Source organism: Sturnira hondurensis, unplaced genomic scaffold, assembly GCF_014824575.4.
Source record: "Sturnira hondurensis isolate 20B ecotype Veracruz unplaced genomic scaffold, ASM1482457v3 Scaffold0000167, whole genome shotgun sequence".
NCBI classification, from domain to species: domain Eukaryota; kingdom Metazoa; phylum Chordata; class Mammalia; order Chiroptera; family Phyllostomidae; genus Sturnira; species Sturnira hondurensis.
In genome coordinates, this window is record NW_028072798.1 from 10,845,311 (window position 1) to 10,984,490 (window position 139,180).

Below are 139,180 nucleotides of genomic sequence, written 5' to 3' on the forward strand. Positions count from 1 at the left end.
AGGCAGTCATGACAGAGTCTGTGGTGCGGTTCCTTTCATGGGACAGGAAAGGCACCAGGGCAGAAACGGAAAGGTTCTTGGTTCACCGGGGGCTTGCGGGTCGGGCCGGATAGAACCGGGCCTTGCAGCAGTGTGTTCTGGGACCCAGAAAACGTTCTTAAATTGGTGGTGGCGGCTGCACACCTGGAATGCACTGAAAACCACTGAGTTGTACACCTTTACAGGTGAATTTGATGGTAGGTGAACTATATCTCAATAAAACTTAAAAAAAAACACCTGTCTTTTCTAAAAAAGACACCAGTAAAGCCCATCTTCTGCTCTGGCCCCTTGAGTCTCTGCGTTCTCCACCAGAGGCTCATGTCTCCCAGCTCTTCACGGGCCGGAGGGCCGCTGGAACGAGGGAGCCAGGGCGCGGCCCTTCCGGAAGGTTCATGAAACGGGCACGCTCGGCGCCGGAATAGCCAGGACCAAGAACGAAAGGGGACAACGTTACAGACCCCCCACATATCGGGGTAACTCCAAGAAGCTGTTACAAACAACTCCATGCAGGTAAATTTTACGATTTAGATTAATTGAGTGTAACTTTAGAAAAATTAAACTTAGAATGCTGTCAAAATTAGAACTATAAATTTTGTCTAATTCATTATCAAGGAAATTGTGTCCCTATTTAAAACTGCCCCCACCCCACCCCCCCAACAAAACTCCAGGCCCGAGTCAATGCTATCGAACGTTTCATGGGATGGAGAAGGTCAGCGAGGGGGGGCTCTCCCCTGCTTCTTTGACTCCAGCGGGACTGTGGGTCAGAACCCTGCACGGAGCGCCAAGGGACGGAAACGACGGGCCCAACGTGCTCACACGTGTGGATGGAAAGTTCACAAGTGAAATAGCAGCCAATCAAATCCAGCAGTGTGTCACGTAGATAACATCACAAAAACATTTTGGGCTCATCCCTGGGAGGAAAACTGGAGTCGTGCGCTGGGTGAAGAAAAGCACGTTTGAAAGGGTTTAAGTCCAAGGACGATTTCGATGGAAAAACACTCAGCAGAGCGGAAGAGCGCCACCTTTACTGCCATAAAGGATGTTTGCTGAAGGCGGGAAAAGAGGAACATCACGAGCGTGGCAGAGGACACGGGAAGACTTGCGTGACTGTGAAATGTCGAAACCGCCCACCCGAGGTCGGGAGGCGAGGCGGGACGTCCGCCCTGTCGCGGGTCACGCAGCCAGAAGGGACAGAGGAGAGGGGACAACACCGCTGTCACCTGCAGGTGACGTGGGGAGCGTCTCTGGGGAACAAAACCGCTCCCGGGAGCACGCGGGGTTAGCCAAGGGTTCGGGGTTGGAGCCCAGGAGGCGGCGTCCTGCGGCGTCCGCCCGTCCCACCCGAGGCCGGGAGCCCAAGGGCGGCGGCTGCCTCTTCCCCGCGGAGCCGCCTGCGCCGGTCCCCTGCTTGGGTCGGCTGAGGGCCCCTGGTCGCTTCTTCCCAAGACACAGGGAAGGGGTGGGCTGGCGACTGTCTTTTTCCATCTAAGGGACCGCAGCTGTGCGCTGCGAAACAGCAATTCAGCTTTTGTCCCCGCGGCTGTTGCCTAGGCAACCTAGTCAGGGCTAATCCGTGGGTCCCGACGTGCAGGCCCCGCCGACTTCGGGGGGCCCTCGGTGCTGGAGCCGCAGGCATCGCCGCCCCGCGCTGCTCTGCCGCGACCCTGTGCGTCTGCTCTGCGGTGGGAACCCCGGGGACCCCACTGGGGACCGAAACACTCTCTCCGGGGCCCATCATCACCGCCCCCCACAGAGAGGCTGGGAGAGGGGCGTCTGGTTTCAGGCGGACCAGCTGAGTCCAGTCTTCGCTGCTGAGGCTCGGACACCCCTTCTCCTTCTGCAGCTTTTGCCTCTTCGTCAGCTGGAACCGAATGGCGAGGACCTAGAATTCGTGGTTTTCCCGTGCCGCCTCTCATTTTATTTTCTTCAGCCATGGAACAATGTGGAAAGCATTCGTCGTCTGTGGCCGGTCCAACGACAGAAGGCAGGCTGGACAGGGCCCACAGGGTGCGGTTTGTTGTCCCCTGGCTGAAAGTGCCAACGTTTGTTCACACTGCCCCGCCGTTGACGTGACCCGGGCGCAGGGGCTGCTTGCTCGGAGGGGGGTCTGTGGGGCAGAAATTGCACACGTGTGAAGGTGTCAGGGTTGCACTTGTGAAGAGACGGCATCTCCCCTGCTTTGCCATGCCTGTACTGCCTCCTAACAAATTAACCGCATTATTGAACTGAAAAGTATTTTTTTGGTATTTGTCTTTGAACACGTGCCTCTTCGTGAACTGACTACATTTAAACAAATGGTTTTTAGCTAGCACATAATCCTCTTACTCATAATTGGGTATATGTCCATTGAATGTTATATATACACTCTTGGCTTTTCCAAAATTTTATTTTCTAATCTATTGCCAGTTTACTGTATTAATACATGGAAATTCAAACTGCAATCTTGTCTTTATTTAATAACTGTGTGGGGATTAATTAGTTAAAAATTGTCTCTTGAAAAAATCTTATTATTGAGCAAAACAGGTCAACTTCTAGAATCCCCATTACATGGAGGTCTAGAGCCACACAAAATTCTCTCAAAACTAGCTGCTGAGATGAATGTTTGAAAAGATGCTAATGAGGTCTTCAATTTTTTATGGAATCACAACCACAAAATATTGAAACCACACAGCACCTGTTTTGTTAATAATGTATTTCTTACCATACTGCAGCTTTGTGCTGGCCTGCTCAAAAATCAGAGTCTCAGTGTTTTTAAAAATTTAGTATCTTTGGTATTTAGATAACAAATTTTCTTTCATTTAGTCTAAAATGTGAGTTACTCATTAATGAAGGTACATGTATTCACTATGTCCTTGATACTTAGGTAAATCTGCATTAAACAAAAAACTCTTTGAAATAAAAAATGTCTTACATTTCAAAACAGATACTGAGGTTAAAGGTAATTGGAATATTTGAATAACTAAAAAAAATTTCATTTTATGACTTTCAATTTTCCTGGTAATTGGTTGTTTTAAAATTTATTTTTCTTGTGAAATTCAACCAAATTGAACATTGCCATGCAATAATTCAATCAAACTATTTATATAGCTATGTTTTACCTTGTTAAAAAGAAACCCGTATCTGTGCCCAAATTTAGAAGAGATTATACTTTGGTGACAATATTGGGCAGAGAAATTTGTGTAGTGTTGTAACTGTCCTGTAAGTCACAGGAAAATAGAAACAAGATCTTATTCTCTGAAGTTGCTGTAAGGTTCGTGCATTCCCTAAACCCAGAGGGGAGAAGCCACCGCTGTCGGAGGTGTGACGTTGGGGAGGCTGCACACACACGTTATCCAGGTATTGCAGCTCGTTCATCTTCCACACGCCTGGGGCGTTGCAGCAGTTACTAAGGTAAGAAAACTGGGTTTCAGAGAGGCACTTGGCCATTGGTGGCCAGTGGCGGTTTGTTGCTGTTCTGCCCCGGGTCTGAGTGCTCTGAGCTCCTGGCCGTCTACTTTGCCGGGGTGGTGGTGGTACGGTGGCCCAGGGTCCAGCTGGAGGAATGCCCACCGTCCCGGTCAGCCGGCCAGTGGTGGAGGGGCCTGGGGGCTGGAAGGTGATGGTTCTGAAGATGGCCCAGTTGCCCCATGGCAGTGAGCAGCCCCACGCCTCGGCACCTGGCACCCGCCGTGGGGCCCTGGGACCCTGCAGGTCGGCAGCATGGCTGGACTTCTCGGCACCTGCACTGTACGCGCACTTTCCCACAGTCACCCAGCAGGGGAAACGGGGCTCCCCTGGGAAGTGGGGCTGGGCTGAGTCTGCTCTGATGCCAGGGTGTCCTACGGGTGCGTGTGGATGTGCTGCGACCAGAGCAGCGTGTCAGGAAGACGGGTCGGTTTGAACTGGGCAGAGGGGCAGCAAAGAGCACACCAGGAGGGCATCGTGATAAAACCCCTAGGGTTTGGAGCCCAAGAAGACGTGGAAAGCGAAGGAGGAGTGAGGGTCAGCACCCACAACAAGCCCCTAAGCCAGGCATTCAGGGCAGAGGGGACTGGGGGAAGTGGGGAAGGGGTGGGGCTGGCAGCAAGGCACCCCTGAATCTTGGAGACGAAGACACTAGAGGGGTGTCTCTGTCATTTGGGAGAGGGCGTATGGGTGGGTGTTTTCTCCCACACATAGAATACAGGGTTTAAAAGTTTGTAACACATAATGCTTCATTACAGATCCTGTGGCACAGTGAAAACAACTGTAATAACGCACAGCCAAAACAGCAGCGCAGCACGGCATGGTGTGCGCCACAGCTCACAGCCCTCCCACGGCGAGAGAGGCCTGCTACAGTGCTCTGACAAAGCGTCTTTTAATAATTAAAAATACACACGAAGAGTTAAAATTTAATGACTTTTCTTTGTTTCCACATACGTAAGCGTAGATACTTTTGTACTATGTCACTCACGTTCACGTCTTAAAAAAGAACCCAAACACTTTTCTGGACTCCTGTTTTCTCAGGTGCACTTATAACCCCCTGGCCTGCGACGTCCAAAGGCCCAAAGGCAGCAGGAAGGAGACACTGCCTCATCCTCGGACACCTGGAGCTCAGCTTCGAGGCCCTGACCCGCATCTGACCCTTACACGGCTCCGGGAGGCGTGTCCTTGTCACTTGAGGAAGCGGAGTCTGAGAGTGCTATGAGGAGCCACTCATTGTCCTGCAATGAGTAGGAGGTGGGTCTCGAACTGGGAATTTGACTCCTACCCCAGCACTTTTTTTTTAATCCCAAGTTCTCTGGTCACAGCACAAATCTGACCTCTGAGCTGGTCCGGTGCAGCAATGGGAACAGCCTCACCTAGGAGCAAGGAGAAGTGCGACATTGGAGAAGCCCAGTCTCAAGGTCAAAAAGGATCCAAAATATCGTCTGAGCTGGTGATTATCAGACCCTGAGAACCACCATGAGGCTCCCCCTGCGTCCGGACCCCGGGTCTGGGATGGGGAGGAGGAAGCAAGGAGGGGTAAAACATCCCCTGGCCTGTGTGCGCTGACTTGGCCGCTGAGGACTTCAGGCTACATCTGAGAAACACTTGCTAATGAAATGATATGATGTCTGACTTTCCTTTTAAAATCATCCAGGGCTGAGGGAGGAGAGGATACGTGAGGCGGGCTTGTGGTAACTGGTGGCCGCAGAGGGCGTTCACACCATTTTGCCCGCGTATGTCACCGAAAGCGTTCTGCGATGAGAAAATGACGGGAACAAAGACCCCCAGGAGATTCTGCTGACCGGCAGCGAGGTCTTCTCACGGACGGTTGGCCCCCCAGACTAGGGACATGGTTCCCGGGATTGCCCTTGGATCTGCGCTTTCCCCTCAGGGCAGGCTCAGGTAGGTAAATCAGCCTCTCCCCCGGGGGTCTTCCGTCCCCCCTGCTCACTGCTGGGAAGCGCTTCTTCTAACTGCAGGACGCGCGCCTCCTGCCTCCAGGGAGGCCTGCGTCTGCCCCTTCTCTGCCCTTCCGTCCCCACCCCTGGCGTTCCGAGTAGAGCTCCCAGCCTTGCGCTCCTGTCCCATAAGGAATCTTATTTTTAAAAATCTCTTTCTTTCCATTCTACTTTCCCTATGTGTTCAGAACTTTCCTCTTATTGTTGTGCTTTTATGTCAATCACTAAATTGATTGCTTCCCGCATTTTTAAAAAATTATATTTTATTATGCTATTACAGTTGTCCCGCTTTCCCCTTTGCCCCCCCCTCCACCCAGCACACCCCCCTCCCTCAGGCAGTTCCCACACCATTGTTCATGTCCCTGGGTCATGCTATCAGGATTTCCAACATTCTCTCTTTTTTTAAATGTTTTTATTTATTTATCTTTGGAGGGGAATGGAAGGAGAAAGGGAGAGAAATATCAATGTATGGTTGCCTCTCGTGCATCCCTTGCTGAGAACTGGCCTGCAACCCAGGCATGTGCCCCGACTGGGAATCGAACCGTGATCGTGTGGTTCACAGGCCCGTGCTCAATCCACTGAGCCACACTGGCCAGGGCTCTAACAGATTCTTGTAAAATAAATTCTTGTTTGATTTCTGCCAGTTTTTAAAATTTATAATTTCTTATCCCCTTTCCTGGATGTTATCCCATCATCAATTTCTTCAAGGTTCCTAATCATTTACTTAAGGCTCTGTTCGGAAGGGTGGGGTGGCTTCCTCTTCAGGTTGCTGCTTTTGGAGGCCTTTGGCATTTGGTTTCTGTATGTGGACCGGAAAGTGTGGTTTGCCGGCTCACCCTAGGTGGGGTTCTCCCGCTGCCTGTGAGCTCACTCCTCCCTCTGGCAGAGGTCCCTGCAGTGGGTCACGTCATTGAGGCCAGAGGCATCCCAGGTGCAGCCACTGCACCTCGGAGCTCAACTCTTGGTCAGAAAGCTATGCCAGCGTCTCCTCTCCTCCTGGCACTCTGGTCCCCACCAGGCCGCGGGAGCCCCACTCTTCGCTGGAGCCAGAGTCCCGCAGGATGCTTCACCCACCCCTCCTCAGCGCCATGCACCCCTGTGCAGACGTGGGTCCGTGGCGTGTTCATGTTGCTCCCAGCACCCTTGCGTGTTACAGTTCCCCTCCTGTCCTTCATCCCTCATTGGAGCAGATTCCGTGCATCCGTGTGGTGCCGAGGCTTCGAAGCCACACTGCCGTCACCATCTCAGCAGCAGCCTTAGGCCACATTTCCCACCTCTCGGGATTATTGCAAATGTCAGTGTCAGCACTGCCTGCCTGCCTGCCTGCCTTCCTTCCTGTCTGCCTTCCTTCCTGGACATGCTTGTTGATTTTAGAGAGGGGGAAAGGGAGGGAGAGAGGGAAACATTGAGGTGAGAGGGAAACGTCAATCAGTTACCTCCTGTATGTGTCCTGACCTGGGGCCAAACCTGCAACTCAGGCACGTGCCCTGACCGGGAGTTGAACTCTTGACCTTCTGGTTTATAGGTGACACTCCAGCCAACTGAGCCACACTGGCCAGGACTCAATAGTACTTTTTAAATTGCTTGACTTGCACGCTTTTTCTAAAGCAAACATCTGCAATCTGGCACTTTTGATTTCTGGAGATGCTAGCAGATGAAGACGAGATTTGGTGTGGGGGAGGTTCTGGGGCTGTCACCCTGGGCTTCCTGTGGGCAGTGCACTCGACACGTCTCCTGGTTTCCCTCGTCTCACTGCCGGTGAAGCGTTTAATAGCACACATTCTCTTCATCGGGTGTTTTTATTTGCTTAAATAACATTTAACAAACATTTGAGTTAACAGTGATCAATTTTCCAGCAAAATTATATATATCCTATAGATCACCATGTTGTATGTTATACAATTATATAACATATGTATTTCTGTAAATAATATAGTTACATGCATTATGTAGTATTTATAAATTATCTGTAAGACACATTTATAAACCTATATAATACACATTTCCTAGCAGAAAAGGGCATGTGAGATGTGAAGACAGTTGATAGATGTGCTCTGCGTGCCCCTGGATCTGTGACGTCCCTAACCTTCTTCCCAAGACCGTGTTTTCCAGAGCCTATGAACCGGGGCGGAGCCAGGTTCGTTCCACGCAGCGTGTCTCAGGACCTGGTTTTCAAAGTGTCCTCCCCGTTGCTTTTGCTCGTGTCATGCCAGGGACAGCCAGCTGGCAGAGGCACCTTGAAGCCCCTCAGCAGATGGAGGCCCGACAGCAGCAGGGAGGGGGCGATCGCGCTCCTCCCCCCACCTGGGTCTGGATGAGCCCGCACACCCTCGAGGGGAAAGCTGGAAGGTGGCATGGAGCAAGATGTCCACGGCTTTGCTGAGCGTGGCACCTCTACCCTTGCAGGGATCTCTGGGGGGGGGGGGGACCTGGGGGCCCAGCGACCTGACGCTGCCCCGTGGCTACAACCTTCAACCCAGCCAGTGACGATGGGCCACTCAGGGGCAAAGCACCATGCTGTGCACCGCACTGGGGGTGGGAGAGGAATCGGATATCAGGTGGGTCCTGGCCACCAAGGGGCCTTCGGTGAAAATGCGGTCACACAGCGCAATTCCCTGAGCCGCTGAAAGGTGAGCGACTCCTGTGAGCACGGTGTGATTCTCCCCCTCGCGCACACACGCAAGTACACGCGCGCGGCCTTATTTTCTTTGCTTCTAGAGTAAACATCTATGTAAGATTTGGCTTTTTTCTTTTGTAGCGTTAGTGTAGGTTACAAAATGCTAGGGGACACATTTAACCACAGGTTTCTTTCTGAGTTGGCGAGGTTAAATTTTTTTAAGTGTGTGAGTTTAAATTCCCATTGAGGGGCTTTTGATAGCTGCTTTCTCTGGGAAAGCCTGTTTCTTGAAAATTCTATCAGGTGACCTAAAATCTAACTCAATGTCCTGGACATGGAACTACAAGGAAGAAAGAAGAGTTTAAAGATACATTTCTCCACGTGTCAAGGAGAGTGGCACACACCCCACCTACTTCTGGAGCTTTAACCCTCTGGAATTCTCTCTGGCCAACAAACCACGCGAACAACACTGACGTTCCCAGCCCCGGGTTGGGCAAGGGGGAGGTCAGTTGGCTAACTTTCCAGCCGAACTAGGGTAACTTCCACAGGCACAGACTGCTGGGGAAGGCGGTCCCCGCCAGGAGTTCCGCCACCTGTGCACCTTTATCACAACCTTTGATTTTTGTTTACAAATGCTCCTTTGAATGGCTATGTCCAGTAAAAGGGCTTGTAAGATGACATGTACATTTATTGGCTTAAACTGCTTCGTATTTGATTAATTTACTAAAAGGTGTGAATTATTGGTGGTTAGAAAACAAAAGGGTCTACCGGTTCTTAAATACAGTTGATAGAGCAGCGTCACTTGTCCCTCTGAGATTCAGGAGCACCTCTCCTAGGCTGGCCCTGGGCACCCTATTTCCGGAGTCCCTGGCACCTGGGGCCTACAGAGGGTTATCAGGACTGGGGGGGCACGTCTTAGAACCTGGCTTTCAAAACATCTGTAAACACCTTTTTAGTGTCCAAGGGTTAACCAAAATGTTTCAACTGTCACAGTCATATATATGTGTGTATATATATGGTTTACATGTATTCCCATTACATATAGTGATAGTTTAAGGTTTTAAATAAATTTAAGTTTTAGAGATATTTAGAAATATTTGTAGATCAATGCTGACTGGAACTCTTACTTTTTAAAAATAGTGTAACTAGAAATATTTTCAAAAATAAAATGAAAAGTTTAATGTAAAGTGGAAAATAAAATTTTAAAGACTCATATATTTAAAAAAATTTATCTTTTTCGACCTCGCCCAATGCAGTTTGTGGTCTCTCCGTCTCATATTCAGCCTGTCTGTCTGTAAGGCAGGGTTGATTCTGTTATACAGCATTCTTGAGTACTTAAATACGATTTCCTAAATGCATCAGGACCAAGCAGTACAATGAGAACAGAAGACGGATAGTCTATGGGCATTCTCTCTACTTACTATTCTTAAAATGTGGAATCAACAATAGCACATGGCTCAGCACACTATCTTGGCCTTTTGAACAACAACGATTAGCAGAAGAAGGCGTAAACCTGAAAATATCCCTGGCCTAGATATGTGCTGGGTGTACGAGTCTTCGTGACTTAAGAATCATGGGCATTTTGTGGGTTTCAGGCTGCTTTTGAACATTTATCAATAAACCAGTCCAGTTGGGACTATGAATTACAGTTTGGATTTTAACACCCCACTTGCACATAATACGAGTGGGTTTTTAAAAAGTATTTCGCTTATTTATTTTTAGAGAGAAGGGGGAAGGGAGGGAGAAAGAGAGAGCAAAACATCCATGTGAGAGAGAAACACTGATTGGCTGCTTCTTGTATGCGCCCTGACCAGGGACTAAACCTGCAGCCCAGGCACGTGCCCCTACAGGGGGAATCAAACCCGCAACCTTTCACTTTGCAGACTGATGCCCAACCAACTGAGCCATTCTGGTCCGGCCCAGGGGGGAGGGTTTAATGAGAGTCAGAAAAACAATACTAATTAGCACCGATTTACGGCCTTGTCTGTGTGGTGCACCTCACGCATGCTGCATCTCTTTCATTAGAAACAGTCTGCCGGGAGACCACACTTAACTTTCTGGCAATTCTGAATTTTCTCTTTAGCAATACCACATGGCCTCACTGTGGACACCAGCAATGTCATCGCCAGCTCCACCAAGTAATTCCTTCCTCGAAGAGCCAAGCCATTCCTGGTAACAGCCTCGCCCAGAATAAAGCCCCTACTGTTACATTCAGCTGAAACCGGGTCTGATGACCGCGTGGCGTGTGGGGAACCCAGTTTAGAGAGAGTGCCAGCCGTATGCACACCAGGGCGCTCACTACAAAGACAAGACAAGACAAAACAACAAAAACAATCCGAGTCTACAAAGAAGCACAGGAACTTAGAGGCCTAAAGGAACAGGGCGCCAGCGCACGAAGATACCGCTTACACACATACGCTTGCCTGCAAGTCGCCGCACTTTGGTTTTGGGAAAGAAGACTGGAGGTCTGTTGAAGAATTCATCCCGCATGGCACTGATTCAACACCTCAGGCTTCGCGCTGAAAAGCCTCCTTATGTGGCCTCTCTGTGCTGCGTAGCAGAAAAGCAGGCTGGGGACAAAGCCCAGCAGGACCAGAGAATCCCAACTGCTGGAGAGAGAAATCATCTCCACGCTGGAACAGACAAAGTGCTGGCAAAAATAAAGAGGCTCTGTCACACGGAGCTCTCAGTTTTCACCACTCAGCTTCGGAATTTCAAAGACGCAGGCTTTTTGCTAGGACACACATCGTGGATACTGTGAGGGAAGGGAAGCCCACGTTAGCTGAATGAGTGCTGCATGGGGGTCAGCCTTCGGGAATGTGCTCTGCAGTTATTTTTTTTTTTTTTTGCGGGGTGGGGAGGAAAAATTAAAAACACCCGAGGAAACAAACATCTCTCAAATTTACAGAACTTGCAATGGGGATCAATGTTGGATCTGTCCATGCCTTGGGGCAATTAAAGGCTTTCGCACTGTCCTGTGGCGTAAACGGGCCCCTCCCCCCCGCCCCCATTATTTGTTATTTTAGCTCTGCGGTCCGTGGTCTGCCCGTGCAGCCTCGTGGATACGGTTTGGGAAGCTGTGTGTTCTAAGCAGCCTCCGCTGGAGGAATCGGGGCAAAGCCGGGGACTCCGCGACCACCGGGAGGCCTGGGAGGAATTCAAAACATAACCGCTGATACCCAGGGCGCAGTGATTTACCCTCCTCCGGGGAAGGCCTCCTCAGAAAGTCGGCTGCGTCTCACCCCACAGCAAGGGAGTCGCCCTGAAGGGACACGGGAACAATCGGGAGACCCCCCCTTCCCGGGCCGGGCGGGAGGGAGGGCAGCGCCGGCCTCCTGCGGCGGTCAGCTTGGCCAGCCGCGGGACTCCGCACGCGCGGACGCGGGTCTCTGCGCCGGGTCTGCCCTGCCGACTTGCCAGTCGGAACCCAGCACCTTTGGGACCCAGCACCTCTAGGACCCAGCTCCGCCGGCCCGAGCGTTCTGCCGTGGGAACCCAGTCCCCCTGCACTCGGCCGGGATCCCCGCGGTCGTGCGGGCTGGCGGCGCGGCGGTGCGATGCGGCGCGCGCAGCAGCACCTAGCGGAGGCCGCCCGAGGTGCGGCGGCCCCGGCGCGCGTGCGCGTGCGCAGGCACGCGGCGCGGCAGCGCGCACGGCGGGCGGGGCGGTGCGGCGCGGCGCGTGCGGGCGCTCGGGGCGCACACCGGCCGGCGGGGCTGACGCGGGCGGGCCGGCTGAGGAGGCTGAGGCACCCGCGGAGCCAGGAGCGGGAAGCGGAGGGACCGCGAGCGCCCGAGGAGTCCGCGGAGCCCGAGGAACGCGGGGCGGCGGCGCGAAGGCGGCCAAGCGCGGGGAGCCGGGCCGTGGACCTGTGGGCGCGCGTGCCGCCCGGCCCGGCCCCACCCGCGTCCGCGCCCCCGGCCCCGACCCCCCGGCGCCCGGGCCGAGGAGCGCGGCCGCGAGGATGACGACGGGCTGTCGCGACGAGGAGCGGCGGAAGCTGGCCGACATCATCCACCACTGGAACGCCAACCGGCTGGACCTGTTCGAGATCAGCCAGCCCACCGAGGTGCGCGCGGCCGGCGCCGGCCTCCCCCCTCCCGCGCCTCCCCCTCCGCGACGACCCCCCTCCGCCGGACCCCCGCCCCCAGGGACCCTCGCCTCGGGCCGTCCCTGTCCCCGGTGTCCCCCTTCCCGCGCCCCGGGGTGGCCGCGCGGGCCGGCGCGGGCGGAGCGCGGTCACCTGTGCCCAGGGCCGCCGGGCGGGAGCCGTGGTCCGGTGGTGGTCGGGGGCCGGGGGCGGGATCTGGGTCCGGAGGTGGGGGTCTTGGGCCGGGTGCGGGGTCGCAGGCCAGGGTTGGGGTCTCGGGTCCAGTAGGGGTCGCGGGCCGGGCCTGGGGTCGCAGGCCGGGTTGGGGTCGCGGGCCCAGGGAGGGTCGAGGGCGGGCGGGAGTTTTGGGCGGGGGGCGGGGTCTCGGGCTCCGCTAGGTTGGGGAGGTCTGGGTCCCGAGGTCGGGGTCGCGGGCCCTGGCCGGGGTCGCGGGGCGGGGTCGGGGCCGGGTCCGCGCCGGGTCCGCGCCGGGTCCGCGCGGAGGCCGTCCCGGGGTCCTGCTGCGAGAGGAGGGCGTGGTCGGACGTTATTTCATCCCCTCTCGCCGCGATCGCGGCCCAGGGCTCGCGGCGCCCTGACCGTGGGCCACACGGACCTTTGTCACTTGAGAGAGCATGTGACCGGCGGTGTTTTGCTTCAGTGGGTTTGGAAACTTAGGGGTTGCCAGCGAGAGTAAAGCAAATATCAGGAAAGTTGTTCTGATTGTGCGGATTTGCTGATAACGCGGCCGGGAATTGAACTCCAGTGGAAAAAAAGGGGCTTCTCCCATTCGTTGCCTGCAGGTCAGGTTGAAGGAAGAGCACCCCTCCCCCCGCGGGCTGGTCCGGCGTCCCCGGGTGGCGCGGCCCGGGGGCGGGGGCGGGGGTGGGCGTCGGGGGCGGGGGCTCGGGCCTCCTCCTGCCCGAGGCGGCGCGGCGCTGCCCGGCGGCGGGGCGGCGCGTCCTGGGCGTCCTCCTGAGAAAAGGAGGAAATCACACTTGCTGCGGGTCCGGGACAATGGTGGTTGTTTGTAGCAAAACCAGAGGGTTCTGACCAGTGTTTTAGAGAATGGGGTTGTGCGCCAGTGGGTAGGGACGTGGGGAGGGGTGGTTGTGAAGGTGGCAGACCCTGTGAAATCGTTTCCCAACAAAAACGTTTAGGGTTGTTTCATTCCTAAGTTGTAGCTATTGAATGATGTTTAACAACAAGAAACACATCTTTCGCAGGGTTTGTGCCCTCTCAGGCCAGTATTTTAATAGCATGCATTTTTTATTTGCTTTCATAAGTACTTCAAAGTTAGTGTTACTTGGGAACCATTCATATTTGGCAAATTTGAACTTTCTCATGAAACCCGATTCCTTTTCTTATCCTGAAACCCCAGTTTGTATTTCTGAGTGCAGTGGACGGGTACCTGTTTACACCGAGTGGTGTTCCCTGCGGTGGGAAGGGCCCCATTCCTCCACTTTCCTAGGTTAGTTCGTCTCCCACGCTCCCACTGAGGGGGTTCAGGCTTCATGATGGAGCTAAGGCGGGGAGGGGGTGTGGGGGCATATGGCCCTGGAAGTTCGGTCTTTCCTGGCCCCTCTGTGGTGTTTGGGGGGGCAGGGCAGGAGCCCACGACCCCTGCTCCCTGACCACCCCTCCCTTGCACTGTGTTGCCAGCGTTGTTGTTTGGGGTGTGTCTTTTGTTACGGTGTCCTGAGCACGTTTAAAGTAGGCTGTGCTAAGCTGTGGTGCTTGGCAGTTAGATACATTAAATGCATCTTTGATTTACAGGAACTTTCACTATGGGTTATCAGGCCAGAACCCCATTGTCGGTTATTAGGTTCACCTTGCAGTCCGAATGTGTGAAGTCAGATGCGTGCGGGGAGGTCACATGCGGTGGTGTGGATCTCAGGGTCGGGTTGTCCTCCAGAATAATGAGTTCATTTTCTTTATCTCTGGTTCAAAAAATGTGGATGTAAAATATTATCGTGGTATGTAATTGTGTTGTTTTTCTGTTTGAATGGGCCCATTTATGATTGTTTTTTGAGAGATTTCCCAAGTCTGGTTGGGAAAAGGAATATTTTTTCAGTTTAGTAGTAGATATTCAGTTCACTCTTTAGGATTTTAAATTGAGATTGAGTTGGTACTTAAAAAATTATAACAAATTATAGTTCATTGATTTCATTAAGCTCTGTTTTAAGCAACCAGTGTTCTCCCTTTCTTCCGTTTCCGGACAAGGGTAGCTGTTGGGAGTGAAACGGGCCTGTTCCGTGGGGAGCCATGGTGTCCGGCTGCTCTGCAGTGGGAAAGAGGTGCTGTGTGCACGCGTGTTGAGACAAAGCAGAAGTTGAACCACTTTTTTGGAAAATGATGATTTCACTTAGTAGTTTTCCTCCCCACTTAAACCCGAACATTTCTGTTTTCGGAGATGGTCTCCAAGATTGGGTTAGAGGGCTTTTCATGATGAAATAAATTACCTTTAAATGCTCATGTTGTTTTCGTTTTTTTAGCTATTTAGTATCTAGGTCACACTGTCTATTACGTTTTCTGGAGAACCTATGCATACTATTATTATTCTGGTCTTGGAAGGAAGTGTTGCATTAAGCGAGTTGTATCTTTCATTATGACATAGGTAAGCTTGTCTCACATGATTCTCTGAATCAGTATTTCAAGGCCAACAGTCTTACTTTGCTTTATCTAAACTTGTCTGAAATTTTCTGCCGTCTCAATGAGTTTTTATTCTGTTTGGCCACCACAAATTATATTTATTAGTTTTCTACGAGAGTGTTACCCCTGTAATGGCCTTTATGCTATTCAGCAAATGTTGAGCAAATCCACTGTGGAGTTTGATTTGTAGGAATAAGAAGTGAGCCTTAACGTTCATATGTTTGGGTAATTTCTGTGTGTGTAGGAGAGTCCATTGTGGTTTATTTTCTTTTGTTTGCTTCTTGCCGGGTTCAGTGGTCAGTATCTGTTACCGAGTTTCATCACTGTTGATCAGCTCTGATTGGTGGTTTCAGGCAGCCTTGCCAAGCACTGACAATTCTGTGGTGGTTCTTCAGGGAGATGATAGGCTTGGCTTTTGGATTAGATTCACTTTTTAAGAAAATCAGGATGTTTCAAAACCAGCCTCTTCGTGTTTGCTTTCCTCCCTTCATCCTGACGTTTCCATGTAAAAGGGTTTCCAAAGGAGAAGCAGGTAGTGTTTGATCGTCGCACGGTTCTCAGCCCCTGCCTCGGTCCCTGAGTCTTGGAATTTCAAGTGAAAATTCATTGTCTAAACTCACCGTTGACATATATCACTGGGAGATTGATTGAAAGCTGAATTATGGTCTTGATTATTGTGGGAAACTGGAACTCTTAATACAGACTTCTTAATAATACGGACTTCTTAAAGCTGTTTAGTCCTGTCCTTCTCTTATTTTTAGTATTAAGGCTCTACTTCTTTTAGGGATTTCTAAGTACTTGTTATGGGAGAGTGCTGCTTGCTGGTCTGTTTCTTATCCCCTGCTCGGGGGAGGTGGAGGTTCTGTGTCCACCCTCCTGCTAGTGGAGCCTTGGGCCCCCCTGTGTTCCTCCCCCGTGGCATGTGAAGGTGCGAGCGCGGAGTCCTGTTCCTAAAAACAGGCCGGTGTCTGCCGTGTGGTAGGTGTTCAGTGAATATGTTGTGGAGAAGATGTACTGAATATTGCTTTCTTTGGGCACTGACAAAACGTGGGGTATGTGCTCTTATAAAACAGTGAAATTGTGTGTTAGCCTTTGTTTTCAAGTCTCATTCTTTTGTAGAAAGGTTACTGCTAAATGCAAGAACTATGCCAGGTGGGTAGTTGACCACTTTTCTTCATGAGACATTGTATTTCTTAAAGTCATTTCTTTTGTTTGTTGTTTCTTGAGTTCCTTGCTTTTTTTGCTGTGATGGGAAAAATACCCTGGAATTTGTGTGCACCCCACATAGACTTTATCCAAGGGGAGTGTGTTGTGTGAATAGGGATTGATCTTGAGAAGCACTGGGGTGGTCCGTGTTGCCCACAGGTGTGTGCGAAACCTTGCCTCTGGCCTATCGGCAGAGGTGGGGTGGGCAGGCCTCCGGTCAAGTCCAGTGCGTGAGTGCGCGACCCACAGCGGGTCTGGGTTCCAGACGGAGCTTAGGTTGTAGCTCCGCTGGGCCCTCCAGCCGACCCGCGATGGGGACCGCTTGGAAACCGGCGCTTGTGTTTGGTGCTTCAGAAGCTCTTGTTTCCTGGTGACCAGTGTGTGTTTAGTGAGATGGTTGCCTGTGGTATGTCTTCCTATTTACAGGCGTGTCTGTTCCTTTTTTCCTGTTTGTTTTTGTAACTTGAGTTTCACTGGTGGTTATAACCTTTGATTCCTGGAATAACTGGTTAAGGTTTCTGTTTGTCCGGGTGTGTGTTGGTGAGTCTGAGGTGAAGACCTTGCCTAACCTTGTTGAATCTGCCATCTTCCTGCCAACGAGAAGGAATTTTACGTGATGCCATTTGTAGACAGTGCAGTGGAGATGTAACTACAGGCTTTCCTAGAACCAGCCAGTTTGGGTTTGGTTAACGGCAGAATAGCAGTGCTGGTAGTTTTTCACATCCTTGAAGAACCGCGAGTCGCAGAAGCTCAGGTGTGGAACTAAACTGACAGGAAGCTTCAGAAAAAAGGGTTTAAGGTTTCGTCTTTGAGGATTTGATTTAGCAATTGCAGTGCGTAAAGCATTATCACTCAGTGTTGGTTGCTAATTCCGGTGGCACGGGTTAGTTTGTCTGTAAATGGTGTTCCCAGACCTGAACTCCGGCACCATGTCAAAGCATACTGATAAATAATAGTTATTTTGACAGAAACCTGTTTTCCTTTATGATAAGTAAAGTAGATGTGCAAGTAATATTTAGGAAACAAAACTAAACTGACCTCTTAATTGGAAGTTATTTTCGAGTGAGGTATAGTGTTGGTTTTTGTTCGAAAGTTTGCTGATTCTTTTAGGGTGCACACATTCCCCTTAGCGCCTCCCACGGGGATGGAAGTCTGTCTGACCTGCACTTACGCTTGTAAGTTTGATAATAAGCAGCGTGCCGGCTGCCACAGACCCATTAACTAACTAGTGCTGGGCGTGGCCTGCCTGTGGACCGCCTGCCAGGGCCTGTCCCCTGCCTGCGCCAGTTGGTGTCCCCACACATAGGAGGTGGAAGCAGGCGTGGGCGTGCCGTGGGAGCCGGACGTCTTTGTGCATGAGCTGCACGTGCTGCGGGTGTGGCCGCGGGAGGTTTTGCCCCAGCAGCCGTGGGAGTGTGACACCTCGCTCGTCTGAGGCATGCCCGGCTGACCCGAGCCTTTACGCCTGACTTAGAGAGTGGCTGGGTTTTGTGTGGGAGGGGAGTAGGCGCAGGGAGGAGCAGGTCCTTGGGAGGCCAGGGGGTGTCTTCCCAGGACACGCGGGTCTCTGGAGATGAGGGGTCGGGTGTTTCATCCTTGCATGCTGTAACTGTGTCGTGGAAGAAGGTACTTGGAGGGGCTGGGGTTGAATAGTTCGCTGTGACTGGAAAACAGCCAATGTTTCTGTACTTTCACTCGAAAGAAACTGACAATAAATTAGTGCTACGGACAGTTAAGGTGTGTTGCTCACAGAAAACGAGATGTGTGCTTTTGTCACACTCATTTGCACGGTCGTGTCTGTAGGTTCAATCTGCATGACATGCTTTGCTGCCAGCTGTGGTCGTGATAGTCTGGGGACCTGTGGGACATTCCTGTAGTGAATAATTTGGCTGGGACGGGAGGCACACGCCGAGAGCGGCCCCGCTACTGCTAGGTGAGCAAGGTGAGCTTGCTTCCGACTGTCGTTCTGTTCTGAGTCTCAAGGTTTGCGCCTCGAGTTGACTAGTGGCGCTGGTGCCCCGCTGATGCAGGCGGGCCGGACAACGTTGTTCTCACGGGGTGTCGGGCATTTCCCGTGTTGCTAAAACCACCCCCCCCCCATTGGCGGGGCAGCAGCAGACCGAAAGAGGGCGTCTCTCCCTGCCACCCTACGTGCCGAAAACCCTTGTTTATGGTGAGGTGTGGTCCTGCTTCCAGAAACTCCACCAGAAGGCCTCAGTGTCTTTCGTAGTAACAGAGCGTGGGACCCCCAACCTGGGCCCGAGACCCAGTGCTCCTCTGTCCCTGTTGTCTGGCGCCTCGCTTGCTCCCCACGAGCGTTCCGTTGGCTTCCTTTCCTCGGACCCACAGCTCGAGGTGCTGTCGCTCAGGCGCGTGCCCGTTCTGCTGGGGGGAGAGTCAGCCTTCTGCTCCTTGCGGACCTAACCCGTTGTCCTGCCAAGAACGTGCTTTCTCCTCACCCTCATTCGCTAGGTGCTCTCCACGGTGACCTGCTTATCGCTCTCTTGGTGTACCCTGATTTTTACGGGAGAACCAATGAAGTTTCTAGGTCACAGTGTCTTTTTATGCCACTGTTGCCGGTGTTTGGTCCCAAGACTTGAGATTGCTGGTCCCCTCTTGCCCTGAGTATGGTTCCCTCTTAGTGGGGAACGTGGGTGGGAGCAGCGCTGTGACCCCGTCCGGCCACCCTGCCACCTCATACCACTGTGCTCTTCCCGCGAGTGCACTTCGGGAAGGTGTCCCGCGGATGGGGAGTGGGTCAGTATCCCAGTAAGTGTCTCCGTGCCCCAGACTGCGAGAAGGGTGCTCGTACAGTGTACCGTGATTTTTCGTGGCCTCCTTCATGGCCCTGAGGTTACGTGACATTGCATTTTTCACATTAATTATCTTTCGTATTGGCAAAAGCTTGGGGAGGTTATTTTTGAGAGACACTGGTAGTAACAGTAAGAATTGGTTTTACGGTGGTTCCTGGTTTGAGCCCAGGTGCCTTCTGGTCATTTCTGGTGCACATTCTCCTCAGGAAGGTCTTGACCTCGTTTCATGGGGTGTTGCATTGCAGCCTGTCTCTCTCTCTGTCTTGTACTTTGAGTAGATTTTTCACCCATGCGTGGTTTTGTGCTGTTATGTGTTGGCCATTTGAAAAATACTGGTTCAGTGATTTATATTGGTTTTCAAATGTTGACATGTTTCTTTAAGCAGATCAGAATGTCACATTTGTTAACGTCCCTACTGATCTGAAAAATCTTAAGTATTCGGAAGCTCTTGGTGGATACAAGTTTTCAAAAATGTAATTTCCTGTCAGAGCTCAGATGTTACTACTGACGGCACTCGAAGGCGTGGGCTCTCTGCCTTCGTGTCTGAGACGGGCCCGCCAGACCCCGCCAGTGGTTCGGCAGCCCTTCTCTCGGTAAACGCGGCGTCTGTGGGGGAGGCGCTCGTTCGCTCCCAGCTGCTCAGGGGCTTTGACTGGGACACCCAGAGCTTTGGGGTGCAGCCCGACTCCGCCTACCCCTTGCCTGGGCGTCTGGCAGGTGCCCACCCAGCAAGAGCGTGGGGCGCTGCCCGAGGGAGCCGCAGTGTGGGCCGTGCCGGCCTGGCGGTGACCCAGCGGGGTGCGGGGGCCAGCGGGGTGTGGGCTCCCGCTCGGGAGCTGCTGCCCAGGGTGCGTAGCGGTGGGTTTTAAGAATTTTGGTTTGAGTACATTAAAAAAAATTCTAATGTAGATACTAAAGTCTGTATTTTACCGTATTTTCAGCTAGGGGTGTAAAGTTAGCACATGTAACACCTAACATCATGAGGAAAGGTAGATGTGAGTGTATATCGATTTGTTTTTGTACTTGTAACATACTTGATTATTTTCTCTATTATTAGTACCTATTTTAGTTTCTTACTTAGTAAGATGCAAGCATTTGTGTTTTGTTGTTGAAGACTGCTGGTCACAGCCTGCTGGTCGTGGCGACCGGGAAGTTTGGTTGCTCTGAGCGGCTCGGGGTGCAGCCCGGCCCCTCCTACTCGTGGGGCAGTTTCCAGCTCGGAGAACAGGGGTGCATGTGCTCCAGCCGACCGGCGGGGGTGCGCCTGCCGCGGGCCGCGTCCTCAGGCCCTGGTCTGGCCCTGCAGTCTCCCCTCCCCGCAGGTAACCTCTGAGGTTACCGTGCCGTCTGTGGGCTGTGAGGGCGTCTATTCTCTGTTGTTTTGGTCGTGTTTTCCCTGCGCTGCGCCACATTTCCTGAGTGAAAGACAGACATGCAGGTCATAGTTGTGTTCTAAACCTGCTGTACACCAGAAGGAGTTTTAATACTTCCAAACAGTAGCTGACTATATTACTTCTTAAAAGGCATGTGGTAAAAACAAGTGTTAGAGTATTGAGTTTCTGTGCAAGATTAGCAAATCTTAAGATTCATTTAGCTACTTGGTGGCAACTTGTTTTGAGACAAATACTGAGTTAATTCATGGTCAGGTGTAAGTTCATTTTGAATTTTTGGTGACCATTTCCTGTTTACAGCTAGCATTACAAATTATTTTGGTGACTTTAACCACTTAGTGAAATGTGTTTATTAATAAACATTGCTTTGATTTATTGGGATAATAAACTACAGGTAAGAAATCTTGACTGCCCAAGAAGCGAAGTTGGAAATGACTCCCTGGCAGGTCCGCTGAGCCTCTGCACACTCGCTCGGTCAACTGGAGGAGCCGCCCCAGAGCACCATGGACAGTGTTCTTACCGCTTCCTGCGTCTGGGACTCGAATCGCTTACAATGTGTTTTTAATTCAAGTTTGGCAAAGGTGACCTTGTTGAGTTCATGGTACAGTTAATATGTTTTATGCCAAACTTGATTTCAGTTTTAAGACGTAATTTTTATTATTACCCTTAAGAAGTTGTTACTTTGGGGGAGTGTCAAGGACGATAAAATTAAGACCAGTAAATCTGGGGTGCTGGCAGGGTGGCGCAGTTGGTTAGAATGCCGCTGCTCCAAGGCTGTGGGCTCGACCCCTGGTCAGGGCACAGACGAGCGTCAACAGTGAGGCATCAGCAGATGGGAAAACAGATCTGTGTTTCACTCTCTCAAATCAGTTAAATTTTTCTTAAAAAGCCAGTAAATCTGGAAAAGCATTAAAAATATTTATGATATGTTTACCTCACTGTAGCAAGGTTATACACTTAAAAATTTATTTTTTCTGTTGTGAAAATAATATACTTATTTTAAAATACTTGGAAAATGCTTGAAGTTTGAGTATATGTTTAGTTGTGTCTGGTTATTAAGTATTTGTGCTTTTAGCCACTACTGAATTCTGTTTCTTAACCAATCATGTGTCTGTTAGGAGTTCAGTTTCTAAAAGCTAGGTTGGTTGTTCTGGTAATTGTTATACTTAACACTGGCTCGGCCAAAAAGTCTGTTACATTTTTTCCCCTCAGATAAAAGACACATTTCTCCCTTTTACCAGTAACTTCACTGATTTGGGCATTTTGAGTGTGTCGGCTCTCTGCTGCCACTGGCTTCTGGTGGGCAGAGGCCGGGGTGCTGCTGAACACCTTCCAATGCATCAGACAGCCCCACAGCCAAGGGTTGTTCGGTCAGAATGTCAGTTGTACCAAGAAACTTTGCAAACACTCAATACAATTGATCAGTTACAGGACCTTCTCCATACATGGCACAACCTTTTTTTTGCATTTCAGTTGTGTTTTTACCTTTCTTGAAATAATAAAGCATAATACTTGGAAAATGATATGTATTTCCTTCTATCTTCAATGTTAAAATGGCTGCACAAAAATTCACCAATTGTGATTTTTTTTAATGCACGCTGATACGACAGCTGTCACAGTACAGTCTAACAAAATTATTTCAAGTGAAGTTAAAGACAGTTAAGCACTACTAGAGCCACTGTAGGGAAAAGATGTGAAGGACTTTTGCCACCCAGTGTTTTATGGACACATACCACCTACATGCAGGCATTGGTGTAGGTGCTTTGCGTGTATTACCTCTCTGTGTTTATAGCAGTCCTGTGAGGTTTGCTGCTTGTGCTGTTCTCAGATGTGGGCGAAGAAGCCTGGGCACGGGGGTCAGTAACTTACCGCAGGTGTGCGAAGTGTTCGAACCCGGGCAGTCTGACGGCTTCCTCCTAGGCCACTCTGTCTGCAGAATTTGGAATGTAAGATCTCTGCAAAGAACGCAGTGTTTTGGAGTTTCATACGAAAATATAGAGTAATGTAGAGCTTAATTTTCAGGAAGAACCACAAGCCTGTAAGATTAATGAGAACGGTTTAGTTATATTTACATCGTATATTATGTGTATATAGGTAGGTTTTGTGTATCGATGTGTATGTGTATGTATTGATTTTCATCTTGATTTTGTAAAGCCCTGTTGTAACTTCGTCTTTTATGCTTGAGAAGATGATCCTGTGTTTTGTGTCCGCGTGGTGCAGGCCTTACTGTACTACTTCCTGACTGTGCAGGGTGTGTGTGTGGCAAGCACTAGGAGGAGTAGGGACGAGGGGTCTGAGGGATGTGAGGAAGCTTCCCGGATGGTAGCGTCCCAGTGCCCGTCCCACTGCCCCTCCCAGTGCCTAAGCACGAGTTGGGCAGGCCTCACCCCAGGCCCTGCCCTGCCGTGTTCAGACCCCCTTCTGTGGACATAGCTGAGATTACGAGTGTTGTAGTGCTCCACCTGTGTCCACCCACACTATTTCCTCGTGTCCCTCTTCCTCTTGACGTGTCCTCTCAGGGCTACCCTCCTTGCCTTTGCTGTGGCTGTTGCCTCGGCCTTTTAATATCCAACAGATTAAACCTGTTCGTTCTCATCACTTCTAGGGCTGTTAACGAAGTTTTGTTTCCACATTAGCCTCGATCCCTCTACCCGTGATGTTTGAATTTCGTCAGTAGTTCTTGATTGTTGCTAACAATTCTTTAATATCTACTGAACAAGAACTTGCCATTCCCAAACTATGAGGCTGCATTTTCAGACCAAATGCAGCTTTAGGGAAGAGCCTAGCAGACCTTCTTAGGTCCTGCCTACTCCCCCTTCTGGTCACAAGTCTGTGTTTTCTGTTCTTGCGAAGAGCAGGGATGCATGGAGCAGGTGTCCAGGGGGCCAGGTGGGAATCAGGGGCCCTGAATTTGGGCTGTGGAGCCGCAGGTCGGCGGGTGCGCATTCGCAGCGGCGGGAGACTGCGTGTGCTTGCCACACTGCGCTCGATGGTCAGAAGCTTCCGTTGTGGGCCCTGTTGTCCCCTCACTCACAGCAGCTTGAAGGAGCACGTGCCTGCGCCTTCTTTACGGCTTGTGTTCTAACACTGTGTGTAATTTAACTTTGAAAAGTCACTGTTTCACTAAGAGGCACCCACACCACCAAATGTCACATGTTTGTGATTTGTAAAGCATCCGAGCAAGTGTCTGGTGCTTCCGGAATGTTGGCATTTTATTAGTGCAGTGACTCTCTATCTGTAGTATGTGATTGGTCTAAGCAGCATGATTCTTGGGAGACATTGTTGCTTCCACATTAAGTACAGTGAGAATCATTGTTTGCTCCCGTGAACTTCTGTCCATGAGCAAAAGTTTTGAGAATAGTTCTGCACCCGTGTCATGGGTTCAGTGGTGTGAGAAACTGCTTCTGTCGCAGATTTGGTTTTGTATGTTTTTCTTTTAGTGGCTCAGCCCTGTTAAAACTGTCGATATTTAAACATTTCTCTTGGCTTTATCTTAGGTGAATGCAGCATTCGTTCATTCACTAGTGTTTATTGAGTGTGTGCTGTCCGTCAGGCTGTCAGGACCAGGCCTATGACAGTGAAAGGACTCGACTGCCTGGGGCCTCCAGGACGGAAGGGAGAACAGCTTTAGAGCTACAGCGACCCTTGACCCTCACTCGACCCTCGACCCTCGCTCAAGGGCCTGAGGTGGAGTCCTGGCCCTGCCCCCCTCTCTCCATTTCCAGGGTCACTTGTGGGGCGGTCACCTGCTGTGCGTCAGTCCCTGTGGAAGTGCTGAGCACGCACAACCTAATGGACGCATGGTGCCTCTCTCTGGTAGCTCCCATTCTAGCTCCCATTCTGGCCAGGCACGCTGGGACCCTGTGGCGGGGCTGTGAGTGGGGGCAGGGACCTGACCCTTGCACTGGCTCTGTGATTGATCAGGAGTTTTTGCATAGGTATGAGGGAGGGCGCCCCTGGCAGATCCGTGTTTCACTTGGCACACGTATTTTTTGCCTGGTCCCGTTGTGTGGAGGGAGCACCAGAAGCGCCTTGGGGACAACTGTGCTGTGCTGAGTGCCAGAGGAGGTAGACTGGGGTGCTCACTCTAGGAATCATGTGTCCTGAACCCCAAAGAGTTGGTGGGAAACAGCAGAGAGAAGGCGGAACGCTCACTTGGACACATGCAGTGCGGTTGTACTTGCGCGTGGGTCTGTGAACCTGGAAGCAACTCTGTGACCTGCTTGCAGGTCGTGTTGTTCCTACTACTCACAGCTCCTCCCTGTGTGTGGAGGCCAGGTCCTTGCTTTGTGGCATCAGGTTTGGCCAGTGACACGTGCAACCCTGAGCAGCAGCTTTAAGCCCCATTCCAGGGTTCTTCCCTCTTCTCCAAGTGAGTAAGTCCCAGGCTGGGGCTGACGCTCTCACCTTTGGTACCAGAATTGAGAATAATGGAACAGAGTCCTGGCTACCCACGGAGTGAGATGTTATCATGAAAAAGAATTGAAACTATCGTAAGCCTCAGGGGTCTTGGGTTCATTTGCTTTGCATTGTGACCTAGGACTGAAGTAGTGTGTCCGTGTGTCTCGCACACAGGCGTGCATGCTTGTCTGCGTGGGCTGAGAAGCCACAGGCTGGCAGGAAACTGGAGCCCTTGACCAAGGCCAGTTTCTTACTGGCCTTGTAAGCCTGGTCAAGAAGGTTCCAGATGAGAGTTCAGCAAGACCCCCTGGCATCAGTCTGGGGCATGGAGGGAGGACAAGGCTGGAGGCTGCTGTCTCTGGAGGTGAGGCTGGGGGAACAGCTTACGTGGAAGGAGAGAACTAGTGGGGGTTAGGGACTTGGGGGGTGATGAGGACCAATCCGGGTAAACCCAGGTTTGTACTCGGCCACTTAGGTAGGTGGTGGTATTCTTACAACCAGAATTGAAGGAAAAAGTATGTAAGCAGTAGACTAGATTTGGGTGGGGAAGTGAAAAGCTGCCTTTGAGATACCCTGAATTTGAGGTGCTTGTGAATTTCCAGGTAGAAGTTTTCAACACAGACAGCCAAGAGGAACGGGGCGGAGGGTGCAGGGTGGCTGTGGGACGGAGGCGTGGAGGAGGCCTGAGAACCAGTGGTGCTGAGCACCCGATCTTTCTGGGCTGGGGTGGCAGACTGGGCCAGCCGGCCAGGGAGAGCCGGTGGGCAGCACAGCAGTCGGAGCAGGGAAGGGGGCTCCCTGGAAGAAGTGTCCCCTGCAGAACTTTCCCCTCGGACACCTTCTAACCCACAGACCCTTCTGCCCTGCAAGGCTGCTCTTCCTGAGACGGCTCTGGTGTCCCCATTGGCCACTCGTGCAGGGCCGCGGTGGCCGTGCTTGCCTCCCTCTGTGGTGGTGTCCCTGTGTTCCTCCTGTGTCCCGGTCTGCCTTGTTGACCCGTGTGCTCCTCTCTCGGCGGCAGTTTAAGTGTTTTAATGGTGGCGTCAGCCCTCTGTTGTTTTAAAGGGGCCTGTAGTTAAGTGTGATGGGACCATTGTCCTGAGATCAGAGAGGCAGAGGGGCACTGACTGCGGCTGACCTTGGGTATGTCCTTAATAGTTCCTGCCTTGGAACTGCTCATTTACCGTAGACACTAAAGAACTACTGCTGCTCCTGGGTCTTGGCCACCCTGCCGCAGGGGGCAATGGCGGGCCTGCTTTTCCTGGCAGCTGCTGCTCCCTGCCATCCCCTTCCACCTTGTTGCCAGGACGTCTGGAGTGTGGACGTTCCACCGCAGAGCGTGGCTCCCTCTCACGGTGCTTTGTGTCATTGCTGTCATCCCAGAGCCTGCGCCATCCACCCCTAGACCGGGCGATCCGGTAGACAGAGGCCTTGCCCTTCGGGTTAGTCTGGCGGTGATAGGATACACAGGCCTCAGACAGGGCTGCCTGTCTGGTCTTCAGTCCTCCCCTGAGGTCGTCTTCAGCCAGCTGCAGTGGTTATTTTCACTGAGTCTGTACGTAAAGGCCTAAAGAACAAAGCAAAAACTGTGTTGGATTTTGGTGGCCAGTGGTGGAGAAGAGGAATTTGGGAAACAGAACAGACAATGAGCAGGAGCATGGGAGAGGGCAGGGAGCGGGAACTGGGCCCCCAGCAGAAGTTAGGGGCCCTGGGGTGGCTGCCGCAGAGCTGAGCTTCGTTTTTAGCTCCAGCATCATCTCCCGGGTAAGCCATGTGAAAATAGCGGCCTCCTCGTTGCAAACTCAGCTGATTGCCGTATTTCCAGTCCATTTTGTACCCAGGAGTCCTGTTCATTTTCCCCAGACTTGCCCATCTCCAGGGCTCCAGACTGCCAAGTGCTGTGTTGCCAGCCCTGCCCTCTCCCTGCCCTTTGGGAAGGTTAGCGTTGCTGAGAGGAGATCCGCATACAGCCAGGGGCTTGATGGTGTTCCTCCAGGAACTGGCTGCTGGGTGGAGGAGAGCCACTTTTTGCCCGAGACTCCAGAAATGAGTCAGGACTGCCCAAGTGCATTGTCAGGGGCGTGGGCGCGTGCATGGCACTGCGGCTCCTTGACCAGGGCCAGGCCGAGCCACTCTCCTGTGTTTTGAGTCCTCCAGCGGAGGGCGTGATGTGCACACCAGGTAACTGATGAGTGTGTATGTACCCTAGGAAACTGAGGTGCGGTGCTCAGTTGTGTAAACACACAGCCGGGGACATTTGAGCCGTTTTGTTTAGGGCTTCGGGAGTCTGGCCCTACCCTGCTGGGCTTGTGTCCATTTCTTTAGAAACTGAGTACCTTATTTGAAAGCAAAGTTTTACTGAATATATATAGTTCATTGCAGATAGAAATTACTTGATAGCATATTGTGTAAAATGTAGATTCATTCCCAAAACACGCCACTGCTTTTCCCTGGGTGCTGTGTCCCTCATTTTCTCAGTTACTTGTGTCCATGACCTTGCATCAGTCATCTGTGACTCATTTCTTTCTCGAAGGCTTCATATCTAATCTGTGTGCCAACTCTGGCAGCTCTGCCTTCAGAATGTTCTCCTAGTCTAACCACATCTCCACATCCCCACTCCTTGCTGCTGGCCTACTCAGAGGTTCCGGGACTGCCAGGGTTCCGGGACTGCCAGGAACCTCTCACCTAATCTTTTTTCCTCTCCATTTGGTTACCTGCCCCTCCCCCTCCCCACCTCCCTTAGTCTGTTTCTCACATAGAGATGCCCTTCTAAACCTTAAGTTAAACAATATTGTTTTCCTGTTTAGGCTCCAGTGGCTTTAGCTGTTACTTTACTCAAAGTGTGCCTTGGCCTGCAAGGCCCAGCATGATGCCCTTTTCCCAGGCAGTCCGGTGCTGTTTCCCCTTCCTTCCATTCCAGCCACCGTGGGCCTGCCATTCCTGGCACTCGCCCGCCAGGCTCTCTCTGCCTGGGGTCTTCACACTTCTTCCCCCTCCCCCTGGATGGCTCTTTCCCTGTAGTAGGGCTTTGTCTAAGGGTCCCCACTTGCAGCCCTCAGTGGCTTGTGGACCCCTGCTCTTTAGTCCTTCTTGTGTGTCCGTCTGTCCTCACTGGCTGTGTCCTCCTACTCGAGCGCAGGTTCCGTGAGCAGAGACCCTGTGGGTTCCTTACTGTTCCCTTGTGGTGCAGAGTCAGGGAGGCGGAGGGACAGTGGTGGTGGTGGTGGTGATTGAACCGGGAATGTCCCCTGGACTTCGTGACTGCGCTGAATTTGGCTACTAAATTGCAGTGTTCACTTATTTTTGAAATATTTATTACAGGTTATTCCCGTATTCCTGATTGTTTAAATTTTTAATACACTTCCAAAGCATTGGTAGGAAGTCAGCTGTATCTTTGAGCCGATTTGTGCCCCAGCTTTGGAAACCCGACCAGGACAGTTTGCTCCCTTTCTTCCCTTTCCATTTCTTGAGAGTTACTGCTGGAAAAATGCAGAGAACCTTGGTTCTTAGGAACTCCCGACGAGTTTCCAGTAGCTTCGTGGTTCTTCCCAGCCTGTGTCCTTGGAGGGCTCTTGGTTGTGGATGGGTCCTCTGGGCGTCTGGCTCTCCCTGGGCAGCGGGCTTGCTGACCGGGGCCTTGCCTGCCCACCTGGGTCTTGGGTTGGAACGCTGCAGCCAGTCTGCGTTTCCCTCCCTTCCCAGGCCAGCAAGGGCTCAGGAGGGTCTGTGCTCCTGTCGGTGGGGTGAGGCCCAGCGAGTGGGAGGGATTAGTAGTTTCAGATGCAGCAAGCCAGGGGCTTTTTCTGCTTTACTGCTTCCTTTTCCCCACTCAAGAAACACCTACTAACTTGACATTGGTAAATAAATAATAGTCAATTTACTTTTACTGTTCTGTAGCATTCTGTTGTCCAAATGAACCGTAGCTTATTACCTCAACTCTTACCTGCGAGTGACCAGGTCATTTTATGTTTTTCCATAGTCATAAACGTGGACTTAATGAACACCTCTGTCCGTGTTTCCTTCTGTGCTAGTGACGTGTTTCAGGGTGGATCCCCGGGAAATAGCGTCTGGGTCGCAGGCCACGCGCAGACTGGGATCTCCCAGGCTCTGCGGGGTCTTGCTTGAGGTGGTCACACGATCCCACCGCAGGCTCCAGGGTTTCCCACGGCCTCACCCCCGCAGGGATGTGTGGACTAACAGTTACTTGCACTGCCCTGGTTCCAGTGAGCGACTGTGTGTTCTTATGTGTATGTTCTCTGATTTTCTCTCTGAATTGTCTGTTTGTATTTTGTCCATCTTTTTTCCAGTGATTTTTGTTGGGAAAAATCCTGTCTTTTTCTGGTTTATTTGTAGGGATTATTATAAATCCTGAATACTAATCTTTTGTACCTGATGTATTTTTCAGATTTTTTTGTTTGTGGTTTTCCACTTTTTACAGTGTCTTTTGTCACAGAGATTTAAAAATATTTGAAATGGTGGGTTTACCAGTCTTCACTCTTGTTTGATGAACGTGTTCCATGTTTTATTTGGAAAGTTACAGTTTCACTTTTACACTTGACTCTGTCTTCATGCCAACTGCTGACTCCGTGGTGGCTCCCTTACCGTGTCCTCCAATGCTCAGGTGGGGACCGTGGCGTCTGTCCCGGACCTTCGTCTTCCTGGCTTCCTCTTGGATTTCTCTCTCACGTGAACTTGGCAGTGTATTGAAGAGAGTGTTTATTGTGCGTCCTCTGCCACACAGTGGAACGGTCACTGACGGTTTAGTCTACTGCCACATTGCTGGGCCTGGCGCGTTACAGCCTCTGTCTACACACCGGGGAAATAGGAGGTGTCCCTCAGCGGTCAGAAGTGCGGCTGCAAAAAGACCCCATGTGGCTTTGTGCGTCAGAATTGCCTGAGTGGGCCCTCTGGCCCGCTGTAGGACGGGCCTGGTCCCCGCCCCCAGGTCTTTTGGGCGACAGCAGGTGGCACATGAAAGCACCTAGCACAGCGGCCCCTTTCAGGGTGGGCGCCTGGGTGCTTGTGCGGTGTTTGTGCTGTTTGTGCGGTGCTCACGCCGGTGTTTGCTGTTTCTTCCTTTGCCCTGTTTGTGTGCTGTAGCTGAACACCTTCCTTGTTCGGCTCAGGACAGGAGCGTACAACCGTCTGCTTAACCTTGTATTTGTTGGTGTTGTTTGTGGGCACGGGGAGGGTTCCAACACTGTGTTTAGGGTTAGGATTGTGTGCTTTAGGTGGATTCTGCATTCCGTATCTTACATTGAAAAGAAACCCATTTCTTGCTGTTTTTTATGTTGTGTGCAATTACCTCTAGAACTGGTAATATTCTCAAAAGTATACTTAAGTGAGATTTTATGAATAGTGATAACTTTTTATATAAAACAATTAGTGACTTTGAGGTTTTCATTTCATGCAACCTAGTACTTAACCACATTTCTGTGCCTTTGAGTTTTTGCTTATGACATATTCCATTAGTTATCTGTAGAGTTTTTTCCAGAATGACCTTTTTTTGAGTCCACATATGTATGTGTCAGCATGGGATATTTACTTAACCGTGTGGAAGAGTCTCAAATAGGGGTTGCAGGTGTTGTCCAGTGGATGGGTCGTTCCGGTAATGTGAGATGACAGTGTGCCTCGGTGACTGCTTCCTGTCACGGTCGGAGAACCTCTCCACCAGGCAGTGGCCATTCTCCTCAGTGTCACTGTGCCCTGCGTGTCCTGTCCCTCTTCTGAAGCGGTGAGCTCGAAACCCTCCTGAACACGCCCTCATCCAAAGCCCTGCTGCTGGCGTCTGCGCTGGCCTTTCATTTGTCCCTTTCTTGGCACCGGGAGACGTTCCAGGCTGCTCTGGGCAGTGGGTGACGCCTGCGGGGAAGCAGGAGGTGCCATCAGAAGGCACCAGAGGTGGGTACAGGTTCGGCTTGCACTCAGTCACCTGCCCCCAGACCACCGGTGTTCAGTTTGCCAAAGCCCGGTGGTGAGGCAGTGGCATTCAGGTTGCTGCTGTCACCCCTCTTTCCACCTCTGGGCTGGCCCTCTCCGTGTCATGTGTGAGACGCGGAAAGCTCTGGCAGGAGTGTCCGACCTTGTGGCGTGTCCGGGCTGCGCTGGAAGAAGAGTTGTCTTGGACCACACGTTCAGTCCACAAACACTGATGAAAACTGATGAGCAAATAAGATGTTTTAAGTAAATCTGTGATCTTGCGTCGGGCTGCATTCAGAGCCATCCTGGGCCGCAGGTTGGACACCCCGACTCAGGCTTCGGGAGAACTCAGAAACCGTCTGCTTTAAAATCTGCGTGTGTTTGTTTGCCAACACGAAGTACGATAGAGACTCGATGAGTCTTCCTTTCAGATAAGTTTCTTGAACTTTTTTAACCGAAATAAGTTTGAGTAGTGTGAATTCAATTTTGGGTGTGCTTGAAAAATATAACTGGGAGCATTTTAATTGTAAGAAGCTCTTTTGAATCTGTTGCCGTAGTCTGAGTATTTACTTTGATGTGACCGTTACTGTAAATACAGTAAAAGGTAGTCTACCAATTTATGTGTATAATTTGTATGATACATTACTCTTGTCAAAATTTAGAAACGTTTAATATTTCACATACTTAAGAATCTTAGTGCAGATTTAAGAAGCAGGTTATAAAAGCAGGTTTTACCATTTTATATTCTTGGATTTTCTTTGTAATATTAAAATATTGGGGCTGAGTTCAGGAACATAGTTTTTGTCCTTGAACAAGAAGGCATTTCAAAATTTTGTGTACCTCGATTTGGTCACAGATCGTTAGAAATGCTTTGACCTTCTGGCGTTGGGTTTCAGAAGTAGAATTATAGATGCTATGCAGTGTCATCTGTCTCTACAAAGCTCTGCGTCTGTGTCTCGCGTGTGTCTGGGCCGCAGTGCGCGTGCCGGTGTTTCCCTGCCACGCTGTGTCTTGCTGGAGGCAGGCGAGCCTGCCTGTCAGACCATCTCCTGGAGGTGCAAGCGCACGCGTCTGCGGGCAGGGAGGGGCACTCACCCTCGTGCCTCGCTGTGGCCGGTGCGTTTCCGTGACGGAGACGGCGTGGTGACCACAGAGCCCTATGAGGTAGAGGGCAGCCTGTTCACAGGTCGTGAGAGGAGGCTGGTATCTTGCACGGGACCACCTGGGCGTTGAGCCCGTTCTGGCCCTTCCAAGGTCCTGCCTCCTTTTCCCACTTCTCACCGCACACCTGTTGCTTGTTCAGGGGAAGCACGAAGTTCTTAGCTTCTCACACTGATTCATTACGTACAGTATTTTCGGAATCAAATTCCTTGATTTTTTTTCCCTAGGGCATCAGAATTTTTATAAAAATAGGTTTACTTTATATTTAATAATATTTACTTTGTAATTATAATTTAGTTTCACTTTCAACATTTTGAATAAGAAAATTTTCAAACTTAGATAAAACTCACTTATATTTATCCCCAGACATTATGATTTTCAGAGTTTTGATATTCTTTTTTTTTAAATTTTTTCTTTTTTTAATTTTTAATTTTTTTTATTTTATTCATTTATCTTTAGAGGGGAAGGGAAGGAGAGAGGAAGAGAAACATCAATATATGGTTGCTTCTTGTGCATCCCCTGCTGGGAACTGGCCCCTGCAGGGAACTGGCCTGCAACCCAGGAATGTGCCCTGACTGGGAATCGAACCGTGATTGTCTGGTTCACAGGCCCATGCTTAATCCACTGAGCTACACCAGCCAGGGCTTCAGAGTTTTGACATTCTTAAATCACTGGTTTTTGTTGTTTTAGCTAAACAATTTTAAAGCAAAAGCTAAAAACTAATATAATTTCTTCTCTACCTCACTGTGTATCTCAAAAAACCTAACAAGAATGCGGTAATCCTATCAGCCAATTAACTGTAATTCTTACTACTGTCTAGTATGTGGTCTTTATTCAGATCTCCCTCTCTCTCAGATGTGTTTTTACAGCTACTGTGTTTGAACCCAGATCCAAGCAAGGCCCACACAGTGTGTTTTCTTTTGTGGTCTAGAGCGTCCCAGGCCCTCGCCCACCCGCTTTGTATCCCTGTCATAGCCGTGCTGGGGACCTGGATCCCTGTTCCTGCACAGTGTCCCCACACTGGGCATGCCTTTCTTCCCCAGCAGGGGTGGTGGCATTGGACTTGTTTCTGTGGCTCTAAGGCTGTGATTGACCGGGATGCCCCTGAGTGGCACGATGTGATGCCTGTCCTGTGGCCTGGCATCAGGAGCCCAGCCAGAGGCAGCGCTGTGACAGCCTGTACCGCAAGCGGCGAGGTCACTGGTTTCAAAGGCAGTGTGTCACCTGTTCATACTGATACTGTTACAGGGTGAACTGCGGACTTGAGGTGGAGACGCTGTCTGTGGTTGTGGTAGCACTGACTGTGGGGTTGCATTCGTAGCAGGGCTGGACCGAAGTACTACAATTGGTGAGTTGGGGACCAGTTGATTGTTTGTGCTCAAAGGCTGTTGTTCAACAGATTACTGCCAAACTGACAAATGTTACTATTTGGTAGGCTGACATGCAAATGACCCAAGAATTTTAATTTTACTGAACCTAATTGAAATCAACAATAGTAGGTAGCCACCAAAGAGCTGATGTAATTTTGAATTTCAGTCACTACAAGTGTAGTTACTGAGATTAGCAGTGGACGTACCACTGATCAGACCCGTCCGGATGTTTGCGATCCATTCTGGGAACTGTCTCGGGCTAGGAGGGTAGACCAGCAGGAGTGTTCAAAGAGAAGAGGGCACAGGCGTGGGTGGATGTAGAGTCATGTCACGGGAGGAGCACAGCTGAAGGGAGGAACCAGAGTCAGAACGCCATTCTGAAGAGGTTCCAGGCTTGTTCTAAATCCATGGCTCTCTGCTGGGACACTGCTGTGCCCCGGGGGACAGATGCAGATGTCGAGAGGCGTTTCTGGTCGTCACACTGGGGTGGGTGCTCCTGGCCTCTAGCGTGTCCCATCCAAAATGTCCCAGTGGGGAGGACGAGAAACCTTCCTCCGTCCAAACTGGGTTCCCTGTGATCCAGAGGGAAGAATTGGTTTTTTCCTGGTAGCTCAGGCTGTACACAGAAGTAATGAATTCAGTTTCACGAACCAGCTCCTGTCCTGTTTGCTTACCCAGGGTGCACGGTTCCTGGCGGAAATCTGTTTCACTCTGTTCCATTTCATTAAGAAATCAGGAAAAAGGGATCATAAACCACAGTCTGAAGAGATGTCTAAATGACACCAGGGGGTAAAACTAAGCCCGGTTGGCAGAGCTGCACGGAAATTCTGCTTTTGTGTGTGAGGCGGCACTTCCCAGCTGTGCGGCGGAGCGGGGCGGGTGGAGGCGCTGCGCAGCCAGAAGGCGGGCACAGTATCGCTGGGTTCACGGCTCCCCAACTGGACGTCTAGGGACAGGGTTCGCGCGTATCTGAACATGATGGGAGAATGATTGCGCCTTCATCACTGGTACCAGACTTTTGTTACCTTCTGACTAGGGTGTGCGCTTCCCTCACCTAGAGTTTCCAGTCCCGTCCACTTCAGTACTAGAGCCGTGGAAACTGGTTCTAGTCTTATTTGATGGTAAGTTGGGGAGAGCCTTACACTGCTGTGCCACAGGTTTTACTGTTTCAGTAGCTGGGCTTCAGTGGACTTGTTTCCTTTGTAGTGCTTCGTATTTTATTTTGCAAACTTACATTTTTGTTCTGAGAGCAGATTCCTAGGCTTCACCAGATTTCCAAAGAGTCCGTGGTAAAATGGGGTATCTGCCGCACAGGCGGCCCGTCGGGTTGCCGTGTGTCTGTGGACGTTGGTGCAAACGTGGTGTGCACGGGCCAGCTAGAAACGCAGGCATGCGCATTGTTCATGAGTGTGCCGATCGCCCTTCTGTCCTGCAGGTTCACTGTGCTCTGTAACAGGTCATCTGTGTGGTACACGTCTGTGTGCTCGGTCTTCAGGTCCAGAGATCAGGGCATGTTCAGAGGGGAAACCAACTTCCTGACCTCCCACACTGCTGCCTGAGGGGCTGGGTGGGTTTCTGGTTCCAGGGGGCCTAGCAGCAGAGCTCAGAGTGACTTCGCTCTGTCAACAAACCGCAGGGTGGCTGTGAGCCCTCAGTTGTTTGGTGGATAATGCAGTTACAACTGAGGCATTTACAAAGTATGTTGGCTCATTGGATTTCCCAGCAGGCTCTGTTTCCTGGCAGAGAACATTGTTGCCTCACAGTGTTTAGGTATTTGAGTACCGGACACGTTTCTGTCAGGGTTCACGAAGGAGAGCTGCTTGGGGGAGGGGGTATTGGATTGGTTTTTTAGCAGGAAACCGCTGCTCTTCGCCTGAAAGGCTGCTCTTCCCGTTTTCAGTGAACTTGGGCGCTCTCAGCTTCGGGGAACTGGCACCCAGATGTGAGAGGTACGAGAGCTGGCTCACCGTGAACAGGCGTGCGTTGTGCTGTGCTAGAGATTTAGAGGCAGGCATATTTAATGGGGTCGCTTGAGTGTAAAGACCAAGTACGGGTCCCCAGGTGTAGAAGGACCCCCTTCCTGGCTGTGGCTGCGGGTTGGGAGTGGTGGCTCTCAGGTGAGGGGGGCAGCGGCAGTGCCTGTGGGGGTTTGCGCCAGCCCGCCGGGCACGGTGGGGGCAGGCTGGCAGAGTCTGCCTCGTGGCAACAGCGCTGGGGTCTGAATGCAGCGCACGCCAGAAGGTGAAACTCAGTCTGTACTCTGTGGTTATCCCAGAAGGTGGTTCCCTATGAAGCACATTCATTCATTTTTTTTTTTTAACAGCACACTCTCTACACCAGAGTCTAGTTGGGGAAATCAGATGTTTCCAAGGTAGCAGAATTAGTGCTGTTAGAACAGGTGGGGTTTCTGTAAATGCTGAGTTGCTGCTGTGCACCTGAAAGTAACACAGTGTTGTCTGTCAGCTGTACTGTAAAACAAATCATTTTCAACAAAAAAGAAAACAGGGTTGAGAGGAGCTGCCGGCGCCTGGGAACAGGGTATGGGGGACATGGGGCTGGGGGGACATGGGGCTTGGGGGACATGGCTGGGGCATGGCCCTGGGCTTGAATGCTGCAGGCAGAGTGCACCTGCGTCCCAAGAAGGTCTGCGCAGCTGTCGTTCCAAACTTCCAGCAGTATTGTTCATTTTGTGCAAGTTTTAGGTAGTGAAATGCATATAATTTTAAAGAGTGTTCTTGAAGTGCTAGCATTTAAAAAATAGTGCTTATACAAGATTCCAGAAAACCCATGCCTCAAGTATTTTTCTGTCTTCTACCTAAACTATTTAATATTCAGATGTTATTACTGTTTTTTAAATATTTTCTTTATTTTTAAAGAGAGTGATAGGGAAGGAGAAAGAGAGGGAGAGAAACACAAGTGTGTCGTTGCCTCTCATGTGCCCCCCACTGGGGACCTGGCTTGCAACCCAGGCCTGTGCCCTGACTGGGAATCGAACCAGCGACCCTTTGGTTCGCAGCCCACGCTCAATCCACTGATTTACACCAGCCGAGGCTGTTACTACTGTTTTTAAAAATGTGAGTCAGATGGCTACTGTCCTGTCGCTTGTTTCCTGTGCTAGTAATGTGTGCGGGCACGTGCAGCGGGGGCTCTCCCACGGGAGTTGGAGTGGTGGCAAGCCTGTGTGCAGTTGGTGTGGGCTTGCCTCGGGCTGGGAGGCAGGTTTCGGGTGGGTGCTGGGCGTTGGGGCGGCAGGCGGCTCCGACACGGCCCCTTGAAGCGCAGACCGGGCGTCTGCGATCCGTGTGAGTGGAAGGAGCCTGGGGTGGCCCTGGTGGGTTTTTACCTCTGTGGGCAAGAAGACCAAGTGGTTCCCAGTGTCGTGGACTGATGGGGTGTTGCTCATGGCAAGGAGATCGTGTTCGTTTGCTCCTTGCGTTGGCTCTTCTTCACTTTTATAATGCAGCCTCTGTCCTTCCACGGGTTTCGCTTCGTTTTTCTGCCTCTTGTATTCTTCATGATAAACATTAAAAGTTGTCATTAAATCAGCCCCAAGTAATGTTCCATTTCTATCTTAATACTCGTGGGTGAAACTATTTCTCAGGGAAAAGTTTATGCAATGGTAAATATGTAACTTTAGAGAAAAAAGAAACTTGTTTTCCCATCAGGAAAAGAAACGTGAGGAAGGGGAACGGGACTGTTGTGTTGCCTCTTCCTCCCGCTCGCATTAGATCCCTGCAGGTGACCTGCAGGACGCTGCCCTGAGTGAGGAAGGGCTCACAGGCGGTCACGGTCCCTCCTGCTCCGAGTGCCACGGCTCCTGAAAGTTTGCCCCGAGCAGCTGGCGCTTCGCTGAGATATGGGAGGACCTGCAGCCGTGTTTTTTATTTCCGGTTTTGTTTTCTCCCGGGTGGTTTGTGTACCCAGCACTAAGGAGGGAGTGCTTTTTAGGGAAATGTTTGTCTTGGTAAAATGTGCGACGTTATCAGAATGTTAGCCTGTCGTGAGGTTCGCCCTTAGAAATGAAAAGCTTCCTGTTGAGAGCTCTTATCCGTTGGAAACAGGCAGCCACAACTGGGGAATCCGGTGCTGTTGCTGGAATGCTTTCTTCTGAGGGCGCAGCCCTGCGGTAGAGGCTGCGGTAGAGGCTGGCGGAGGGGCACTGGCCGGGTGCCGGGGTTGGCTGGCTGCTTCCTGTAGTGTGGTAACTCCTCCAGACAAGCTTCCTGAGCAGGGACATTGGAGCTCATACACATTGAACACCGTACTCAGAGATACAGCCGTTAAGTTGAAATGCCAGCTTGTTTCTGTCCCAAGGTCTTCATTGTGGGGGTGCTGGACCAGCCCTGAGACTGCTGGGCCCCCTGTGGAGTGCGGGCTGGCTTCAGACTGTGGCTTGGGCTTCAGGAACTGGGTCCCTGCAGCCGGTCTGGCTAGGGAGGCGGTCGTGGCAGGTCACCGCCCTCCCTGAACCTCAGACTCCTTTTTCCTGTTCATCTATCCCTTATTTCTCTGGAGCACCTCTTGAACCTGTTCTAGAGAAGAAAATGAGTGTCCCCGCTCGCTCCCTTCTAACAACAAGTGTGGCTGCAGAGCCCAGAGGTTGAAAGGCAGACTTCCGGGGGGGGGGGGGGCGGGTGCTGTCCACACCCCAGCTCTGCCTGCCCCGAGGCTGGCCAGGGGGTTGCAGTGAGTGAGGGGACCAGGGCAGACCCCCTGCTGCACAGCAGCGTCACCATAGTGCCTCAGTCCTAGTTGGGGGGATCGAATGCTGGCCTCTTCATAGCTGGCACTGGTGGCCTTTAATGTATGCTAGTTATAATTAGTATTGTTTGTTATTTCGGCCACTACCCAACCAGTGTTTAGGGTTAGGGACTCAATTTTATTAGTCTTCTCAGGTTTGCTAAAGTTACACCAGCCAAATTTATTATAGTTGGCTGGGTAATTGAACAGAATACTAATTAATTTTATTAAGGGAATATTCTAGTGACAACTATACTTGGCTATTCTTTGTAATGTTAAGGTAACCAGGCAAACTAAATTAATAGTTGTGTATTTCAGCTTTTTATGGACGATCAGCAGCTGAAGTGTGTCCATCATGGAGACAGGACATTTGTGTTCCCTCTGCCCTGTGAAGGGCGGTTACGGGCTTGTCAGGGCCAAGCCGAGCGTTCCCTCTCAGACCCACGCGATGGGCCTCCTTAACGTTTCGTAGGTTGGAGTTGTTTATGGACAAATCTCTGAGAAACTGTGCTTTTGTGTCTTTGGGGACCCGTACATGTGTATAGAGCTATTTTAGTCTCTTCACGAACGTCGTAAAACGAGTCCTTTAGCAAAACTATTGAGTTCCTTTGGAGGTTACTTTGCCTTTTTGGTTTAAATTAGTCTGGAAGAGTGACCCTTTGAAGGGGTCAGGGTGGTTGTGCCGGTAAACATTTGGAGCTGAAACATATCCTAGGAAGATGATTTCAGGGTAGTAGTGGTGTGGGTCTCAGAGTCTTAGGGTAAAAATATGACTCCTAGAAGGAAAACTTAAATGTATATAACTAAATTTATGAGTGGTTTTCTTTTCTGAAGTGCTGTTTTCAGGGGCCTCTGGAGGTGGTGGTGAGGCGAGTAAAGCTAATTGCAGAGCATGGGACAGTTGGGGGCAGGATGGCGGGCAAGGAGCGCTGCTGGGGGCACGGAGAGGGTTTCGCTAGCACAGGGCGCAGCGAGAAGAGCAGGAGCTGGTCCTGATAGGACTGGTGCTCACACTCGGCTTTATGGTCCAGGTGCCTCCTTCCCACTCGCCGTCACTTACGCCGGTTCTGCTGCTTGGCCCAGGCTGGACAGAGTTTGCGGCGTGTGGAGGGAACAGAGCAGGAGTCCTGCTCACGCAGCTTCCGCTCTGCTGGTGCATGAAGGCCCTCAGACCTCACCCCCACCGCAGGGCCCTGCTTCAGGCCAGAACTGTGCCTCACTGGTTTCTAACACACGTGTGCACTTACCCTGTATTTTTTCTTGGCAAGCCTAGTAAAGCATGGGGGCCAGACATGTACCAGATTGTCTCATTTTCTGTGTAATTTTCACGTACTTGGTACAGTTAACCGCATCTAATATCTCATTTTCCACACTTCAAAGAAATGCTTGTTAGGTCGTAATTATCAGTGAAGAAGAAGCTCCAGTGGGTTGGGGGGAAGTAGAGAAGAGCCTGATTGGTAACGATCTGACGTCTGAGACTAGGAAGTTCCAGAAAGAGAAGAGTGGAGGAGCAACGCAGTCTGACTTCGAGTTCGCGAGGTTCGGGGTGGACTTGGGGCGTCTGCTGATGGCGGAGTGACTTGATGCGTTGGGCAGCTCAGGTGGAGCAACCGCAGAAGCGCCTTGCCCCTGGCACACCCCGACGACGTGTGGCCAGACAGACAAGCACAGGTTCCCTCGAGGTCGTGGCCCCAGCCTGCGGGCCGCTGGTGGCCTTAGGTTACTTACTGTGTTTTGCTGTGTGTGGTACGCTCCTGTGTATAATGTACACCCACTTTTTTTTCCCAAACTTTCAGGAAAAAAAGCTTTTGTTTTAATTTTTATTTATATTTAGCAACGAAACAGATTATCGTATTCCAGGGTGTTATTTTGTATACAGATATTGTTACTGCTTTCTAGAGTTACGCTTTAAACACATAATCATAGATAAAATAATGAAAACATTTTATACATATGGAATTAGTACTACCCATGGATAATACGCATCTTTACTTTTCCCTCAAAAATTTGGACAAAAAAATGGGTACTATACACAGCAAAAGATGGTAAATTGCAAAGGGCCTGAAACTCATAGAGCTTCACCTACATAAACTGTGTTGTAGCTGATTAATAATGGTAAGAGCACCCCGTGGCCGGCCGGCTGGGCTTCGACCTGCCTTTGCACAGGGTTCTTCTGCGGTTCTCTCACGAAGCGAGGGGAGAGCAATCTAAACCGCATTTGTTGATTTGAGGGCAAGTAGTTTGTACTGAAAACTAATCACCATGATCTTCGCAGACGTTGGGTTGCCCTTCATGCACCTTTGTGACAGGGAGGAGGCTGAGCCAGGCAGCAGGGGGAGGTCGGTGGTCCGGGGTTCGGAGCTGGGTTTGTCACCTGACTGCCTGAGCAAGACACTTAAACTTTGAGACTTTTAATGACCAAATAGTAGTGCCTGCTTAAGTGGGTTGTGGTAGAGAGGTAATGAAATAATGCATGTCCTGTGTACCTGGAACTTGAAGGGTCCGTGCACAGTGGTGGTTACTGACGTCAGCTCCTCCACCACGTCACCTTCCCCAGAGACAAGTGAGGCAGAGAAGAATGGCACCCAGCTCGTGCACGTCACGTGGTTCACTGTGAGGCCCAAGGTCCCGTGTCTTAGTTTCTGTTTCAGATGCTCAGAGTAATGAAACATTTTAAAAAGTGGTGAATCGCCTTTTCTATTTATTATTATAAAAAGTGAATCTTTTCAGAATGCTGTTTTTTAAAAAATGTTTCCTTTTGCTCTCTTGCAGGATTTGGAGTTTCATGGAGTGATGAGGTTTTATTTTCAAGATAAAGCTGCCGGAAACTTTGCCACCAAGTGCATCCGGGTCTCCAGCACTGCCACCACTCAGGACGTCATCGAGACACTGGCTGAGAAGTTCCGGCCTGACATGCGCATGCTGTCATCTCCCAAGTACTCACTCTACGAAGTGCACGTCAGCGGAGGTCCGTGCGTCACAGGGGCAGGCCTCGGGACTCCGTGCGCCAGGGCGGGGCTCCTGTGGGTCCGCAGCACTGGCTGGCCCAGTAGGGATGTGCGTGCGTGTTTCTCCAAAGGCAGGCGGGGTTCCTGGCCTCTCAGGAGTAAAACGTTCCAGCTGCTCTGAGAGTCACGTCCATTGATGACACAGTGAGCTGCTTGTTTTTGGAGAAATACGTGTCTCTCTTGTATACGTTGTAATATTGCAGTTCGTTATAACCCAGTTCAGTAAGGGGGGATGGGTGTCACTCTGACTGTAACAGTCTTGTGACGGGAAACAGCATGGTTTTATTACTATTGGGGAAACTGGGGTTCTCTTAAGTACCCACTTGGTAATTTCTTCTTGTTTCAATATTTGAAATATCTGAAAATATCCCATAGATCTTTATCGAATGACAATTTAAACGATTGTGAGTGTAGAGACTTACACACTTTTGAGTGTTTTACAGACATTGAGTCCCTTGTAGACCAATCCAGTTACTGAAGGAGATAAATGATTACACATAACATAAAACCCAGTTTGAATACTTGTTAAGTTCTATCCACAAATCCTTTTGGAACATAATTTTATTTTATTTTTTTACTGCAAAAATATACCTTCCTTTGTAAATTTGAAATAGGGCCAATCTTTTTGTAGTGTGTGGAGTTCAAGTATGACCAAACCCCTTTGCCCCGGGTAGAATATATGGAATGTAGGCCGTGGTCATTCACTACTTTTTGTGAGGCTCCGAGAAGGTCGCCGAGACGCCATCTGCCCGCAGAACACCGCCTCCGCTCGGGGTGGGTGTCTGAGGCCGAGGGTGGCCTCCGTCTCCGAAGCGTGCGGCAGGGAAGATGAGCCGCTCCCTCTCGGCTCTGTCTGGTTGTTCGAGGACCCGCCACCAAGCGCAGTCTGTGCGGCAACGTGGTGCAAGGCCGGAATTGGGAAGCTGAGAGCAGAATGATGTCGATTTTTTTAAAGGACCATTTTTCTTTAGCTTTTCTTAGATTTGTTTGAAAAACTAGTATGCATAAAATGAAGGAGTTCTCATTCCGTTCCTAATCGCAACTACTCCCTGCTGGGGGCGTTCGTGTGCCCTGGCCCCCGCCTGCTCCTGGGTCCAGGAGGTGCTCTTGTTTCCCACCCGCTTGGATCTGGGGCTGTGCTTGTCGTTCCACACAGCACTGTGGGAAACCCAGCGTGACACCCAGGGGACTCCTGCACAGAGGGCGGTACGCCCTCCTGTGTGGTCTGGGGCGGCGTCTGACAGGAAGGGCTGTTCCTGCGGAGACTTGAAATGCCCCCCAGTGAGCACTGGGGCTCTGCCCTCCGGGAGCCCTACTGCTGTCCTTGTGGGTGGTAGGGTCCCCCAGGTCAGCTAGAGACACCTTGGGGTGACATGCATAGGACCTCAATGACCTTGGCACCCTGAGGTGGGCACATGTGCGCTGGGGCACCTCACCCTGGTTTTTGTGAACTTTTGAATGATTTAGATGTAATCGTTCTCAGTGTTCCCTAAATCATTCAGCGTGAAGGATTTCTATCCAGTACAAAGTTCATAAGAGCATTTTGGGTTTCAAAAGCTCTATGAGTTTCAGGCCCTTTGCAATTTACCATGTTTTGCTGTGTATAATACTCATTTTTTTGATCCAAATTTTTGAGGGAAAAATAAAGATGTGTAATTTAGAACTTGTTATGCTTGTGTGCTGATAATTACCATTACTGTTTACACGTAATTATTTACCAGATGCTTCTAGAGGTCTGTTTGTGTTTTAAATTTGTCCTGTTAAGCTTTGCTTCCCGTACCACAGCTGTTCTGCCCCCTCTCATTTGGCACATCATACACACAGTCACCTGGTGGCCTCTGCCTGCTGCAGGCTTCCAGTGGGGTCAGGCTGCCTGGAGCTCTCTGGAATCCCCGCGGGCTGCCCTTTGCCTGGCCCGGGTGCGGAGGCTGTTGGGTTTCTGATGCAGACAATGGGCCGCAGTGAACTGCACACCTGGGCATAACAGAGAACGGGGTGGCAGCTTCACGGGGGAAGGGGATGTGAGGGGTGAGGGTTGAGGGTGGTGAGTTTTGGAGACAAGGGTCAAGTTCAGAGTCAGAAGAAGAGCAGTCATTCCCCAGACTGCCGCTGCCACGTGGGTCCTTGCCATTTCTTGATAGCATGTAACAGGCAGCATTAATAGGGGACGGAAAGTCTCCCGTGAGTCAGTGGCACTTCTGTGAGATAATGACATTGTTCCCTTATTTTCCCGTTGCAGCTGAGGTCGAGTCATTTACAGAAACAGGCTTACAGCTGGGTTCTGCGTGCTTTGTGTTTTCTCCCCAGTCCGTGTGTGTCTCCTTTTCCCAGGGGGAGCCTGAGTACCGTGGGAAGCAGTCTCTGGTCGGGGTCTGTGCGGGCGTATGGTAGTGGTGTACACACAGCAGCAACACAGTGCTGAGTTAATCAGTCGTTCAGACTCTCACGTGACGTTTTGAATTACGTTTCAGTCTGTCAGCAAGTACTTGAGGGAATCAGGTTATTATGTTCATAAAAGCAAATGCATATCAAAATGTCGTGTTAGCTGGAGCCACTAAGTAACCATGGCTTCCCTTTCTCTCGTTTCCTGTTGTGAAGAAGAAAGAAGATTGGACGTGGACGAGAAGCCTCTGGTTGTGCAGTTGAACTGGAACAAAGACGACCGAGAGGGCCGGTTTGTCCTGAAGAACGAGAACGACGCCGGCCTTCCGAAGGTGGGCCCGCGTGCGTGTTACAGGCTCCTCCTCCGGCGCGTCCCTTCGCGAAGGGCTCTTTTCCCAGCTTCTCCCCGCTTCGTCCTCCGTTTCACAGAGTAACCCCGGATACTGCTCCTTACTTTTTAAGGAAGAGTTAGTGTGTACGCTTCAGGGACTAAGGGGTTGGATGCTCAAGTAGTAGCTGCAGCCCCTCCCCTCAGTTATAAAGTCAGAATGCTTCAGTGGGAAGCAGAGGGAGAATGAGCTCGAATAACCCGCCTGTGTGTGCACTGTCCCGGGCCGGCCGGCGGGGCGGCCGTGGTGGCGTGAGGATGCTGCCGTCGCGGGGAGGCCGCTCTTCCCCCGCGGACAGCCGCGCCTTGTGGTGGGCCGCCAGTCGGCCCGTTCACGTACGTCAGCATGTGTCTGTCATCCGCCATGCCGTAAATTGGGACAAACAGATACACAAGGCACCTAAAAAACTTTGCTTTATTAAAAGCTGATTTATTACAGCTACTCTTAACATTTCTTTTGAAGTTAAAAAAATCTATAAAATAGGTAATGACGTAAATGCTTAGTTCCATATTTTCATAGGTTTCTTCATAATACTTGATATAAATGATTTGGATCTTTACTTTTGAGATCAAATTTCATGATTCTCACCTTGGTTTTCTTTTTTTTTTGGTTTTCTTACTGTGTCTGGTTTTCTCTTTGGCTGTTGATCGCTGATCAGTTGTGCTGTGGTAAAACTTTCAGAGAGAGACGCGCAGGCGGTGAATGTAGAAATCATTGGGGTTTGACCGGCGCGCTCCCGGGTCCGACGGTCCCGTGAGAGGGCGTTTCCGCCGTGCCCGGCGCCACTGCCAGGCTCCGGGCCGTCGCCTGTGGGGTGCACTGAGCTCAGCCTTCAGCTGGTTGGGGGGTTCTGCGTAGTGACCTGCATCGTGATCTTGTTCCTTTCATCAGAAGGTTCAAAGCAATGGACCCGAAAAGCAGGAGAAAGAAGGTGTTATCCAGAACTTCAAGAGAACTCTCTCTAAGAAAGAGAAGAAGGAGAAGAAGAAGAGGGAGAAAGAGGCGATGAGACAAGCATCCGAGAAAGACGACAGACCCTTCCAAGGGGATGATGTGTGAGTGACTTTTGCAAACACTGTTTTCTTTGCACTCTGAGCCAGGTGTTCTGCCTGTAGCGGACTGTCAGTGAAGACATCCATTTGGGTGCACTCCGGCTCTCGTGTGTCGAGATTCGTTGCTGGCGACACGTGTCGTCCCACTGTGCTTGAACCTCACTGACCATCCTCGTCAGGGCCTCCTCCCTCCCTCCTCAGGGCGCGTCTTAGACGCACCACCGGGCACCCAGCTGGCCAGACTGCTGGGGCCTCCCACGGCCTCCCTCGGCGCTGCGGCCGTTGGCCGTCGCGGCGTAGGGCCCTCTCTCTGCAGTGGGGGGGTGTCTTCAGTGCAGCGAGTTTATCTCACCGTCCAAGACGGCCGTCTTTCCCACCTTTATTAGCTAAGTTCTGTTTACTCTTTTGTTGCTGTGACCTCTCGGTTCTTTTCTCTTCTATTTTGATTGATTCAAAGTGTTCTGTATGTATTGAGGATATTAACCATTTGTCAGCAAATGACATTTACCTTAGAGTGGAGTTTGAGCCCATTTTGCCTTGTCTCCCGTGGATTTAGCTATTCATCTGTGAGGCAGTGAGGCCTGTGGAAGGGACGTGAGCCCTGGGAGTGGTGGTGCAGAGTAAGGCTCTGTTTAGTGTGGTTATATAGGAGAAAGCACTGTGCAAGTATGTTGCTCATTTGTGAAAAATACCTAAGAAAAGAAGAGATTAAAACGTGAGTCGGGGTTTGTTTTATTTACTTTTTTGAGCATTTTATTTATTTAGTTTTGGTAAATGGTAGTAGTACACACACATCAGCAACACAGTGCTGTGTTAATCAGTCGTTTACTGACCTTAATTAATCAGTTTTAGAGAGAGAGGAAGGGGGGGAGAGAGAAAAACATCAGTGTGTGAGAGAAGCATCAGTTGGTTTCCTCTTGCCGCCCCCAACCAGGCATGTGCCGTGACTGGGAATTGAACCAGAGACTTTGCATTTTGCAGGGTGAAGCCCAACCCACTGTGCTCCACCAGTCAGGGCTGTTTTATTTATCAGCTTAGTTTATGAGGTGTTATTTATGTTAAGAAGGTTGACTACTTAAAATGAGTTAAGTTGGTCAACTTTATTTCCTTTTGAAAGCAGCCTCAAGAGACTGAACATTGGTAAGTCTTTTAATTAAAAAATCTAAAGTATAGTCAATCTTATTTTCATTTTGTCTGTTTTAGGGTAACACGGATGGAGATTATTGAAATGTATAGTTTATACATTTTTCTCTTTTTAAAAAAGATTTTTATTTATTTAATTTTTATTTATTTTACTTATTTATTTTTTAGAGATATGGGAAGGGAAGGAGAAAGAGTGGGAGAGAAACATCAGTGTGTGGTTGCCTCTCGTGTGTCCCCTACTGGGGACCTGGCCTGCCACCCAGGCATGTTCCCTGACTGGGAATCGAACCGGTGACCCTTTGTTTCACAGGCCTGTGCTCAAGCCACTGACCTACACCAGCTAGGGCTATTTATTTAATTTTAGACAGGAGGGAAAGGGAGAGAAACATCAGTGTGTGGTTGCCTCTCACATGCCCCCCGCCCCGTCCCCCCAGTCCTGGCCAACAACCCAGGCATGTGCCCTTGACTGGGAGTGACCCTTTGGTTCACAAGCCAGCACTCGATCTACTGAGCCACACCAGCCAGTGGTGTATACATTTTTCTTTTAGCTTTGTTAATACACAATAATTAAATTGTATGAACTCACTATAGAATTTTCATTATAAATTTTTGCTTAATGTGGCATATTAGCTTGATTCGAGAGAAACTGTATCCTTCACCCATAGTGACTCATTACTGCATGGTAATAGAACAGTCCACGGCAGGCCTGTGCAGGGCGCATGTGCAGCCACGGATGATTATGCTGTTTCCGGTAAAAAACTTGAAAATGGTTTTGGTGTCCTTCTTCCCTGCCAGTGAGAACTCCCGCCTGGCTGCGGAGGTCTACAAGGACATGCCCGAGACGAGCTTCACGCGCACCATCTCCAACCCTGAGGTGGTGATGAAGCGGCGCAGGCAGCAGAAGCTGGAGAGGCGAATGCAGGAGTTCCGCAGCTCCGACGGGCGGCCCGACTCAGGTGCTGCTTCCCGGCCGTTCCCGCTGGGCTGTGGTGGAGGGCGTCATCGAGTCACACTCGTGGAGCCTTGCTGGGTTCAAGTCTCGGGGGCGGTGGCCTATGAGCACATGCGTGTCGTGTCTGTGTGAAATCAGGTCTGGCGTGAATGTGAGAGCACTGTTCACAGAGATGTGCGTGTCCTCACGTTTTTCCTGCACACTCTTTATTCCCTTAAATTCTGGCAAATTTCAAACCTGTACAAGACAGGAATGAAAGACCCAGTGAGCTCCCCAGGTGAGCCCTACCGTGCTTCCGTCACCAACCCGCGTTCCGTCTCTGCCCCTCACGTATTGCTTTCTTTCCTAATCTGTCATATTTTGAAGCAAGTCCCGAATTTCTCGTTGTTTCATCCATAAATATTTCGATACATTTTCCTGTAAGGTGAGGATCCCTCAGAACCAAAACTGCAGCATCGTCATCACGTGCAGAAGAATCAGCAGTGATTCCTTAATAACATCAAGTATCTCAACGTTGCTCACATTTTCCTGTCGGTCTCAGGGAATTCTTTGGTCTGAGCCAGGAATCAAGTAAAACCTACGTACACCAGCTCAGTCTTTCATTCCAAAGTCTCCTTTTATTTTACCTCCCAATTTGCTTATTTGTTGGTTTGTGTAAAAAACAAACAAAAATACCCCAGGTGGTTCTTGTGGGCTTTGCCACGTGCATCCTGTGATGTCGCTTACTGTTTTTACGTCCTGTTCCTCCGTTTCCTCCATGAGAGGTCCAGGGCTAGGGTCTTGGGGGGGAGGGAGCAGGACAGAAGTGCTTTCCTTGGCATCATCCACAGATGAGCAGTGGTTTGGAAGGAGTTCTTGGGAGTCCTGAACTTAAAACTTTGTGTTTGCTCCTCCGTCACTGGCGTCAGGTTGTCCGAGTGCAGTCCCATCATAAGCAGAAAGCACATTCTGACCCCAGAGTGTCCCTGGGGTCTGTGCAGCGTGTTGTGTTACAATTGCACAGAAACAGGGAAACCTCGAGGTGCTTCATTGCTCCGCTCTGGTGGTTCTCTTCCCGCCAGACCGGCTCGCGGCTGGAGCCGTCACTGCAGTTCGCAGTCCCTGGAGGGACAGCTGCCAGTGCTTCAGTGCTGGGCGCCTCCTGAAGCGTCTGTGGACTCCAGCACCCCAAGTCTCCTGGTGTCTAGTCCAGTTCTTTAAATTGCTTCGTTCTGTGGGGTTGATATCTGAGCTGCTCTGGGTTTCTCATGTAAGTCTCAGGTTGGGGAGGAGGGAGTAGGGAACAGAGGTGCCTGACAGTGCGTGGGTCCGGAGTCGGGGACACAGGGCCGAAGGGCAGCACTGCCAGACCCCAGAGTCCTTCCTGCTTCCTCCTTCACTCTCCCAGCGGGAGTCGGTTCATTGCCATGCACACTGGCTGGGCTTGAAGAGAGGACGGGGTGGTCCTTGTCACACAGGATTGTTGCTTCTGATGGGTGTCGTCTCACAGGACATGGGAACAGAGCTGTGTGTGTTCCGTCCTTGCGTCCGTTGCCACTGGAACTCAGGTGCCCCTTTCTTACGTGACTGGAGACGTCAGCTGTCGCCGTCAGTGGAACACCGCTGTGCTCAGGGGTGTCTGGTGTTTTCCAGGCGGGACGCTGAGGATCTACGCCGACAGCTTGAAGCCAAACATCCCCTACAAGACGATCCTGTTGTCTACCACTGACCCCGCCGACTTCGCTGTGGCCGAGGCCTTGGAGAAGTACGGTCTGGAGAGGGAGAGCCCGAAGGACTACTGCATCGCCCGGGTGAGCCCCCACGCGGCTCTGCCCGGCCTCGCACAGGCGGGAGCGTGCCCCTCAAGTGGGAGGGTGACCTTTACACGAAGCTCAGGCTGGGATGGTTTTCTCCCCGAGGCGCCATTTAGAATCTGAAAAACTGGAACCAGGTGTTAAATGGGAAAACATTCTCTCTTCCGTTACAAAAGTAATATATGCTCCTGGTGTGAAGTCAAGCAAGTGTGAAAAGGGGAATTGGAAGTAAAAATCGCCCACAGTTTTAGTACCACAGGGCCGCAACTACTGACATTTTGACTTAGATCCTCTCTGTTGTTACTTGACATGTATAGGCAACTTAGGAAGGTTGGTTTAATAATGTTTTTTAACGTCAAGTCTGTCGTGAAGGTTCAACTCTTAAATCAATTTCATTTTTCTGTTCATCATTAGCCAGCGCTTGGTTGGTATGGTCAGAGCTACCCATAATGCCTTGGAGATAAAGTTTTACTTTTGACTCCAGTGTGTACAAACTTATTAAATAATAATCAGTTTCATAAAGTTGCATTTGAGATATGTGCTCATGAACGTGATAACATTGTTTTGTCTTAATAATTTCTGCCTAATTTATACACATAAGATCAGGTGGTTAATCAGAGTCCTGAAGTCACAAAAGCCTACTTCGGGTTGTTATTCACAGTCCTTGTCAGGGTCATTTGATGATTTCTTTTGAGGTTTTCATTATTTTGGTGTCTCTTTTATTATATTCTTGCACATTTTCTTTTGCAAGCTTATGCTATACAAATCAAGAGTTGATTATTATTTTAACTTTGAACTGGATACTTTTTGTTTCCTTGGCTTATCATCTTATAGCTTCTGTAGTATATAGCTCTTTCATAGTCACTCATGTATTACTTTACCTATTTTATTATTAAATGAGTAAGTTTCTCTTCTTTGGTAGATACTACTCTGGGATAGGAAATAAGAGCTGCCTTCAAAAAAAGTGGTAATAAAGGGGGGCAGAGAGGCCAAGACTGAGAAATGCAAACAGGGAGCTTTTAAATTAAAATAAGGCAGAGAGGGCTACCTGTAGGGACGGGGCCGGGGTCCACCAGGGTACATGCCACGGCCTGAGGTGAGTGAAGGCCAGACCTTGACCTTGAAGTAGTATGTGTTTTGAGTCAAAGATATTAAGTGTAATACAAAAAGCAAAGAAAGATCAGTTACTCTGGCAGAAGGGAGTGTTGTGACACACTTGCCCTTGGAAGATAACTCGAAGCAGCGTGGAGAGGCGGCAGGGCCCGTGCGAAGGCCTGGCCATTCAGAGTGGGAGTGTGTCCGCATGTGGAGGGGGAAGTTCTATGGAGACAGCACTGTCACATTAGCTGTGGGCTGAAAGGGAGGCTCAGGTGACTCGGCTTTGGGTCCGACTTGTGCGACGGGTTTTGGTTCCGTCAGCACTAAGTTAGAAGCAACGATGCGGCGGGCGCCGTCACCCTGTCTGTGTTGCTGAGCGCTTTCTTGGAAAATGGAGAGAAATTGTTTGGCTGCCAAAAAAACTGATGCGGTGCTAGGGTTACTTGCGAGTATAGTAATGCAGTGTCTTAAAAAGATGATTAAAAACCAGAGCTGAACGAGTAGACCTGTAACGTAGCTGAACGGTCTGATTAAAATGTGCTCCTGAAGACAGACCCCCTGCGCAGGGAAGGAGGCTGTTCCGTTGTGCGGGTCCACAGCAGTCGTCCCGAGAGCCCAGCTGAAGAGACAGCCTCACGAAAGCAGCCGTTGGCCTTTCCTTGGGAACTGCTCACAAGTTCACCATCGCACACTGTCCTTCCGCGTGAAAGTTTGTTTGCTTGTTTTTATACTTGGACCACCTGTTGGGGGGGCCAGAGAGAGGCAGGTGGATAAGACTGGCCCAGTCAAGCTGGCAAAGCTTTTTATTGGAAACTGTTTTCTTTTGCTTTTGTCGGTGGTTTAGTAGGAGAATTCTTCATGGTGTTTGATCAGTTTGATTTTGTGGTGACTTTATTTACCTAAAACAATGAGCTCTTCAAATACCTGCTGGCTCACATCCTGGGTATAGTGACAGGTGACTGCTTTTTTGCTTTAGGTCATGCTTCCTCCTGGAGCCCAGCATGCTGATGAGAAAGGTGCTAAAGAAATCATCCTCGACGACGACGAGTGTCCCTTACAAATCTTCAGGGAGTGGCCCAGTGACAGAGGTAAAGAGTTGTCTTAGTTGATGAGTTCCTCCTTGGGCGAGTGCCTGGCCCACTGGCTGCTCGAGTTGGCCCGGCCGGGCCGGGTGGGTGGGGTGGTGGTTTCTGATGCTGCTCCCTGGCGGGCCTCCCCCTTTCCTGGACTGGCTCTCGCGGGCTCCGAGGCCGCCCTTTGGGCCTGAGGGCCGCACTCAGTGGTGGCTGTGTGTGTAGACCTGGAGCAGACTGCCATGCTTAGTAGGAATGCCGTGTCTCCGCTGGTGGGAGGTCATTGTGTCAGCACTGGGGCCCTTGCTGTGCTGGCCAGAGGGGCTGGTGGGTTGGGACAGGTTTGTTGCAATAAGGAAAACAACCTGCCCCCCTACAGATTGTCCAGTCATTTCGATTTTTCAGAAGCAAACCCAGACTTTCCACGAAGCCAACAGCGTCCTCCCGTTATCTCAGAGCAGTGAGACAGTGGAGCTGTGTTTTGACGGGATGGCTTTCTTGCCCTCAGACTCCCATTGCCAGCTAACTGCCACTCCGTGGGCAGCCTGTGCATCCGCGAGCCCGCGGGGGTGCGCTGCCCGTTAGTGCTGTCGGCGCCGCATGTGGGTCGGGAGTTACAGAAGGGCTCTGGCCTAGTGCTTTTCCTGCACCGCGTGGAGTCCAGCTTTGCTAGAGTTGAATTTCTTTGAATTCGGAGTTAATCCAGTTGAATTAGATGAAAGTCTGCCAGACACGTGTTTGTGTGTGAACGTGTTGTTGTGTGTGTGAATACATGCACTGTTCACCGGGCGGTTGTTCATGTGAAACGGATGTCTTTGCAACCCGCGTGTCGGTGCTCTTCCAGCACATCGGGAGGCCAGTGCCCTCCCTGCTGAGGAGCAGCGTGGTGGGTCAGCCCCGCACGGCCGTGCCGCGGGAGGCGCCGCTGCGCTGCGTTGTCGTGAGGGTTCTGAGTCGTGCCTGCCCGCCGGCTGGCCGGCCGCACCAACCCAAGTCTGGCTCCTGACGGGCGGTGTCGCTGTTGCAGGGGTTCTAGTCTTCCAGTTGAAGAGGAGGCCGCCAGACCACATCCCAAAGAAGACGAGGAAGCACCTGGACGGGAAGCCCGCGAGGGGGAAGGAGCGCGCGGACGGGTCTGGCTACGGCTCCGCGCTGCCGCCCGAGAAGCTGCCCTACCTGGTGGAGCTGAGCCCAGGTGAGCAGTGTGTGGGCACACGTGTTCACAGCGGGCCTTTCTGCTGGCTGACCGCCCCGTGGGGACCATCGGTTTGTAGCACAGGAGCCCTCATAAGGTGATATCTGTTTTTTAAAAAACAAAACCTTGAGGTCCTAAGGTATGTACTTTAATGAGTAGAAGTAAACTTCACATAGGCAGAAATTAGTATCGCCACACAAAAGCTAAAAAAGTGAATATAGAGAATGAAGGAAAGGTTGAATTGATGTACTTCCTTTTAAAATTTTTTTCAAAATGTTAAAGTGAGGGGGACCCCTGTTAGGGCAGCTTCTTAGAGGCAAGTGTGTACGTGTTACACTGTTCATGAGAAGTTTCTGAAAAGACCGTCTTTGAATTTAACAGTGCATTTAAGGGCTCCATGTGTAAGAGGAAGGGTATTTGGTTTTGAAATGATGGTAGACTGAGTTTATTTTATTGTTAGTCCTCTAAGTATTTTGTTTATAGAACTCTTTTAACCAAAGCTGTTGCTATAAGTGAGCCATCAGGTTGACAAATACATCGATGTTCTTGAAGGCATGTTTTACACACACTTCTCTAAGTAGTCTGTGTGTGTGTATAATCTATATTTGCATCGGTGTGACATATGTTTATTACTCAGAAAATCTCCACCATTCCTTACCTGGTTACAATACTAGTATGTGACCTATATTGTAAGACACCATGAAGACCAGGCTATTGCTCCTTCCCCGAGAACTGCCTTTAAGTAAAGCTCTTCCAGTCATCACCGAAGGAGCCGAGAACCAGCCCCTTTATGGGGTCCTCTGTGCTGCGGTGCCCTGGACAGGAGTGGTGCGGTGCTCCCCGCGGATTTCTGAGTGCTCCTGTCTGCTGACGAGACCATGGCTGCACCGTGGTTGGACCTGGTGCAGTCTTAGCACACAGCCCGGTGACGTTGGTGCCGAAGGAGTGGGGTCGTTTGGTGCAGATAACTTCTCAGTGCCGTGTGCTGCTGGTGCTGGTTTGGATACTAGTTACGTTTGAGGGGTTTTAACTGACCAGCTGTTTGGGAGGAAAGTGTTAGCTGCTTTGTCCCTCAGTTCTCTGGCTGAAAAGTGAATTTAAACTTCTGGTTTCTCACTGTGGTTTGGAAACTTGTATTATGATGTGTCTCTAGCCCAGGGGTGTCAGACTTGTTTTCACTGGGGGCCACATCAGCCTTGCGGTTGCCTTCAGAGGCCGAGTGTAACTTCAGGTCTGTGTGCATGTGACTGCTCCTTAGAGTGAAGTGTGAGCTCTGCGCGCCACCGGGCATAAACCAGGTGCCGGGCGGGGTGTGGCCCCCGGGCCTTCTGTCTGAGCTTGTGCTCTGGTGTGTGAATGCGTTACCTGAGGCAGTGGTTAGCAACTAGGAGACAGTGGTTTGCTTTTGAGCTTAAAATTTTTTAGGATCCTTGGGTATTGGGTCTGTTTTTGAGAATTTTGGGTTACATGTTAGAAATCAATGATTTTGTTTTCTCTAAGTCAACATTTGGGGGGATTTAGGAGCATTATTAGTTCAGAGAGAATTGACAAGTGGCCGATGTGGACTAATTTTCAGGCGAATAATGGAAAGTTGAAGTGGGTGGCTGCAGAGACAGTGAGGATTCACTCGTCACTTAGGTGACAGGTAATTACTGAACACTTGCGTGTGTCTGACACTGTTCTGGGCCTGGGAGATGGAGCACTGACAAACAGGTAACCCTCTGACCTGGGGAGCTCACGTTCTAGTAGAGTCGCTGTTCTGACTGCTCGTTTCATATTTATGGGCTCCCAGGTCGTGCCGTACTTAGAGTTTTTTGCAGGTGTGGAGAGATAATGGAGGCTAGGCGAGTGTGTCAGTTTGGACTGCTCTTCACCAGATGTTGGCAGTGGCCAGTGTTCCATGCTTGTTTGTACACTTCCTTCGACTGGGTCTTGTGCTCCCTTGGCTCCGAGCTTCACCAGCTTCTGCTGTAGGCTGGGCGGAGAAGGGCGCCTCTGCCTCTGGCGAGTGTCCTGTGGAGAGCTGCTCCTCGCACGGTCCAAAGAGTCCCAGAGCTCTATCCCGTTCGACCTCGCCCCTGAGTCCTCTCCCTGCCTCCTGGAGAGCTTCCTCCTTCCACAGGGGCCTGACGTGCAGGTCTGCTGCCGCTCAGTGGTGGCAGCACTCAGTGCTGGGCTGAGGTCTTCCCCCAGAGCCATGTTCTTTTCGCTGGTTTGTGCTCTAAGTTTCCACTGTTGCCCTCAGCTCGCCAAGAGAATGATTTGTTTTCCATTTACAAGCAAATAGCATTTGTAAGCGCTGACTTGGTATGAACAGGCAAGCTCTGTATTTCCACTGGGCACGTCCTCAGGTGGGTGTCTGTCCTCAGGCGGGCCGAGGCCCTGGAGAGGCGGGCGAGGTCTTCGCGGTGTGGGTCCCATGCTTGCACTGTCGTTTGGAGAAACAGGGCCAGCAAGTCACTTTTCCCTTTGCTTTGGGTTTGACTGTGATCTCTCAGCAGAAGGAGCCGAGTGGGGTGCTAGTCTCCCGGAGGGCTCACTAACTCACTCTTCCACCCCTGCTGACTCCTCACCTGTCGTCCTGGTGTTTCCCTTACAAGTCTGCTCTGTCTCTAAGACACGCTGTCCGGAGCGAGCACCGCTGTCCTGGCCTCGGGCTCCGAAAGCTGGGGGGCGAACGCACTCGCTGGGCCGCGCTGCCGCACTGCAGCTCACCTCTCTGTCTCTCTCCTTCCTCCCACGTGCTCTGCACGCCTCTGCCCTGCTGACGCCGCCTTCACCGGGGTCCCCTGCATGCGTTCGGACCCCAGGGAGAAGGGGTCTCTCTGCCTACCACGGCTGTCCCACTCACGAAGGTAACGCTCTGCTTCCTACTTTCTTCTCTCTAGCTAGAGCCTCACAGAACTGCACGGGCCAGACATGGCTAACTGAGCAGATAGTTGGTGGGCTAGTTTCTGCATGGGTAAAAGTGACTTACTTTAAGAACTTTAATGTACTAGCATTTAATTCATATCTACTAAGTAAGTATTCCATATCCAGAATTTATTTAATTTAATATTAAGAAGTATATTTTGCAAAATGTCCCATTCCTTTATTCAGGCTGTCTTAAGGGAGAATTTGGACTAAGGAAGGGGGAGAGCTGTTTCCCTCTTTCTCCCCTCACCCCCCCCCCTCAGAATAAGGGGGAAGGGGAGGAGGGAAGGAGGACATTGAGGGTGGCAAGAGAAAGAGACCAAGGCTGAGAGGCAGGAGGGTGGCCCCGTGGTCATGGCTGACAGGAGCCGTGCCCCAAATCCAAGGCTGCCTGTTGGGGCCCTGCAGGGGGCCCTCATTCCTGGGGTGATCTTTGTTGAGGGAAAGGAGCTTGCTTACCTGTGAGCAGGTCCCAGGTGTTCCTAGGCCCCCGCACTCAGGGAGGAGGTCCGTTTCTGCATGTTGGCGGAGCTGCACGTCCGCACTCAGGCCGTGTGCCTCCGAGCTCCCGTGTCTCCGTCCTCGTCGTCCGGAACGGCACGGCTGGGGCTTGTTTGTCTGTTTTGCGTTTCAGGGCTGTTTTCACACCTTGAATGTGGTCATTGAGTACTTTCTCATGCTGCATGCAATTTATTTACCTTTTAACATCTTATTTTAGTTGAATTTTCTCTAAACTGATCAGACACATTTTCATTGGATATTAACCGAACTTGGAGTTGTTGTTTTTTTTTGTAATAGGAGCAGGTCGTATTTTTGCTTATTTTTGATATTTGCATGTGCACACAAGAGAGCGTAAGGCACGTTTTGTCATCTTGCGTCTGAAGGGGACTCTAAACGTCCTCGTGTGTGTGTCAGTGACCCAGTCTGAAATAACGGGGTGGCCAGGAGAACAGCGCCTCGGCTCGTCCCCCTGGTGCGCACATGGAGCCAGCGTGTGCGCTCTTCCCCTCTGTGCCCTCTCTGTTGGAGAGCAGTTATTAGTTCTTCTCCAGTGGAGTTGGTAAAAGTATGTGCAGGGTTTGTTTCAGTAAGTTTTGGTATTTTTTTTATAATCTCTTCCCTATCGCATCGGTTTCCCGGAAGGTAAGCTCTGTGGGAGTGGGCTCTGTTCACTCGCCCATGGCTCCTCTCCGGCACCCGGTACAGTGCTTGGGATGTGGGGGCTCCCCGGTCAGCCTTCTGGAAATGAACCCCGGGCAGCAGGACCACAGAAAAGAGGCATTAGCACCATGGGCCACGTCCCGGAGCTCCCCCGAGTGTGCGGAGCCGCGGAGCGAAAATCGTGGTCCGTGGAAACGCTTGCTCTGGTCCTTTCAGGACGGGCTCTTTCACTTCATTTTTAGACCCTTCGGAGAACTCGCCTATAGACAGGATGCAGAACAGCGAGCCATGCCTCAGGGTGCCGGGGCTGGCAAGGAAATTCAGGACACCCAGACCAATGCGTGTTTCAGCTAAAAGAGCATCTTGTTAGTGTCCATCCCAAATACTGCGCATGAGACTGGATGTCATGCATGTCACCTGACAGCCCTAAGTTGTGTTCTGATGTCTGTGCCATGGCCCAGAAGGGAGGGGGCGCCAGTTGTCTCGTCACAGGTGGGCAGATGGGTGGTGAGAGGCTTGCTTCTGGGGGGAGCAGACAGGTGGGGGTCGGGGGAGGGCACGCGTTCCCGTACATTTCTCGTGCCCTTTACGTTGTGAGTCCCAGGACACATGAAATGTTTTTAAGACAAAATCATAAAGTTGAGAGGTGTTTAAAATGCCCGGTAGGAATACCATTGTAGGCGGCGAAGTTGCTTTGAGAGATGTGTTGGGGGCACCGGTGCAGGAAGAGGCAGTCCTAGCGCACCTGTTGAGGAAGAGGAGAAGGCTGACGAGTTCTGTCTGGGGAAAAACTTTCTGTGTTTATGGCTGCCCGGGAGGCGCTCATGGGCGTGCACTGAGGAGGAGCCAGTAATGGGCTGTGGCGGAGGGGAGACACCGACGCTGCTCGCTGCTCGGAGACTCGACTGTGGCCCGCTTCCGTCTCCCTCTCCTCCCCTGAGCGCAGGCCAGGCCCCACTTCATCTCCTCCTCCCCGAGGCCACCGCTCAGGCTGTGCAGAGCCCTGTGAAGGCGACGTCTGTGTTTTTTGTGGCCCTGGGGGAGCGGTCAGAGTGGAGGCATGAAGGGGGAGTTCGTTTCTGCCCCATTGTTGACGGTGAAATGGCAGGAAAGGAGAGGCTGGGAAGGTCGTGCGTGTTTCTCCCTCTCTCCTTACTGTAGTTCTCAGTCTGCTGGTGCAGGTGTGGATGTCGGAGAGGGTGTCCTGCCTGCTTACTCACCCGTTTATTAGCTCACAACACGCCTGCCTTTCAGAAGCATTCCAAATTCAGAGGAGGTTTATGTGAATTTTTCTTTCACCCCTAAACAGTCTTCATGTTCTTGCATGTTATAACTTCATATTGAAATGATTATCTTTGATCAGTTATTTGCTACTTTTGTTTTCTTTCTGATTTGTGTGATTTCTGGGTGACCACATAGCGCTATTCTGTTTTCTTCGTCTCTCGTTAATGGTTTCTGACTTTACGCACATGAAATCTCTATCAGGTGCACACTATGGACCGGACACGGTGCTGAGTGCCAGGGCACCCCTGGCCCCCCATGAGCTCAGAACTGGGGCGGTGAGTCCATGGACAGTGTGGACAGACGCAGGTTGCTGGGTGAGAAAGACACTCGCCCCCTCCCCCTTGGCCAGAGTGCCATGGGACCTGCCGGGTGTTTGTAGTGAGCACACCACACACCTGTCGGGGCCTGGGCGGAGCGGGTCCTCGAGGAGTGGCCCATGTCCAGGGAGAGTCCACAGGTTTTGGAGGCCTCTTTTTGGGTTAAGACTTGGAGTCGGAGTTGAAAATGATTTGGTGTGAAGACTCTGGCTGCCACCACATCCGATGAGGCTCTGAGCCTGCCGTGAGGCCTCTGGTTGGATGCTGTGACTCACGCGCCCCTGCAGTCTCTTGCAGCGGTGTCTGGGGGAGGTCAGACCACAGGGTGGCCTGGAACTGGGCACACTCCAGATGTGAGACTCCTACCGCCCTCGGGGCCTCAAGTCCTGAGCCGCAGCGGGGGTTTGACTGGCATGTCGATGAGTGGTTCCGAAGGCCACTCAGGTGCTAGTGCGGTGGGTCCTGGAGACTCTGCTTGGTCTTGTGAGGAGACTGGGCATTTGCACGTGCATGGGAACTGGGCTGGCCCCCATGGCCAAGATACGTCATGGTTCTTGGATTCTCTGGGCTGACAGCCCAGCCTACGTTTTCTCATAGGCTGACAGCTCTGAAACCAGAGCATGTCTTTGATGGATGTCATCCTCTAGTGCATGGACCACAGTGGGTGTGGTGTGAGCAGCTTGCCTGGGAGTACGTGAGATGTGCCTGGCACTTCTTCCCGCGCTGTCTCTGCCACAGCCGTTCAGGTGCAGGGAGAGTCAGGATGCCAGCGCTTCCTAGCGCTGAGCGACACGCACAGAGCAGGGCCAGCCTTTCCTGCCCTCCGCTCTGGCTCTGCTCCCGGGCGAGGCACTTGCACAGTCCCTCCTGCTGGGACTCGATGTCAGTAGTGGACATCAGAGCCACTTGGGAGCAGTATTCCTAAGAATACTTATGAAGGTGTGGGCCCCCTCCCCAAGGATTTTGGTCCAGGAGGTCTGGGGTGAGCCCTGAGGTGGTGCCTTTAAAAGCCTCCATCAGCAATCCATCTGTGCCCCCCAGCCATGTGGCACTGAGTGCCACCAAGTGCTGCTGAGAGCCATTTAGGTGGCAGGTTTACTGCAGGAAGGCTCTGGTCTGAAGGGAAGGTCCATGTGTCTTTGATGGTCTTCACTTGCCAATAGAATCACTCCTCAGAATCATTGACAGAAATGTCTTTTTATGTGGCGAGGAAATGTTGGTATGAAGGACAGTATTGAGCACCTTAAATTATGTTAAACAGAAGCTGATGCGTTCGAATGTCTTACTTTGAATTTTCTCAGTCCAGTCAGTTAAATTGCATGCTGCAAATTTGGAGAGAGCTGTGGCGTTGCTTCTAAGGTAACCTTCCACTCGCTTCTTGCAGACGGCTCTGACTCCAGAGATAAGCCAAAGCTTTACCGCCTCCAGCTCAGCGTCACCGAGGTCGGGACGGAGAAGTTCGACGACAGCTCCATCCAGGTGCGCCGCAGCGCCGCCCTCTCAGCTCCTGTGTCGCTCTTCACATCTCCGGAGGGGTGGCACACGGTAGCACGGGGCTGAATGCATAGAAACCAGAAGCTTCTGTTTAAACGTGAATAGAGTGTTCACTGTGGGTCACTCTCCTCTGCCTGAGTGTGAAAAGAACGGAGTGTGAGTTTTCGTCCACACTCCTCCTTTGGAAATACGGAGTGGTCCTGACCCTCCTCTGAGACTGTGTTTTCTCCAAGAGATGGTGGCCCCTTCACAGGTCTGTTCCATGACCTAGGGCGACAGCCTCTGGAATCCCGTTCCTGGGCCCGGCACGCAGAATGGGAGGCTGTCAATCACTTGTAGTGCAAGTGTCAGCCACACACAGGTCTCCAGTGCCCAGTGGAGCAGAGCCCAGCGCGCTCTGTATGCGAGGGAGTCTGGGCTCGTCAGCACCTCCGGGAGGGCTCGGCCGGCCTCCCTCCTGTGCCCTGGTTTCTCAGTTAGGAAAGGGCAGGTGCTCAGTTCTGACCTCCTTCCCTCCGTTGCACAGCGGTGCGAGGGATGATCTGCACGGAGTGCCCATTAAATTGTCTCATGTTCACCATGGCTGTGTGCTTTTCCACGCAAAGTTACCGTGTGCCTTAAGTCACGGCACTGGGTGCTAAAAATAAAATCTTCAATTATTTTGACAGAGTTTAGTTACTTTTGGATTATTGGTAGAAAATCCACTCACAACTCCCAAAGTCCAGCGTTACTAGATTACATGCCCCACGGAAGGGGGCTCACGGTTTTGAAACTCTGCCTTCAAACACTGTGGCCTTCATAGCGGCAGCTGCTCTGACTCCTTCTGTTTATGTAGCTGTTTGGTTCAGGAATTCAGCCCCATCACTGTGACCTCACAAACATGGATGGAGTTGTCACTGTCACCCCGAGGAGCATGGACGCTGAGACCTACGTGGAGGGACAGCGCATCTCAGAGACCACCATGCTGCAGAGCGGGATGAGTGTGCAGTTTGGGGCGTCGCACGTGTTCAAGTTTGTGGACCCCAGCCAGGACCACGCGCTCTTGAGAAGGCCTGTGGACGGGGGCCTGCCGGCCAAGGGCCCCAGACACAAGCCTGGGTGAGTGACCTGCACGCGAGGCCTCCAGGAAGTGGAGGGCGTTTTTTTCGTGGGGCCTGAAAGTGTTCTGATGCAGGGATAGGTCCACGGTTTCACTTCTTATCGTAATTCTTAAAACTTCAAAATGGGTTTGTGGTCCTGGTTCTTGTTAATTTAGTTGGTTTCAGAGGGAAGAAGAGGAAGGAAGGGTCTTCATCTTAATGGGAGCTGTGTCTGGTCTTTAAGTCACGTTCGAGCACTTTGTTTTTCATTTCGCCCTTCCAAACAGTCCTCGCCCTGCTCCTTGGTGGGGAGTCGCGGGTTCTGCGCAGTGCTGCTGTGTTCGGCTCCCTGCTACTGCTGCACGCAGCGCAGTCCCAGCCGCTGTCCAGGCGTGCCTCCTGTGCCCTGTGGTTTGGCTCCACCTAGTGCCTCTTGGGGGACTTGCGGTGTGGGCCCGGGGCTGGGAAACCAGAGTCCTTCCTGACGGTCTCCTGATGGTCCAGTGGCGTGTTCGAAGGGGGTAGTAAGGTGCCATTTGCTGACATGTTGCTGCGTGAGCGGCCGTTTCGCAGGCTGGCAGGGTGTGAACCTCGCACTGTTGAAAGCAAGTGGACTGTCTACTGATGTGGATGCTGAGGCCGAAGAGCACGGCCGTGAGCGGCCCCCCTCTGGGCTTCCTGGCACTACCTCCATGTTCTGTCCTGTGACCTCCCTTTGCTTTACCACCTGCAGCCTTCAGGCCAGCTGTGAGGTTTTAATTTCTTCATGTTGGTGTTCGGACCGCCTGCCTTTGCTTCTGGTGGGTGACTGGGGCGCTTCCTGCCCCCTTCGGCACTCCCTATCCATTTCGAGTCCAGGCAGAGGAAAGGGTGGACACCATGTCCCTCTGCAGGATGAGCACTCAGCAGGTCACCCACGTCCTCAGGCAGTGCCCGGGCGCCGCAGATGGTGTGCGCTGTCGGAGACCTGTCTCTAGCCTCTGTCCTGAGCCCCAGCGAATGACCGGGTCTCTTCGTCCCCTTGTGCCCTCACTGTCTGCTTCTTGGGAAGTCTCCATTCCAACTTCCAACTGAGGGCGCATCTGAGCTCTTCCCTCCATTCGGTGCCTGGGAGGGCCAGTGTTTCCCCCCTTTTTAAAGCTCTATTGTTATCCCCGTCTCCCCCTTCCTGTCCCTTGTCATGACCTCAGCATGGTTCCTCCCTTCAGCACGTAGTCCTACTCACATGTCTTCCATCCGCATTTCCACCACCAGCTTTTCTCCCGCTTGTTACTTGCTTTCAGCACCAGACACCCTGCCAGGGAGAGCACACCTGCTTGGTGTCCTCATTTCCCCTTAGTCCCAGGGTGTGTATTGACTCATGGGAAGGTTTCTTCAGTGTGCTGCCAGTTGTCTTTGAACAGGGCCTCCCGCTGGTGCGTCTCCCTGCAGGTGTGCTCTTTCCAAGTTTGTACCATGTGCTTCGGTGGCATCGGCTGCTGTTGCAACCTGCAGGTGCAATTTACGATCTGTCTGCCCCACCGTACAGCCAGTCCTTCGGGTCTGCCCCAGACCTAAGCTGGCTTTCACTTCCTGGGGTGTCTTCTTAGAGTGCGTGAACTTGAAGAGCATTTCAGCTGGTTTCTGTACTACTGAGAATTTTAGAATGCCCCATCCTACTGTGTGTTTGCCTTAAATTTATTTTAACAGTACTGTCCAGGCGTGCAAAATCACCTCACCTTTGTAACGAGCATGCACAGACATATGCAGACAGACAAGCAGAGCGTAGGTGGACCCACTGTTTGTTTTGGTGGCATTCACAATTTATGTTTGTCCTTGACCAGTCAAGTTCCAAGTGGCCTTCCCCTCTTTAAGTAGGATCAGCTCTTTGTAACACCTCAAAGAATCAGGGTGACATCTTTGTGGGGTCACAGCTTGATCCTTTTCCCCAAACCCTCTCTGAGCCTTCAAGAGGTCAATTCAGTGTTGGCCACTTTTTCTGCCTAACTGCACAGCAGGCTTTCCTGGCCTAGGCACAGATCGGTGTAGAGGTGGCACAGGGCCCTGACCCTAGCCGTCTGCGCACTAATGGGGGGCCCACTGCCGTGGGGTCTGCTGGCCGGGGTGGGGCATGGTTTCCCAGGTTCGTGTTGGGATCTGCAGGGTTTGAGCAGACCTCTGGGGGAAACTGGCCTTCACCTGCCATCTCCACGGACCAGGCGCCATGGCTATCACTTCGCGGCGGCTACTCCCGAGAAACTGCCTGTCTTCCTCGGGCAGCCCCGCTGAGACGCTCAGTCACCTGGGACCACCTGAGCAAGGGCTGGCCGGAGCCGATGGAACACCTCCAAAACAGCAGTGCTTTCCGAGGCGCGGGTCCCCTCTCAGAGCGAACCCACACCAGGGCGCCCTGCCTGCTCCCCGTGCCTCCCTGCAGCTTCTCCCATCAGCTGTGTTGAGGCACCCCCCGCCCCCCGCCTTCTGGAGTCTGAGTGCCTGTCATCGCCCCTTTGGCTGCTCTGGTTGGGGAGCCAGTGCCCTTTCTCTCTGTGGGAGCTGAGGAAGCTCACCAGGAACTTGGTTCGGATTCCCTGCGAACAAGCAATCTGAATCGAAAAGCTGGGGTTAAAAGCAACAGCACGTGTTTTTTCTTTTCCTGAGTTATCTCAACCCGTACTTGCCTCGAGGACTTTCTGAGAACAGGTTCACTAAAGTCCTGGCCTGCTGCCGGAAGGCTGGGACCCCCCCCCCCAGTTATGACACCCTCACCCCGTCCTCCCAGTGTGCAGCGGGGGGCCGGTGGGCTGTTGGGGCCCCCAGCTGGTGCCTCTCACCGGGTCTGCAGAAAGGTCCTGGGGGTCTCCTTTGGACCCCTGCTGGCCATGCCCAGTAAACGTCGCCACGAGGAACACTCACACCCGTGGGAGTTTTTGTCAGAGTTTGCTTGAGCCAAACTGCGGCCACGCTGGGGAGCAAGGTCTCAGAGGCGCCCTGGTTTTAGCTCTGTTGAGGAACCAGTTTGCATTCCCACCGACAGTGCACGGGGATTCGCCTTTCTTCGGGTCTCACCCGCCCTGGCCATCTGCTGTCTTCTCAGTGACCGCAAGCCTGGCAGGTGCAAGGCGAGCGCCCGCTGCCGAGCCCCTGCACCTGTTCCTGCCCCGCCGAACCTCTGCTCAGGTCCTCTGCCCGGTTTTCACTGTGTGGTTTGGATCTTTGCTGTTCTGTTGAGTTCTCTGTGTACAGGGTGGAGCACACGGAGTTTTATCATCGTTCGTCTTGGAAATAACGCAGTAACTAATCGTAGTATGAGAATAGACTGTTTCCCACACTCACAGCTGCAGGGCTTCCTTTGCCCCCTCTGGGTGTTGCATACTCACCCCCGTCAGATGCGTGGCTGGCAGGTGTTTTCTCCGGGCCCCCGGCTGCCTTTCTGTTGTGTTGGTAGTGCCCTTTGCGGTACTAAAGCTTTTCAGTTTCGGTGGAGTCCCACGTGTTTATTTTTGCTTTTGTGGCCTTGGCTTTTGGTGTCAGGTCCAGAAAATCGGTTGTCAAAACCCATGTCAGAGAGCTCACCACCTGTGTCTTCCGAGAGTGCTGTGGCTGCGGGTCGCACTATCAGGACTTTTGTCCAGTTCCGTTCTCTGCATTGGTTGTCGGTTTTCCCAGCACCGTTCATTGAAGAGACTGTTCTTTGCATTGTGTGTCTTTAGCTCCTTTGTCTTAAATTAACTGACCCCCTATGACTGGGTTCATTTCTGGGCTCTCGGTTCTGTCCTGTCGGTCTGGATGTCTGTTTTCATGGCTGCGGCCTTGTAGTGTGGTTCAGTGTGCAGGAAGGTGGTGTAGCTCCGGCTTTGTGCTTCCCCGAGATCGGGTTCGTTGTAGGGGGTCTTTGATGGTTCCACACAGAGTGTAGAAGTGTGTGTTCTGTTGCTGTGCAGAGTGTCAGTGGACTTCTAATGTGGGTTGTATCTGGAAACTGCTGCGGGTAGTATGGACTAAAATTTTAGCAGTATTCTTGCAGTTCACGAGCTTGGACTATCTTTTGCTTTTTGTGTGTCTTCTTCACTTTCTTTTATAAATGTCTTACATTTTCACTGTACAGACCTTTTGACATCCTTGGTTTAATTTATTTCTAGTGTTTTATCCTTTTTGATGCATTTAAATTTATTCCTACGCATTTTTTTCATTTCTGATTTTATTTGAGTCCTCGCTCTCTTTTTTCCTGGTCAGTTTACCTAAGGGTTTTATTAGTTTCATCGATCTTTTCTGATGTCTTTTCAGTGTCTCTTTCTGCTCCAGTCTCCATCATGTTATTTCTTTCCTCGTGCAGTGTTGGGCTTTCTTCTTTTTCTGCTTCCTGGAGGGACACGCAATCATGGGTCTTAGCTGCAGGGGTCAGGGCCCTTGCCTTTGAGGCTGAACCGATGAATGCGGTGCATGAGCCACAGGGACTTCCTACTGAGGGTATGGGGCGGGGCGGAGAGCGGGCAGCGCAGAGGGGTGGGGACTTCCGAGGCTGTGGCGAGTCACTGATGACTTCGTCTGGTCTGCGGTCACGGAGCCCACATCCTGTGTCTTTGTGCTCTGAGTGCTGAGAGGGCCGTCGCACGGTGGCTCTTACACACAAAGCCAGACATGGATAGCGTCATCCAGGTCGTCAGTGAAGTCACTTTCTAGTCAGACACCCAGGGTGCAGTACAAAGGGACTCGTGTTGAACTTGGAAGTTTTAGTTGCTTTCGGGGAGACGGGATTTGCATGGTGTTGGGCACATTTGTGATTCCAGGACAGTACTACAAATGAGACTCAGAAGGCTTTGGTTGTGTTCTGGCGTTCTCAGGGGAGGCGAGGGCTGGGCAGGGTGTGTGCCCCTGTGCTAGGCGGTGAGAGAGGGTGCCAGCCCTCCCGGTCCCCCTCTGCACTGTCTGATGCAGAGCAGGGCAGTTTCTGCGCTGGGTGTGTGTGTCCTGGTGACGGAGGGTAAGTATCGAATTTCACAGAAGTTTGTAATGTAGAAAGTCATTTTCTGAGGTTGATATTCAACCTTTAGTAAAAAGTTCTGTGTTCTCAAAGGTTACTGTGTATTTTAAAGCATGATACTATTTGGCATCACAAGATGATTTTATTTTTATGGTGATGAGGTAGAGGAAAAATAACCTTTTTTCATTTGAAAAAACTATTTTGAACTTCTCTGTCACACTTCCTGGTTTCTGTAGCTCTATTTTATTCAAGCTCCATGTGTAGATTGTGCTTAAATAAAAGGTTCAAGTTAACATGGTGCTTGAAAATTAGACCATGCACTTGCAACGTGGCAGAATGCGGAGACTGCAGTTTTTCCGATGACCTACAAAGCCCAGGAAGTCCCGGCACTGCCTCCTGCTGGGGACCCCCAGGGCCCTGGTGCTGCTGCCCCGGGTGGGGCTGCTGCCGGGGGCCGGGACCAGCGGGCCGAGGCACCTGCCTTTGGGCCACAGCCGTTCGCTAGCTCGCCCTGGGGTACGGGCTGTTAGGAGCTTTGGTTATAACCTGAATTGACTTTTCATGAGGATAGTTTTAAATTTTTGGTATTTTGCATTAGTCTAAAAAATTGTTTAAACAAGGAGGATGATTTGATTACTAACACTATCAAAAATTGTTTATTTATTTACTTTTGGCCTAAGTAGTGGGGTCCATGGAAACCATCAGCCTGACTTTCTGGGAGGCTTGCCGCTCGGCCCTGGGCCTTGTCCTGTTGGGGAGTGCCACGGTCCCCCATGGCCACAGAGGGCTCGGGCCCCTGGGGCAGCTGGGCTTTATTTCTGGGGCGCATGCAGCCTGGAGAGGCTGCAGGAAGAAACAGCTTGCTTTTTTTCTTTACGGTTCCTTTCAGTTTATTGTTTTTAAATACAGTTTTTAAAAGTGTGATCCTGAGAGTATTTAGTATGTATCAGTAAGAAAAGTTCTTAGAGTTAGTCACTTTTTAAAATTCTATAACTTTATATGATGAAAAGAAAACGATTTCCTGAAGATCTTTGAATGGCAGGTGGTTAGTTAAGTGTTTCGTGTTGCTAGGAGGAGACTCCCTCGTGGCTGGAGAGCTCCTCATTCTCTGTATTGTTTTCTACCCTGACAGAGTTGTTCAGGAGACGACTTTTGATTTAGGAGGGGATGTCCATAGTGGAACCGCAGTACCAACAAGCAAGGTAGGTGATGGCATGTTACCTGGTGTGTGTTTAATGTCATGGACACATGAGCGAATGATCTGTAGTGTCCTTGTAAAACTGTTCAGACACACTCTGCCGTGGTCTGCGCTGAGGGCCGTTTGACTCGGTGGCAACAGGCCGGCTGTCCTTTTCCCTAAGGACGGGGGCAGTGCTTTCTCTTCCCTGCTGTGTGTGACCAGCCTCGCTTGGTCAGGTGACCCCTAAAGACAGTGGCTCCTGCCCCCGGAGCCCCTCCGCTCAGCCGTTGCTGCCTCCTGTCTGCACCTCCTCCTCGGGCACCGAGCTACCCCAGCCGCCCTTGTCTCTGGTGTGATCGGGTCCGTGTCTCCTCATTGCGGTTGTCTGTTGCTGGGAAGCCGCCACTCCAGAAGTCAGTGGGCTGAACGGCAGGCCCCAGCCTGCTGCCTGCTCCCTGCTCCGTGGGCGGCTGGGCCTCCCTGGGCAGTGTGTCTGCTGGTCTTGCTGATGCTCACTCCGTGGCGCACTCCGCTGGTGCTGCGATTTCCACCTCGTGGCACGTTAACTAATTACTGAAATTCTGTGGCACACCAAAAAATATTTTTTTCTGCTGACCTGACCCAAAATAGGTATAATTGATTACAAAAAAAAATTGATGACCAAAAATAGGTAAATTGATTACAAAAGAAACAATGATAATAGTAGTAATTACCTACACTTTTTTGCCCTAAAATGACTTTTTAAAAAATTAAGTGCCTATTCTTGTGTAAAGGATTTCTGGTACTTAAAATTAACCAGTCAGACACACCCTCAGTACGAGACATGGTCAGTAAGGTGCACTCTGTTTGGTAAGGCAGGTGACCTATGTGTTTATGTTCAAGACAGGGCGTGCACACTGGATGGCTGGGGCTGTGCTGGCTGTTGTCCTTGCTTTATCGGACAGTCTGAGGGCAGAGAGGTGGGTGCCTGGCTCAGCAGTCAGGTGCTGCGTGTGTCAAGTTCTCGTGCACGCTGGGTGCAAACCGCGCCAGTGGGTCATCCGGGGGCCGGGTTGTGTGGGGACATGGGGCTGCTGGGCCACCCGTCTTCTCGTCACCGCAGGCTCTCTGTCGGACCTCTCGCCCCATCGTCTCTCCATGGGGCGGCCCGGTGTGCTGGGGCTGCTCAGGAAGCGGGGAGTTCGCGGGTCTCCTTTACGTCCTGGGCTGGGAACTGGCACAACCCCGGTTCCCCCACATTCCAGTGGGTAAAGCAAAGCCTGGGCTCTTCCTGGGTTCGGGCTTCACAGATGCCAGGGCACCGGCTCCCCAGCCCCGACTTTTACTTGCTCCTGTGCCATAGGCATGGCTGGCAGGTGATTGCAGATTGAACGAGCTAACGCAGAGGGGATGTTCTCTGTCCTGGGGGCCCCCTCCACGGTGGCTGGTCCAGGGGCCTGTCCTGTTTCTCCTCGGGGCCTTTCCTGTCTGAGCCTCCACTTTCCTCTCTGAGCCGCTGCGAAGTCCGGCCACTCCCCCTGTGGAGGAGTCCGTCGTCGCCGGGTGGTCATAGGCAGGAGTATTGCACGGCTGTGGAGGAAGCACCTCTCTCCCATAAGTCTTCCTCCTCCTCCAGGGGCCCGACCGATGCTTCACAGTGTACATTCGATTCTGTGCCCACCCCACCATCAGAGCCTCCAGTGGTTTCCCAGATATCACACAGCCCTCCTGGCCACATGGCTCCTTCAGACCTGCCTGCCTTCCCTCCCAGCTGAGCGAGTGCTGGCCTGGCCTCAGCCCCGACCCGCCACATCCTTCCCACCAGACACCTGGGGCACGGCCCTTGCTATCATCGCGTCCCCAGGACGGGCTCCCGCAGCCTCCGGTGGCAGGATGTTTGAGTCCTTGTGCAGCTGCTTTCCCGCCTCACTCCTGCCTTGTCTGCTGACTGACTGGAGGAGCTCAGCGACAGAGGGGTCCTGCTGGGCCTGCTCCCCGCTGCCCTTCTGGGCACAGAGCAGCGAGCAGTGCAGCGCAGAGGCTGGGGGGGAGCTGTTGAATACGGAGCGAATACATGCTCTGGGAACTACGTATCACTGCCTTTGTGAAAGTTTTAGTGCTTTATAAAATGGGTAGTCCACATGAAAAACCCGGGAAGTTGAAAAAGTAGAAACATGAAAATCATTCACTCGCCTTGTGTAGTTGGCTGTGGTGGCATCTCAGTGTGTCTTTTTCTGAACCCTTCGTGCATGTGAGTGCGCTCATCCGTGTGTCTGAACACAGTTGGGTCTCTGTGTGCACACACGCCTCTCTGTCCTGCTCCTCTGGCTGCTGCTCTGTGAGCGTTTCCTCTGAAAACCATTTGAAAGCAAGCTAAAATTGTGTTGTAATGTGTTGGCACATAAACACACCATCATTTACCTGTTGCCTTATTATTCACTTAATAGCTTAAGTGAATAGCTTAAGTGAATAGCTTAATAGCTTATTCACTTAAATAGCTTTTTGTGGTCCAAGTATTGCCACGCACCAACCCAGCAGTTGAATTTCCACAAATGCACCTCTTGGCCGTAACCACTGTGCACGAGCCCATGTGCACACGCGTGCAGCCATAAGGCGCCCTGTGCCAATGAGCATCTTCACCGCATAAAGCTTTGCTTCGGTGGGTTTTGGTGAATGGGCGACAGAGTGTTACACGTGCACACACTTTGGTAGCATAAAACTGATGTTGTAAGATGTTTGAAACATGTGGAAAGAGTATTTTTTACAAAGTAGGTTGTATAGTCTCATTTGTGGAAATGAAAAATTACAAAGATACACACAGCACAGTATTAATTTCTAGTTGGTAAGACGAGGATGATTTTTATTGTACTTATGTACGTGCAGTCTCCTCAGTAAAGAGATGTAATGAGAACTCTTACATAAAATGTTGCTACGGTGGGTTTCTCTCTCTGAGTTTGTTGCTTCTGCTCAGCTTATTGCCTTAACATAGGTCACTCATCCCGTTTGTCTGTGTGGGCTGGTTAGGGTGTGGACTGTGCGGAAGGGGCTGCTGTGCGTGTGTGTGCTCCCCGTGTTGCCCAGGACAAGAAGCAGAGCACTGTCTGTGCTCAGGCCTTCATTAGGTGTCGAGCCCCAACGGGCAGGTTTTTAAACCCTTTCTTAAAGCTAGCAGTAAACCAGGAGAACCTGAGGCCTCACGTGGTACGTGTTCTGTGTGCTCCGTCCCGGTTTGACAGAGCTTTTTGGGATAAAGCCACTGTTCTTACCGTGCTTGTGAAGAACCCCTGTGTGCATGCGCCTGGTGTGCCTGCCTGTGTTGTAAAGTGAGCTGCTGGCACTGGGAAGGGAAGTGACTGTGTGTCTCATCATTCTTTAATGACGGCGGGCTCCCGGGCGTCCACTGTGGGTCTGCCGCGCTCCGTCTGCGGCACACCTCTCACCTGTACTCTTCCCCGTGTCCCTGCCTTGCCCCCCCCATTTGGCAGCCTCACGCCACGTCCTCACCTGCAGCACAGAGTGGACCGCCGGGTGTCCGCACGGTGCTCACACTCCCTGTTTCCCCTCGGTCAGAGCTCGACCAGACTGGACGGCGACAGGGTGCCGTCTGCCTGCAGCACCGCCGAGCGGGGGATGGTGAGGCCCATGGTCCGCGTGGAGCAGCAGCCCGAGTGCCGCCGACAGGAGAGCAGGTAGGACGTCCCCGCTGCTCTCCCGCAGAGGGCGCGGGGCAGAGCCCGGCGCCCCCGTCGGGGTCCCTGTGACGTTTCTAGTGTACCGGCAGGGTTCGAAAGAGTCTTCCCTCTGCGCGTTGTGGTTTGGGAAGAACGGCTTCGCCAGCAGTTGAAGCGCTTACGTGCACAGTGCTGTGCAGCCGAGAGGGGACGTGTCCAGTCGGAGTGTTTCTGTTAACGTGCTCCTCCGTCACGATGTGGATGTGCAGGGGGCTCTCCTGGGGTTGTGCTATTTGACCGTTCGTGTACGTACATAAAACTCACCACATCAGCCATTTTTACAAGGAGTCCTCACATGTTTAAAGACACACACAGGCGAAAATGAGTTGGAAGCCGGTTTTTAAGAATTGTGGCCCCTGTTGAGCTTTGATGGGAGTGAGTCGTCTTCTCTTCTGGCTTTGTTCTTGCCTAGAGTTTTTGAACAGAGAACTCTGTCTTTTGTTATTTCCTTTTCTTGCTGTTTTTAAATATGTTACCCTAATAAATCGGAATATCACTTCCTTGTGACCTGGACACTGTTTGAGTGTTGAGGATTAATGTCAGTGCCTCAGGCGCGGTGGTTCTGGAGCAGACGGAGCCCTGAGCGGATCAGCTCAGGCTGCAGCATGACTGGCTCTGGGCACTCCTGTCACGGGGCGCTGGGTGCACGCAGACAGTGGGGGGACACTGGGGCACCTCACTGTGCCCTCTGGTCAGCAGTGAGAACGGCCCCATCAGGGACCCAGGAACGGAGACTTCAGCCGAAGCCATGGCTTGCCTGGGGCACTGGGCCCCGTAGGGCTCATGCCCTCCCTTTTGGCATATCCAGCAGAGGGCGCTGTGTGTCCTGAGTTCCAACATTACTCCCAGTCCTCACGCTGGTAGATTCACGTGGGGCTCTCAGGCTCACCTTGATTTTGTTGTGGGGTTTTAGTTGTTACTGCGGTGTTTGTTGTGAGTGTTCTGAGATGTAATGGTGAACTGTCCACTCCCTGTGTTTGTGCTTGATTTTGGTGCTGTGTTCTAGAGTGAGGTGTCCAGACCAGCAAGTCGGTGCTGTGAGGAGGGCCTCTGTCAGTGCAGAAGGTGACAGAGAGGCGTGTGTGCTCGGCCTGCGCCCACAGGCACCGCGTGGGTGCGAGAATCAAGAGGGGGAGGGAGGAGAGAGCGGTTAGGACAACGCTGTTACGCTATGGAAGACGGGGGTGCACGTTGTTTAGTAAGTGAGGGTCGTGTGGTCGTGCTGTGAGCCTGGCCCTTGGGCCGCGCGTCGTGAGACGGAAAACCCTGTACGCTGTGAGTGCACACGTTAATTAGTTTTTTCAAGATCAGAGTACTTTGTTTTGCAAAGACTTACTAAAGGTTTTATTTGAACAAAGTGATGGAAATGTGATTCCTCCCATTTTCAGTCTTCGTGTTTTTCACATAGGCAGCATTAGTATAAGTGATACTTCATTTAATTGATATACTCATAAAAACCTAAGTTGTTTTAATAAGCATGTTTAAAATTCTAAGTTTAGTCAAGGAATGAAACATTGAATGATGGGAGTGACTTTAAGTTATCACTGATACTTCATTTTTCCAATGAGAATTTAAATTTCTTATTTATACTAGATTTGTTAAATGGATGAAACAAATAATTGGTGACCTTTAGCATCAATTTATGGATATTAAGTTGAAGATAACTGCTTACCTATAATTTTAGATGTCTATAAATATGGCAAAGTAAGATAGACACATTAAAATAACTGAGTGCTTAAATTATATTGTGTTTATAAGGGTATTTTTACACCTAAATTGTTGAGTTAGATCTAAGTTACTAAGTCATAGGCTACATAAACTTCATTGCATATAACATGATGAAAGCATTTTTGTCTTTATTTTTAACGATTGTCCTAGTTTGAGTGAATTCATGCTGCATTTTCTCCTTGCTTGTCGTGTGTGTGTGTGTGTGTGTGTGTGTGTGGAGAAGACAAGGGTGGGAGCCAGCAAGTGGCTGGAGAGGCCGCCCCAGTGTGGGGCTGAGTAGATCTGTGATCGTCAGAGGTGCTTGTTTGTTTGTTTTTCATTCTTAAAGACTTTGTTTAATTATTTGAACTCACTTTACAATTTAATGAGTGGACATAAGTGACTTCATACACTTATTTCTGGCCAGTGTATTACCAGTAGTCTGAAGATGAGTGGACTTCAGTGTTGGTGCTGAAAATGACTCATTTTAAGTCAGTAACAGAGGCAGGTGTCCTAGTGATGGTAACTGTCCGTAGCACCATGTTTAACTCAATAGATGTTTTCATTCCGTTGCAAGTCATTATAATCCCCACTATTTAATTTTCAGTTAACTTTTCAGAAAAGGGACACCACATTATCTTACACATTTTTTAAAAAGTCTTTCCTTACTAATGGCTTTTAAATATTTTTGATCACAGTGCACAACAGAACATGTGTGTATTTGTGTTTCTGACTGAAAGAATTTCATGCGACATCGCCCTACCATATGTCCCGTCCGTGGGGGCGGGGTCAGCATGGTTGGAAGAACTTCTCACTACAGACTCCCTGCCCTTTGAACTAGTGTGCTCGGGATGCCTGGAGCTGCATAAACATCAGTGCAGTGCTGGTTCTCGGAGTGTCCCAAGTTACAGTTTCTCTTTCTTTATGTTCTTGGCAGCTGCTTGTTTTTGTAGTGTCAGGCTAAGTGATGAGAAGTGCCTCGAGTTGATGTGACTCGGAGGAACAGTGTGCGTGAGTGGGCTCTCTTTGAGAAGGCCCTTGTCTCTGAGCATTGAAGACACCGACCAGGCGACTGAAGGGGGTCCCCAGGGGCCTCTTGTCTCAGCCTCGCCCGGAGTGGGTGGCAGTGTCTGGCTCTGCGGAAGTTTCTCGTGTGCTGGGGCTCAGTTTCGGGCTCAGCGTGGTTTAGGTTTTCTTCGTGCCCACAGCAGGGTCTCCGCATTGTCACCTGAGCCGTGGCTGCAGCAGGTGCACAGCGGCCTGGTCTCCACTCTCGCGGAGCCTTCATGAATAATGGAGACTGGGGGTCAGGTCTGCTCTCCCAAGGGGGGCAGACCCTCCAGGGCACTGACCTGTGGTGGCCGGGGCAGGAGGATGCCAGTGTGCTCGCCTCGGTGTTGGCGCCCGTGATGTGTGGAAGGGGGGCAGGGGCTGTTTCTTAGGTCACCAAAATGGCACGGAGGAGTTTTTTTTAAAGCTCCAGAAATCTGCGCAGGTTGTCGGGATGTTATTAGCCCTGTGACCTAATGCTGAGAGATGGCAACTTTCTTCTTTCAGGACGCAGGACGGGCCCAGCCCCGAGCGGACGCTGCCTGCCAGCATCGAGTTCAGGGAGAGCGGTGAGGACCTCCAGACCCCAGCGCGGGGGCATGGTTTCCGGTCGGGTCTCCATCTGATTTTCATGGGTTTTTGTCGTTCTTCTTTTCTTCTTTTCTGAAACCTTTTCACAGCGGAAGACTCGTTTCTGTCCGCCATTATAAATTACACCAATAGCTCCACAGTCCATTTTAAGTTGTCGCCTACCTACGTGCTGTACATGGCGTGCCGGTATGTGTTGTCAAGCCAGTGCAGACCCGACCTCAGCCCCGCCGAGCGCACGCACAAGGTGGTCGCCATCGTCAACAAGATGGTGAGCATGATGGAAGGCGTGATCCAGGTAAGCTCCCGCCCGCCCCGCCAGCGCCGGCCTCCTGGTGACGGCTCCGGGTCAGCCTGGTCCAGTTCCTCCGTGTTTCAGATTTGGTTATGTGCTTGACTTTATTCTGAGAGCTTTTTATCCTAAAATAAAAGTCATATAAATTGTATTGAAAATTGTATAGCTTTAAAAGTTGAAAAAAATGTAAAAAAATGTTTTACTTCCCACAAACTTGAGAAAAGGGAAGAAAAATGGTGCGTGGTAACACAATTATCATGAGAAATACCCTCACAGTAGTTGTGGGAAAGTCTCAAGACTGGGTGTGGGTTTTCTAAGAGTTTTCCAGAGAAAGGTATTGGGATGAAACTCACACAACATAGAATTCACCACTTAAAAACGAGCGGCCTGGTAGCGGTCCGCACAGGCGCAGCCCCGGCTCCCTGCAGACCCCCAGGCCACCACGCCGGGTCTGGTGCCCCTCCTCCCATCCCTGGCAGCCACCCCCAGAACCGCATAACGGGCATGCAGGGCTCTGGCTCTCCCGAGACAAGCCTCCTGCAGCGCCGGCAGGGACTGTCTGTGTGTGGGACAGCGCGCCCCGGGGTGTGGGCATGGTGGCATTTCGCACGGTGACACTCAGGTCCCCGTTCTTTCATAAATCCATCTTGAAAATTTGGGGAACTAAGGGTGTTCTCTTGGTAGCATGTATGTTTCTTTTGGGTACTCTCTGTAGTTGATGAAATTGGCATACCAGTTTCCAAACTTACTGAGAATCTGAAATCTGTCATAAAGTAAAAGGTATAGATTTTTTAAAAAGTTTTCCTAAATCATGCATCAGTGCGATTACTTGCTAGAAAACTCCAATTGTGAAGTGTTAAGTAACATGAGTATGTTGTTTTTCTCCTGTCAGGGTAGTTGAAGGAAAACTAATCTTTTAATTCCTTCAGAATTGTTTTCAAAGGCCCCAAGTTTTTAGAGACATGTTTCCTTTATGTCTGAGTGATTAGCATACGCATTTGATGGGGTCGTTCTTTCACCCACGTGAGAGTAGAGATCAAAAAGGAGAGTCATTTTATTTGGATACCATTTTGTTACTCTTTAGTATTTTATAAATGTGCGATTTCCTCTCCAGTGGTCCTTCAAAGTCATTGTCTGTCGTACATCATGTTTGGATTTGTAAACCCTGTTTCAAATTATGAGACTCCTGCCACCAACTACTTTTGACGGACTTTTCCATATTGAATTTGAACGTCACTGAAATCACCATTATCGAAACAAGTCTTTTAATTTCAGATTTGGGTTTAGTGTGTGATTGGAGGAATCTTCACATTTTAGGAACAAAGTATGGTAGTGACTACTTTAAATTTGGGGTTTCTTTAAATCTTTATTTATTTTCAGAAAGAGGGGAAGGGAGGGAGAAAGAGAGAGATGGGAACGTTAGTGTGCAAGAGAAACATTTGATCGGCCACCTTTAACACGCTTGCCCCGGGGGACCTTTAACACGCTTGCCCCGGGGGACCTGGCCCGCAGCACAGGCTTGTGCCGTGCCCTGACCAGGAATCGAACCCATGACCCTTTGCTCCACAGAATAATGCCCAACCTACTGAGTCATACCAGTCAGGGCTAATTTAAATTTTTCAGTTGGTAAAAACCCACTTTCAGAAACAGTTTACTTCGTTTTAAAAAGTATAGGTTGGATTTTTATATATTTTTAGATTCTCAGCATTCTTGACTTTTATTTTTATTGTTTCTGTTGATCTTTCCTGTCTCTTTCATTGTTATTAATTAACCTGGGGAAGAGACTCACAGACCTTGAAGTACTCGGAGTGCCATTAAGACACTCAGAAGTCCTTCCCTCGTAAACCTTTTATTAAAGAGACCAGTGTGTGTGTTCGGGTGTGTGTCGGAGCCTCTTCTCCGTGGGCAAGCCCCCGGGAACCCGCCCAGTCACGTGCCAGTGTTAGAGACCGGGGCGGCCTCAGGACGGCCGCGACCGTGTGGTGGGGGGAGCGGCACCGAGTGTCGTGCTGTCGTGTCACAGCTCCATGTCAGTGTGTTGATGTTTTGAACTGTCATGATTGTTTACAAGTTTCTTTCTCTCGTTCTGCTTGGTGTCCCCTCGTCTGTTTTCCTCCAGGAAGTAGACCAGGTTGATCAGGTAGGACCTGCTGCTGGGCGCTGATCCTGGCTGTCGGCTTAGCTGAGTTTCTCATGTCGCTTCCATGTCAGACACAGCACTCCACACACAGGGCTGCGCCGCCATAACACTCATTCCGCAGCTGAGACACGCACTACTAAACCCTTCCGACTGTGCGCCTTTACCAGCATTTCATACCTTCTGCTTAACGCACTTCCGCGTGGACATGAGACGACAGCAGTCCTGCTTCTCCTCCTTGTCCTTTGCCCTTGGTTCCCACTCTCCGGGTCTCATCTGAGGTGGCCTGGCCTGCACCTGTGGTCGGGAGAGGATGCGCTAGGTCATCACTTGACACCGAGTGGCTCATGTCCACGCCAGGACGGCGAGTGTCAGGGTGGCTGTGGGTAACCGTGGATGCGTGTGGGTGTGCTCGCAGATTACCAGATAGTGCACAACTCCGATTTGGTGCTGTGATTCGAGGCCCTCCTTTCCCCGTGGACTCCGTACATGGTAGCCACTGGGAGCCACGTGTCTCCTGAATCCTGGGAGGTCGCAGTGGTGATTTTCTTTCCACTGCTATGTATGTACCAAATTCCTTTGCGCATATCTGGTATCTGTGGTAAATACCTTGGTGAAAATGGGAAGGTACGGGCCTACCTTTGGTGGCTTTTCAGGAGCGTCCGCTCTGTTGATGTCACGTCTGTGCGCCGGGAGCTGCTCACGGAGGTGTGTTCTGCCTGCAGAAACAGAAGAACATCGCGGGGGCACTCGCCTTCTGGATGGCGAACGCGTCGGAGCTGCTCAACTTCATCAAGCAGGACCGCGACCTCAGCCGGCTCACGCTGGACGCGCAGGACGTGCTGGCTCACCTGGTTCAGATGGCATTTAAGTAAGGGGCGCGCTCCGGGCCAGGACTCCGCTTTATAAGATGCAGATCTTCGTGTGTTTTCTTGTGACGTTTTTAAAACTGATTTTTAAGGTTTTTTATTTACCCTAATGAGGTCGAGAAACATAAATAACTATGGAAATATGTTGACTTCATAGTTGAATTCAGTGTTTCGTGAACCCCGGGAGTAAAACTGGCGGTTTTCAGGGGAGGTGTTGCTGAGCCGTACAGATGGGTGCGCTGAGCTCCCTGGTGTGTGTGTTGCAGGTACCTGGTGCACTGTCTGCAGTCGGAGCTGAATAACTACATGCCGGCCTTTCTGGATGACCCGGAAGAGAACAGTCTACAGAGACCAAAAATAGGTTAGGATGTTCTCCTCCCTCCCGGTTCACTTCATGTTAGTGTTTAATACGGAACAGGGGGCATTTTAAAAACGAGCGAGAGGCCCTGTTGGGCTTGACTTCCCTACTGAAGCAGCGAACGTGACCGCTGTAAGAACAGCGCCGGTTTTGCATGTCGTGCTTTTTCAAAAAGCCTCTCAGGGTGGGCGCACGTCACCGTCTCCTACTTGAGTGAGACCAGTGTTGCCAGGACTGCTGGTATCTCAAGGGATGCCCCGCCCAGGCCTGTGCCCCAGTGACCCCGGGCGCCCTGCCCTCGCCCTGTCTCTGAACAGATGACGTCCTGCACACGCTCACGGGGGCCATGGCGCTGCTGCGGCGCTGCAGAGTCAACGCAGCCCTGACCATTCAGCTCTTCTCCCAGCTCTTCCACTTCCTCAACATGTGGCTGTTCAACCGGCTGGTGACGGACCCCGAGTCGGGGCTGTGCTCCCACTACTGGGGGGCCATCATCCGCCAGCAGCTGGGGCACGTGGAGGCTTGGGCGGAGAAGCAGGGGCTGGAGCTGGCTGCCGACTGTCACCTCAGCAGGATCGTGCAGGTGGGTGGCCCGAGGCCCACCAGTCCCCGTGTGTGTACTTCCTAGAACAGTCTGATTCTCTTGTGGGTGGGCACTCGGATGCAGCAGAACCCAACACCCCTGCTGGGGGTTTTCCTGTGCACAAAGCATGGGACCATGGTGTGCTCACTTGCTTGGGTCCCTGTAACAAATGCAGCAGGCTGTGGGCGGGCACCACAGAAACGCATCCTCTCTCAGTTCGGAGGCTGGAAGTGCAGGGCCAAGGCCAGGTAGGGCTGGGTTTTCTGGGCTGTGAGGGGCTTGGCCCTAGGCCTCTTTCTGAGTCCTGAGGGTTTGCTGGCATTTGGGGGCTTTCTAGGCTTACAGAGGTGTCCCCCGATATGTTCTAGTCTGCACAGGGCCTTCTCCCTGTGCACGTCTGTGTCCGGTGTCAGCCTCTCATAAGGGCCCTTGTTTGAACTTGATTGCTTTGTCAAGACCTTGTCTCCAAACCCAGTTGCTTTCTGAGGGGCGAAGGGCTAGCATTCCACCTAGGGAGCACAGTACGGCCCCCCCGCAGGTGGTAACCAGAAGAGCAGACAGCCGTAAAGGGTCCTTGTTACTGAGATTAGTAAGGCGTGTTCCTAAAGATACATTCTGATTTGAAAGTGGGAGATAGTTAACTCCTAAGAATACAAAGCCAGGGAGCCGTAAAGTAAACACCTGTCCAGGTGTAGGTACACAGAAGGTAAAGATAGAGGAGTCGAAGCCCACTGCTCCACAGGGTCCTCACAGAGCCAGGATGGGACGAGAGGAGAAGGAGCAGAGGAACGCAGAGCGGGCCCGGTGCTGACGGTTCTGGGCGGCTCCTGAGTGGTCAGGGACTGGAGGCCGCTGGGTGCAGTGAAGGAAGCGAGTGTCTGCAGCCTCAGAGCTGAGGGTGGGGTGTCCGTTACTGCTCTGGAGAGATCAGCATCAAAATGGGCCGATACCCTCCTGCTTTGAGTTAGATGGGTATAAGAAAGGTCATTATGATGAAACTGTTTTGACCCTAGTAATTGGTTGTCCAAATGGTTACATAAGCGTTTAAAGTTTCTACAAGAATTTTTACATGCTTTATGAACATAAACAAGTGAATTTCATTGTTTATATGTTTTAGTAAAATGAAGTGACATCTAAAACCTTTCTGAGACAGTCCTTTGATTTCAGTGTGTGAAGGGAACTGTTCCTTTAAAATACCATGAATTTCAGAATCAAATCAGCAGGTTATTGCAGGGCGCCTGTTACGTGAAGGGGACAATTTATGAATGGCCATCACGTCATGTGTCACACTGTTCGTTTTCCCAACTAGGCCACCACTCTGCTCACCATGGACAAGTACGCGCCTGATGACACTCCCAACATAAACAGCACCTGCTTCAAGCTCAACTCGCTGCAGCTCCAGGCCTTGCTGCAGAACTATCACTGTGCACCGGATGAGCCATTCATCCCCGCGGTGAGTGGGTGGCGCCGCGGACCACACGGGGTGGGGGACACATCTGCACAGGGAAGTGAGGAGAGTGTTGCCTTATTTCCTTAGAAGTAAGCTTGTTTACTTGACCATCTTACAGGACCATTTTCATTGTTGATACATGAGTTTGGGTTTAGTGTGAGAAGCAGAAACTGCATGAGCATTTTAAGTAGAAAGGCATTTAACTCCAAGGATCAAATCTTAGGAGACCATTGGAGGGCTGGTGGCGGGGCAGATAGGCAGTTGCCCTGGAGTCCTCAGTTCACGGGCACACCCCTGCCCTTGAGACACAGAGGCCCTCGAACTGCTGCCACGCCCACAGGTGTCCTTGAGTTGCTGGGCTGGGGCCCTCCTGCATAGCTGCCTCCCAGACCTGTGCAGTGGTGCCTGACTGGTAAATGCAGGCTCTCATGCGGTGCAGCTGGAGCTGGGGTGTTCCTGCTGCAGAGGGCGAAAGCCCAGTTCAGGTGTCTGCTGCAGCTGGCCAGCGGCAAAGTGGGAGATGCTGCGGAGACCGCGCGTCACTGTTGGGTCAGGGACTCCTTGCATAGGCGTCCGCGAAGGGAGAGGCCAGGTGCTCGGACAGACGTATCGGCCAACCGGCCCCCAGGACTGAGTGATGCTGCGGTAGGCATCCTCAGAAGTAGCCCCGGACTGGCAGTCCACCGCATCCCCCAGCAGTGCAGTATGTACATAAGCCGTGTTGTGGTCGTTAAAGGCATGTGGCATGAGTGACCCTGAGCGAATCCTGGCCCACGACAGCTTGGAGGGCTGTCATGGCATAAATTGCACAACAGAGGTCAGATACAAGCTATAAACAGCGTGCTTCTGTCTGTCTGGATTTCCAGAGAAGACGGGGGACGTATGTTGGCTGCCGGGGTAGCAGGGACTCAGGGAAGGGGTGAGCACAAGGGCTGCCTGCCAGTGGGCTGGCGTGCTTGTTCCCTGTCCTCTGGCGGAAGGAGTGCAGACGTTCTGGTGTGTGTGTTGTGCACTCGTGAGAACTTTTGAACAAAGTCTCTTACAAGCCTGTAATTCAGAACTAACCTCCGTAGAAGCTGGAAATAGGTGTTTTATCTTGGTTTTACACATCGTGTGAGCTTTTTCCACATCATTACACATTCTACGAAAACAGCACTGGATGTTGGAGAATTGTGCGAGGACAGGTGACTACTTTTGAAGAGAGAAAGCCTGTTTTCTTGTGATTGAATGGCTTCTTTTTATTTAAAGCTATACACCCTTTGAAGTTAACCTCAACTCCCTCGGTTCGTGTGCTGGAGAGTGCCTTGTGGGCCTGCTGCCCATGTGGCCTGCGGGAGCGGAGGCGGCCCCTGGTCCGCAGCGCCCATCGGGGGCATCTGTTTGTAACCGTGCGTCTTTCCCAACCAGGACCTGATAGAAAACGTGGTGGCCGTGGCCGAGAACACGGCCGATGAGCTGGCCCGCAGCGACGGGAGGGAGGTGCAGCTGGAGGAGGACCCCGACCTGCAGCTGCCCTTCCTGTTGCCGGAGGACGGCTACTCCTGTGACGTCGTCAGGAACCTCCCAAATGGCTTGCAAGAGTTTCTGGACCCTTTGTGCCAGAGGGGTGAGTGGCATTCCCGGCGCCTCTGCAGTCTCAGCTGCAGCCCCATTCAGGGCGCGTTTTACCAGTTCTGTGTTCCCACGAGAGGGTCCTTGTCTGCTTCTAAGAAGTCAATGTTCCAGGACTGGGAAGGAAGCATTTCCTGGTGACACGGAGGTTGCAGATGTTCATAGTTCTTGGGGGTGGGCTGCACAAGAGCCCTGTGAGCCCTGCTCACTGGGTGGCAGGTGGGCCTGGGTTGGAGGGAGGCCCTCATGGCGCCTCATTCCTCCCCCCCCCCACCCCACCCTGACCCCGTCTTAGGGTTTTCGGGCCTGGTTGCAGGCACGAGCCTCTGGAACTGAAGTGTTGCTGTTGGTGCCGGAGCAGCACAGGCTCTGGACCAGAGGGCCGAGCCCTGACCCCAGCTTCTCCCTGCAGCTCCTCGTCACACAAGGGCTGTGGTGACAGCCTACCTGGTAGGGCAGTGCCCAGGGCGGATGGGCCACCCACGGTCTCTGAGTGTCGGCACTGCTGCTGTCCCAGTGCCGGTCAGCACTCGGCTCGTGTGAGAGACCCGGCACCAGTGCACGTTGTAGAGAGGGGCTCAGGCCCCTCGCCGTACCCTGTGCCTGTTCGTGTTCTCTGTGAGCTCGGTGGGTGGGAGTCCTCATCAGACCTGAGGTGGGAGCTGTCAGATCAGAGCAGACTTCAGTCCCGGTCTGCTGCTTTCCTGTGGTGCTCTTATGAGTAGGAAAACAGGTCCCAGTTTTAGGCATTGGAACAAAAGTAACAGGAGAGTTCGGGCTGTGTGTCCGTAGGTGTGTAAATTGAGCGAGTGTGATGCTTGACCTCAGTGAGTACTTTACTTGCCATAGGTTTTTATGTCTTCAGACGGTTTGACAGTATGAGACATCGAGCAAGGCTGCCGCTGGGAATGAGGTGTGGCCGTGGCCGCAGCCCTCCAGGAGCGCAAGTGGAGCGGTGGGGGGTGGGGCAAGTCTAAGGGACAGACCAGGCTGTGGTGTGCTTCTGAGGAAGGCGCTGGGTGGGCATCTCCGGGCTGGGTACCTGTCGGAGGGGCCCTGAGCTAGGCCCGGGTCCGCCTGCCCCGCCCACGGAGACCACAGCACACCTGGGTGTGGGTTGAGGCCCCAGCTCTCCCCTTCTCCTTCCAAGCTCCGCACGGCCGTCGGGCCTGACAGCCGGGCGCTGTTCCTGGCTCCCCTGTTTGGCCCTCTCCCCATCCCGTGTGGGACTGGAGACTGAACTGTGAGTGCGACTGTGTGCCCGCCCTCTGGGACGGGCACGCTGTGTGGGGTCAGTGTCGTGCTGTGGACCCCGTGGGACCAGGGCCTTTGTCCCTGTCCTCCTTGCTTCCCTCCATGGAGAGGACCTCAGGCTCTTCCTCGAGTGTCAGCCGCCTTCCCTGGGAGGGATGCTTGTGGCAGCATCTGCGTCACGTGCAAGCCAACATCCAGAGGACGGCCGGCTGTGCGCACGGCTCCCGGCTCTGCAGCGCTGACCCAGGGCTGCACTCGAGAGTCCAGCTCACTAGTGGGCACGATGTGTGGTGTGCATGCGGCTGCCGCAGAGGAGCTCAAGTCGGGGGACAGGCGTGTGCCCAGTTGGGACTCGTGAGACCTGGACTTGGCGATGAGGTTTCTCCATGATGTCCCCCAGGTGCTCTTGAATGCTCGATTTAGGACACGGTGATGTTTCCTTGTGGTCTGGGCACAGCCATGCTATTTCACATGTTACGTGGCAGTGCAGCCGAGTACACAGGTGCCGTGAAAGGGGCCATGATGTGCTCGCAGCGTCCCTTCTTTGGGGCGGTTGGTGTAGTGGTGTGAAAGAGGCTGTCGAGTCGGTGTGGACTCCTGCCTGGTCTGGGACATCGCTCAGCAGAGAAAGGGGGAATGCTCGCAGTGTGGGCCACACGTACTGTGGAAGCTTTGTGGAGAAAATAAACCACAGTTGTTAAACTTTAAAAACTAAGGTGATTATGATTCTCTAAAACAGGGGAAACAGAAGTTGTAGGCTGTATTTTAAAGAAACTTGATTGAAACTTACTTTTTCCACAAAGGACTGAAACTAAGTAAAATTAACAAGAACACTTACTCTTGTCTTAACTGAGAATATTGTGTCATCTCCTTTCTCCTCTACCACAAACAACTTTGTAACTGTCCAAATTTAACAGCCAGAATTCTCACTGGTGGGCACTGGAGTGGGTGGGCCCAGCAGTTCTGCCCACCGGCCCCCGAGCCAGCACTCAGCAGCGGGGCTGATTGGGACAACGCTGTGGGCACGGGGTCTAGCACACGGGGTCCTCTTGGTGACCATGAGCTGAGGACTAGAGCGAGACCATGTGGGGAACCTAACAAGAATGGTGTAAGACCTGTGTGGTGTGACTGTCAGGAAACTGCTGAGACACCATCACATTTGACTGAACAAAAAGAATATTTTGTCATTTGTCCATGATGAAAATATTACACCTTTTAAAACATTATGAAGTGATTCTAAAGTTTATTAGAAATTCAAATGAGTATGACTTACAAAGAATTTGGACAAAGAATAATGAGAATGGGCCTGTTCTACCCAGAATTGCTGTACCGGGTAGCTTGTATCTTACCTGCCAGGCCACGTAACCAGGGCCAGGCAGTGCAGGTGACATCACGCCTGTTTGTGCGATCCTTTGCCTTCTGGGAGGGAGGGGAAGCATTGCTGATGCACCCGTGTTCGAGCGGAGCAGGCGGCCCTGCAGGGGAGGAAGCGTGGTGTGACTCCACGGCTCCCCACTGACACGAGGGTGCAAGTGCCCTGGGATGGATGGCACGGGGAACCGTCTTGCTGCGCTGCTTGGCGGTGGGCGTTCTGTCCGACCGGCACTGACGCTCAGGGCTGAGTGTTGGGCTTTCCCACCATTGGAGGACGGGAAGGGGTCGAGAAGAACAGTGAATGTTGCCGTTGGGTGTGAAGCCATCGAGGCTTCGTGCTGGCTCCCTTGTGGATGACTAGAATGGTGTCTGCGTGGTGCACTTTGCAGTCTTGCCGTTTGCTTTTCTCCTCAGGGTTCTGCAGGTTGATCCCTCACCCACGCTCACCTGGAACTTGGACGGTTTACTTCGAAGGTGCGGACTACGAAAGCCACTCGATGCGCGAGAACACAGAGTTGGCAAGTAGTGGGAGGGGACTGGGTGGGCGGGAGGGGCACCATGGCCCACAGGGTTTGGGAATTGGTTGCAGGTTTGTTCTGTGTTTACAGTGGGCATTGCTGTGCTGGGGAGATTTTTAAATCACTTGTAAATACTAATTTTTAGAAAAAACCTTGAACCCACAATTCGGACATGAAGTTTTTACTCCAGGCCACGTGTGTACAATTTAGTCTATAAACTGTGCTTTTTAAAATAAAGAATATTTATTCCCACAACTATCCCAGCTTTAATGTTAATGCATGGTTTAAAAACATGTTAATAGGGTAGTGTTAACAGATTTTACTAGAAAATGGTTTTTTTTGGCTTCAGATATTTTTTTCATAGCCAGTTCTACCTTGTCTTTAAACATGGATCAAGTCACGTATTCGTCGGTTCCAGTACTGACCAGCTCTGTGCATGCTGAGGACCCTCCTGCTTTGCTCGGTGCAGAGAACTGTGCCCGGCAGGCCACTGCCCCACACCTGAGAAGAGGGCGCTGCCTCCCAGCTGTCTTGTGCCCACGCACTGGGGTCTCTCTGTTGGAAATGCCGGTTCTAAAAAGTCCCTTTCGAGCTTGTTCAGTCCCATTTACCATAAATGCGGTTCTGGGATTTAGAGATCCGGGTCTGCACACCACGCCCCTGCCCCACTGCTTTCTCAGGGCACACGGAGCATGCCCGGCGGCAGTACTGAGCCCGGCATGAGAACGAAGTGGGTGTTTGTGCGTTCCATTTGAAGGAGCTAATTGTTTTGGCTTGGTGACCTACTTCAGGTTTGAGCATGTGTTACACCCATTCCCAAGGCTGAATGAAGTGGTTTGTGATTTCCGCTTCGTTGAAGGGACGCCCAGGTGTAACCGCTGACACGGGGGACATGCCTCCTGTGCTGGTTATTGGCTTTGTCAGCTGCCCTTTTCCAAATCACAAGGGATAACAATTTCTAATTCCTAGATTTTATAGAAAAACAAGGATCTTCTAGATGGAATTATTGAGTATTCACAGATCCCTCAGGAGATTTCAGGTCTTAATTTAAAAAATAATTCTCATGTCACCTAACCTTACTTCCCTTGAAGTACTGTCTCAGCCTTTGGTGCTGTGGAGGCCAACAGCCATCCCCTCCTGGCAGCGGGCCTTTGCACAGTGCGTGTGCCGTCAGCTCCCCCCGGGTGGCTCTGGCGAGTCTCCTTAGGGCTGTCCACTCCTCCATGTGAGCTGCGAGGCACGTGTAGCACGTCCCTCCACATCCTCGTTGGTGGACCCACTCTGTCACTGGCCTGTCTCCTGGGACGTGGCCACATCGCAGCCGAGGACTGAACGCTGTGCTCGGACCCCGGGCGGCCGGGGCCCTGCTGCTGCAGGAGACAGAGGTGTCCTCGCCTTTGTGAGGGCTGTGTCCTCTCCTCCCCATGGATGGCACACTGTTAGTTCCAGCTTGTTTGAAAAACGCCTACCGAGATGGAGTCCGAAAGGCAATGGAGGAACAGTGTGATTCTGTCTCGGTCAGGCCCCTGGGACCTGGTGGTCGTAGGTTCAGTTCTGTTTCACGTGCCACGGTCCTCCGGGAGCGCATCGACAGCGCCCGTGACTGGGCCCTCTTCGGCACCCGAGTCGGGGGTGCCACCTCCGTTTCCTCCCGCTGCTGGCTTAGAAGGAGCCCTCCCTCACTGGTCGGGCAGCGCCCCTCCCCATTCCGTCGCGGACTCCGCTGCAGCCACGACATAGCCTTTGTCTTTATCCTTCAGGCTCAGCCTCTGCGGAAAGAGCCCGAAGTGATCACCGTGACACTGAAGAAGCAGAACGGCATGGGCCTCAGCATCGTGGCGGCAAAGGTAGGACTGGCCGGGAGCAGGAGGCCTGGGGCTGCAGGGGCGTGCTGCTGCGTTCCGGGGGCGGGCTGGTTGTTCTGGGGGTGGGCCCCTGTGCTCGGGCCCAGCTGGCTGAGGGGTGGCCTCCATGTGGGAAGTGGACTGAGGGGCACCTAGAGGTCGCTCAGCTGGTGCTTAGAAGGAAACTGTCTAGGCGGTAGCAGGAGTAGGTTGCCAAAGCGGGCAGAAGGTCCGGCGTGGGAGAGAGCTGTCCCTTCGTGGCCTGGCAGGCAGGTCAGTCACCACATCACAGCAGCATTGGCAGGAGTGCGGGCGGTCGGGTGCGCAGTCCCGGTCAGGGCTACTGCCTCCTGAGACTGCAAGTGCTGGGCACGCCCTGGTCTGTGCATGGTGGAGGTGGGGGGTGCTCCCTGGGAGACCTGCCAGGGTCCTCCACCCTCCCCAGACCTCGGCTGACGGAATGGCTGCCACGAGCCTTTGCCTGCCCACCTGGCTCCTGGCCACATGCCTTCCTAGTTCGTGTACACACTTGCCACACTCGCCTCTCCACTCCTGTCTCTGCCTGGAGCTCCCCAAGCTGCTGTGCGTCCTCTTTCGAACGAGGAAGTGCTGGTGTAGTTGCGAGACGTCGTTTTGTTGTAAACACAGTAGGTGACTCAGGAGTCCTTGCTGCTAGCAAGTGGTTTGTGACCAGGAGTCAGTAGGGCCCTGTCGCTGCTCTCCACCAGCCTGGGGGCCACAGAGCTGCAGGGGCCCCAGGCTGTGCCATGCCCCTAGGGCCAGGCCTTCTGTTCCTGTGACCGACATCCGAGGTGACCGGTGGGAAAGCGGTGGCTGCTTTCTGGAGTGACGTGTGCTCTGTCCCGGAAGGGAGTGCCAGGTGTCTGCTGTGCAGGAGTGCAGGGCCACCGCCACCATTCTCGCGGTGTTTGCAGGGTTTTTCTCGTTTCCTCCACTGACACATTTAAAAAGAGATTTGTACAGCCCTGGCTGGTGTGGCTCAGTGTATTGAGTGCAGGCCTGTGTACCAAAGGGTCGCTTGTTCGATTCCCAGTCAGGGCACATGCCTGGGTTGCAGGCCAGGTCCCAGTGAGAGGTTTGCTAGAGGCAGCCACACACTGAGTTTCACTCTCTCTCTTTCTTTCTCTCTCCCTTCCCCATCTCTCTAAATATATATGAACATAATCTTTAAAAGAGAAGAGATTTGTACAAAATAACAGTGTTAAATAGTGTTTATAGTTAGGATAGAGGGTTGTAGAGCTGAAGCTTCCTGGGGAATGGTGACAACACAGGAAGTTAGAAGGGTGTGAATGCAAGAGGACCCTTTTACCAACCTTGGGTGTGCCTCCACAGGACACACAGTGTCCGGATTAAACACAACCCCCATGCCACTCCCAGGTCTCCAGCAGACGGGTGCTCCCCGTCTCCCCCACTGGGCAGCAGCCCCTGGAGCGGTGGGGGGGCCGCTGCGAGGCGTGTCCCCTCCAGTCCTGGAGGGCATTCTGACGCGCCCAGGGGTCTTCATTGGTTTTGCTTCCGGTCTGTCAGGTGGGCTCCACAGTGAGCAGTGTGCACGCAGAACTGGGAGGGGGGGCCGCAGTAGAGGAGCCGTTGGAAGGGAGTGCAGACCTCGCTCTGCCCCGGGGGAGCTGACTCGTCAGCCTGTAAACACGTTTAATGAGACTGTGAAACTGAGCGTTGGCTCTCTCGGAGCTTTCTTCTCCTGCCAGGCATATCTGGGATCCAGGCAGCCCCTTTATTAGTACATACTCCGGTCCCTGAGGGGGACGAGGCACAAAATGTGCGGGAGCGCGTGACATCAGAGGTCTGCGCCCATTTGAGGGTGTTGGTTGAGTGTCTCCCCTGCAGTGTACCTGGAGGCTGGGGGAGAGCGAAGGAGAGCAGGCGTGAGCCAGGTGAAGGCGTGGGCTGTCCCAGCGTGGGCCCCACATGGGAATGGTGGGAGTGTGGGCGGAGGCTGCAGCCAGGCCTGAACCCTGGGAAGCTAGTGGGGCCGCCCCCTGAGCTGTGCCGAGAAGGGGCAAGGGGGCGACTCAACACTGAGAGCAGGATCACAAGGCTTTTCTCTCGGGGGCCGGCCCTGCGTCCTGGCAGGCAGTTGGCCCAGCAGCAGTGCCCCAGCCTCACCGAAGAAGAGGCCCAAGTAAGGCCCTATGGTGCTTGAGGGGCGGCTCTGAAGGTTGGTTCTCGCAGTGTCGCAGCGCAGGGGTTGGAGGGGCTCAGAGGTGTGGTCAGAGGGGCTGGTGGGTAAGCACTTCCTGGTTTTCCAGGGGAGGTGACGGGCTTTGCAGTGGCCGTGGGTGGGGAGGTCAGGTGGCACTGATGAAAGCTGACGACCCTCTGAGGCCAGGCCGCGCTGAGTACACCGCTGCCAGGCTGGCAGGGCTCGTCCCTCCCATATGTGCTTTCAGGGCAGTGGGTAGAACAGGGAGGGTCGCCTTGTGTACCCACGCTGTCTCCTGCACGGGGTGCGCTGCTGAAGAGCGGCCAGAGAGAAACTGAGTGCAGTGTTGAACGTGCTCATCTGAGACTTGGGGGCCTGGGAGGCCTGCTGCGGGCGTGGTGTCTAGTGGAGAGGTCAGCGGGTGGGTGTGGAATTCAGAAGGTGATGGCCGGCGGTGAAGCTGGGGGGCTGCTGGATGCTCTAGAGGAGGTCGCTCAGAGAAGGGGTCTGGGAACGCAGGTCTGCACCTGCAGCGTGACTGGCAGGCGCCCTTCCTCCCGCTGAGGCCTAGCTCCGCTCCCAACTGTCAGCCGTGGAGCCCGGGCCCTGCGCCTGAGTGGCCTGGAGCCCTGAGCGACCCCTCTAGGCCTCAGCCCAGTGAGGGAGTGTGGCGGCCTCCACTGTCCCTGGGGCTGGGGGACCCTCGGGGTGAGGATCAGACTGCTTATCCTCCGTCACTTAGGTCCCTGTCATTCAACTGTGTGTGCCTTTCCTGTCTTGGCCGCAGCGCCGCCCTGTGTCTGTGGTTTCGACCGTCCCTCCCCTCTGTGCTGGTCTGGCCTCTCTGGCCCAGGCCCCCTTCGAATTTCCCTGATGAGCGTGTGGCTCCGCGGCTGGGAGCCCGGACATTGTGTTGATGGTCGGTTCCCTGGCGCCCTTGCACACTGCGGTTCCGTTTTACGAGATCCAGATGACTCGGGCCCAGCGAGAGTGCAGGTTCCTCTCCGAAGCACTGCTTCAGGAAGTCGAGCATGCTACTTCCTGCTCATCTGTGGGACAACACGGTGCTTCCTGTTTGGGTTTTCGGAATACAAACAGTTCCATCCCTTTTACTTTTCTGGCTCTTTTTGAAGTTTAATGAAGTACGAAGTGAATAGAAATCAGAGCTGACTGGTTACGTAAGAGTCTGGATGTTGGTGTAGCTAAGTGCCGGGTGCTGTCACTGTGTCCAGCGCTGGGCTGTGGTAACCCAGTCTCACCCTCCCCACTGGGTGGGCAGCTGTGGAGGCTGCACGGAGCGGGCAGTGGTCTCCAGCTGGAGAAGGGGCCGCCATCTGGTGTCGGAATGTGGTTCTCCGTCGTTGGGAGAGCGGGCCCCCTGGTGAGTGTCCTTGGGGCCGTGAGGGTGGGTGTTCCCGTGCCTGCCCCCGCTGCGATCTTTAAAGAATGTTTTTTCTTCCACTGTGACTTGTTTAAACCTGTCACTAATGAACACTCATGAAACAGCCATTTAATGTAGCTTGTAATTATTACACGCCCAGGTGTGTGTTGTTTTTGGTTTTAATGCTGCAAGTTCTTAAGGTTCATGAAAATACAAGGTTCCTGTATGCTTTTTATACAAGAAAAAAAAAAACAAGTTTAGTCCTGCTGGTTATGATATGGTGAAAATTGCTTGGCATATTTGTAACTACAGCTGTGTGATCTGCTGAGGAACGTGCAGGAAAGCCCGTGCCCCGACAACTCTGTTCTGGCTCCATAAGGTGGTGTTCACTGCAGGCTCTCGCTGAAGCCGTGCTCTCTAAGAGTAGCATAAAATGACAGTTTAAAAAGTACTTAGAATATTTTACTAGTTTAGTGAAAAATAAATGGCTGATTCAGTAGTATCTTAAAGGTAGCTTTAGTGTGTGCTTTTAGACTGTAGAACAATTGTAATTTTTTAAGTCTGATTTATCAGCAGTTAGCTTAAAACACATAATCAGCTGTCCCGGCCCTCAAAGCAGAGCATGGGTTACCACAGCACCCCCTGCACCCCAGGAGCAGGACTGTGCTGCTGCCTGCAGACCTGAGAGACCCTCCGCCCCCCCCCCCCGCCCCCGCACCTCCCGCCCCGGCTTCTTGCCCGTCCTTACTGTGGCCATGCGGGCAAGACCTCATCCGAAAAGCAGAGTCAGGAAATTCTTGGTTCCTTTGTAAAATCCATTCCCAAGTACGCCCTGTGATTGTGGAGTTTCTTTGTGGAAATGCCAGAAATAACTCCACTGAGTTGTGTAAAATGACCTAGTGTCCTGCATGAGTCTTGCTTATGAGTTTGAAAACAGTATATTTTAGTTCTAAAAGCACAATAATAAATTGTATAAAAGAAAACTTTTTTTATAATACTGGCCTAAGTGCTTAGGTCTAGGAATGACCAAATGTGGGATTCAGGCACTGTGTTGAAGTAGGGGTGCTGGGTGTTCCTCCTCCGAAGTAGAGTAGTCACCCCACACAGCCGTCATCTGGGAAGACGGCGCATCTCTAAGGTCCCTGAGGGAAGGGCACCTTCAGGCCACCCTGGCCTCACCCATCAAGATTCAGCCAAGGCTTGGGGTCAAGGCACACTCCCGCTCAGCTGCAGGCGGGAGCTGGGGAGGGGGGGAGGGAGGGTCGTGCGCCTCGGCCTCTCCCCTTTGGCTCCCAGGCCACTTGGAGAATCTCAGGAGAGCTCTGTGCCTTCACCCTGGTGATGTCCCCACACAGCACGTTCTGCGTGGTTGTCGGGCCCACAGGCCTCCTGCAGCCCATCTGTGGAACCTCACTTAAAAACACCCTGTCCAGCTCCTCTCCTTCACTTTATGGAGAAGGGAAGGCTGATGGTGCGAAGTCTTGTTTAGTAATTGATGCAGAGAATAAACAAATGAACAGAGCTGGGCCTGGAACCCCACTCAGGGAAGTCAAGCTTCAACTTGCACCCCGCGATGCATCTGTCGGGCACACCTCCCACATACCTTCATGGTGCTGAGCATAGTGTGTATTGAGAATGAGTTTTAAAAGTGGTGATTTCAGAGTTAAAGTCATTCCTATGAAAAAGAGAGTGCTTTATGATGTTTTTAAACTCCACTCCAAACTGTAAACAGTCAGTGAATCAGAGCCAGGTGACTGACAGTGCTGTCCCAGAGCCTGAGAAAGGGGCATGGGCGGAGCTTCCTGCTGAGTGTGCCTGGGGAAGCTTCGGGTATTTGGGGTCACCCAGCCCCCTTGCTGCTCTGGAGCCTCTGGTCGCAGTTGGGACTGGGTCTCTGTGCCCGGCAACTACGGGGTGAGCTCATGCTGTTCTCGCTGGAGTCTTTTTCTTACTGCTCTTGGTTTTTCTGGATTGCGTTTTGGTGATGTTTTTGTGCTGTTGGTTGGCTTGCACTCCTACGCTCACTTGGAGTTTGCCCAGGGAATGCTGGGGGCCTGTGCTCTTCCCATTGAGCCCCGCTGTGCTGTGCGCTGTGCTGGAACTGATGGGGCCCGCACTTTGAAGTCTTCCCAAAAGGCACCTTGGGCGAATGAGAAACCCCAGACCCTCGGGCAGACTGAGAGGTGCATTCAGTCCTTCCTGTCGCCGGGAGCCGTCTGGAGCACAGCCTCTCTTGCCCTTGGGTTTGGGGACCCTTTTTTATTACTTGTGTGTGCTTGCTCCTTCCTGCCTTTTTTGCTTCACCCTCCCTCCCCCTACCCATTCTCCCTTTCCCCCCCCCCCCCCCCCCCCCGTCCCTTCTCACGCCCCTCCCTTCCCTTTTAAAGGAAAGAGAAGCAGCTGCAACGGGCACGGTGTTGATACTAAGATCACACATGCAGTGACCTTCGTTACCTCATTTCAGTTGCTTTTTTTAAGGACAGAGACCTAGGTTGTTGCGTTCTTTGCATCACCTGGCTAATGTGGCTGGTCCTTGCTCCCTAGTGGTCTGTGGTCTGAAATGGTGATGGCCAGCAGCGTGGTGCCAGGCTGCCTGGGGAGTCACACCAGTCGAGGTCAAGAGCAGAGTTGTAGCTTAGGACTTAGAACTCTTGGTGCCTCTGGAATGTGCAGTTTCTTTCAACATGACCTTTCTGAAAAGGTTTTGATTTGTAAAGTGAGGAATGGGTAATTTTGAATGGTTATGCTTATTTTTTTAATTTTACAAATAGTGAATACACTTACATATACAGTAAGTTTTTCCAACCCTAGCATAGATACCTTTAGGCAAAAAATTCTTTAAAGTATTTAGCTTTTTTTTTTTTTTTAAGATTTTATTTATTTATTTATCTTTAGAGGGGAAGGAGAGAGGGAGAGAAACATCAATGTATGGTTGCCTTTTGTGCGTCCCCTGCTGGTAGTTAGCCTGCAAGGAACCAGCCTGCAACCCAGGCATGTGCCCTGACTGGGAATCGAACCGCGATTGTCTGGTTCGCAGGCCCGCGCTCAATCCACTGAGCTACGCCAGCCAGGGCTAAAGTATTTAGCTTTAACATGTGTTTTTTATGTTGTGTTCCTCTTCCTGGGTTTGGAGATCAGGATGTATCATGACGACATACACTGTATTACAGTGAGGTCTTGTTTTTACCTGATTATCTGCTGTCATGAGTTCATTGCCAGTGCCTGTGGTGGCCGTGACACCGGTGTGACGAGCCTGTCATTCTGGAGCGGTGCCATCCAGGACGAGTGGGACGCTTTCTAGCAGCTGCCTTGTGAGGTTTAGTAAGGCCTTGTTTGGTGCACTGTGTCCAGGATGGTGTGGTTTCAGAGCAGAGGCGATGTGCATGAACCGGGTAGTTCAGACTCTCTCTTCCACACTCTGTCTTTGAAACCCGGGCCCGTTTCCTGCGGACACACACTTCACTCGGGACTCGGGGCCCGCGGCCGCCCCGCCTGGCGGCATGGTCTGCAGCCTCTCAGACTGCTGGGTGCCAGCGTCCTCGAAGCGGCATCCACATCTCCTGTCGGCTTCGGCTGGCGCACGCTCGCTCACATGTGTGCTCCTTGAGTGGCAGGCGAGACGTGTTGGAGAGCAGCAGTGAGGGGTCGCCTCCGCCCACGTTCCTCTGAATTAGGGAAGGGGGGGTTGCCGTGAAATGGGTTTGAATTGCGTGTGCATGTAAATAATAGGAACTGGTGGAATTATTTTAACAAATCACTTTAAATTCAGTTAGATTGATTTGTGTGCGTCATTGTTGAAAATAAGACATAAGTGGCTCACTATTTCTGAAACAAATTCACTTTGTTTCATACATCATTTTTACCGTCTCTGGTTCTGATTGGTGTCCAGATGGAGCAGGGCAGGCGCAGGGAGCACGAGAGCTGCGTGGTGCCAAGGAGCCCCAGTGGCTGGCAGGGGAGGGTCTGCTGTGCGCCTGGCGAGAGCCTGCCTGTGCCCAGGCTAGGCGGCAGTCAGCAGAGGTGAGGCAGAGCTCGTGGGCTGTGAACGTTCCAGGCCAAGGCTGCCGTGGCCAGATTGACAGCTCGGATCGCCCCTGTGTTGGTTGGGTTTGTGGGGTCCGGGTTGGAAACAGTGACCCACGGTGCTTTGCGACACACACAAGGGCAGTCCGGCTCGCCTTAGTGTGCTTCCACCTCCAAGCGCTGTGCTGCTGTTTTCCTGACATGGTCACCAGGGGAGCTGCGGTTTCTCTTGTGCGGCAGGCATATTTACAGGTGCTGGTGCCGGTTCAGAACTCTGCGCTGTGCCTAAAGTACAGCTGGGGTTCAAGCGATTGGGGGAGGGGCGGGGCATTCATTCCCGCAGAGGCCCCTGGGCTGCAGAAAGGGCGAGTGCTTGTGGGAAGGAAGGCAGTCGTGGGAGGCAGCACGCCTGCCTACGGAAACGGAGCGGCGCGGCCCGAGGGGGGAGTGGGACTGGCTGGGGCGGGGGTGCTGCCTGAGACTGCGGTGGCACGCTTCACTGCCAGCCGCGGTCCGGATGCCTCTCAGGACGTGCTAGGTTCCGATCCTGCACTTTGCACCAGTCTGCCGCCGCAGCCGCCGCAGCCGCCGCAGCCGCTGCCACGAGTGTTTTTTACAAGTGGGTTTCGCGATGCTTCGTCGGTGACCTGTGACGTAGTCGTGCGTCTTCTGCATCGAGGTCTCCGTTTCCTTGGCCCTCCTTTTGTGATGAGTAGATACACTGCTTACAGAGGGACTGACTTGGAATTCAGAGAATGGGCCCTAACTGGGGAGGTAGGTAAGTTCCCCTCAGGTAGAAAAATAACGCCTGTGACTTCTTCAGTGCTGGGCCTTTCCCGTCACGCGCCGCCAGACCATCACAGGTGTGTGTCACTCTAGAGAGAGCGCATCTGGTGCCAGAATCCCAGGTGCTCGGGGCTTCTCACTCTGTAAACCGGCAGCTGTACAGTGTTTCACTGTTACTTACCAACTCGCATAATGGATGTGGCAGCTGCTTCCTACCTTACTCATGTGTTCCTTGCAGCTCGGACTTCCTCGTAATAAGGGATTGTTTTCAAAACAAGGAATTGACCGCATTCTAGTAGCCTTATAAGGAAGCTGCTCTGGAAGGGAGTTGGGGAGGCGCCTTCTCCCAAGTAGCTGGAACACAGGACAAAGCGACCGTTCGGTGGGAGCAAAGGAAATCTCGTCTGACGTCGGGAAGGTAGTGGCGGGTGAGCCTGGGACTCGGATGATGCAGGGTTTGGGCAGGTGCAGCGCATCAGAAAGAGGTTGTGTGTGAAGGGAACCGGGGAACGGGGCAGCCTGGGGGCCATGAGGCCTGTTCTGGCTCACGGCCGTGTGTTGTGGGTCCTGGACTTGGGTCCCGGGAGTGCGGCCCCTCCTGCAGGGGGCTGCCACACAGTCACAGGCCGAGGGTGGTAGGGGCATCTCTCAAGGCAGGTGGGACCTCAGGTGACCAGCATGAGGACACGGTCTACATTGTGCCAGAAGTTTTCTGACATTTATACTGTTGACTTCTGTCTGTTTGAAGGCGTGGTGGTAACAATGCTGTCGGTGTCTCTGTTACATGGCCAGTTTCACCTGAATATTTCACTTAGTCTTATTAATTTTCATGTTACGTGTAGTATAATCAATTACCTGTTTTAAAGTGTTTTAGGACTAAATGCTATTCAAATAGGGAGTTTGCTGAATTTAAGCTTATGTATTAAGTTGTGTAAAGTGTGGAGTGGTTAGGAAATAACAGAGCCTAGTAGTTCCCCTTGGGTGTGAGATCGCTGATTTAAAAGAAGCGATCAGAACGTACAGTAGTGCCCGGGGAAGCCGCGGGGGGCTGGGTGGGGAGGACGGGCCTCTCCCGGAGCAGGGGCCACAGCAGAAGGCGGCACTGGTGGGCGACGGCGGCGGGTGCGTGGGGCTTCGGGCGCCAGGGAGAAGGAAGGGCTGTTTCTTTCGTGTTCTTACAGCGTTCTGTTTTGTGATTTCTTAGAAGAGTTCTGTTGTTACAGTTTGTCCAGGTAAATGAGGTTTTTGTCTTTATCAGTAGTGATCTTTGATAGAGCTGGGGAGAGGAGGAGGACCTGCTTTATTGTTTTATTGTCTGAATCACAAGGAAGTATTGCATTACCAAAGAGTAATTCTGTGTGCAGATACAGGTGAGTGCCCATTCACACTGAAAACCAGGACCGTCACCCCCGTATGTCCACCGAGCAAGCATTCCCCGACCCCCAGTGGATGCCTGAAACCGAGGGTAGTACCAGACTCTGGGTGTTGTGTCGTTGCTAGACGTACACACCCGTGATAAGGCTGAATTTATAAGGTAGGCACAGGAGAGGTAAACAGCGGTAATAAAACGGAACAACATACAGTATAAAAGTTATGTGAACCTGGTCTCTCTCAAGCGGGCGTGATAACAGCGCAGCTGTACAATGTCGGATGGACCAGCTGCATACACCTTGGAGAAGCAGGACAGAGGGGTGAGTCACGGCCCAGGTGGGGCGGAGCAGGACAGCAGGAGGACTCACGAACACGCTGCTCAGAATGGCACCCATTCAAACTTCTGTGTTGTTTGTTTTTGGAATTTTCCATGTAGTACTCAGATCTGCTTAACACAGGGAACTGAAACTCGGAAAGCGAACCTACGGGTGGGGGAGCTGTGGTGTTCTGAAGTTCAGCAGGCCTTGCTTTTATGTTGGGGAACAAGAAGGAAGGGTGGTTTAAGAGCCTGTTTTAACACTCTGGCCTGTAGGTACCAGCTGTGAGTACGTGTCATGTCACGTGGGCAGAAAAAGAGGGCTTCTCAGTGCTTGGCAGCTGTGGAGAGAGGCCTCTTGGACTCACAAGACCCCTGCGGCCAGGGGCACCTGGTCTTCGCGCGTGGGTGTGTGACCAGCTGCAGACAGGGCGTGCGGTCAGTGAGCGGTCGTGGGGCGAGGGACTGCCCGTGCCACAGCCGAGTTGTTGCACAGAGTGGTCAGCCATACATTGCGTGAAGTGTAGGCTGTGGTTTTTCATCACGTAGTGTAGTCCGTATGCGGGAGTTCCCACTTCAGCAATCGGGCACCGGCGGGCGGTGGGGGTGTCTCGAAGGGATTCCCTTTGATGGGGCCCAGTCCCCACACTTCAGGGAACGGGGCACGGGCGGGTGGAGGTCAGGTGGGCAGCACGTTTGTTGCTCTTTGCTAAGGGATGATAAAGTCAGAAAGTTGCCATTTACTAAGTGCCTCCTGCGTGTTTTGTATTGCGAAATTGCAAGTTACCAAAAATGCAAGGTTTGTCAACTCTCCAAATGAGTTTTTTGTCTTTTAATTTTATGGCAAAGGAACCCAGGCGAGGACCCTTGTTTGCCCTTGGCTGTCACGTTGTATTGGGACGTGCGGCCTGGGAGGCGCGCGCGTGTGACAGGCGTTTCTAGGCTCACGGAACCGTGGCGTGCTGGGCCCTGGGTGTTCCCAGAGGGGAGACCGGGGGGCAGCCTGCACGGCGATAGCTCGCTGGTCAGACTCCTCTCCAAACCCGCAGTGCTTCCTAACAGGAAGGAGGACTTTTCAGGGGGAAACTGAGTAGTGGGAGCACTGCGGGTGGTTGTTCCAGCGGGTCGTTTGTGGAGGTCACCACCTTCTGCTGTTGCTTTCATGAGGTGTCGCTGTTCCGCCGCTGGAGAGGGTGTGGCTAGGAAACACGCCGCCGCCGCCGCAGGGAGTCGGCAGTGCAGGTCCCTGCGAGCTCTCGCGCGTGACCCGTTTCCTCTGGGCCCCAGTAAATAGTCCAGAGTTTGATTGTGGTTCCTGGCTGTGCCGTCCAAGCAGAACATCGGCCATTCTCGGAAACGGTGGTGTCTATGTCTGACCTTGGTCTCCCGGAAGTTCCTCACGCTGCTCTGTGACTGGATGTGGGGGGGGGTTCCTGTGCGTGCGCCGTGGCCTGGGGCCTCGGGGTTCGTTCACGGTCCCAGCACCTGCCCCTGAGTGGAGTCATGCAGAGTGTTTGCCGCGTAACCTTCTCTCGCTGAAGTCTCTCTTGTTGGCCACAATACATTTTTTTGTGATTTAAATTCTTAAGGGTGTGAGGGGGTCTAGGAAGATACCGGAGTGTGAAAGTGCTGTGGTTAATTGCTTTTGTGTGACGGTGATGAGTGGTATCTGTGTCCTGAGAGTGGTTTTGTTCACTCACCATTGAGGCTGTGTGCATGGGCAGTCTACGTCACCTGTAGTTTCTGGTCTGTTCAAGACTTGTCGGTAATTAACTGATTTTTCAGCAGTGATTTTTCTTAATTTGGAAGGCAAACAAACACATTTCTTGTTAGTCCCTTTGTGCTCACTGAAGAGAGTGTTGATCCTGCTGATGGTGTTTTTGCGGTTCTGACCCCGTGAGCACAGGAGCCAGAACCTGTGTCACAGCCGTCTGTGCGCGCGTGCCCTCCCTGCTGCGCGCGCCCCCCCCCCCCCCCCCCCCCAGGACTCCTCGCTGAGTCTTCAGTGCGGCCTCTCCCTTGTTCCACGCAGGGTGCCGGTCAGGACAAGCTCGGGATCTACGTCAAGTCTGTGGTGAGAGGAGGCGCTGCGGACGTGGTCAGTACCCTCACGAAAGACGTGGCTTCTCTGCGTGTCGTATCTGACACGTGGTAGCAGATGCTCCACCATGTTTCTAGTTACCAAACCCTGTGCACTGTCCTTTGAAGACAGGCAGACAGGAAGTGTCCTGACCTGGTTTTTCTTCCTCCCCCTCCCCTCGCCGCCCACCTCGGTCATGCTGTGCCTTGGTGTGTGCGCAGGACGGACGGCTGGCAGCCGGGGACCAGCTGCTCAGCGTGGACGGGCGGAGTCTGGTGGGACTCTCTCAGGAAAGGTACCATTTGTCTGCCTGCTTTAAGCTGAATGTTAACAGTACAGTTTGGGATTGGGAGACGACAAGAATTTAAGGAGTTATGCCCCAGTCTTCCCTGTGTGAGTGTGAAACTCAGTGCATGTGCCCTGTCACTTGTCAGGCGGGAAAGGCCCCTTCACAGTGTCAGTGAGCACTGCCGCCACCCCCCTCCTGTGGCCTCGGGCGGGTGTGGGGCTCTTCGGAGGCGAGGGCAGTGGGTGGTGGGTCTTAGCGGCAGCCGGGCCACTCAGGGCCCAGGCTCCTATGGGGACAGAGCAGGTGGCATGTTTCCTTTCTCTTACCTTTGTGACCCTCTCTTCCTAGGGCAGCGGAGCTCATGACAAGGACCAGTTCTGTGGTGACATTGGAAGTAGCAAAGCAAGGAGCCATCTATCACGGTCTTGCCACCCTGCTCAATCAGCCGTCCCCAATGATGCAGAGACGTAAGTGAGGCCCGCGTGGGAAGAATGGGGGTGTCTTGTCCACCAAGCACTGCCAGCCTCGGCTCACCGACCACCTCTCCCAGCCTGGCATCGCACGGCCGGGCCCTGCCTCACTGTCAGCGAGCACCCTGGGGAGGTGGGGCTGCCCTGTTCAGTGCCCCCGTTTGTGAAGATCAGGAGGTTGGGGGTGTGGCTTGCTGGAGCCAGGGTGTGGTGTGGCCCTGGGAGCCACGGTGGTGACTCATTAGATTGCCTGGCCCCTCAGAGGCGCAGGGGGACACCCCGCCAGTGCTGAGTGTGGGAATGGGTTTTCCGTGTTCCCAGCAAACACAGGACGCAGTCTTTAAAAAGCAGGTCAGCTCTGCACCGAAGGACCATTCGTGCATATGTGTAGTTACTTCAGTCCTGCGGGCGCTGAGCTGGGACCTGATTGTCTTGCTAGGAGAGCTCACCATTTCAATAAAGTGTCAGTTATTTGAGTAAAGCAGTTTGTTGGTGAGAACTGTGGTTTTGTAGCTACATCAAAAATCTCAGAATAAAAACCCATATAAACTTAGGAGTTTTTGAAGAAATTACTTTATAAACCACAGGAAAAATGATGGCAACTCACATCATATTTTAAATCATTGCATACTTTCCATCTCAGTCTTCATAGTCCACCTGCTCACTGGGCCCGACCACCGAGTCTGGCCTGGGTGGGGCTCTCCCCCTGAAGGTCTTGTTTGGGGGCTTCAGGCCCGGACCCGGAGTCCAGATGGCCCAGGGTCTGAGAACCCGGCCTTCCGCTCCCTGAGCCGAAACGAGGCCGAGTCCGGGGCACCTTGGCCCAGCCTGTTCTTCCTCCTTTTCTAACGTGACACCTGACACACTGCTTATGTGGGTCCTGCCTTTCCTGCCATTTCAGAGGCGAACTAGACAGGGTCAAGAAGAGAGAGAAAACTTGGAAGTCAGTAGTAAGTCAGGGTTACTGAGCGGGAAGCTGAGAGAACTGAAAAACAGTTGGAATGGCCCTGTCAGATGTCACCTGTGGCCATGAGCACCCGGAACGATTCAGAAGTTCATGTACTTAAAAATGAGGGAGTGGTTTCTGAAAAGTTATTTTAAAACAGGTTTTGTAACTTTTGTTACTTTCGTTGCTTAAAACAGGTCAGTTTGAGAAAATAAGCTCTGAAAGAGTACCTTTTTCCATTAATGCCTGTTTAGTGTTGCTTTACTTGAAAACCTTTCCATTCTTATGTAAAAATCATCTTATTTCCCACTAAAAGCAAGTTCAGGTATGGAGTTTTAGATATTTGTAGATTTATCTTTCTCAGAAAAAACCTTGAACATACGGTGCCCTCTCGCACACGTTGTGATTTCAGTGTCGGATCGCCGGGGCTCAGGCAAGCCCCGGCCGAAGAGCGAAGGCTTTGAACTCTATCACAACTCCGCTCCCAATGGGTCCCCCGAGAGCCCTCAGCTGCCTTGGGCAGAGTACAGTGAACCCAAGAAGTTAGCCAGTGACGACAGACTGCTGAAGAACAGAGCCGACCACCGGTCCAGCCCCAATGTGGCGAGTAAGAGAGCCCCCCACGGCCCTCCCCTCCTGCCCCCAGCCCCCAGCCAGAGGAGCAAGGGCACTCCGGTGGGCTCATGGGGAACACAAAACCGCTGCGTACAAGTGCGGGCTCACTGGCCTGTTTTCCTGAGGCCATCAGGGCAGATGTTCTGTAACGGGAAGTAGGAGCTGAGTAGGAAACCTACTGATTCGGTCCCTGCTCTGGGCAGGTGCACAGACAGTGCCACTGGCCGGGCGACCGGTGATCGGCAGGAGTGCCAGGGAGCAGCCCACACGGGTCTGTCCCGAGCTGGATACAGCCTGCAGCCCCTGTCTGTGGGTGGGCCTCGTGCTCCGGCCATGACTGTTGAGGATCTGGGGGGCGTGGGAGCCCAGTCCCTCCCAGGCCTTGTGCCCCTCTCCCAACCAGCTGCTTTGCAGGTGGAGCGAAGATGGGCAGCACGTGGTGACTGCCCTCTGGACCCCTTGTTAGGTAGCGTCTCCCTACGGCATGTGACATTTCTGCCCCTGACTCTCCCCACCAGATCAGCCTCCGAGTCCTGGAGGGAGGAGCTCGTACGCCCCTGGAGCAGCTGCGAAGATAACATCCGTCTCCACAGGAAACCTCTGCACGGAGGTCTGAGCCCTGCACCCGCTCTCCTGTCTGAGTCCTCAGCTTCTCCTCAGAGCACCTGGCCAAGCCCGAGTGCAGCCACAGGCTAGCCCTGGCGCTAGCTAGGGGCCTTGACGCTTTTCTTTTTAGTAGGATATGTAAAAGAGCTGTAGATGAACAAGTCTGGGCAAAATAAAGTTTTTCATTATTTGCATTGTGTAGGATCAAAACACTTGTAGTTTCTAACATGGTTTTCAAATAGACATACACTACTTTGTGAAAAAGGTCACTGGAAGTCACATTAGCCCTCTGCACAGACTGCAGTGCTTGCTCACTGGCCTTTCTCGTGGTTCCCAGGAGCAGACGCCGCCCCCACGGCCCGAGGCCTACCCCATCCCCACGCAGACCTACACGCGGGAGTACTTCACCTTCCCTGCTTCCAAGTCCCAGGACCGGGCAGCCCCGCCCCCTGCTCACAGCCAGTGGCCCGCCTACGAGGAAGAGCCTCAGGTGCATGTGGACAGCAGCCATCCCAGCGCCGCCATGCAGGTTAGAAGGGGGGGTTCCACACACACTCCACCCCCAGCAGGGCAAAGCCATTTTCTCCCCACCAGCCCTGCTGACAGCGTTGGTTTCTTTGCCGGTTTTGTGGTTAACTGAGAAGAGGGAGACAGATAGGCTAGGATGCTGAATGTGGGGAAGGACGCCTTGTTGTCTCATTGTGTGAATGAGGAGAGGTTAGTGATGGTGAGTGAGCCTTGTTTACAGTTGCTAGGGCCAGTGGGCCACTGCCTCTGGGAGGGAGAAACGAGAGCAGAGGAGTCGGTGGGGCTCCGTTTCCACCCCGAGCTCCCCAAGCCCTGGGAACACCGGGGGCCTCGGGTCCCTGCCTGTGACGCTGCTGGCGTGGCCGAGGTATGAGATGTGCATGGTAACACAGTGTAGAGAGCCAGGCCATAGGGCGACAGAGCTGTCTCTCCATTCAGGTGTGACTAGACCCTGTGCTCCCAGACGACATTGCAGCTGCCTAAACCTAGAAGCACTTCAGGGCCTGGGAGAAGGCCTAGGGCTAGAGCCCCGCAGAGCAGCAGCCAGTGCGGAGGGTGGTAGCCCCAGGGTGGGGGCGGGGCGGCGGCATTCCAGGCTGCAAAGGCAGCTGGAAAGACATGGAAGGGCGCCGTGTGACAGGCTGAGGATTTCAGTTCTGTCTCAGTTAGTGGAGAAGGGGGGTCAGTGGTGGTAGTTAAGTGAGGGCGCGTTTTCCTTTTCAGAAAGTGACTGGGTGTTGTGCCGGGGAGGGATCTCTGTGTCCGGTCCGCGCTGCACAGCAAGCACCCACCCCGGGGAAGGGGTCCGAGTCTGCCAGTCTCGGGTCAGGGTGGGCAGCAGTGCTGGGGGGTCCAGATGGGGTTGCGGTTGAGCCTAAAAGGACAACATGGCCCCGGGGCCGGGGGTGGGGGTTCTTCACTGGGGGCCGTGGGAGGAAGGAGGGGAGAGAGCCCCGTTTTCTGAGGGTGGAAGGGACTCAGGGCGCAGACCTTGCTTGTCCAAAGGACTGGCCCTCGTCTCCTGCTTGGGTCCGTCCTGTCCCCATCCTTGCCGGCCTGATGGCCCCCACCCCCAGCCCTGGCAGCCGCAGGATACGGCTGTGAGCAGAGGCCTCCTCCAGTCTCCCCTTCGCAGCGAAGTGGCTGTGGGCCCCGTTTCCTCCAGCATACCGCTGGGCCCCTAGGGGGTCTGCTGGGCCCCGGAAGTGGGCTGCCCAGTCTCACCTGCTGTCCGGGCAGTGCAGGGTTGAGCCCCACATGTGCAGGTGACATCTGCCGTTCACTTCTGCGACACAACATGGGCAGATGATCCCGAGAGGACAGGGACGGGGTGGGGGCAGGTATTGAAATGACAGAGTTATGGTGGACTCTGCAGGGAGGGGCCAGGAATATGCCTCAGGGGCTAAAGGGGGTCTTAACGGGAGCAGCACCATGGCTAGGAGTCACCAAGCGCAGCTGTGGGGAGAGCGTGGGCGATGTCGGAGGTGGGCCCCGAGCAGAGTCTGTGCAGACACAGTGAAGCAGCAGCCGAGTGCTGGCTGTCCATGCTTCACCGTTCCTGAGGCTTGTTTTTTCCAGGGATTCTTTATCTTTCTGCTTTTTCAAGAAATAGTTTGTATCCTATTGTTTGTTTTTTAAGGAAAGGAAAACCGTTTATTGTCAGGTTTGCATCTTCAGTTTTCACTCCTTAACGGGGCAGGGGAAAGTGTTTGCCTCAGACATCACAGAGAATCACTTTTATCTTAGATGTGCTGTTTTTCAGACATCACACTAGCCCTTTGAGAAAGGTGTATTCATGTCTGTGTCTCATGCACACATGAAATGGTGTTCAGCCAGTGTGCACCACTGTAGACCCTCCTGAGAGGGGGCCAAGGTGGCCCAGTGCGTGTGGCTCCCTGCACTGTGCACGTGGCTGTTGGGGCGGGCAGGCAGCCAGGTATAGGCAGCGGTGATGTTCCGAAAGCCATGGACAATGGCGTGGTTGAGGTTTGATGATTACTCTTTGGAAGAATTAGAATATTATTACAGAGAAGTAATTTTTGCTGCTGTTCGGGACCGTGAGTGGCCCTGAGGTGGGTGGTGTGTGGGGTCCACTGTGCAGGCAGGCACCACGCTGAAGTGGTGGGGTCTGCGCACGTTTCAGTTTTCCCCAGTGATGCCTTGAGAGTGCACGCCGTTCACTCCTTCCACCAGCTCAAGAAGCCGCCAGAAGGCACCCGGGGCCGGCTCAGCCCCTGCTCTGCACACCCTCTCTTCTAAGGACTCTTCTCCCGGGGATGAGAGATGTTTATGGATTTCCAGTAATTTCTTCTGATGAGTGGCTGGAACATGACACTCTCCTTTGTCTCTTTCCAGCGTGCTACCCGTTCCCAGGAGGAACTTCGGGAGGATAAAGTTTACCACCTGGAGCACCATCGAGTAGAGGCTGCACTGGACCGCAAGTCCGACAGCGACATGTGGATCCATCAGAGTTCCTCCATGGGCTCCAGCGCCTCCAGCCAAGAGCACCTGGACCATGCGTCCAAGGCAGGCACGCCTGCGTCCACTCTGACCAAAAGCGGCCCTGGGCGCTGGAAGACACCGGCCACCGGGCAGCCTACGCCAGCAGCAGTCCCCCAGCCTAATCGCACGGACCTGCCCCCACCTCCTCCTCCACCTCCTGTGCACTATGCCAGCGATTTTGACGGAATCCCCATGGAGTTGCCTCTCCCACCGCCCCCTGCCAGCCAGGCAGGCCCCCAGTCTGCACAGGTGGCCGCCGCGGAGCGCAAGAAGAGGGAAGAGCACCAGCGCTGGTACGAGAAGGAGAAGGCCCGGCTGGAGGAGGAGCGGGAGAGGAAGCGCCGGGAGCAGGAGAGGAAGCTGGGCCAGATGCGCACGCAGTCGCTGAACCCTGCTCCCTTTTCTCCTGTGACTGTGCAGCCCACGAAGCCGGAGAAGCCGGCCACGCTGCAGAGGGCCCCGGACACGGTCATCCGCGAGCTGCAGCCCCAGCAGCAGCCCCGCACGATCGAGCGCAGAGACCTGCAGTACATCACCATCAGCAAGGAGGAGCTCTCCTCTGGCGACAGTCTGTCCCCGGACCCCTGGAAACGGGACGCCAGGGAGAAGCTGGAGAAGCAGCAGCAGCTGCACCTTGTGGACATGCTGAGCAGGGAGATCCGGGAGCTGCAGGGAAAGCCCGCGCGCACCGCCGAGGACAGTGACCGCCTACGCAAGCTCATGCTCGAGTGGCAGTTCCAGAAGCGGCTGCAGGAGTCCAAGCAGAAGGACGAGGATGATGAGGAGGAGGAGGACGACGATGTGGACGCCGTGCTGCTCATGCAGCGGCTGGAGGCAGAGCGCAGAGCTAGGGTAAAGGGCGGCGGGGCGTGCTCGCACTGCTCCGCACTGGGGGCGGGGTGTCTGGGGAGGATTGTGAGCTGGGGCCCTAGGAGGAGCCCGTGTTGAGGCAGAGCTTTGCCCGGACATGCCCAGTCTGAATGGGACTGGGCCGTCTCAGGCAGCAAGCTCGCATTTGTTCGTCTGCAACACGTCCGTTCAGGAGGTGATAGTCTTGGTCGGTGGTTGGCACACTTTTTCATTGAACAGGCAGCTAGTCAGATCTTGGGCCTTGTGGGCCATGAAGACTCAGTCTTCCCGCCCAGCTGTGCAACCAGTTTGGGAACGGGCCGAGTGCCAGCCACACTGAGCATGGTCCCCGCCCAGCCCTGCTCTGGGCGGGTGGCACCAGGCAGTAGGGAGCACGCCCACTGTTTCCGAGGTGGTCGCATGACACTGAGAACAGAGGACTCTCTTCACTTACCCAATTGTACGAGTAACTTCTGGTTCTTTTGTGTCAAATAAAGAAAAGTAAAGTTCATATTAGGTTAGTGCAATGGATTATCACACTGCCAAATTTAAGGTTTTCGTGAGCCCGTGGAGAACTGTCCACAGAGAGGCGTTTATCAGTATTGATTTGAAGAGGGTGCTATTGACCACTTAGTGGTTTGGATTTTTGTTTTTTTAGCAGAATGCAGGATTCTGAGAAGACAGCAGGAACATGTCTTTCTGTCTTTCGGGTTTTGTTTCTGTTCCAGCTTTTGTCTGATGCTCTCTGCCCCTGAACACTGAGCCACGGGGCGGTGCAGAAGGACATAGAGCGGGCAGGCGGCATCTCGCTGACGCACGCACACGCACGCATGCTCCCTGTTGTGTGCATGTGCTTCTCGCGTGTACAGCTGTGCCCCGAGTCCAGGTGGGGCCCCCCTTGTCAGCACTGCAGTTTCTAAAGTGAGGGCCGAAACGTTAGCTCCCTGTTTCCTTAGCGTTTTCCCCCTCGCCAGCGTGAACGCCCTTCAGAACGACCCCACCTGCCAGTGCTGCTGCTTGATTGGAGCTGCATCAGCTCTGGCATCAGCTCTGGCCTCCGTGGTTGTGAATTGGTAGCCGTGCACTTGCCCTTGGCTGTCACTGGCACTAGCAGGCGCGCTGCAGGCAGGCTGTTAAAATGCTGAGTGTGTCTGTGGTCCGTGCCTCTCACCCACAACAGAAGGATAGCACGGCTTTGCCGTTCCTGCAGTGGCAGCCCTGAACATAGCCCCGTGTTAACAGTGAATGCGTAGCTGTGTGGCGTTCGCTGTCACAGCTGCATCCCAGTAGCAGTGACGGGAGCACCGCACTGCCATGGTCCTGCAGGCACTCACGTTGGTGAGGACTGGGTGTTTATTGAAGGTCCGGCCATTTTAAGCCTCTCAGCATGAACTATGATGTTTGGAAAGTTTTTTATGATAATTTAGGTAAAAGCGTCTGTGTATTTACCATTGAATATGTATTGAAATTTGTCTCTTCATCTCCAAGTCAGAGAGCTGAGGGAAACCCTGCCTGGTTTAGTTTCCGTGTGTCTTAGTCCCGAAGCTCGGTGTTGACTTTGAGTGGCAGACGAGAGGCTGCACCGCCCCCGCCCCCACCGGGCCCTTCAGAGGCAGCGGCAGGAGAGCAGCAGACGGCTGGCGGTGGAGCCCGGGTCGGAGCTAACCGTTCACACTCCCTCTTTCTTTTTTCCCCTCTGTCGCCTGCAGCAGACCGCTCTGCCAGCAATCTCTGTTCTAGATTTGGTATGTCCTTGTTTCTTTCCCTTTGGTACGTTTTCCTGTCTCGGTTTCCCCTCTCTTCAGTGGTGGTTTGTGTCTCAGTAGCTGCAGCCCCCGCGGCCCCTCACAGGTGGGCGCCCGGGTCCGTGGCTTAGAGCATGCCTCTGTTTCCACGCCTAGTGTTCCCTGCTCTCCTGTAACGTCACGTGTTCCTGTCCGCGGTTTGCACTCTTCTCGGTGTCCGTTGTGAGCCGATTGTGTATATTCTCGGTGGTCATAAATACATGAGCAAATGCAATTTTGCAGAGACTGATAATCCATTTCATTCTTGTTCCATTAGCAATAGATTCTAGATACTCAGCCATTAGACACTCAATGGAGCTGCTCTTGACATTGTTTGCCATTCAGCTGGAACTGTCTAGGATGTGACTGAGGGCGGCTGGAGTGCGAGAGAGTTCCAGGAGCTCGTCCTCTGTCCCCCGACGACGCCACCTGCATTTCAGTTTGTCAGCCACACCAGTGTCACGCCCGCTCCGAGCACTTGTGGTCACCCTCGGTTGTGCGTGCAGTGTGCTCAGGGCCGGTGCTGCAGACCTTCGGTCGGCCACCGGGTGTCCGTCTGTGCCGTCTGCCCGACGGCACAGTCCAGCCTTGGTTCTTGCCCGAGTGTGTTCGTGGAAGAACATCTCAGGTGTTGAACAAAACTTCAGTTTTTAACCCAGCGGCCCTTTCATGCTGACACCTGTGTGGTCGGTCATGCGTCTCTCAGGTGACAGTCTCGAGGCTTAGCTGTCGGGACACATCGTTTCTCAAGCAGCCTTTCCAAACAAGTCAGGCTCCAGTGCTGGGCTTCCCCTCACATTCTGACCGAAACGTGCATTTGTTAGTCGGCTTTTAAATGAGGCCAGCATCAGACGATGCTTAAAAAAATGCCTCAACTCAGGTCTGGTGTGAGTGGCCTTTCATCAAGTGACCGGCTCCCTTCTGTCAGAGTCGAAATGGCAGGGGGACGATGACCCCTCCAGAGGAGCCTGTCCTGTGCCCTCCCCTCCTAGGCAGCAGGAAGGCCTGTCCCCTGAGCCTCCCCTCTGTGACAAGACAGACGTGAGAGACGGGTGTGCTTCCCGCCCTCACCCCTGCGTGTGAAGGTGCCTGTGCAGGGGTGCTGCGCCCAGGGGTGCTGCGCCCAGGGCCACCGCGTCGGCTCACAGATGCTCGAGGGCCCACCGTGGGCCCAGGGAGGCCCTGCCCAATGCCACCTCGGGTACAGTGGATATCGGTGATGACATTTAAGGATAAGGGCTACACGAAGCTTTCTGTTTCAAAGAAGTGGCCGAGTTTCCTTTTCTTTGAAAAATAACAGTTAATATTGATGTTGCCCACCCTGTTCTTGAGCATTTTTAGCCTAGTTCCCCAGCACACATGAACGTTACTGTCCCGGTGGTGGTTCTCTAAGGCCTTGGTTGCTGCCAGGTTTTTGTGGTGAGTGGGATCAAGGGGGCAGCTGCTTCTCGGGGTGAGTGTCAGAGGGGTCGGAGGGCGCCCCGGCAGCTCTTCCTCCTCCGCCTCCTCTGCCTCCTCCTCCTCTTCCTCCTTTTCCTCCTCCTCCTCCTCCGGGTTCAGCCCTCTGCCTGTGCCCTCCGCTGCCTCCAGTCTGAGGCTTATGCTGACACCAGCGCCCCGCCCCACCACGTACATGTCCAGGGTGAGCCTCTCTCCCACCTGGCCACACAGACCTCTCCCATTTCCTCTTGCTCAGGAGGAAGTCCTGCTCTCTTTGCCGCATCGGCTCTACCGTCAGCCTCCCCCTCACAGCCCCCCCCTCACAGCCTCCCCCTCACAGCCTCCCCCTCACCCAGAGGGGTGCTCCCTTTGAACACCCATTGACCACAGCCGTGAGTTTCTCTCTGTCGGGAAACTGCTGTTTAGTTTTCCCGAGTTGGACCCCCTTTCTCCCCAGCCTGGCCTGAGCCACAGCATCTCCCGCCTGAGTGACTGCCGGAGAGCCCTTCCGGAACCCCTTGCCTCAGCCTCTGTCCCCTTACAGGCTGTTCTCAGTGGGGCGGCCACATGGAGACTGACAAACACATCAGAATGCAGGGCCCTTAGGGCCCTGTGGTGGCTTCTCAGTCCCTCGGAGAAACGCTCTGAGTCTTCCCAGGCCCTCCAAGGTGCTGTTTTCTGTCCACAGCCCCCAGGTCCCACCCGAGGTGTGGGTCAGGGGGCTGTCACTATAGCCTCACCTGGCTCACACCTGATGGGGACCCAGCCCTTCTCCCTCATGACAGAGCGTGTGGCTTTAGGTCACAAAAAAATTGCACAGGCTACTCTCCTCTTTCTTTTAACAGTGACAGGGGTGGAACAAAGGGGCTACTGGGGCTTCTGAGCCTGACCCAGCCTGAAGGTGTCGAGACCCACCAGAGCTTTCTGAGTTTGTGCTTGGTGCTCTTTCTCCTACACAGAGTCTCCTGCTTGCGGGGGACTCCACTGCGAGGAGCCATCCTCCACCGGGAACTTGCAGGACCCAACCATCTGCCCCTGGCCAGTCCCAGCTGGTCCCAATGGCCCAGCAGCTCCTATAGCCCCAGGGAGTTTCTGGAGCTGTCAAGGCTCTTCCCAGTTCCTCTGTGAAGACCCCAGGGCCGTCCCCTCCAAGGCCATCTTCCTGTCTGCCCCTGGAGTGGGACTGGAGAAGCTGGGCCTCCTGGCCCAGGGAGTTTGGGCTCAGGGAGAGAAGCCTCACAGAGGGGCTGTAGGGCACGTCCCTGAGAGTCGTCTGCGAGGGTGGAAGCAGCAGGCTGTTCCCCTGCCTGTTCTATGGAAGGACTCAGAAATAGGCACTGGCCCGGGCCAGGATGTCAGAGCCCCAGGGTGGGCACGATCCCCTTCAGGAAGGGCCAGCAGCACCCAAGGAGTTAGGAGGAGAAGGATGTTCCCACGAAAGCCAGCGTGTGTGGGAGTTGGGACCCAGAGTTACCTGTGGAACATCAACCAGTCCCCTGAAAGCACTGCGCAGGTGCGCGGTGGGCACGGGCCCTCGGCCCCCCACCCTGCATGAGGCTTCTTGGGTTCGTCATTGCTGCCAGAGGACCTCTCTCTGCAGCTGCGCTCCAGCTCTGACAGCTACCGACAGAAGGGCCACTTCCTTACGGCGTGGACGAGGGGCTGGTGTCTGCCCAGGAGGCCTCCCTGCTGTCCCCAGGCGCATGCTCCCATGCACTTTGTGTCCCCGTCGAGGAGACACGTCCTCTGCACAGCTGCTCCACGTCTCAGGCAGAGTGGCAGTGGCTGCCGCTTCCTCAGGCTGGGCCTAGACCTTCAGGGTTGAGTGCTCTCCTTGGGCAGCAGGAAGGGTCCTTCGGACGGTGTGCTCCGTGCAGGTGGCAGCGAGAGAGTGGCTGGTTAAAGACACCAGCTCGCGTGGTTTTTTGGTCCCAAGTTACAAACACACAGATCCGAAGTCTCCACACCCTTTTTTTAAACTTGAAAATACCTTTTTTAGAAACGTGGATTGCTAGTATACCGGAATCTTGGGTCAGACTTACATACTGGCTTTTGAAATACCAGCCTAGTTCGTGGTTTAGAGTAATTTTGGTCTGGCTTATTCTGTTGACTCGTTCTGTAAGAATTATATCTGTTCCCCCAAATAGAACTTCCTGCAAGACTGCTTAGATGGCATGTAACTTTTCCTTTCTGAGCTGTTATGTAAAGGAAATTCAGGGATTAGACTGCTTTTTTTCCTCTCATTAATGGGTCTGGTTTTGGGGGTTTTTTGGTCGTTTGGTTTTGTGTTTTGGTAAAGAAGCATATCTTTCAGGAAAGACCAATCCGAGTTTTGGAACACACCCTCTGTGTTAAACATGTTACGGACTGTGAAGATATGGCCTCCACCCTACGGGCGGTCCTTGGCCTTCAAGCGGTGACGAGGACCCAAGCATAGGGGGCTCTTCTCACCAGCGGCCAGGCTGAGGCAGAGGGAGGCTCGTGGGGGAAACACCTGTGTGTAGTCTTGCAGGATTAGCACCCTCTGCCCGTTGTCGTGAGCTCTGAAGTTGTTTTGACGTCTCAGTTTTGACGTCTCAGTGCCATAGAACCGACTGGCAGTCCCAGTGTGTGCTGGCTGTCCTGCTCGCCACCTGTTTCTGGTTGGGTCCAGAGAGTGTCACGTTGTGCCGTCAGCTCGTGCTTTCACCGGGAGCAGAAGCGCCAGAGCATCAGTGCAGTTCTGGGGTCCTGGTCGCCCACTGTCCTGTGGGGTGTTCACGTGACCCACTGCCGTTTCCTGAAGGATGTGTGGGTGCCAGTCCTCATGGGTGCCGAGGACTCCGGAAGCCCCCTGTTGGCCCTGCGCCCCGCTGCAGCACTCACCTCTTCCTTGTGGCCCCCCCAGCCCCCCAGGCCCCGCTGCAGACGCCCGGGTGCCCTCCCGGGGTCCCGCCTAGACCACACTGAAGGGGGCGGGGCTGCGTGGTCTTCGAGAGAGCCGGTTTTCATTTTCCCTAAAGCGCTTCACTGTTATGTGCTGATGGGAGGAAGCCCCATGGCCCGGCTCATTTATTACCAGACACAGCATTTTGCACCATGGAAATGAGCGAGAGCCACATTGTTAGGGTTTTGTTTTTATTAAAACAACCCACAGTTCTGAGGAGCAGTTGATGGAGTAACCAGGAGTTCTGTGGGCACCAGTGCGCACCCTGTGGGGCTCGACGTGACGACCCAGATGCGGTTGGAGACTGAGCAGGGGTCCTGGTGCTGTTGGTCCATGTGCGGCAGGTTGAGTCCCCTCCTCGATGTAGGGCATCCTGAGTGGTGGGCGCTGCTCTGGCCTGGGCCTCGGGCAGATTTAGATGGAGGAGGATGCAGGGTGTTGAGAGCTGCTGTCACCGCAGACACAGCTGTCTTATATCGAGGTGCAAAGGGAGAGTCTTGCTGTGGCCTCCCATGCCAGATGAGCTTTTAATTCAGGGTTCTTTTAGAAAAGGGAGCTTCAGCCTGGAGTGAGTGCATGGGAACTGGGACCAGGAGGACAGGGACAAAGGAGCTGAAACACAAAGAGAATATTTGGTATTTGGCTTAGACTTCTGAAGAGACCCTTGAGTGTTTGAATGGTGTCGGGGGGAGGATAATGACAAGCAGCTGACGCATTTTAGAACGACCAGAGCCTGGTGGCAGCCGGTGGCCTGAGACTAGGATGTGCTGTCCCGGGAGGTAGGCTCCCTCAAGAGCTTGTCCCAGCAGCACCGGGGGTTTCCTGGCAGACAAGTAGGGGAAGAGAGTTTGAAGAAGGTTCTCCCACAGTCCTAGTTTTGCTATTTGGCATTTGGGGGTCTCCCTGAACAGATGGGTCCAGATCGAACTGCTGGTGGCAGAGGCCCAGGGTGGGAGCAGACAAAAGGAACTTGGCCCCCAGGACCAGATGTCTCTGTAAACCAGGTCACAGCCTGCCATGCTGCCCGCCCGCCCAGAGGTGTCACCGTGCCACACCTGCCCCGGGGCACAGGCTGCTTTCCCTACCCCCAGCGGCCACCAGAATGCACGGGAAGGGGTGGTTGGGGACACCTGTTCACACAGCTAGTTACCTTAAACGTGTTGTCCCAAAATAAGCATGCTTGTTTGATGCAAGAGTGTGCGAGTGGAGTGCATTCTCTTGGGCACCATGATCTGTGGACGGGTGATTCTGGGACTGGGGACAGTGCTCTGGGGTGACTTCCTCGGCCACTGCGGGGCTCTTGGTTACACCGTCTTGGCCATGCTGGAGCCTGTGTTCCGTGTTGTGTGCGTGTTTCTGCTTGTGTCTGTGTGCTGCTGCTCCGTGCTGGCAGGCCGCCGGGCGGAGGCTAAGGGCACCCTGCTGTCAGTTGCAGGACGAGGAGCGCCGGCGGCAGCAGCAGCTGGAGGAGACGCGGCAGCGCGAGGCCGAGGAGCGCGCCCGGCAGGAGGAGCAGCGGGGCAGGCGAGACGCCGAAGCCAAGGTTCGGGTCCTGTAGGGCGCAGCGGGGCTGGCGTGTGGCCCGAGGCGTGTGGGGCAGAGCAGGGCCTGCTCCCAGCTTCTGTTCCCGGACCAGACACTGGAGCCCGCTGGCCCACCTCTCTCCTCAACTGTCTCCAGACCCCTGTCTTCTGCGTGTCTCTCTCTGACTTCTGAACTCTTGGGCCTGGCCGGCAAGAGCGTCTGCCCTGGGGCTGCTGACCCAGCTCTGTCTTTCCTGGCCGTGACGGGCTGGCAGCTACTGGGGAGCAGCCAGTGGTTCTGTTCCTGCTCACCTTGGGTTGGAGCTGTAGGAAGCACCAGGGGCATAGGAAGACAGTCTATTGACGCTGAGTGTCTTAAATAGGTTGTTTCCCGAAATGACTCTATTGCAGTTGATGACGAAGAGAGCATATGGCTCATAGAAAACAAGAAATGGGAAATTGTAACAGTGTGTAACCTGGTAGAGTTCTGAGTCATTACTTTGTATCCACATGCGGGTTTTTTGTTCAAGTAACCCTTTCAGTGGAATTTTAATGGGACAGCCCTTTTGGCCTGTGCTGGGGCAGGAGCAATGCGATGCTGCCCTTCCCCACCCTGTGTGCACCCAGGCCCTCCTGGCCCTGCCCAGCGGCCCCAAGTGCACTGGGCCCTGCACGTGCTATCGCTTCCCCCTGGGATGGTGGAAGCCCAAGTGCCACACCTGGTTTGTTAAAAACCCCTTCCATAAGGGCCCAGGGACAGTATTCACAGAACGCCCTCCCCACCTGCAGGGAGGACGCTTCCCGTGCGGGCACCGCTGGTGTCCGCACCGCACAGCCAGGCTCCATCCCTCCCACTCGTCCTCCCACCACCCTTTGCGTCCGACAGCCTGGAACTCTCAGGGAGTCTGAGCTTTCGGGCGGCTCAGCCTGGCACCTCCCCCTGTGTGGGGAAGTCACCCTGATGGTCTCCAGAATCCAGGCCCCTGATGTTTCAGTTTGTGTGGTGTTTGGGGTCCGACTGTCCCTGGGCTGCGGAGGGAGTGCCCGATCCCCTGGCTCCCCGCCTGCTCAGCTGTCCCAGAGCACACGGCCGCCCTCCCCCCACCCCTGGCGCCCTGCAGGTGTGCCAGGGCCAGTGTGTGCTGTGCTGAGACACTCGCAGGCCCCGTGCTCGCCCCGGGCCCAGCAGAGGCACTTGGTTTGCAGCGCCTGCTTCTGCGGTCGAGTGGCCAGTGCAAGAAGCAGCTGGGTGACCTGCTGTCCCACGCAGACTATTCCGAACCGGTGGGTTGGCTTTGTGGTGGAGAACTGCTGGGTGGAGCGCGGCCTCTCGGGCCCATTGCTGGGTCTGTTCTTAGCGCAGGGAGGGCGTGCCGGCTCCCCTGGAAGGGCCTCTGCTCTGGGCTAAGACCCAGACCCAGGGCAGCAGCCAGGGCACCGCAGAGCCCACTTCTCATTTTGAGTCCGCGCCCCTAGAGGACACATATATTTTGTGTAGAAAATAAGAGAAAAAGTTTTCCCTTCAGGATGTCTCAACATAGAGGAAGATAGAGTGAAAAGTTGGGTCCAGGCCACAGTTGTGGCTGGCATCTACTCTTAGGAATTTCTCCTCAGAAGATGAACCGTCGGCCAGTGTGTACTCACTCCCTCTGAGTGTGTGAGTGTGTGTGTGCACACGTGTGTCTGTGTAGAGGCAGCAGGGAGAAAGCACGGGTGTAAAGTTTGACGTGGGACCAGCAGCCCGCATCCTGATGCCAGCGAGGTCCCTACGGTCCCTGCGCTTGGGTGGAGTGGGTTAGAGCGCACTGCACTGCGTTCTCCGTGCTCCCCGTTCCTGTCACGGCTGATAACTTCCTGTTGGGTTTCTCTTCCCCTTACTTTCTTCCTGTGTTCTGAAAGTTCTGTCAACTTGGAACAAAATTGTGCTGTTAACCTTTTTTAATGTTAAAGTAACTTTAACACTGTCAACTGGAGTTTTTGCGGATGTATGTCAGAAAAAATGTACGGCACCTGTCACAAAGCGTCTTGTGGACTGTCTCGTTGCTGTTGCTCCAGCGTTCTGTCCGACAGGGACTTGAAGACCTGCCCTGTGAGTCGAGGGCCACGCGGAGCGCACGAGTGTGTTGCTCTGGGGAAACGAGTGATGCTCTCCCTCGGGGTGACCGGGGACAGACCAGGCGACTCAGTCGCACCCTCCCTGTGGGGAGGGCGCCCCCCTGGGGCAGCCCAGGGGCGGGGTGCCCTGGACGTGCCGGCTGCAGGAAGCCAGTTAGAGTCAGTGTGGGGCTTTCCTTGTCTTTAAACTCGGCAGTCCCAGGTAAGTTCACGAGGTAGCAAAAACAGGAGACAGACAGAGACCCGGAGGGCATGGGAGGGGCTGGGAGGGCCGAGAGTCGGTGGGACGTGGAGCGAGACAGTGCTGTGCAGACCGCGTGCAGGGGCCGGAGAGGACCTGGACGTCCGCTTGTTCCCTGCCTGTGAGCAGCTTTGTCCTGCATGACTGCAGCACGCACAAATGGGCGCGTGAGTCTCGAGAAGGCCGCGTCCAGGCTGATGTGGCTGTCGGACTCCATGTTCATTATCAGTGTGGTGATGGGGCTGCAGGCAGGGCTACCCTCTGCTGTCCTGTGAGCCCTGTGAGTGGGCTGTGGCCCCTTCCCCCCCCACCTCCTCTGACCTTTGCCCTTTTGTCTCCGCCCACAGAGGCGACAGGAGGAAGGGTATTACAGCCGCCTGGAGGCCGAGCGGCGCAGACTGCACGAGGAGGCTGAGCGCCGGCTGCTGGGGCCCGAGGAGCCAGAGCTGGAGCCGGGTCTGGGCCGCCCGCCACTGCCCCGGGGCTATGAGCCTGCGGCCCTGTCCCCCACAGCCCATGTGCCGCCCCCACCACCACAGCGCACCGCCTCCTCCCTCCAGGCCCAGGCCCTCTCCCCTGACTCCCTGTACACCGCCAAGTATGTTGCATACAACGAGGAGGAGGAGGAGGACTGCGGCCCAACAGGTCAGGATGAGTGCACCAGCCCGAGGACGTCTCATGGGCTCCGTCCTCCTGCCACCCTTAAGCCGCAGCGGCCCCCCTGCCAGCCGTACCCGGCCTCGGATGGCATCTTTCTCTCCACCTCATTCCAGCCACCCTCGGCCAGTGCCAACAGTACTGCCCACAAAGCAGGCCAGCCCCTGCCCCCTCCAAAAACCGCCAGCTTGTGCCATCTCGGCCCCTCCAGAGGTAGAGGTAACCAACAGCACTGCCCATCAGCCCTCTGTCTTTTCGATCAGCTCCTGGCCTCTGCCTGCACTGCCCACAGGGTGCAGTCCCCTTGGCCGCGCTCACTGGGGAGTCTGGGTCGGGCTGCATCCCCGGGCTCTGCGGGGTGACCTCCCTCTCCCTGGATTGCAGTGTCTTGCTGACGCTCTCCGTGTGGTTGACACTCTTGAGACGCCCTCTCCCACCAGCTGAGCTGACTGCAGTTGGCCCTTCTCCCTTCCTCCCTTCCTCAGTGCTGTTGGTCTCGGCCGCCGCCCTCTGCCTCTTCAGATAACTCCTGCGTTCCGCTGGCCATGAGCCCTTTCCCACATTCTGGACCTAAGTTTCCACTTAACTCACTGCCACAGCACATGTTAGGCTCTGCATTTAACTGAAGTGGGACTTCCTGTCCAGGCTCACGTGCCACGTGGTGGTGGTGTGGCCGGGACCCCTCGCCGCTGCAGTGCTTGCCAAGCTGGGTAGGGGCAACGGCTGGGTGCCAAGCTGCCACTGCCACAAACCCAACACTGGGTGTCTGTGGACTTTCCTGCCCTACTTTCTGCCTCCCTGTTGCCTTCCCTCTGGGCAGTGCAGCACAGGCAGCCAGGCCCCACGGGCAGGCGCTTGCCTTGGGTTCTGACCCAGCATGGTGGTCCCTGCCTGTGCCACTGCAGGCTGCGTGTTCGTGATGCTTCTGAGACAGCCCTGGAAGTGACATTGAGAATGTAACTAAGTTATAAGGGTTCGGATTTCAGACAGACCACGTGCCTCCCCCCAGACTGGAGAGCTGGCGGTACAGGCTCCCGTTGAGTGGTGTCACTTGCAGTGAGTACAGGGCTCTCCTGAATCCTCCGCCATGCGGGAGCTCAGTCCTCACAGCCACGTGGCTGGGCCTCAAGTCACAGGTGGCTTTGCCGCCTGAGACAGAGCTGTGACTCCCCGGGGATTTGTTGTAGATGTCCAGAGTGGCGGAGCTTTAGACTGTGACAGAATAGCAGCGATTTTTGCCGCGAAGGGCCGTCCACGTCCCTGCAGCAAAGTGCAAGCTGAGTGTGAGATGCGAATGTTGCAGCGGATGGACACGGGGCTCGGTGGCAGGGCCTCCTGGCAGGCACTCTGCTCACCTTGGCTTTCTGTCCCCACAAACCCTGTCCTGTCTCTCGCCCGAAGCCCATGCAGCAGCAGGTCCCATCCCGCCTCCCTGCTCCCCAAAGACTTTCTTCTTCCAAAACGCACAGCTGGTACCCCTCCACCACCTCCCTCACACCGCTGCACCCACGTTCAGCTCTGTCCTGTCGTGCGTGCGCTGGGAAGGCACGGTTCTGCAGCCCGGGCGGTTTCTTCCACTGGACACTGTGCACAGGCGGGCAGGGTGCCACTGCCCCCATGCCGACCGCTGAGCCAAAAGCGCCCTTTCCCGAGGTTCTGCAAGAAGCCTCTGCCACAGGCAGTTGGTTCCTGTGTAGCCATTGGAGAGCACTTGACACTCGGATGAACTGGGAGTTTTCAAAAGATGATTTTTGCCAGTGGAAGAAACAAGTATTCTGAAAGCAAAGCTCAAAAGATAGAACATTTTTCAAAATGAAACAAAGAACTTGGAATTGGAACTGAAAAGCTTTTATGCAAGTAACATATCTCAAGGCCTGCTCTGGATTACCCTCAGTTAGAGGCGGGTTTCTGTTTGATCTTTTGAGCCTTTGCTGCTGGGGACACTATGTACGTGGTGCCGGGGGACCCGCACTGAGCTGTGAGGAAGGGTGCAGTGCACAGAGGAATCGCTCCCACAGGGGCCGGGCCATCTCCAGTGCATCGGGCATGTGGGTGCACAGGGTCAGGTTGGAGCAGCTTGGCCAGCGGGACGCTTCTGAGGTTTACGGTGAACCCGAATTCCGAGCCTGTTGAGTCCAGCCCACTGCCCCGTCAGTGTGCTGAGCGGGTTGAGCACCCGTCGCTGCAGCCTGGGTTACTATAAGCAAAAGGTTTTCTCAGTGTGGAAATTCCTTTGTCCTGCTCAGTTAAAGTTAATAGGGATACATTAGTGTGGTTTTAATGCTCTACCATTATGGGCAAGAGTGGATCCTCTGGATGCATTAAGGCCTTCTGTCTGCGTCTGCATCCTGCCTTTGGACCCCCCACAGCCCCGGGGCAGATGGTGGGTGGCTGTGCCGAGAGAGCGAGGGCCCCTGGTCCCCCAGGCTGCTTCAGCTGAGTGTCTGCCGCGCCTGGTCCTGGAGCCGCAGCACCGTGCCAGTGCGGGTGCTGGGCGCGCACTTGTGTGAAGGGTTTTGTTTCATGACTACAGCCATTTATTTTGAAAGAATTCAGTAGCTGCCCTGAAAGAGAATTTCAGCCACATGATAACATCTTGACCTGGGGGCCACACTCACTCTTGGCAATTTTGCAGGAAGCCTCAGTGTCAGGAGTGTCTGACACGCTGTCCCCTCCCTATCGAAGTCAGTCTTTGTGGGGCTTTCCTGTGGGTTTACAGTGTCCCTGAGTTTTGTTCGATCAGAAATGGTCGGCCGTCCCCTCCCCCACAGGAAGGGGCAGGGGCTGCTGGCTCAGCACCTGGCGGGGCAGTGCATGGACGACTTTGGCTCCTGAGAGAGGAGCGTGTCCCGTGGAAGAGCCTCGTCTTCCTCAGTTAGTGGTCAGGAACATCGCCACGTGCGCTGCACCCTTCTCACGAGTGAGACTTTACAGATAACGCTGGTGCTTTAACTTTGACTTTCTCTCTTGTGCCAAAGGACCAGACTGTTTCGCGGGGTCTTCTGGGATGCTGACCGGTGCCCCTGAGGCTTATCTGGACCTGAGAGAGAAACCAGCTAAAAGGTAGTCTGTCTGCACTGCACGGCGCCTCCGCCAGTGTGGCCCCCTCCTCACCCCATGTGCCTGGGGCCGCGCTGGCATTTCAGAGACATGGTCCGGTTTGGGCGTCTGCCATCACCCAGAGCTGCGTGATGCACAGACTCGCTGCTCGTGCCACGCTGCTCGTGGGGTGGACCCCGGAAGGGTGAGTGCAGGCTCGCAAGGCAGCACGGCGGGGGCCCTTGGACGTGCCCTCCCGTGTGTCTCCCCCGGGAGGTGGTGGGTTTGAGGGCAGGGCCTTGGAGGCCCCGGCGTCCTGCCCTCCCCAGCGTCCTGCCCTTGGCCCTCATTGGGACCTCTGTGGCCCGCACCGAGCTCAAAGCACTGGACCAAGCCAGGCGGTGCTGGTGTCCACCTCTGACTTCTCACTCAGGCGGGGTGACTCACAGAGAACGAGGCGCGCGCTCACTGAAACGTCACCAGGTTGCCTGCTGATGTGAACCACCCTGCTTGGGGACTGGCTGTGGCCCTTCTGACCAGTGCTGTTTGCCTTTCCCTCTCCTGCAGCCAAGAGGCCGACATTCCTGCCAGTTCGGGAGCCCCCGAGAACTTGACGTTCAAGGAGCGCCAGCGTCTCTTCTCGCAAGGTCAAGACGTGTCTAATAAAGTGAAAGCCTCTCGTAAACTAACAGAACTGGAGAACGAGCTGAACACAAAATGAGAAAGGGTGGGGCACCTTGTGTCTGCCCCGCGTCCCCTCAGCACGGCCTTGCCAGGTGAACCCGAGCAAGTAGGGGCCCTTCTCTCTGGCCACTTAGGGTCTGTCTCCTGGACGGCAGGGTTCCAAGACTGCTTGGCTTTATGGGAGGTTTCACATGAGCAGCTTAAACACTGTCTAATTTCTCAACTCTCTGACTCACAGCAAGACTTTCTCCCTCAGTTTCTTTTTTAGAGGGGCCGCAGCAAAGGGGGCATCTCTTCTCTCCTGTCTTCCCCACGGAGCACACAGCGGTCTCTTCCTTCTCACACACTCGAGTTGAGCTCTCCGAGGACAGCTTGAACTGCCCAGACTGTCGTTTGCACTGCTGAGTGGCAACTGGGGACTGTGGGACAAGGGTGTCGGCCACCTTCCAGGAGAGGGGACTGGGAAGGTGTGGCCCAGTCTCGGCACCTCCCTGCCCCGCCCCCCGGTCCTTGGGGCCCTGGTCCCTCTTGTGCCTTCTCAGGACACGCCCTCCTGGTTAGGTCTGCCTTTTTGACTGGAGAGATTTTTTTCCAACACAAAATATTGAGGCTTTAAGTTTAGGAAATTTTCTTTCTGTAAACAGTAGATTACTGTTACAATAAATTATGGGTGGTTTTGAAGGTGGCAGTTAACGTCAGAAAGTTGACTGTCCAGTTGTGCACGGGGAGCTGTGGAAGAGGCCGTGCTGGCTGCAATGTGGACTGGAGTCGGACGCAGCCCCCAAGCAGAGCGGGTTGGGGGGGCAGTGCCACACGCAGCCTGGCGTCCGTGTGCTGTTGGCAGCGGGGCGGGGGTGCACGTGCAGCCTCTGCAGCTTACGTCTGTGGGGTGACGCCTGCGGCAGTTCAAGCTGTTTTTTACTCTGATAGAATTATTTAAATTTCATTGGTTGAATTACTAGTTACCACTGTCATCTTCTCAGCCATGAAGATGTGGCTGATGTTGGGGAGACGGACCTCACTCTGTTTTCTCTTGTGTGATGTTAAATCGGTGAATCACTCTGATCGTAAGCAGATTTCCTGTCTGACCCAGCCCTGATGCGGGGCCTCGAAGCCCGCTCGGTGCCGGACCGCTCTCTGAGAGGCTCATGGGTGTCAGGGGGATGCGCACACTTCCAAACTGCAGCCGGAGGGTCTCTCTAGGCTTAGAAATCACTGTAATAAGAGTTGTATGATAAGTCATTACAATGCGAGTGTACATATTTTTGGTGTGTATCAGGGCTCTTATTTGGAAGTGTGCTTTCACCCTGTTCCTCGGTGCAGCACCAGAGTGGGCACGCCTCTGCTCGTGAAGGGCTTGCACGCTTGCTCCCAGGTGTGGGCCAGACGGCAGCCTTACAGGGGCGAGAGCCACGCTTTCTTTAAACACGACGCAGACGAACTACTGTTCTGTTAATATGTAGGAAGGATGGACACACAAGTACCTGTGCATGCATGGAAGCACCTGTGCACAGGGCTGTTTGTGTGTGTGGTCCTCTGACTCCTGAGCAGGTGGGGCTGGCCATCCTGGACGGCGGGTCGGACAGGAGTGGGTGTGGAGTCGCTTTTTGTGGCTGCGCTACTATGAAGGGTCGTCCAAACTGCTGTAGTCTCCATTTCTACTGTATTTCACTCTCAGCCTATTTTTAATAAACTTTATACATATTTAAGTGGATTTGCTGCTGTTTTTGTAGTGCTGACAGAGATTCCCTCTGAGTGTCAGACTCCCTCTCCCGCGCCTGCCTGCTGCCCTGTCCCGTCAGGCTCCGTTCTCCTGTGCCCCCGATAGCACACACTGGCAGGATGAGGCTGCAGGTCCCTGGGGTGGGTCTCTGACACTCGGCCCCAGGCCTTCCCAGTTGTCAGGGAGATGTTTCTCGGGGATGGCTCACCCCTGGGGGCCTCCTTGGATCCGGAAGTACCCCAGTCATCAGGGAGTCATCCCACGGGGTGCCCTGGAGGCGTGTCAGAGTGCAAGGGCCCAGTGGTGCTTGTTTAGCTCTGTGTTTGGGCGCAGACGTGCAGGAGGGCTGCATTTGGCGGGTGCCACTCAGGGCCACCAGCACCCAGGAGCTACCCCTGAGGGGGCTTGGCCCTGCAGCCCCCTGGGTATCCCTGGGCCTCATTCCTTCCTGGCCTTGGAGCAGCAGCGCTGGGCTGGGGCGGCCTCCCCCGAGGGTGGTGTGTCGTGGGGCTGCAGAACCCCCAGGGGTCCCTCGGGTGGGACCGGGTGCTTGCACACCGGAGCCACGGTATTTGTGTGTAGTGGTTGTGATGCCCTGAAAGGCACTGGGGGTTTGGGAAGACGAGACTCAGAGGTGGTTAATACCGATTCGGCTTCTCCAGCCCCCAGCTCTGGGGCTTTGGGTGGTGGTGCCATATCTGCCTGCAGCGATCTGCCCGTGGCCGGGGCGGCCCCTCGCACCTCTCTGGGGTGTGCTGTGGGCCAGCACCTCTGTGCAGGCTCCGTGCGTGGGCGGCGGACTTCAGAGGCTTGTCTGTGCATGAAGGGTGACGTCAGACCAGAGCAAGTGCCTTGACTTTCAGAAGAGAGACCGGTGCAGGAGGGAGGGGTTTCGTTCAGGAATTGTCCAGTGTGCTCCCGTGGCCCCGAAAGATGCTCAGCAAACGCAGCTGGCAGCACCGCTCTGCAGGGCTCTAGTGACGACAGGGCCCGCGTCTCCCGCGGCAGGTCCGGGGAGACACGCACGGCGTGTGGGTGGTGAGCAGGGTGCCTTCCTGCGTGTGGAGGGGAGGCACGGGCGCTGGGGCGCTGGTAGGACCATCCAGCTGAAGTCATGGAGGTGCCACCTTTCGGAGAAAATGAGTGTCTGCCAGAACGGAGCCCGAGGCAGAGGCTGCACCCGGAGCCCAGCGCCCCATGCCCAGGGCAGGGCAGGCGGGGGCAGGGGACCGGGGTGCAAGAGGCTGAGAGGCTTCTTCAGGCCGCCCTCGCCGTGTATCCGTGTGAGGGTGTGGGGGGCGGACCAGTGCCTTCCCTCCGGGTGAGTGTTCACGTGTCTTGGGCGGAGCAAGCCCTGTTTTTTTCTGTTCTTCTAAAACGTTCACGGAGGATGCAGGTACAAATGAGCCACATCTAAGTCAGTAGCAGTGACTCCAACTTCAACTCAGAGTTCTAGAAACAGAAAGCAGAGTGATGTAAGAACAGCGAAGGAAGGGCCTGGTGCTTTAGAAAGACCCCAGAACACGGGGGTGGGCAACGGTGCATGCACGGGGCTCTGAGCAGGACCCAGAAGGAGGCCGGGTGCCGCGGCCAGGGGGCTCGGGGCTGCTGTGGAGTGTGACCTGAACACTTGAGAATCACCGACACGGAGGCAGACGTGCAAACTCCAGAAGCCCCCGAACCTCTGCGGGTTCAGTCGGACGTAGTTGGTGAACCTGGGACTGCGCCAGCTTCACACTCCTCCCCTGGTTTAGTGGATCTCTGAGAAACGTGAAGATGGCCGAAGGATCAGCCGTCTATTTGCCCCTGAATGGCCCTCGGACCGTCTCTGCAGGAGGCGCGCCCTGGAAGATCTGGGGGCTGCAGAGCCGAGGCCTTGCTCCGGGTGTGCCTGGCCACTGAGGCCGGGGTGCCCACAGTCGGTGGGCACTGGGTCGGCTTCCGGGAGCTGCGGGCGTCGGCAGCTGCAGCGGTGGTGCAGGTGAGGGGCTGCGGTGGGGGCGGGCGGGGGAGTGAGGGACCTGTGGGCCACTGCCCACTGGCTGTCCCCTGGCAGCCATAGTTTAATGTAATCACCTCTTTAAAAGCCCATGTCCAAACACAGTCACGTTCTGAGGTTCGGGGGATGCAGCGCCATGCAGAACCAGCAACAAGCCAACCCACAGGCTGCTGCGGGCAGTGCTCCTGGGACAGGATGACCCTCTGACTGTGCCGTGGAAAGACCCTGCTCCTGGGTGACTGGACCAGACTCTGGGGAGCCAGATGCCCCAGGTCACTGTGGAACGGGAGAGCGACGCCTCAGTAATCGGCAGGCTCAATAGGTTGACCCACAGCTGGCGGAGGAATCAGGGAAGACAGTCCACACAAGCCCTGCTCACACCAATCTCCCCAGGTGCTTGCTTCGCCCCGGACCCTTCTGGGAGCCACACCCTCCAAAGATGTTGGCAGAAACAGACCCCTGCAGGGTCCTGGGCGTGGCTTCAGCAAAGCAGGCAGAGGGCCAGAGCGTGGGCTCTACACAGCGGGAAGGCGGAGGGGATCAGGAACCGAGGTTTCCACAATGTATTGCCCGAAATGTCCAGTTTTCAACAAGAGATACGAGACCCAAAAAAGACAGGAGAGCGAGCCTCTTACTCAGGGGAAGCCGGACAGTAGCCGCCTATGGGAGGGCCCAGGTTGCAAAGCAGCCCTGGTGACCGTGCCCAGAGGGGCCGCGCCTGCAGCCGGGGCGGGACATGGGGTCCTGCCTGGGCTGGCGCTGTGTCGTTCGGGGTGGCCCGGCCGCCCGCCCACCCGTGTCCCGTCCCCCCAGCTGCGAACCCCGTGCCTGGTGTGCAGCCTGCAGCCCAGACGGGCGCCTGGCGCAGAGCAGGTTCCTAACAAACCTGTCCTGAGTGAGCGAGTTAGGGACGGGGAGGGGTGGTGATTTTGGTGAGCATCGCACTCTTGCCTTCCAGTCTCCTGTGCTCTCAAGTCGCCCACACTCTGATGGGCTGGGGCAGGAGCACCCAGGTGCTGCAGGGTGAGGTGCCCTGATGGGGGTCGCGCCCAGCCCCCGCCAGGCAGGGCAGCCCCCAGCAGCCCATGACCTTCCTCAGAGACCCCGTCCTGGGGTGGAAACACGTGAATCTGACCTTGACACTTTTCCTGTCTTGGTTCCTGGCTGTAGGCCAGAGATGAGCGGATTGCAAAACTGGAAGCAGAAAACGCTGTTCTTTGCCTGAGTCCTGTGGACTGAGGGGGCAGATGCGCAGTACGTGGGCCTCAGAGAAAGGTGGATGTGACTAGTCTCCCGCTACCCCCCATGGCTCTGGGTTCTGCCACATGAGTGCGGTGTAGGCTGCACCGACAGCCAGCCGCCTGTTGCCTGGTGTCTCCCCCATGGGCGGCCATCTCCTGGGCTTTCCTTTCTCTTCGGCCTTCCGAAAAGCTTCCTGGGCTTGTCATGGACGTGTTTTGACGTGTTGTGACATTAAAATGGCAGGCTTCCCCCCTCCTCCCTAGCAAACCACATCGTGAGCCCCAGCCTGGAGCAGACTCGGCCTCCCTCAGTCCCGCTGTCTCCCTGGGCCCCCCGGCACCACCTGAAGACGCCCAGGGTCCCCGGGGCCATGGCGCGCCTGCACCTCTCTGGCACTGCCCTGTCCTGCTCACGCTGCTCTTCCTGTTGTGGGAAGCCACCCCTGTCTCCCAGGCCTGTACGGACGCTGCTCCCACGGGCTCCCTCCCCCACCCCCGCACCCATGGGGCCACCCCTACAGATACCGCCCCCACACACGGGCCTCCCCCGTGGCCGGTGCCCCCACCGTTGCAGCGGCACAGGGCTGGGTGTGTGTCCTCTTCCACACCTGTTCGGTGCCCAGGTCTGAAGGCTTGGCCGCACTCTGTCCCTTCTCCATGACAACGGCACCGAGGGATGACGAGGATGAGGCGCAAGGGCCACCTGCAGAGGACATGCTTGCAGTTGCTGCAGCTCCAGCTCACAGCTCAGGTAGGAGTGAGGGGGGCAGGCTTCTGCTGCAGGGGGCGTCCGTGGTCAGCAACTGGGTGCTTGCTTTCCGGTGGGTCGTGGGAAGCCTGCCCGTCCAGGTCGGTCCCATCATGGGGGGTGGGGAGCCGTACTGTGGGGGCGGAGTTCCACGCCGACACCAGACATAGACTGGCCAGTACAGCTTCCCAGGCTGCACACTCAGACTTCTCGAAGACAGTCAGGTCCTTGAGGTCGTCACAGTCAGCTGTAGGTGGCCTTGACCTTGACCCTGCTTTCTCACACATACTGACTGGAGGACCTCACCGTTCTGCCTCGCTTAGTCAGCGTCACGTGGCAGAAGCCTGGTCAAATCTGTCCAGGTCAAAAAGCTACCTTCTGAGAGGGGGCAGCTCCTTTACACGCGGGGGGCCCAGAAAGGCGAGTCGGGGAGTTGTTGCGCCGATCCCCTGGCGACGGCGTGGGTGTCTGCAGGACGAGGAATTGTGTGCCTCAGTCTTGCAGAGCACTGCCCCCCGCCCCCATCGTTGTCGGCGATGTGGCTAGCGAGCACACTGGAAGGATGAGAGGCTGTCGTCACAGCGACATGGCCGCCTTCTGTCTGCAGGCCATCTCCCCAGGAACCACTTGAGTGGATTGGGATGGGTTTGCAGAGAACAGAGTTGATTCTTCATCCTCTTCCCACTGAGTGATACTATTCAGCCTTGAATAAAACCCCGTAACTGTCTATGTGTCATAAAAACACTTCAACTCGACTTCGTTTTGATGCCCATGAAAGCGTTTCCGGAACCCGCGGTGATGATCTCCATTTTATGGGAAAGTGAGACTTGGCCAGCAGCTGCTGGAGCCCGGGCGCGGCGCCGTCATTGAATGTCTGCACCAGACGTGATGCTGTGGTGCCTCTGTGCACCAGGCCGAGTGTCCTGGGGGAAAGAGAGTCATTGTCCTCAGGGTTCTGAACCCCCCGGTGGGCGCGCCCGGGGTTTCAGGGCCACTTCCCGTGGCGAGCAGGTTCCCGGGCGGGCTGACATTGTTCCTCCACGGGCCCCTGCAGCCCCGCTTCCGGAAGGGGACTGGAGAACAGATCAGAGCCCTGTTCCCACGTCAGCGGGGCGGCCGTGCGGTCCCTCAGGAAGCCAGTGGTGAGGGCTGCTTGCCAGGGAACTGGGTGACATGCTTGACCCTGTACACACGGCACCTGCACGGGGCTGTGAAGCCACACACGCTGCCTCGTGAAGGGCATACCCCAGACCCTTGGGACAGGACCGCGGAAGGAGCTGGGCCTGGGATTCATGTCAACACCCCAGGCGGCGGTGACCTGGGCCCCGGATGGGACTCGGCCCTCGGGTGTGAAGCAGATTTGGTTCCTGTGAGTAGATGGAGTTGCAGTTGTGGTGGCTGTGTGCGGTGGCCTGGCTCTGTACTCATGCGGTCCCTGTGTGCCAGTGTCTAATGACCGATGTCACTGTGCTGGCTCAGTTGACCGAGCGTGTTCTTACTGTGTGGAGGCTGGGGCAGGTGGCTGGGGAGCTGTGGAGCCTTCAGGAACTGCCGGGGGCAGCACTGGCCCGTTGTCTCCGACACAGTCACAGCTGTCCATGCAGACAGCAGACAGTCTCCCTTGTAGGGGGACTCTGCCCGTCTTGTGCAGCTGCGAGACCCGGCGGGGTGTGGGCTCCGCAGGCTGCCCGGTAGTGCCACGGCCACCAGATGGAACGTGACATTCTGGTGTCCAGTTGCCATCAGCCCTACACGGTCATTTCAGTTTACATGCTATTGTCCCTACATGTCAGCTAAGGACGTGACACCCCAGAGGTCAACAGGTTCCTCCCACTCCAGTCTCTGTGGAGTCCTCTCAGTGTAGGGGCAGCCGCTGTGGGGGCTGCCGTGTGTCGCTGGGTCACTGCAGAGCAGCCTGCAGGCCCACGGCACCTTACCGCCCCGGAGGTTTCTAAAATGAGCCCCACGTGGAGGAGGTGGGTAGAAGTCAGTGGGCGCCCCCGCCTTAAACTTGGCTGTGACTCAGGTGTCAGCCGCCCCCGGAGTAGTGGGCCAGGGCTGCGCCCCGGAATGGTCCTTGGGGGAGCTGAGTGTGTGCTGCCACGTGGGAGTCAGCTGCACAACCGTCCAGTGGTGAGCCCCGGTGACTTGTTCCCACTGGTGGGGTCAGGCAGTGAGGGGCAGGCCTCACCCAGCGGACGGTTTGGGAGGCAGTGGCAGAACCGGACTGTGGTTGGAAGGCATTGTCCTACCAAGAGGACAAGGGGGTGGGCCTGAGCCTGCCTGGTGGCAGACGGGGGCAGGCTGGGCAGTGAGCAGAGCAGCGCCTCTGTGGCCCCCTGATGGAACACGCTGGGTTGTGGCCCTGGGCACGGCGGGGCACAGAGATGCCAGCCTGCAAGCGCGCCGGGTGCAGTGGGGCTCCTTTGCTGCCCCAGGCCCCAGGGGCGTGGGGGACGTGCCCCCACCTCCACACAACAAGGCGATGTCTGTGCAAGCGTCTGCTCCTTGGGGGCCGACTAGGTGGCAGGGGAAGTGAAGGAGATGGTCCGGGGGAGCCGGGGCGGGGCGGGGCGTCCCCAGGGCTCTGACTCCTGGGGTCCTGACTCTCAGAGGGATTTGACGGCGACCGAAGGGCACGTGTATTGCACTGGAGGACGCATACCTGAAAGGGGGGGAGGCAAGTGCCCTTCCATGGGCCCTGGCCGCAGGCTTGGCCTGCCGGGGTACAGGGAGCCACAGGCTCCGCTGTGAGGGGAGTGACAGCACCGGGCACGGAAAGGCCTGCGGAGCAGGCGGCCGCCAGCCACTCTCGTGGCCATGGCAGCCCTGACAGCGCCGGTGCGTGTGTCTGAAGTCGTCAGGTCCGGCCTCCGTCAGTCCCCGTGGGCGCCGCTGCACCTCGTGGCAGGCAGGCTGCTGCTCAGCTCCGGTCTCTGCAACACGCCTCCACCGTCTGCAGGGACCTCTGGAGGGTCCCGACAGTGGGCGAGGGTCCCACATTCAGAAACTCCTGGAATGCCTGAGAGGGTCCAAGAGAGCGTTCAGAGGTATTTTTTCTTTTTTTAAAGATTGTATTTATTTATTTTAGAGAGATGGGGAAGGGAGGGAGAAGGAGGGAGTGAAACATCAGTGTGTGGTTGCCTCCCACACACCCCGCACTGGGGGTCTGGCCCCCAACCCAGGCCTGTGCCCCAGCTGGGAATCAAACCAGTGACCCTTTGGTTCACAGGCCTGCCCTCAATCCACTGAGCCTCACCAGCCAGGGCCACAGAGGTATTTTCTTGATACACGTTACCAAGTGATAATCATTTGCCATTTTAAAAACGAATTTTAAGTATGAATTTTTTTAAAGTGAAAAATAACGCTGACTGCACAGTTGTCCATAGGGACTTTTTCACAGGTCGAGATGTGGGTGAGTCCTGGGCACACAGGCCTGGCCTGTGCTCACGGGGACAGTCCTCTGTTGTCGCAGGAGCTGCAGGGGCACATTGGAGTCCACCGCCCAGTCCACCGCCGGGTCCGCCCCACGCTGCCTGCGGACAGAGTCCGACGCTCTCGTTCCTCACAATAGGTAACTTGAGTCTACACAGCATGTGCGTGTGTGGGGTTCACCCATGCGAACACATGCATGTCATTGTGTGTATGCCTGTGCATGTGTACATTGTGTGCTGTGTGGGAAAGACATGGATGCGGCAGTGAAACCACTGCCTTGTACCCTCCTGGCCGTGGCCCCAAAGCAGCATGTCCCCACTCTTGGGCGGTGGCCTTGCTGAGGACCAGCGGCCAGTGGGCTCTTGGAACAGGGCTTCCTGGTGGCAACCCCCCCCCCAAGCAGGGCTGAGGAGTGTTATGGGGGCCTCGCCACTGTCCACCCTGGGTCCTGCTTCTTCCAGCGACGGCTGCAGAGCCCATGCTATTCCCTTCCCCTGCACACCCCCTTCAACAGGCAGGGGCTGCCTCTTTGTACTCCAGACACCTTCCAGGGCCCGGCTGCCATTTCTGACTTACAGTGTGGATGGTGTTAATGGACTTACAGATTTGTCTGAGTTGCATTGGCTTGGAAACCACACTCGACATGACCTCCCCCAAAGGGACAAAGCCCCTGGAGCCTGCCCCTCGGCCCACCACGCTTTCTCCATGCCAGACCGGCACCGTCTGTCACCCCCAAGGCTTCCTGGTCGCTTTAGGTGGTCTTATCAGTGGGGGTGCTGCAAGGAACGCTCCTCACTCCTTCCAGCCCCTGTAACTTTGTCCTGTCACTTTCTTACTCCGGGTCCGTCCTTGTCCTGCAGAGGCTGCACTCTCCTCTCAGGGCTGAGCTCCAGTCCCACCCGTGTGAACAGAATGCAGCTCCTACTCGACCTGAGGGTCGTGGCCCAGCCCCCGCTCGCTCAGCCCTGTAGCATGAACCAACAATTCGCCGCTTTGTGATGGCGACCGGAGATTTTCTTCGAGACTTGTATTTTGCCTGAGAAGTGCTCGCCGCCTGAGGCGGACAGGCAAGCGCCGACTTAGCGCCCCAGGCACAGCAGCCGTGGTCAGCAGCCCCCGTGGGGTGTCTCCACAAACGTGCTCGCCCGGGCACCTCCACGCTGCTCTTGGCACGGTACTGATCTGTTTCGCTGCCACGGAGGTCACATGACTTTAAGTGAGGGAACGTTACATGAGATGAGAGACGCAGTTTCCCCGTAGCACCCACCACCTGCCCAGTGTGCAGACGGGAGGGAGGCTCACAGAGGCGTCTCCACCCTCGGGTCCGAAGAAGCCTCATGGACTCTTGTGCTCTTACGTCATTTATGATCATTGGGTTTTTGTTTTGAAACATGTTGCTTTTTTAAAATTTTTGATTCACGATAGCTTTTCTTACGTGGGTCACCCCCTCATCCCAAGGCCGTGGTGCAGGGGCACTTAAATAAACCCCAGGCAGCATCCCAGGCACAGGGGCGTGGGAATAGGAAGCAGAGCAGAGGTGCTGGAGAAAAAGTTCCAGGGAGAAGGTGGGGCCGAGAGCGATGTGAAGAGGACAGGAGAGACAATAGAGACGTGGACACAAGGAGAGGCCAGGGGACAGAAGACGGGCGTGAGAAGTGACCCTGAGGCTGGGAGACAGGGGACAGTGGGGAGGACAGAGACAAGCAGGAGCGAGGTGTCGGGCTTGGGAGGGAGTCGGTCGAGACACGTGGTTTAAAGGCTGCTTGGGTGGGGGTGCCCCGGGGCGGCGGGGGTGGGGGTGGGGGTGGGAGGTGGGGCAGGTGCACGCTGGCTCCTGCTTTCTCCACTCTGTCACCCTTTCCTCCTGTGGGACCACGAGGCTCCCAGGCGTTCGCCCTGTGCGAGCGAGTCGCTCCAACCTGTGGGTTCCGGCCCCAAATGGATGGGCCAGTGCGTGCAGGAACAGCGTCTGGGGAGAGAGAGACGGGGCGCAGTGAAGCACGGACTGTGGAGTGTGGCGCCTGGAACGGGCGTGCCTGCCATCAACAGGTCAAGTGAGGCCTGTCACCCACTGTCGGGGCCGGTCTGGGCCAGCCTGGGCCACGCCGGGCAGCCCGGACGGGAAGTTAGAGGGCTCCATGAGGAGCTGTAAGAGACACGAAGAAGGGACAGTGGCAGAGGTTGGAGCTCTCTGATTGGCTGCAGAGTGAAGATGCACAAGAATGGAGCTCACTGATTGGCCACAATGAAGAAAAAAACGAAGCTCACTGATTGGCTGTGGTGTCAGGCCTCTGGGCACTCTGCAATGGACTCCGTGCTCCCCAGTGCTGACCAGGAGGATTTGCCCGCCTGCGCCCCCAGGGCAGGGAGGCCGCCTCAGTCCCGGCCTACTTGTTTAATTAATCTAACACCAGGATGATCTGTAGTTTTGCTTTGTCTTTAAAACTTGTATATTTCTTAGTTTTGTCTCCCGCAAAGTCCCGGAAGTGGCAGTGAAGCCCAGCACCCAGACCGCGGCTCTGAGCCCCAGGCAGCGGGCCCCTTACGTCTCCGCAAGTAAATGTTCCCCGCGCGCTGGCTTACATGGAAAGTGGAGTTTTCTGCTCCAGCTTCTTCTGGCCCCCACAGAATGAACTTGGGAAGCCTCTGAAAGGCGCAACTTTCCGTTAATACCGACCGTTTTGAACTTAACCCAGAAGCCCGGGCCACTGTGGCTGCTCTCGGTCCCTCTGGGCCGCACTCTAGCCCTGCTCCAAAGTCCACTGACGCTGCAAATTCAGAAGTTTGTTTAAAAAACAGTTTACTCATCAAGTAAGATACTTTTTTTTATTAGGACATTTTGGATTATGTTTTCAAAAATCAGCAGAATTCAAGTTGTTTCGTGATGGAACAGACCAGCTATGGAAGGGCTGAGGGCAGTGAGCAGGCAGGGCACACCAGGACCAGAGTCGGGGCCTCTCTGGGCTCTCAGAGCCCATTCTCATTTCCAGCTGCAGCGAGTGGCAGTTCGCCGCGTGGGGTGGCGTGCCAGCTGCGACCTGAGTCTCTGTCTCACTGCCTTCGGATTCAACCTGCTGGCCAAACCGGCCTCGGAGAGCTGGCTGCCGCCCTGTGCGGGTGCCTCCGAGGTCATTTACTCGTGTTCTTCTCTGACTTTACCTCTGCGCATTTGTGGCAGTTCGTGGCTGCAGCGGCCTGGCTGGGCCCTGGGTTCTCCCTGACTTTTTGTTCTTACGAAGCCGCCCAGCCTGACCGTGTCCAACCTGAGCTTCTGAACTTGGCTCACGAAACCTATGGTGGACAGTTCTTTTACAGGTCAAGTCCAGGTCAAAGCTATTTTCAGGGACGTGTCTGACGACGATGGAAAGGTTTAGCGATTACAGAAAGGTCTGGCACACGTGAAGAAATTTTCAGTGATCCATTTTTGTAGGATCCTCAACACGTGACTCTTTTTAACTCAGGTTCACGGCCAAGGTGGGTCAGGGCTGCTGGCATCCACGGGGAGCACATGGTTGGCCCGGAGGCAGGCTGCAGCCGGCAGCCTGCAGCCCCCTGTCCAACCACATGGGACAGGGGCCAGGAATGAGTGACACACTCGCCTTTCGGGTCCAAACATCCAGCTACCTGCTGGGCGTCGGGGCGGTTCCAGGATCTCACCCCTGAACCTCTGAAATAGAGTTCCCAGCTTCCTTCTGAGCCCCTCGCTCCTATGCCACCCACCTGTGTCTAAGGCTGGGGCACAGGCAGCTGCCTCTCCACGGGCGTTTGTCACACGAGTGAGCAGACACATGACATGCACTTCCGTCTTCATTTCACACGCAGGCCTCTTGCACCCAGGCTGGGACAGAACAGGATGGAAGCCAGGACACCTGAGTCATGGGCTCAGGTGGCTTTGGTCCTGTTACACTGCGTCCTGGGCCTGTGGGAGATTTGCTCTTTTCTGATTAGATTCTGAGACTAAGGGGGCTTTTCTAGAATCAAGATTTCATTTCTCAAACAGACCAATTTTGCAGAATTAAAAATGACCATATTACCGAATGTGACTTGTATGGACTTGTGGTCAGAGGCTTTTGAATTTTCTTGAGGAGTTACAAGGATTTATGGAAGAAACTGCCTTCCAGTCGATGCTGGACAAGCTACCGGTGTTTCTGGGAACGGATGTTCCTACGTAACTGTTGCTACCCGTATGCTCCTGAAGAGCCATTGGCTCGTTTCGGTTGTACTTGGCAGACTCAGTTTTCACACCCGCCAGGGTTTGGCTAAGCTCTCTCCTCAGAGGCAGCAGTGAGGTCCTGCGGCCTCACTGATGGCGGCTGCAGTGACGGGCTTGGGTGGCCTTGCGCCTCCGCCGTGGGACTCAAGCACCACGTCCCTGGAGGCCACAGCCGCTCCAGAAACCTGAGCACCAGGCCTGGCCTGCGGCAGGTTTTCAGAAACAGGAGGTGGCCCCCCCCAGAGTGAGGGTGGAGCTCCACCTCCGGAAGGAGATGAGGACCCAGCCCCCTTCCGGGTCGGAGCACACCCCCAGCCCCACCCGGCCAGGACGTGGAGTTAGAGCCCCACAGAGGGCCTGCTGGCCTCTGTGAGGGAGGTTCCGAGGCTGGGGGGGGCGGGGGGAGAGGGGGAGAAAGGCTGGGTGGCGCTGCGCCAGAGGAGGCCTTGCCTGGGGCAGCTGGAAAAGAAGCTGCATTTACAGAAACTGTCCCCTGGAGTCCTCTCAGAGGCTGTGGTGGCTTTCTGAAGGGCCCCGGGGTCAGTCGGGTCCCGGCTTGTTTTTGTGGCTTTTTAGGCTCCTTATATGATGTCTCTTGAGCTTTTGGGTGAGACCTTGCAAACCTTAGCATTTTCCATTTGTTTGTCTTTATGGCCAAAGCCCCAGCCTTGAGAGACATCGGAGAAACACTCGGGGGTGTGTCTGCGCAGCTCCTCTGGGGCACCGCTGCCACGTTCTGGCATGACATCAGAGGGACACGAAGCCCTGCCACCGGGAGGCAGCAAGGCCCGGAGGCTGGCGGCCAGACCACGACCTGGGGTTCTGCCCCGGTGACGGGGTCGGCACCCTCACTTCAGCGAGGGCTGGGCCCACGTCATCCTAAGAGTTTGGGAGCCAAGAGAGTCGGGGCTGTTTCTGCCATTTTAGAGGACCACGCTACCGCTGTCACCCAGGACGTGTGTCTTTGGAAGCCACCTCTGGCGCACAGTAGGTGCTCAGTTGCACTCACTGGAGAAATGGACTCCCAGGAGTGTCCCCCCACCACAAGAACGAGACTTCCTTGAAGCCGAGCTAAGGCGGGGCACACACAGGTCTTCCCGGGGCTGAGAGGGTGGTGGCCGCCCTGGGGTGGAGCAGGGCCCGCTCCCTGAGCCGGGTCCCCTCACTGCCCGGGTCACAGCCGGCTGGCTGGTCTCATCCCCACCCACTGTGCTCAGACCTTTCATGATGGAAGCCCAGGTTTCCTAGTCACCAGACCTGACTGGCACCTGGCATGGGGGCCTGGGGGCCTCTGGGCACAACGACATCTGCCGTCACCTGCTCGCTGCCTGTAAAACGTCTGCCTTTGGTCTCGGTGACGTGTCTCATGTGCGTTCAGGAAGCGTTTCTGCGGTGGCCACGTGAAGAGCAGAGAGGAGGGGCAGGGGTGCGGGGGCATCGGGCCCTTTCGTCCCACCAGGCAGTGGGGTGCCTCCAGGACAGTCGAGGCTGAGCTGACAGCCACGTAGGCGGCCACAGTGGGCACCCAACCACCTTCTCACCCCGGCTCCTGTCCCCGTGGTGTTCCCCTCTGATCACGGGGATGGCAGGGTTCACCTCTCTGGGGAACTCACAGCTCCCCAGGGCAGCTGGAGGGAGGCCTCCTGTCACATGAGTTGTCAGGCGCCTTTAGCACCAGGGCCGAGTGGCCTGCAGGGTGGGGCTCAGCTGCACATCTGGGCAAATGGCTCTGGGGGGCCAGAGGGTCGGTCTTGCGGCCTCAGAGGTCTCTGTGGCCATCACTCTGCCGTGCAGTTGGGGTAGATGGCATGCAGGCGGCTGGAGACCCGTGTGGGGTGCCCACAGACCTTGTCCAAGTGCAGGGCCCAGGGCGGGTGGGTGTGGGGCTCCGGCAGCGGCAGCCTCCATCTGGAGGTGTCGCTGCCGGCTGGCAGGGTCTCACTGCCCTGTCTCCCTTCTGTCGGGAGACCGTCCTGGTGAAGTGTGGTCGGCCCAGTCAGCCTTCCGTCAAGAAGACATTTAACTTTGAAAGGCACGTGCTTTTCAAAGTGACGTTCACCGAGAAGTCACGTGGTGTGAATACTGCATCAGGGTTTGGCGTATCTCTCATGTCGGCTTGTTGGGAAGGAGCAGAGGGCACACTTCTCCGCACTTGGTGCTGGAGCATTCGGAGTTCCCCGGGCCGAGAGGAGACTTTGCACCTTGACCTGTGCGTCACCCCTGTGCAAACACGAATGGAAGTGGGGTCTGGCCCAAGGACAAAGCGCGAAGCCATAAAACCGTCACGGGAGGAGAAACGCCAACACAAGCACCATCCCTACAAGAACCGAGATGAGTTGGGCTTTACCCAAATGTGCCCCTGACTTTTCACCTTGGCACCGCCCCTGCTGACCCACGACACCCTCGCCCTGCGGTGCGCTGCCACGTGCTGTTACAGCTAGACCTTCTTGCCAGTCCCTGGTGTCTTCATTCCTGTGCCCTGTCCGGGGTCTCAAACCCCCACAGTGTGTCTGACGTCTGAGATGGGCCCCCGCCCCCCACGTTGCCTTCATCCTCGTGCTTCTATTTGGCCAAATTGCACTGTCCGGCCCCAGGAGAAAGCCCGGTGGTCTCCGTGCTGTTCTGGGGGGTTCAGGTCAGTGTACAACGGACTTTCGGAAAACTGGCATCTTCTCAGAGTGGAGTCTGCACACCGCAGTGCTCCACGGTTGTCTGCGTGAGGAGCCTGGACACTCCCACTGAGGTTGTGGCTGGGGCGCTCGTTCCCCCGTGTCCTGCCCTGTGTGGGACCCTCTCCCATCGCCTTGTCTGTGCGGACAGCGCTGTTGTGTGTGGAGCAGGAACTGTTTGAACTGCGCCTCTCAGCTTGTCAGTCGGCGTTTCCCTGCCCCCAGGTGCCGCCGGGCCGCCCCCACGCCCCTGGCCCCCAGCTGCTCTCTTCCTCAACGAACAATGGCCGGAGGCAGTGGGGGGTTGGGGGGCGGGCCTTGTGTCCTGCTCCCATGGCCCGGGAGACCGCGGTGTTTCTTACTCGGGTGTTTACAAAGCCTGAGAGACTCACAGACTCTTCAGGAAAGGCGGCCGCCCGCCCTGGGCTCGGAGCTGCAGGGATGCCCAAACGTCCAAGCGGCTACCTGCGTGCGCTGGGCTGGGTCGTGGTTTTGAACGGCCGACGGGCAAGTCGGCTGTTCGAGGACGGGAGGGGTGTGGACACTGGCCTTGGCAGGGACGAGGTTAAGGAATTCCTGTGACTCTAAAGTGTGACAACAATGACGCAGTCGGGTGTTCAACAGCGCCCCCGGCAGAGGCACCACCAAACAGGACAACGACACGCACGTGAGTCCAGCTTCCCAGGCCGTGGCCACAGGGCCCTTCTCGGCTGGGAGCCCGGCAGGCTCCTCACTTGTTCCTGCTTTGTGTTTTGATTGGTCCGGGCGAAAGTTCAAACAGCACGGGAGGCGGCCCCTCATGGTGCGCAAGGCAGCCTCATGGGGGGCTGGGCCGTGAGGTCACAGGTCCTCTCACTGCTCCGGGGGACTCGGGTCAGCCACCCCGTCTTTCAGGAAACAGTCTAAAGTCGAAGCACATTTGACTCCCGCACAACTAACGCCGAGTGTTTATTCATGCGCTTGGTTGTCTGGCCTCCATCCTCTGTCACCTCATGTCCTGAGGTTGGGGGTTGGGATAGCTGTGCCCAGGGTGGGGCTCCCTCCGCCTTGGCTTTACCCCTGCGAGGCCCCCCACTCGGCCCCCCACTCGGCCCCCCTGTCCCTCAGCAGTTCTGCCCCATGGGCCAACGGGGGCCTGGGAAGGTGACTCGCGCGGAGCCTGAGTGGGAATGCAGCGCCACCCTTCGCGGCTGCCAGGAGGGCAGGCTGGACGCTGTTGATGTCGGACCCCTGCAGTGGGCTCAGGGCCTCCGGGTGCGGCCACGTGGTGGCCTTTCCTTTCTCTTGCCTGCTGGCTTTTCTCTCTGCTTCCCAAGCTCTTACAACTTGGCTTCTGCTTCTTAACATTCTTACAACAGAGGAAACGAGTCCTCACTCTCGTCCTCTGCTGACTTGAAAAGTAACAGAATTCACCGTTTACCGATGAAAACGCGAACTGACGCCGTCGGAGGTTCGCGGGGATGGGCACCCAGGAGGGTGCTGCCTGCGTTCCGGTGTCGCCAAAGTCCACCTTCGTTGTCTCCTCTGACGGTGCCTCCCTGGGGCGGGGGGCGGCCGGAGGGGCCCCAGCGAGCGGCGTTCAGAGGCATGTGCCCCGCCCAGGTCGCTCCTCCCCCGACGAGTCCCACGAGCTGAGGCCGCTGCTCAGACCCGTGGGCGCGTGCGTCGGCCTCGCTCACGCAGAAGGGGACGCTGGGGCGCGAGCATCTCTCCTGCGCAGGCGCCGCCCTGCCCGCCCCCCCCCCCCCCCCCCCCCCCCCGCCCCGGGGAACCTCGACCTCCATCCATGCTTGAGCGGGGACACAGGCTGCTTCCCGCAGGCGCAGAGGATGCAGCCGCCGCGGGCCTTCCTGCGGTTCTGGGACCCTCATGTGGGCACGACCGTAGCCAAGGGCACGCTGGCAGGGGCTGCGGGGGAGGGGCGTCACAGGGACGAGGGGTGGGGGGGAGGAGGAGGGGGCAGGAGGCTGGTTGTGGTGGCCCCGCCCCGGGCTCGGGCTCTGAGGTTTGCCCTAAGGGCGCAGTCAGCACATAGCTCTTGAAGGGACGGACCAAAGTGAGACGTGGCTGGTTTAGGAGCCAGGGTGGAGTGGAGCCCTAAGTGGGACTGAGTCCAGAGCTGGGGACTCGTCTTGCTGAAGCGCCATGTGGCTGGCAGAGTGCCGCCGTCCTGCCGCCTCCTCCCTGGCTTCGGCGCGGTGCCCAGGTCTCGGGAGGGGTGTCTGAGTCCTCGGGCTCCCTCAGCCACTGTGGTCAGGACTCGTGGTGGACTCGGTGGCGGGAGCCGTGGGGGGTGGGGGCTACACAGGCCGGCTTAGGTACAACTCAGGTGCAGCGACTTCCTTCCCAAGACAGCCCTCGCCCTCCACTTCGAAGGTCTTTTTCTCTTCCTTCTGCGTGAGCGTGGTGGTAACCAGGCTGGTGCTCGTGGGCGGGGAGAGCTTCCTGGGGGCACGAGTGAGCCCACCGGACGGGGAGCTGACCATTTGCCGCCTTCTGAATCTGGGTACCTGCAGTCCTCTGATGGTTTGGTCTCAGGTGTCCCCCCCCCCCACCCCCAGGCTGATTTCAGAGGATCCGTCAGAGCTCCCAGAGGTTGGTATTTCCCTCGTGGAAATTTACGACGACATTTTTGACCTTCTGGCCAAAGACAGTGGCGCAATGACGCCTGGGGTCAGGCACGAGGTGCTGACCACAGCGGAGAGGAGGAAGGAGGCACCCCTGCTCACCTGCATGTCTGGCACCAGCCCCTCCGTGCCCAGGCCCGTACGCTGGCCCCCGAGTCCCAGGCCCAGCCCTTCCTTCAGTGACGCAGCCCGCATGTGTTCTCAGGGGTTGAGCCATCTTCAACGTGCTTTGGAATCATCTCTTAAAACCACAGTGGAACCCAGCCAGCAGTTCACGGCCGATCTTTAAGAGAGTGGATGGCACAGTATGGCCCCCGCACTACGGACTAGACCTCAGAGAGGTCACCGTATCTTGCTGTGTGTGATGCACACCCATGTTTCTGGCCCAAACTGCCAGGAAAAAAACTCTGGTCTTAATTTTATTTCAATTATTTATTTATTTATTTACATTTAGAAACGAAGCCAATGATCATATTCCAGGCTATTATTTTGCATACAGACATTATGATTGTTTTCTGGTTAGACTTTTAATGCATAAACATAAATAAAAGAACTAAAAACATGGTCCCAGCTGGTGTGGCTCAGTGGGCTGAGCACTGCAAACCAGAGTGTCGCTGGTTCGATTCCCACTCAGGGTACGTGCCCAGGCTGTGGCCAGGTCCCCCGTTGGGGGCGTGTGCGAGACAACCAACTGCTGTATCTCTCATGTCAATGTTTTTCTTTCTCCCTTCCTCCCTCTCTCTCTAAAAATAAATAGGATCTTTTTTTTTAAAAGAACTAAAAACATTTATATAGATATGGAATTAGTACTACCCATGTATATAACATGCATCCTTATTTTTCCCTCAAAAATTTGGGTGAAAAAGGGCGTATTATACACAGCAAAATAGGGGTGAGTCACAGGCCCTCTCGGTGGGCTCACATGGACAGAAGTTCACGTGGTGGCCCCTCCCTCATTGACACCCGTGGGGCAGGGCCGCTCAGAGTGGGGCCGGTGTGGGGAGGGGTGTTCTGCCAGCTGCGTGTAGCGTCTGACATCCCAGAGGGCCCTGGGCCCATGACAGAGGCCACCAGCCTTCGGCTTTGGGCCACCAGATGTGCACAAAAAGTCTCCTGCAGGGCAGAAGCTCCGGTCCACTGCCCTAGCTCACTCATTAAACTGGGGAAATAAATCAACTTTTATAAACTTGATTTCCTGACAAAATCTTTTAAAATTGCGGGTCCTTGAGTGTGTAGCAAACAGAAGATAGTTTGCTGCCAGGAGAGGAACCCACTCGGTCCCATGTAGCTGGTTGTTTCAGGGGAGGGCAGCGGGCGCTTTGTGCACAGGGGTACGGCTCACAGCATAGTCTTCCTGGGTCTCCAGTCACTCTGCTCCTGCCTGGTGGGCCGAGGGGCCGAGGGGACACCCAGGCCGCGGGGCTGGGGTGAGATCTGTCCCCGGGGTCCTGGAGGAGGCCAAAGACCCAGTGAGCTCTCAAAACGAGGTGACATATCCAAGGCACACTCTACTCCCCTAGGCCCGTGACTGTGACCCCAGG

General features: G+C 54.1%; 1 protein-coding gene and 1 long non-coding RNA gene across 18 annotated transcripts; one reads left to right on the forward strand and one right to left on the reverse strand.

Moving 5' to 3' along the window:
• The first annotated feature begins 11,752 nt into the window (after window positions 1-11,752).
• AFDN (afadin, adherens junction formation factor) lies at window positions 11,753-120,698 on the forward strand. Of its 17 annotated transcripts, none has more exons than XM_037062515.1 (35): window positions 11,753-12,130; window positions 40,577-40,772; window positions 43,411-43,526; window positions 44,475-44,638; window positions 46,574-46,734; window positions 48,363-48,520; window positions 50,598-50,709; window positions 51,722-51,889; window positions 54,700-54,744; window positions 58,949-59,043; window positions 59,894-60,156; window positions 66,233-66,302; window positions 69,830-69,948; window positions 73,255-73,316; window positions 73,428-73,633; window positions 75,750-75,770; window positions 76,493-76,638; window positions 76,903-76,997; window positions 77,312-77,577; window positions 78,887-79,030; window positions 80,435-80,633; window positions 83,681-83,784; window positions 85,545-85,631; window positions 97,723-97,788; window positions 97,992-98,065; window positions 98,408-98,526; window positions 99,888-100,082; window positions 100,609-100,700; window positions 101,034-101,225; window positions 103,580-104,578; window positions 106,285-106,320; window positions 112,155-112,268; window positions 114,952-115,480; window positions 118,240-118,324; window positions 118,868-120,698. In XM_037062515.1, the coding sequence occupies exons 1-35, from the start codon at window positions 12,026-12,028 to the stop codon at window positions 119,019-119,021; spliced, it is 5,757 nt and encodes a 1,918-aa protein (XP_036918410.1). In that variant the 5' UTR covers window positions 11,753-12,025; the 3' UTR covers window positions 119,022-120,698. The 17 variants fall into 17 exon arrangements, with proteins under 17 accessions (XP_036918410.1, XP_036918630.1, XP_036919142.1 ...); XM_037062735.1 differs by having other exon boundaries at window positions 114,952-115,474; XM_037063247.1 differs by having other exon boundaries at window positions 114,952-115,249.
• LOC118999246 (uncharacterized) lies at window positions 111,668-111,945 on the reverse strand. Its single transcript, XR_005069070.1, has 2 exons — window positions 111,811-111,945; window positions 111,668-111,780 (listed from the first exon to the last, which is right to left on the reverse strand). It is a non-coding gene; the product is annotated as an uncharacterized LOC118999246 (long non-coding RNA).
• Window positions 120,699-139,180: the final 18,482 nt, after the last annotated feature.

Excerpts from the sequence above, each read along its gene's own strand:
- AFDN (XM_037062515.1), top strand. The coding sequence starts at position 12,026 with ATGACGACGGGCTGTCGCGACGAGGAGCGGCGGAAGCTGGCCGACATC. Across the intron at positions 79,031-80,434 it reads ATGAGCCATTCATCCCCGCG|GACCTGATAGAAAACGTGGT; the intron begins GTGAGTGGGTGG and ends TTTCCCAACCAG. Across the intron at positions 100,701-101,033 it reads CAGGAAACCTCTGCACGGAG|GAGCAGACGCCGCCCCCACG; the intron begins GTCTGAGCCCTG and ends CGTGGTTCCCAG.